At 34.8% G+C, this 144179-nt stretch overlaps 1 long non-coding RNA gene across 1 annotated transcript; it reads left to right on the top strand.

The window, feature by feature from the left end:
- Window positions 1-30897: 30897 nt before the first annotated feature.
- Window positions 30898-140393, top strand: LOC134739261 (uncharacterized). Its single transcript, XR_010125870.1, has 4 exons — window positions 30898-31158; window positions 43366-43442; window positions 58190-58249; window positions 140294-140393. It is a non-coding gene; the product is annotated as an uncharacterized LOC134739261 (long non-coding RNA).
- The last annotated feature ends 3786 nt before the right edge of the window (window positions 140394-144179 follow it).

The raw sequence follows: 144179 nt of genomic DNA, 5'->3' as shown, positions 1-144179 counted from the left end.
TTGATGCTGATGAAAAAGAACATTAAATTTTCAACTCCGTGAACCACTCCATAAAGTTACATAGACCTGATTTGTGGAAATCCAGCACAGTCAAGTCTAAATGGTCTCTCTCTCTAGCCTAGCCCAATGTCATTCTGCCACACCCCAGCATACAATGGCAATTAAGCTGTCTTAGGCTGACTCTGCAGTGTGATGCCACGTGTGGGAGGCTGTCGGCTCGAATGATTCTTCCCCACGTTGTGCCTGTCCTGGGTATCACACACATGCTGTGCACTAATTTTCCTCTGCTTCTCATTTCTCACAGTTCAGATAATTCTACCTCAAAAAAATCCTTCCTCATAAGAACTGCATACTAATTAACCCCTGCTCGCTTCTCTTTGTCTCTTTCAATCCTTGCCTAATTACCTATGAAAATGTTGCTTCTGTTTTATTCATACTCTCCTGGGTTTCAGTGCCTACTCTTTGCCCACTCTTTTTTCTAACCCTTTTCCTCTTCCTCTTCCTTCAGAGCTTCATTTCTTTTTTTCTTTTCTTCCAATCATTTTTTTTAAATCATCTGTGTTAGTCCATTTAGCATTGCTGTAAAAAAATATCAGAGGCTGGGTAATTGATAAAGAAAAAAGCTTTATTTGTGTAGCTGGAAGATGGGACATCTGGTGAAAGCCTCAGGCTGCTTCCATTCGTGCCAGAGGGTGAAGGGGAGCTGGTGTGCACAGAGATCGTGTGCCAAGAGAAGAAGAAAGAGAGTAGGGGGAGAGGCCAGATTCTTTTAAACAACCAGTTTTTGAGGAAACTAAGAGTAGGAATTCACTCACACTCCCACGCCCAACCCCAACTGGAGGACATCAATCTATTCATGAGGGATCCACCCCTATGACCCAAATACCTCCACTAAGCTCCACCTTCAATGTTGGGGACCAAATTTTTAAATGAGGTTTGGAGAGAAAAATATCCAAACAATAGCATCACCCTTTTATCTCTCATGTTTCACATTCCCTGGATGCTGAGTCACGGGAGACTTGGCCCCTAAGGCTCACAGCTCCCTCTGCTCCCCGCCATGGTAAATGCCTCTCAAGGTAATCATGGAGGCCTGAGAGGTCCACGGCATGGGACTTCTTCTTTTTTGAGGATTTTTACTTTTATCAGCTCCTGAACATTTGTTCATTGGGTTTTTGCTTTAATTTGGCTTTCTAATGCCAATCTATTAAAAATAACATTTTTTAAAAGTGGGATAACTTCAAAAATCTCTTCTCCTTTCTCTCTATTAATTTTCCAAATGAATAATCTCTATTGAAACTTTTAATCATCAAAGAAATACAGTGATAAATTCCTTCAAGGAAAAACAAAACCATAAATGTAGAAATTAATTAATAAACAACTACTTCCATCAAGCTCTAAAAGTCTTTTAAGTATCTAAATCTCATCCTTCCCCTGACACAACCCTCCCAACAAATAAAAATATTTCCTGAGTTTGCTACTCATTAGCTGTGAAGATTTAAAGATGACATTCAGACATTTTCAAAAGCAGTAATATTTCATAATTCAAGTTAAATGAAATACTTCATTATTGAAATTATGTAAGCTCATGAGGCTTTTGCACATATTGTTCCATTTGCAATGAGAATCTTTCCATATTGCTATTTTCTAGTGATGCTGGTAACTCTGCCTGATCCTTTTTAACTTCTGGCTCAATGTCCCACTCTCTGATATTAATCTTGTCATAATTCTTGGTGATTTCATTACCCACATAGATTATTTCCTCAACTATCTTGGCCTCTCATTACTTTGAAGTCTTCTCCCCTTATGATTTCATCTTCTACTCAACACCAGCCATCAATTTTCATAGTCATACCTCAGTCTTTGACATGAGTAAAAACTGGAAACTTTTCAACGTTTAATACATAAGCATCAGACTCAGGCTGCCACCTCAAATATTTCCTGTTTAATCTTTCCAGAATCCAAAATCATACAACTCTTTTACCCATCAGCATCTACAATGTATAGGTTTCATCTCATCATCTCTGTCACTCAGTTTCATCCTGCCCTCACATCCTTATTCACCCAGCTTAAAAGATTCCATGGCTGGTCATTCAAATCAGTAATATTTATTCACATTCAAACTCCCTGTACCTTTTTCCCATCATCACACCCAGGGGGTAAAAATGTTCTAGTCAAATTTAGGTCTTTGATCACTCTTTTCCTGCAGAAGCAGAGCTGAAGGTAGCTGGAGGAAAATAACAAACATCCTAGCTGGCCCTATTTGACATTCATAATTTCAGTTTATAAGCTTTCCCTTAGTGCTACCTAACAAATCCCCTGTAGGCCTCTAGTCCATTCCTCTCAATGAGAATTTTATTCCTTTCCTCTTTCTTCAACCCTGAAACATAGTCTCAGGTCATAAGACAACACTCAATAGTAATGCTGAGTATTTTATTTTATTTTATTTTTATTTTACTCAGAAAAGGGGAACATTCAGAATAAAATGTCCACATTCTCCCTTCAATTATATTAACCTACTTTCATCTGAATCTCTATATTTCTTCTTCTCTTCCATAAGAAGGAGTAATGTATCTCATCTCCTTAAACCAAACCTTTCACCTGAGCACGATGTAGTATAAATGGTGACAATCTGATCTCATTGCATAATAATCTGATCAAGTCTACCCTCTGATAAAGATATTCCAATAACTTCCCATCTCAATAAAAATAAAAGCAAAGTACTTCCAACATTCCTAAGGTGCCTTGAGAAGATCTGGGCCATGGCCACCAGAAGTTCTCATTTGTCCACTCCGTCAGGCATGTTGGTTTCTTTGACATTCTTTAGATTCATCAAACACATTCCAAGTTCTGGTATTTGTATTTGCTGTTCTTTAGGGTATTTTACAGCTTCCTCCTTGGTGCATTTTACATCTTTCCACAGATATCTCCTTCAAAGAAGCTCTTTTCTGATTAACCATAAAACATGAATTCCAAACACACTAACTCATTCTTACTTCACTTTAATTTTCTATGCAATATATCCATTTAACTTTTTATTTGTTTATTGGTTTCCTCCTCCTCTCTACCACCACTACATGCAAAATACTAGAATGTAAGCTGCATGAGGGCTGATGTTTCTCTCAAGCATTAACTGCTGTATTCTCAATGTCTAGAATCCATACTGGGATTTTCAATGTGTTAAGTGACTGACTAAATGAATGAATAAATTGTCAGAGAACCTAAGTGAAGTTCCCCAAAATATATTACTGTATTACTCATTTCAAATTTCCCAAAGTGTTGAATTTTAGTGCCATTTTTAACCTATCTTTAACTTACTTAAATCTTAAACACTGAAGTTGAGACTAAATAATCTGTACTTTTCTGTTTTTTTTCCTTTTTACATTTCTAGAAGATCTGTAGACAAATATGTTTTGCGGAGCGTTTGTCTACAAAATTAAATCCAAATCTGATAGCCTAATGTAAACTGTTTTTTATGACCTAATCCTTGCTTACCTCTCTGTCAGCCTCATCCTCAATGATTCCTCCTTAGATAACATGTTCTTCAAGCATACTGATCCATTGGGTTGAATATCCACTTGACTTATCATATGTGATGATTTTCATCTACATTTCTATCTGTGCAAATCCTTAATGCATACTTGACTCTTCTTTATTCTTCAAATAAAATGTCCATATGCTCCCATCAATTATTTCTGAGAAAAAGAAGTCAATGAGGATGACTTTACTTATCTTGCATGCTACCATTTGATAACCAACATGAAGGAAGTGGATAGGGATTTTTGAGGGAGCTTAAGTATTTGTATAAAGCCTGTGGGTGTGACTTATGCTCTAAGTTGATAAAATTGCCCATAAAACTGTGAAAACTTGTGTCAGCAGTCATATTGTGATATGCATGTATTAGCTGGATTGTTAGGTATAAGTACTTATCATTATTCGGATCATTTTAAACATTAAAGGAATTTATTGAAAGGATTTAGGCAATTCACAGCTTCCATAACAGTGGTGCACTTGGCTTGGAAAATCAGGCAGATATAGAACATGACTAAGAAAGTAGTCATGGAAAATCAATACATCTGGTGAGAACTACTATTACCACTGCTAGATATCATGTACCATAGCTTGCATTGTAGACGCTGCCAGCACTTGGCAGCACCATTTGGAAAGTACCCTTGGAAACTCAGTATTGCTACCACTTCCATAGCTACCCACTAAGATGAAGTTTTTACTATCCTTATTCTCGTGTCACTAGATATTGAATATACATGCTAGATGGATGCATTTGATTGGCTAAGTCAAGTCATGTGTTTTCACTATATAGAAAGAATTGCCTGAATGAGCTATTACAGTAACAGATGAATTCTCCTCCCCAATAATACTTATTTACACAGTGGGGGGGGGATTTCAAAATGTGGAGGAGATTCAGCATTTAGATACAGGACAGCCAATTATATGACAATTGGCCAATATCATTTAAAAAATTGAGTTTCTGGCCAGACGCGGTGGCTCACGCCTGTAATTCCAGCACTTTGGGATGCCAAGGCAGGTGAATTGTGAGGTCAGAAGTTCGAGACCAGCCTGGCCTACGTGGTGAAAGCCCATCTCTACTAAAAATACAAAAATTAGTGAGGTGTGGTGGTGGGTGCCTGTAATCCCAGCTACTCGGGAGGCTGAGACAGGAGAATTGCTTGAACCCGGGAGGCAGAGGTTGCAGTCAGCTGAGATCATGCCACTGCACTCCAGCCTGGGTGATAGAGCAAGACTCCCTCTCGGGAAAAAAAAAAAGTTTCCAATTATGACTACATTTGAAGGTTCTGATTCATTTCCAAGTACTGAGGTGTGGCAGATCTACCATCTTCTGGCTATGGAAATCATAAGACCTCATATGCTTCTCTCTGAGCTTTATTAAGCCGATATTACTTTGGTGCAAAAGTAATTGCGGGTTTTGCTATTGAAAATAATGGCAAAAACTGCAACAACTTTTGCACCAATGTAATAGTTTCTTAGTTTTGGTGAGCCTCTAATATAAACAGTAGTTTCTGTAACAGAGCTACTTATCTGCCACCTCTGTGCATTTTCCTTGACTTTCCACGTTTCCTGCTAGTGTTCCTGGGATACATCTAACTTCTCATTCCTTCTTACACCATCTGAGACTTTGCATTATTTGCAAGGCTTTTCATGATACCTAGAAGCAGACCAGCTGCACATAGCTCTCCACTCACAGTACATCTAGCATGCGACTTCTGTATAGCACTTACTACATAGTCTTAAATGTACTTTTATTATTGTGTGTCTTCCCCTGAAGAGTCCACAACTTGAAAACAGTGATATCTCCTTCATAATTGTATCCTCAGTACCACAAACCGAGTCTGAAATATAAACAGACACTCTATAAAAAATGCTTATTGCATAAGTCAGAATTTGAAAGGGAAACATATCCTGTTGGATTGTCCTGGGTCTATATTTGTCACTGGTGAATAAAAAATATACAATTATCAAGAGTGGGATGGGGGGTTGGGGAGAAACTCCTAAGCAAAATAATTGACAAGTTAGTACTTTTATGGGAAGTAGGTCAACTATATTCCAAATTGTTTCTTACTTGATTAAATTTTATTACTCTGCCTTTTTCTGTGTGTTTAAACTGAACTGAAATAGCAGAGGAAAAATATTCAATGGAAATAATTCAAACATAATTATTTGCCAGTAACTTTATGCTTGGAATTATTTTCCTATTGATCTATTATATGTTGTATGGGGAAGAGAAAGTTTGCCATGAGACAGTACATCATGCTGATTATTGATCTGTTGTGATGTACTGCCTCATCCACTCATAGTGTTCATTTATGAAGGGTGCATTTCCACCAGCAGGGCCGCTTTTGTGCTAAATTCCCAAAGCTTCATGAATCTCCTAAAAATCGCTTTCTTCAATGAACATATATTATGACTACACAGATGTGGCTCTTAATGAAATTTCCAGAAGCTGCACTTCAGAAATGCAGCTAGTACTAAAAAAATACACACATAAAGATTTGAGAATGAAGTTTAAGAATCATAAACTTTGCAGACTATTTATTCTCTCTAATGTGCTCAGATCATGCTTGATTATCTCTTGGAAACCAGGATAAATATCTCTTCAAATGAAATTAGTCTACATTTTGACTGTAAGTGATACGTGTCTAGAGCCTGTCCAAGACTCATTTACATTGGTACACACATTTTTACTGAAAATAAATTAATGCGGTTCCCACATTGTGCCTTATAATTAGTAGGTGATTATAAATATTGTGTTTTGTATGGTTTACATTAAATCTTAAGTTACATTTCAGGCAGGATTTTCAAAATAGCTATTTTCTCCTTCAGTTCAAAATTTTAAAAACACCAATAAATTTAAATTAGAGATATTTTTAAAAATTGTTTCAAGAAAAAGATACATACCAAGAGTTCATATATACTTGCCTATTAAATGTTGTGCTATGACCTACTACACTGTGTGCATTTATGGCAGCAACATTTCTTTAGTACAGGCGTTGTATATCCTTCTATTTATAGTTCTAGTAATTTAAAGGTATAACCTACCATAGCACCCTGAAGAGTCTGTTCTAATCCACAGCTGCTCTATTACTGCAACAAAGAAATTACTTTGCCAAACAAACCAATACATTGCTTTTTCTGGTCTCAGAGTTTATTCTCCAAAAGACTACAGAAAACCTTATCATCTCACATTCTCCTATCTGTGACACTGTTGATTGTCACAATCCAAAGGTCCAGGGCATGTGAGATGGACAAAAAAGCCTAAAGCAACATCTAACTATGTTATTGTTTTTTCAACAACATATATATATATATATATATATATATATATATATATATATATAACCTCTTCATATTATAAAGAAGAGTAAAAAAGCTGACTGCAATTTGTTTTCCTAGTTTAGGTTTCCAAATAGAATGTTAAAGTGTATATAGTTGTGGGGAGGAGAGGTTACACAGGAACGTAAAAGTAAGTCAAGATACTAAAGAAAGAATATTATCAGCCAAATTAAGCCCTAAGTTACCCATCTGAAAGCCAGCTAGTGACACCAAAAATATGGGATGCCATGTATGCTCCAAGAAACAGCCAATAAAATACCCCAACTTATAAAGCCCAACCGACTCTGTTAATTATTTCATGTAAACAGGTGTATATATATTTACTTGAAAACAGGAAACCTTAATGACTAATTCATATTCAGATTGTTTAAATAATGGAAGATTTTACTCTATATTCTAAATTAAACTAATTTTTGATCATGGAAACAATAGAAAAGTAAACTTTGCTAAATATTTGAGACGTCAATGCAAACTTTTAATATTATAAACCCACATAAGTTGTAATTTCACTAAGTTATCAGTGTAAACTGGATATAAAAATCATTCAAAAGCAATCTTGTAATGGCCTTTCTAAACATTGATGAAAAAGATTTTAAAAATTGGGTGCACTCCCAATAAATTAACCTATTTCCAGAAAAATAGCCTTAATGAAACAAAAATGACAATTTGGGGTAAAATATTTTAGCATTAATGACAAATACATCAACATTAATCTGTCAGAGGACAAAAGTAAAATTAAATGTGTGTGCACGCACGTGCGCGCACACACACACACACACACACACACAGGGAGATACAAGTCAGAATATCAAGGTAATAACATTATCAGAAAGATTTAAACCTGAGATCTACATCTGAAAGTCAATGAATATTATCAAAATATGAGGCATCCTCTTTTTCAAAATAATTAACTAATTAAAAAAAGCTGCTAAGATAAGAAGGATTTGTTGACTTGTTGGAATGCGTTAATGTATATGGACACACATAACTGCCTATATATTATGTACATATGTACATGTGTACAAATACACGTATGTATATATATGCACAAATTTATAAACATAAGGGTGTTTATGTGTGTGTTGATACTCACATACAAACATTCCTTAAAGTGAAAATAGCTAACGCAAATATTGAAATTTAAACTGTGGTGATGGTTGCACAACTCAGTGCGCTAAAAGCTAAAATACATTGATTTGGTTTGGTAAATAAATAATTTGCATACTATATGAATTATATTTCATTAAGGTTTTTGTTTGTTTGTTTTTTGAGATGAAGTCTCGCTCTGTTGCCCAAGCTGGAGTGCATGGCATGATCTCACCTCACTGCAACCTCTGCTTCTTGGGTTCAAGAGATTCTTCTGCCTCAGCCTCCCGAGTAGTTGGGACTACAGGCACATGCCACCATGCCTGGCTAATTTTTTGTATTTTTGGTAGAGATAAGATTTCACCATGTTGGCCAGGCTGTTCTCGATCTCCTGACCTCAGGTGACCTGCCCACCTTGGTTTCCCAAAGTGCTGGGATTATAGGCCTGAGCCACCGTGCCTGGCCTCAATAAAGTTGTTGTTTTTTGGTTTTTGGTTTTTTTTGAGACGGAGTCTCGCTCTGTCACCCAGGCTGGAGTGCAGTGGCGTGATCTCGGCTCACTGCAAGCTCCGCCTCGCAGGTTCAAGCGATTCCCCTACCTCAGCCTCTCGAGTAGCTGGGACTACAGGCGCCCGCCACCACGCCCGGCTGATTTTTTGTATTTTTAGTAGAGACAGGGTTTCACTGTGTTAGCCAAGATGGTCTCGATCTCCTGACCTTGTGATCTGCCCGCCTCGGCCTCCCAAAGTGCTAGGATTAGAGGCATGAGCCACCGCCCCGGCCTTTTTTTGTTTTTTTTAAATAAATAAAATGGTAACTCCTGAGTTTCCACTTCTTGAAATCTCAAAAAAGATAAGCATCCATAAGTGGTAAAAAGTTTGTTTTCTATAAACCCTAAAGACAATAAATTGTGAGAATTTTAATAAGAAACTATTGGAATCTGGAAAGGAGGTGGAAGACAGAAAATTATTCAGTGGATCGAAGGATGTTGAAGCAGAGCTAGCAGTAAGAAAAATCAAAAAGTAAACTGATTTACTCACAGAATCTTCAGGAATTGAAGAAATTGGGTTACCCTAAAATGTTACAGAAATTTGTCTTATAAAGTAATGTTTTAGAGTTTAAGAGATAGTTGAATACTCAGATCTCTTCCCATTGACCATTGCTAGGAAACGATTTCACTCACATCCAAAGAGATAACTGGAAACTTATTCTTTGAATGTCAAAGAAAAGATTTCTGAAATAAGGGACAAAAGGCATAGCTCAGAAGGGTGTACTCAGACATCCAAGCCAGCCTTCCTCCCATTCTCAGCATTCAGAATAGAGATGATTTCACAAAAAAAAAAATCTCATTAAGATTCTGGGAAAAATAAGTAAATACATAACAACTATGAAAAAGGATAGACACATACATCTTTCTGAGAAAAAATTAGACTTTGTGGAATTAAAATTATGATAGTGCAACTAAAAAATAATTCAACAGAAAAAGCAGGTAAAATTGAAGGGAAAATAACTGAAAATAGAGCACAAATTTAAAAAGTGCAAAATATCAAATAAAATAACTATATTTGTCAGTGGAAATGCTTTATTCAATTTTGTACATTATCAAAACTGTTGATGTCTTAGTCACATAAACTCATGCTCTATACGCTGCATGCACACAAAAACAGGAGCTCAGGCCCACCTAACCTCTTCTCGACTTGTTCTTTCTCTAGCTCAGCATGTCCATCTCACTATGATTCCAGAGCCCACAAGTATGCATGTCCTGTTTTCTCTCTGTTTCACCCACAAATCACATGGGTTCTACTGGAAGAGATTTTTCCCAAATGAATATTCATAAAGATGCCACAAGATGTTCCCATTAGACAACCTCTGAGTGTTTTTGTTTCTTAAAAAAAAGGAGGAGTTTAATAGATCCTTTAAGCTTATTTTCCCTGTATTCTTAATTATATTAAATACCCAATAGCAAAGACTTGGAACCAATCCAAATGCCCATCAGTGATAGAGAGGATAAAGAAAATGTGGCACATATACACCATGGGATACTATGCAGCCATGAAAAAGGATGAGTTCATGTCCTTTGCAGGGACATGAATGAAGCTGGAAACCATCATTCTCAGCAAACTAACACAAGAACAGAAAACCAAACACCACATGTTCTCGCCCATAAGTGGGAGTTGAACAATGAGAACACATGGACACAGGGAGGGGAATATCACATGCTGGGGCCTGTTGAGGGGTGGGGGTTAGGGGAGGGATAACATTAGGAGAAATACCTAACGTAGATCACGGGTTGACGGGTGCAGCAAACCACCATGGCACATGTATACCTATGTAACAAACCTGCACGTTCTGCACTTGTACCTCAGAACTTAAAATAATATTTTAAATATTATTTTATTTTTAAATAATAAAATAACATTTAAAACAAAGTTTACAGATTAAGATTTAGAGTTACAACATCTGAATATTAGGAATATATCCAAAGCACACCACCTTATGACTTTTTAGAACATTGTAGACCCAAAGAACCTCTTTTGAGCTCCAGAGAAAGAGATAAAACAAAATGAAGCAAAATATTTGTAGAGTCAAGCATCAGAATGACATTTGCATTTTAGGTGGTAATATTCAGCAGAGGAAATACAACAATTTCATCCTTTAATGCTTGTAACCTTTCATTCACACAACTAGTAAAATTGTACCCTCCAGATGACTGTATATATATATTTTTTTAGGCCTCATTCTTTTAAAATAAGCAATGGTTGACAATGGTGGTCATTTCCTTCTTACAATTCTTATCTTTCATCTACTTCTTCTTGAGGACGTGTATCATTAAAATGGCTAAGTTGTGCTACAGCCACAATAACTAATATTTTATTGGCTTACAACAACAAAGGTTTATTTCTATTTTTGCTACACGTCTCCGTGATTCAAATTTAGCTCTGCATGATGTGACCTTCACTCAGGAACCTGGTGATGGGGCCTCCTCTACATAGAATAAGAAATATGAAGGACAGCCTGGGCAACAAAACAAGAACCCATCTTTACCAAAAAAAAAAAAAAAAAAAAAAAAAAGAGTAGCCTGGCAGGTTAGCATGCATCTCCTGGTGGGTTAGCTTGCATCTGTAGTCGCAGCTAATCAGGAGGCTGAGGCAGGATGATCTCTTGAGCCCAGGAGTGTGAAGGGACACTGAAAAATGATTGCACTACTGCACTCCAGCCTGGGTGAAAGAGTGAGACCCAGAGGAAAAAAGAAAGAGAGAGAGAGAGAGAGAGGGAGAGGGAGAGGGGGAGGGGGAGGGGGAGAGAGAGAAAGAAGAAAGAAAGAAAGAAAGAAAGAAAGAAAGAAAGAAAGAAAGAAAGAAAGAAAGAAAGAAAGAAAGAAGGAAAAACAGACAGAAAGAAAAGAAAGAAGGAAGGAAAGAAAATGAAGGAGGGAAGGAAGGGGAGAGAGAAAGAAAGAAAGAAGAAAGAAAAGAAAGGAAGGAAGGAAGAAAGAAAGAAAAAGAAAAAGAGAAAGAAGAAAGTGGAGAGAGAGGCAGGAAGGCAGGAAGGGAGGGAAGAAGGAAGGAAGGAAGGGAGGGAGGGAGGAACAGAGAGGAGGAGGGAGGGAGAGAAGGGAAAGAAAAGAAAATTGAAATTCGAAGGAGCACATACATGCCAGTTTGTAAAGCTTCCATCCAAGAGTACTATGTGGCACTTCTACACAAAGTTCACAGATTAAAGGAAGTCATGTCTGTTTAACATGATGGGAATTTGTAATCCTCCTCCTTGGAGGAGCTTTAAATCTTTATAGACACTGGTAGTGTCTATTGGATCGACATATCTACTTCTCGATAAAAAGCCCTATTTCTATATAATTATGTTGTCTCAGACTCACCATATCAAAGAACTAACTTTTCAACTCTCTCTTTAAAACAAGTTTAAATCTTGCCACAAGGTCAATTTCAATCTTTATTATTTGTTAATGGCACATTATTTTAATCACTCACACATCGATGAAGCCAGTTTTTTTTTCAGTATTCTACATTTCAGGACAATGTATGACTCCATTTATTCTACCTCTAAAATAACCATCATCTTTATATTTATAACCATTAAAACAAAAAGAAAAATAACTCCTAAAAATGAAGGAAAAATTCATGTTTCATTTTCTATGTGCCAGGTACACAATTTTTTAAACATTTTGATGGTAGCAGTGGCACATCTTGGAGCAGGCACTACAGGGACACCAGTTGCAGTTGGAGAAGCATGGGCGGGGCTGTGTGCTCCACAGAGCTGATGGGAGCCAGGAGCAGGCAGGAGCCCTGCCCCCCACTGAGTTATCTGGGAGGGAACCCTGTGCTCTTAGGCGCAGCTGCAGCTGCCCAGCCGTGGCTCCAGACCCTGGCATCCCTGAGCTCTCAGGGGCCCGGGAAGCCCTCCTGCCTCCACAGACTTGGAAGTACCTGCTTCTGCTTCCTGGTCTCTCCCCACTCCTGGCACCTGCTCCCCAGTGGAGCAAAGTTGTGGCCGAGCCCTGGTGCTGTTGCAACCCAGGCAGTGTGCATGCACTTGGTGAGGTGCTAACATGCCAGCCCCCTGATGCCTTAGCTCACTCTGGGCACTGATGAGCATGTGAGGGAGGTGGGGGAGGGGGAGCTGAGGGCAGCTTAGCATGGGCCTGGAGGCATCCCTCAGTGAAAACAGCCTGGGCACCATGGATGGCACGTTGATTGTGGGAGGCAAAGAGATTCCTGGGCAGAAAGAGGCAGGTCCCTGGTGAAACCTCACCTTCAAACAAGGGATGGCATGCAGCCTGGTCCTGGGCTGCCAGTTCTGGCAGTTCTAAGCAGAGTCCATGGCCTGGAGTGAGAACTTACGATATTTTTTTCCCGGCCTGCCCATGGCCAGTTATGGACTAATCAGCACACACTTTTGCTTTTCTGAGCCCATAAAAAACCCCTGTACTCAGCCAGACTCAGATATATGGGACTACCAGCTACAGGAAGGAGCTACCCACTTTGAATCTCCTCCACTGTCAGGATGGCACTCCTGAGGAAAGGAGCTGCCTAGTTCTGGTGCCTGAGGAAATGAGCTACCTACTGCAGGTCTCCTCTCCTTTGAGATCTGGACACTCACTGGGACGACCTGCTGGCGGAAAGGAGCTACCCACTTTGGATCTCCTGAGAGCTGTTCTGTCACTCAATGAAGCTCCAAGTGCAGCCTGCTGGCCAAGTGGCAGAAGGAGTCCAGCAGGTACAAGCAATACTCAGGCAGAAGGCCCCACTCGCCACAGAGGTTTCCAGCTGGTGAAGCGACACTCCAAGGATCCTGTGACAATTTTGTATAAAACATGTGATATGGTTGTCATAAAAACTGAAGTATTATTGTAATCTCCTTGTGACACAAGATGAACTGAAAATTGCTCCCTTCATTTATGGTATAACCACAAATTTGTGTCTGTCTTGTCTGTTTCTGTATGCACTCTTGAGAGCTGCCTCACAGCTCTCATAATTTGCAGTCTAACAAATGAATCCCCAAAACAAAAGAAACCAAAACACTGAGAGATGAATTCTCCAAAATGCTATTTTCCCCTGATATTATATCCTACTCCAAATCCTTCATTGGCTTTCATATCCACCTGTGTTAGACATGAGCTTTACAATGCCACATTGAAGATCCTCCAAAATATGGCTGTAAATTCAATTCCTTTCCATTTGTGTCTTATTACACTTCAACTTGCACTGACTTTCAGCTGCTCTTTTCTAAACATATTGCCTACATCCTCAACATTGCTTAACATATTGCTCACTTAAAACATCTTTTCTTAATTGCCTCTGAAATCTCATTCATTAGAAATACTCATAATTGAAAGTTAAACTGGTAAATAAAAATAATAAAATCATAGTTTATTTTTAAAATTTTATGCATATACATGGTATAAACTATTATGTATTATTTCATTCTCTTATTTATAGTTTTGCTTTTCAAAAATTAGTGCCATTGTGACATACTTCTTATATTTTATAGAAAAATAAAAATTAAAATGTTATTCATTTTTCAAAATTTTCTTTCAAAGGAACTGCCTTTCAGACTTTTCAATTCATCATAGAAATGTTAGGGAATCAAAGATACTCTTGTTTTCTATTACTTAAATATTTGTTTCATTCTCTGTAAGTGCTCTCAAGATTCTTGAGAAAAAGGGATATATTGCCTCTCTACCTAAACATTCTCTGTTTTTTAATGTAAGATCTCATGTTAAGATGTTGGTCACAAAATATTGAAAGAATATAACTTTAATGAATTCCATAAAATATAAGCAATTAATAAATATGAAATGATAAGATGATTCATTTTGTAAAGACAAAGAAGAATAAAAATATTTCTTCTTTAAGTGGAATAGTGACTAGAATTGACAGAAATTAACGAGTAAAATTAAAAATTCAAAAAATGATATAATGTTATATGTTGACATAACAAAGGGAGTTAAAAATGATAATTAGTTAAAATTAAAGTTATTTAAATAGACACATAGAAGTATTTAAATAAAAGCTAGGACATTATTTTAAGACCACTTCAAGTAAATGAAGTACCCAGTGTGTCAGTATTTTTAATGTGAACTTTTCTCTATAATTGAAAAGGATTTGTTCGAGAGAAATAAAAAAGAACAATAAGCAGAATTGAAAGATTTTACAGAGCACCATGAAATAAACGTCAGAAACAGTGATTCACATACACTCCTCATATGTTAATTTACATATGAGTAGCATGTGTTGCATATATCAAATTTTGTGACATTTATTTCAGGAAGCATTGTAAAACTTTCAACTCTGGTTATAGCACTCACTTTGAATTTTATCTCAATGATGGTGTCATTGCTCAATGGAGAAATCACACAGAAATTGCTGCATATATTTTCTGTTCCTATCACATTAAGATTACATAAAGTTGTATGCTTTTACATAGTGACATTATCCCTTGTCAGTTGCATATCAAATATGATGACACTGAAACAAATGAAACATAAATATGTGTAATGTTTCTTGCTACTTCATCAACTTTAAAGGTGTATCTGCCATTAAAAAAAAGTATTAAAGTATTGATGAGAGCTTTTTTCTGGATGATAATATATTAAGTAGGGCGAAAAATATGCAATTAAGTTACATTCTGAAAATTATTTTTAAAATATTTAATAATTTATATATTTTACATTTTAAAATATAAGTATTTCCAAGTAAGCTTTATAAAATCAGAGCTATTAAAATTTTATTTTTTCACATTAAATTTTATTTAAAACTAAATGTATTTCTGAGTTATTGAAAAAGCCATATGCTATAAGGTATTAAATATTTAGTAATTTATTGTCATTAAATGACCAAAAACTTCATTTTAGGACTTAATACCCCCAGCCAGCAAAAGGAGTAGAAAGTAATTATATATTTCTTATTAAAGTCCTTTTATGACCATTTTCAGCATTGTTTTTTAAAAATGTAATTTTTAAGTTATATGCTATAGGGAAATCAGAGTTTAAAACAGAAATATTAATAGCTACACTAAAATCCGTTGTGGTGACATGACTAGAAATCTATAATTACCCAAATGCTTTATAATTATGCCTTCCAAGCCACTTGTTCAGTTTTTCTTTCTTTGAGCGTAAAGCAGTATCCTGATTCAAAAGAAATGATATTTGGTACTGTTCAAGGATTAGTAGGGGTTTAAATGTTAATACTCTGAAACACTATTTCTTCTGAAGAATTCTCATTTAAATTCTTGCAGAGGGCCTCTGAGTATATGCTGTGCTTAAAAAGGGCATTTGTGGAGAAAATACTATCTTGGGAATGCAAAATGCAACACACCACAGTAATCTTTGAATATTACAGCACTCTGCCTTTTACAGTGTTCTGAATACAGCTAGCTCAGTAAATACTGCATAACTGATATATTTTGCTTAAGCAAATATTTAGCAGAAGGTAAAAATATCTTTTTATTCCCTCCTTAATGATGTATATGAAAAAAATTAAATATAATTTTAGAACTGGTAAAAGAAGAGGTCAACTTTCTTCATATTGAGATGTAAGATTAAAAAAGTTAAAATGAAATTCATTTTGAGCAAATGAAAAGTCAGTCTCTCTCTCTCTCTCTGTGTGTGTGTGTGTGTGTGTGTGTGTGTGTGTGTGTGTATGTCTTTCCCTCCCTTCTTCCTTGTTTCCTCTGGCTTGCTCCTTCCTTCATCTTTTCCTTCTTTTTCCTTTTATTTTGTTTGGTTTTGTTGCTTGCAATATAAACAGAAGCATAGAAACTTGATTCAAGCAGAAGCATTCTCTGAAAGAGAAATGTTCATTTCACATGGATTAAAGAAAAGACTCCTTAATTTTCACATAACTCTTTCTCATTTATAGTTGTCTGAAAATGTATTATAATTTTCTATTTTTATGGGCCTTAGAAAGTGAACATTTATAGAGAAAATTAGTTCTTTTCTTAGTTCTTCAATAGTTTGTTTCATAATTTAGGTTTTGCTCTGCTCTGAGATTAATAAATTCTCCAAGCAGCATTCCAGGCAATGGCTACTCTGGGGACACTTTTGAGAATTTGGGGATCCTTGGATATGTTATACTGGAGATTTGTGTCTGGGCATTTGCCTTTAACCATGGGCCAGTTGGTATATATGACCAATAGACTTCTAGATAATCCATGGGTTTCAAAAGCTAATGTGTGCCTCTAAGCCCCAATTACATTAGTTTGGTTGGTTAGTCAGTTTCAGTCCAGCCTGAAACAGACATGCCATTTAGTTTTAGATTTAAAAATGACACATTATGGCCAGGCACAGTGGCTCACGCCTGTAATCCCAGAACACTGGGAGGCTGAGGAGGGCAGATCACTTGAGGTCAGGAGTTTGAGACCAGCCTGGCCAACAAGGCAAAACAAGGCAAAACCCCATCTCTACTAAAAATACAAGAATTAGCCCAGCATGGTGGTGCATGTCTGTAGTCCCAGCTACTGGGGAGGCTGAGACGTGAGAATGACTTGAACCTGGGAGGCAGAGGTTGCAGTGAGCTGAGATTGCACCACTGCACTGCACATTGGGTGAAAGACAGAGGCTCTGTCTCAAAAAAAAGTAAATAAAATAAAAAAATTAAATTAAATGATACATTGTATAGTTTCTTCTGTTTATACATAAGGACACTGAAGTCCAGTTTTGTTAAAGAACATATCCAAGGTCACAAAGCTGGTTAATGACAGAGTTAGGTGAATAGTAAATGTTGTGACACCTAATTCAGTGTACTTCTTTTTCCTACACTCTTAAAATCTTTTCCAGTTTCTACATTAAATGTAGAACTAAAGATTGGTCCATGAAAGCCAGTAGCTGAAAACTTTATACTGAAATAATTTTCTTCCGTGGGAAACCATATATGTTAATAAGACAAGTGAAAGGGTCTTTGAATGTTAATCACCTACCTCAGCTCAGCAAGACTCAGCAGATCCATGGACTGTTAAATAAAGTAACCACTTATTTGGCCATCTGTAATGGTGGTTATCAGTTATAAAATTTGGTTTAGGAGAAACTGGCATATGCCAAGTTATTAACAGCAACTTACATGTATCCCTTATCTACAAGTAATAGCTTTTGTTTCCTTCTAAATTTTTCTGCACACTCCTATCAAAGATAGCACAGTATTGTCTTCTCACAGTCTAGAATCTCACAGTCCTAGTATTTCTGAGGTCCATGTTTTCACTGGGTCTGACAATTATCTCTTTGAAATTATCAGATGAGGGAGAGATATACTTCTTAACTTACTGTACTTATATATGGCTCATGAGAAAATAACATAATCATATATTCTAAATGACAATCTGGCTAAATCTTAAATGCAGACAATGAAAAATTTGGTTGATTCTTGAATCCAACTAGCCAAAATTGTATGGCTATGCTACCAATATCATCTAAATTACTTGCCAAAAAGAAAAACAACAGCACAAAACAAGGCTAATACACGAAAGAACTCTTTGCCCTTTCTCACTATTGAGGATTTTTCACACCCTATGAAGAAACAAATTGAGACACTAGTACTAATCCCAAAAGGTAAGACAATCTCACTTGCAGAGTAATGCCTAGTGAGCAGTGTTCCAAAGGTAAGTGTAACAATGAAATATGGCTGTTGTCACTAGACAGCATGGGGACCACAAACCTAATGTTGATGAAGAACAAATGTTCTGTGTCACTGAAACCTTGACCAAAGACTGTCTAAATAAAATACATGACCATTTTGCTCTACTCTTTTATTATTGTTCCTCACCCACTTTCAAAATCAAACCTAATCAGAACATAAAGGATTCATGATTTAAATGCAGTAACAATAATGAATCTGATTCTTCCACCTCAAGGTAAATTTGACATAAATTATTGGGAGTTTTAGGGGATGTCGAGAAAAATATAATTCTTGGATTTCAAAGAACTGATGGTTACATTTTACACAATTCCCAGCATAATGCCTTAAACACAAGGAGATACACAAAACTATAAATATTTATTGAACAAGTTAATATGGATGTTGAACCTGTGTTCTGACGCTACTTACAACACCAAGTTTATCTTCAATTCGATATAAACACTCCTCTTCAGGACAAGTTGTTTACTGATACTTTTCTCCATACCTCTTTATTTTTTTCCACCTTTGTAATTTGGTTCTCTTTAATGTACTTGATTCTCTTAAGTATTCTGCGCCTATCTAAATCACAACACTTTTTTTTCAAAATTCAGCAAATCAAAATTATTCATCAAATCTTTCCTGTCTCTTCAAAATTGAAATCGCAGAAGAGTGCTGCCTCAACCAAGTTGTCAAAATATAAATAAATTCATCTTATGAGACACATACTCTTTGTGTGTTGCTCATTGCTTATATTATTTGTGTTCTGTAATAATTTCTTTTTATTTTTATTACAAGATATATAGGATATGTGTATATAGTGAGTTCCATTAGCAAATACTAACCATTCGTTAGATATTCGTTGGATATTCATGCTTTGGAATATTTTGTGCCACTTGAGTATGCATGGAAAAGAAAGGGTCATTGCAGAGATTACCTGTGATGACCACATACATAGAAACTTTAACTTGTCTGAGATAATGTCCTATTTGATATTTTCATTTTTGGACTTTCATAAGTAGGTCTGCTATAAGAATCTTAGTGTCAAGAATTCTTAATTAAATAAACACAGATTAGAAAGACAAAATCAGTAGTGGTGCTAAAAGTGATAAGCATCTGGCAGCATCTGTTGCTACTCACTTGATATTGGATCACATTCTCTCAGTGGTGTCTCTTTGCAACTTTTGTTGTCACAGGTTTCTAGTGTGTCAACTTTGGAAGAAAACTGAAAGGGAATCTTGGTTCATCCACTTCCCTAGCATTTTGCAAACTTGTGCAAGAGAACACTTGTGACTCATGATCAAGTAATCCAAAAATATACTGTATGGACAACTAAGCTTAAAGAATTGTGTGCACCCATACCTCTGTTGAAGATTCATGATGTCTACACTGGCATCAAGGGTCCTGAGATGTATTTTTGTTTTATAAAAACTTGTAGAGCCTGACATGTTGGATACAGAAACTATTCTAAATCTTAATATTAATCCACTTAAACTTAGAGCAAACCTGAGAGATAGCTGCTATTATTAATTCCATTGTGTATATGAGGGGATGAGAAGTTAAATAGATTTTTCAAGGTCAAAGTCTAGGATCCTAGGTAGAGCTGGGATCTGCAGCCAGGCCTCTTCTGGCTTTTACTGTCCAAATTTCTTCTCATCTAAACCAAACTGCAAATTAATGTAAACTCCTTCCACAGATTTATAGCCTGAACTGTCAATATCTTCTGTAAATGAGTTTTCCAATGTTGAAGCTAGTTTTCCATGCAAGTCAGATTTTTAAACAACAATTATTATTCAATTATCTCTTAACTGAATATTGACGAAACTATAGAGATGACTCCAGTTGTAACTTATAGGTGACACCTAGCTAATTGTGGGTGTATGACTTTAAAAAAATCAGTCTTTGGTAGCATTGGTCCTACTTTGTCATAGGGAAACAACGAGACAAGGAAAAGAATGTAAACTTTGGATTTTTTTTCATAGTACCTTTTTATCTTATATCTGGTTCTGCACCCATTTTTATGCATGTATATGTATGTACACATGTATGCACACACAGCTTACACAGTGTTTTAAAATTTTGAGTGAAAATTTACAAATCAGAAATATCTATGTCTATATCTGTATCTATATCTATCTCTATCTATCTATCTATCTATCTATCTATCTATCTATCTATCTCCATCTCAATTAATCAACTACCCTTTCTTTAAAGCCCTCCCTGATCAGTTCAAAATAAAGTAAACTTTAGCAGGTAAACTGAATTAGCCTTATGTCTGTTTTTGGCAATTTCACATACATAATGATTCTGCATCCAGATTTTATGTTCAAGAAAGGGCAAAAGCATTACTTACCTGGTTGTTGTCAGCCCTTTAGCAGGCAAGTGCAATAGTGTACTTAATTAAGTTAATTAAGAAAATGATTTTATTTCTTTAAAATACATCTATCATAAACTACTTTGGGAAATTCTTATCTATAATGCAATAAAATGTCCCCATTTTTCTTTTGTTTAATCAATTTATTCCACCATTTTAAAATACTCAGTAGCTCCCTGTAATTGTTTATGAAAATGAATCTGTTATTGTAAGCAAAATCACCTCTAATAAGCATGGTTTTGCATGCACTCTCCAGAGAGAAAGATTAAAGCATAACACATTTATATTGTCATTACTGATATCATTCATCACTATTGATGAATTCATTTATCCAGATCAGCCTGCTCACAATAAATTAATTTAACATTGATTTTAATCATGTTCTCTGACTTAACTTTCTCGAAATATATAGATCCATAACTAGATACAACTTAGACTTGAAAATATCTTTCTTCTGTGAGCAATAATGTTTTTACTTTCATAAAATAACATTCAAAAAAGAGAGCTAATACAACTTACTATAGTAGAGGCCAGCTTACTGCTGCCATGGAATGACAGATTCCTGGTGCCATGAGACTCTCTGGGAAATGTAGCCATGTCAAGTCTCTGGGTCACAGAACATCAAATAAAATGGCCCTTCAAAGTGAATCACTCAGCACATCAGTGGTAAGGCTTGGCATTCCAAGACTTTGCTCAGAAAAGTCTACTATCATGTAATTGCCTGCCATCATCTGTGACTATTTTGAAGAAATAGAAAATTATCAAATTTAAGGAGGGGGGGTATGTAGAGATAGATAGTGTGCTATGCACAAAAACAGACAAAACTGGTATCTCTTGTTTGTAATCAGCAAACATCCCCTTATTATCAGGGCACTCAATTGACTTGCTATTTTTAAAGTCAAATATAATCAGAGGCAGTAAAAAGGAATTGCTTCTGAAAATGAATGCACCAGTCTCTAGCATTTTTAAACAAATTTATCTCTCCATATTTTAAGTGTTTGTCTAAAACAACATGGAAAAAATTGACACATTTATGTCATCAGCAAACTTACATTTACTGACTTATTGATTTAGCAAGCATTTGTGTGACAGGGAAGAGCACATTGGTTTTCCTGGCAGCTCTGGCAAGATAATTCTAAAAGAGTTAGACAACCAACACATTTCTTACTAAGTCAATTAGTATATGATTAATTGAAAAATGGTAGCTAGACAAAACTACTGCCTTTACTTTCGAAAGTCTGTTTTGGGCAATACAGTTCAGATTTAGTTCTAGTTATTATGTGGTATTACCCATCACTGAAGTAATTGACTGTTTATTGCATCTGTTCAAAAATTCAGTACATACAACATGTAATAAAATAAACATTTGTGTAATTACATTAACTCTAAGACTCTTTTACTTAGAGACAACCACCATCCATCACATTGTCCTTTAATTCCACAGTGTTTGTGTTGGAGATGTAGTATTCCAAAATAAATGCTGGGTGTTTTTTAAAAATATATATATTGGGATATTCGAAGTGGAAATATGATAAAATCAACATTTATCACATTACAGAAATATTATAAGTAGGAAGTAAAGTTCCAGAAATACCTTAGCACTAAATGAAATGACTCAAGTATTATTAGCTGCAAAACAGGAAAATAAGATCACTTTTCACTACAATTTGTTTTAGTAGAGAAAATCCATGTAGTCAGGTGAATGAAAGTTGACACCTATAGACATAATTATAACCTAATATTCTCTTTGTTATAGTTAATTCTCAACTTAAAGCATAAAGCATCAAAATGTTCCATTAAGAGGCTAGCCCTTGAATCTTTGGGATCAAAGAAAAGATAAAATTCCATTGTTTCCACTTGCTAGCTACATCACTTTGTTAATTAAACATCCTGAGTTTTAATTTCCTTCTTGATTTGTTGTATAAATTAAATTATATTTCATGATATGTGTCACATATATATGTATGCTATCATTTGCAAGAAGTATTGGGAAATTACATATAGTACATGTAATTATATATATTATAATTTTTTATAATATTTCATGTTACCAATTATTTTCCCACCTTTCCTTCAAAAACAGATGGCAGAACATTAGTGATGACAGGGACTGTATTTTTAATGGATTACATTATTATAAAAATTTAGAAAGTAAGTAAAGTTTGTCTTCTTACTTCTTACATTGAAAACTTCACTCTTACTTCTAGCAATTCTCCTCATCCATGCACTATCCATCCATCCATTTATTCCACAGACAGTTTTGAGTAACTTCTGATTATTAGGAATTCTGACATTGTGTCAATTTGTTCTTGAGATGCCAATATGGAATTAGAATTGCAATAGACTTATTGAGGGAAATACTTATGGAAGACAGGAGAGGGAGAAAGAGTTGGCAGGACAGAAAAGACCTTTAGACCATGGCACAGTTGACACCCATGTGAACAGAGAAAGAAGAAAGATTGGCAGAAAGAGCATCATTCTGGGATGCAGCTCTGAGAAATTCTCCACAAGCCCAAACGGGAGCTTCAGCAAAAGGAGCGCCCATAGAGGAGTCATAGTCGGCAGAAATGGCCGGGCTCCGGTATCCCCATTGTGGTCAGCCATTTCCTACAGGCTGCCTGGGAAAAGCATGAGTGGCCTCAGTTCAAATACTTCGTTAGATCTTGAAGGCCAGCAGGTGGACAGTGTCAGCTAATTGCACTACTCCCGGCTGATTGACAAGTTCTCTCTTGAAAGGATATTAGGCTGCTTATCTTAAAGAATGCTGCAAAGAGGAACTGGAGGTAAAACAGATCTACTATGGCCTACAACGTAACCTTCTAATGAGGAAGTGGCCATTGTAAGCAAATCACTGAATGTGAGTGAGAGGAGTACTAATACAAGAATAATATTGAAATGTGTCCAATTGCCTAATTGTGGCTAGGGAAGTAAGCACCTAATGCCTTTCAGGGAAAACCTTATAGTAAATTTAATGAGAAGGTAGCATGAGGGAGGAGGGTTATGAATTGACCAAATAGGACAGGTAACACTAGGATCATCTATTGACTCCGGATAAAATAGTCTTAAAAACATACATTTAAATGATCCCTATTTCTTTACTCCTACTCAAACATTTTGCTCTGATCTTTATCATAAACATAGCAGAGAATTCATGGGTTTCTTCGTTAATTACACCTATACAATTTATTTCCCAAGTATGGTGAGACTTCTGAATATCTCTAGTAAAGCAAATGATGAATATTATATTTTACTTTATGATTACCCTTGATTTGGCAAATGCTTGTCAAATTGCTCGACAGAGAAAAACAGAAAAAATTCCTCTTAAATGCTTACAGTTTTTCGGTCTCAATCTATTTCTAAAGAAATATAAGCCTCTTTATATTCAGCCATGCAAATTTGTATGCAATTCACCACCCAGTACTTGCTAGATTCTCTCTCGACCCTTTGAACATGATATTATTTCAAATCTAATTTTGTCCTACCCATATGAAATAAGCCATAATTCTTTATCTCATTCAAAATGCCATTTGAATAACTTTCTCCTAGAATAATCTTCCTAATGGTGATCATTTTCTGAAGCTAAATGTAAATAGAAATCCTTCAGGGCACAGTTCAAACGCTCCTTCTCCATGGAGCATTTACTTTTCTTCTTTAATGGGAAAGTGTTTGCCTCCCTGACTATCTCTACATTGCATTTTTACTATGACCCTTTTGAAGCATATCTTACTTTCTAATGTAATTATTTAAACACAAGCTCATAATAGCTCTTAAGTAAACAGACTGCCTCAGTTTACAAGAAGCTTTTATATAAATCTCATTTTCTATCTACAATGACCCCATGAGAAAAGGGTCATTTTTAGTTTTTAATACTATTTTTAAATTTAATTATATTAACAGTAATTGTTTTAATACTAACTCAAAGAATTGTTCAATTTGCTTAGATATCAAAATGAGTGTTGAGCAAAACCAAAAAGTAAACTCTGATCTTTTAGTATCAAATTAAGTAAACTTTCTATAATTCTTTGATGACAGCTCTCTGAGGACAAGATTGATATTATGTCCAAATATCTATATAATCTTTATGCAATAATAAAGTTAAACATTTAAACGAATAAATAGTATCCAAACTGTAGACATCATTTGAGTATGTATTCCACAAACAGCAAAGAGTTAAATTATTTCCTCCGTTTGACCATACTCTGTTTGGCATTTGTTCATCATTTGCTTCTGTTAGTGGTCCTAAGTAATTTGAACATCTATATTTTTTGCCCCTCGAATTCTAGTGTATTCTTCAAGGGCAATACGTAGTTTTTTTGTTGGTGTTTATTTATTTATTTTGGCATCTGTGCTATTACTCGAAAACACCCAGTGAGACTGTGTGTAAATCATCAGTTTCCCTTGGGAAAATGAAAGAGTAGTCCTTAAAACCTGTACAATTATGTATCTTTTTAGAGAAATTTTACTTTTTGATTATTAATTGTACTATTATACATCTTCAATTTTTTTTGTAAAATTTTCTAAAGGTAGCAAATCCTTATATCGTAGCATATGAATAGTAAAAATAGTTCATTTTAATAAATCCTTCTAAATCTACAACTGAGAAATGCATTGCAATTTTCATTATTTATTATTTGCTGACAATATCTAGTATATGTAAATCCACTTGGCAAATTTATTCTTTTTAAAGTATTTTTGAAATTAAATACATAAGGATACAAGGAATAGTTTACTTAAACCATTTAAATATATAAGAAAAAGTCATTGCTGATAAATTATGGCTCACAACATTTAATTAATATACTTGGTCTTATCTTTTAGTCATTTTGAATTAGGATATCGATAATCAGCAAAATATCTTCATTTTATGAGGGAATTTAAAAAGTGTGATACTGTATTGTTCTGCATGTGCCCTCATTATGCTCTTTATATAGGTCAAGAAAAAGAGTGCAAAGTTGAAAAAGTGCAGTTTAACATTTTACTCTAGTACAGATGTGTTCTGACCATCTTTGACAGTGTATCTTACAGGAAATTTCCAGATCTTTAAGTAACACACACCTAGAGGATTTTTTTTTTCACTTGAATAAAAGCTTTTTTTTCTCGAACAGTTTAAAAGGTTTTAGATGAGGAGGTACCAGATGTCAGCAGTCCCAGTCTTTTTATTACGACTATAATGGAGAGCAGCTTAGTGATTACCGCTGTGGAATTTAACCTTCGGGTCACCAATTCAATCCTTTAGTGCTGCTGGCCTTTTGATAATAATAGGTCTACTCTTGGACACACACACACATACACACAGAGAGACATACATACACCACCTACATTCACAAAAGGATCAAGCAGTCAAGGCAATACATGAAATAATAGAAAGTAAAACATTATCTTAAAATGAGTTATGAAGACAAAAAGGAAATGACACTTAATATTTATTATATTAAAAACATTAATGGGTACATTAATGTAAGGTTTAATAGCTTCAGTGATCTTACTGTAAAATAATATTCTGGATTATATTTTAGATTTTGCATTTCTTTTATATTCTTCTACTAGGATTTAAGGAAGTTTATTGTCACTGACTTATTGACAATTAATTCACCTTAGTTATAATCCTTATCTGCAAAATGGTATGGAAGGCCAAAGTTAGTCGGACTATAGAGTGTTCCAGAAAACAGTGTGGAGTTTCATTAGATGTGTCCTTCCTTTTAAGTCAGGATAAAATGATTATTTTGAAGCAAATCTTGATTGTGAATGGGTTGGTTTCTACCTCAGCAAGAAACCAGGCTATGCATTCAATGAAGCTAATGTAGAAAAAATATTGTGGTTATAAAAGAGTTACCATAGGTTGCAGAGTAAATTTTAACTCCCTCAGTAATAATATTTCAGTGTGAAAGACCTGATCAGAAAGACCTTTGCTTCTGAGCAATGTTTCAACAACCCATTTGAGCTAGGGAAAATAAATGAAGGAATGAAAATAAAAACAACAATCATGATTGCAGCTTATTGACAATTTGTACTAACAGTGGCCCTACTAAAGAAGTTAACATCATTTCCAAATCCAAGACACATATTAAAATAGTCACTTTTTGGTAGAAGTAGTTAAATATCTTGCTAAGATAATACAGCCAATGAATACATAAATCCAAGGTAAAGGTTCAAATGATATTCATCTTAACCTAGACTATAGGAGGCACTCTTTTTTTTTTTTTGAGACTGAGTTTCATTCTTGTTGCCCAAGTAGAGTGCAATGGTGTGATCTTTGCTCACTGCAACCTCTGCCTCCCAGGTTCAAGTGATTCTCCTGCCGCAGCCTCCTGAGTAGCTGGGATTACAGGTGCGTGCCACCACACCTGGCTAATTTTTTGTATCTTTAGTAGAGCCGGGGTTTCACCATGTTGTCCAGGCTGGTCTCAAACTCCTGACCTCGTGATCTGCCCGCCTTGGCCTCCCAAAGTGCTGGGATTACAGGCGTGAGCCAACGCACCCAGCGAGGAGGCACTCTTAACCACATTGTGATATTGAAGATGTTCAGTAAAGATGAACTGAAGAAAAGTGACTTACAAGCCAGTCATACTGTATCTAATGGGCTGCTAAAAGGCTTCAGGAATGTTATTTACACAAAGAAAAGAAAAGAAAGCCTACAGGTCCAGATAGAGTCCTCTAATCTTGAACAAATCAGTGAACCGGAGATAAGCAAGATTTAGCCTTTAGTTTATCATTCAATTTTTTATAGCATTACTTTTAGTCCAGTGACTTATGTTCCTCATTACGCTGGAAGTAGACACCACTCTTTTTCCTCCTTGACAATGCATAAATCTGGGATTTTCTCAACCTAATTCATGATGTAATAAAAATGAATATCTATATATATAGATATGTATGTATGTGTGTGTGTATATATTTATATAGCTTCTCCAGCTTCATTGTACAGATTCTATGATCTTTTCTTCTTTCTTATTGCTTGTATTTGCTTGGCATAAGCATTAAACATAATTTTTTTAAAAAATGAAATATTATCGTTAAAAGAGGAAAAAGAAATAGTCTTAGACAATCAGTGTGTGTGTCTTTCCTTACTCAAAGATACAATCATCATTTGTGGTATCCACCACTCTACTTCAGAACAAACAGGATTATCTTGAATTCCATGCCTTTCTTTCACACAAACCCACTGTTCTTATTCTGGAGTAATAATCCCTTAATAATCAACCTAGGTTCCCAATTTTCAAGTAAAACTCCTTACAGGGACTATATTAGTTCATTTTCATGCTGTTGATAAAGACATACCTGAGACTGGGCAATTTACAAAACAAAGAGGTTGAATTGGACTCACAGTTCCACGTGGCTGGGGAGGCCTCAGCATCATGGTGGAAGTCAAGGAGTATCAAGTCACGTCTTACATAGATGGCAGCAGGCAAAAAGAGAGCTTGTGCAGGGAAACTTCCATTTTTAAAACCATCAGCACTCATGAGAGTCATTCACTATCACGAGAACAGTGCAGGAAAGATCTGCCCCATAATTCAATCACCTCCAACCAGGTTCTTCCCACCACATGTGGGAATTGTGGGACTTAAAATTCAAGATGAGATTTGGGTGGGAACACAGCCAAACCATATCATTCAAAATGATTGGTTCTCTTTTTTTTTTTTTTTTTTGAGACGAAGTCTCACTCTGTAGCCCAGGCTGGAGTGCAGTGGTGTGATCTCGGCTCACTGCAACCTCTGCTTCTGGGGTTCAGGAGATTCTCCTGCCTCAGTCTCCCAAGTAGCTGGGATTACAGGCACGCACCACTGCACCTGGCTAATTTTTTTTTTTTTTTGTATTTTCAGTACAGATTAAAAATACAAAACCATAGTACAACACCATCTTGGCCAGGCGGGTCTTGAACTCCCAACCTCAAGTAATCCGCCTAGCTTGGCCTCCCAAAGTGCTAGGATTATAGGCATGAGCCACCGCACCCAGCAGATACTTAAATGTAATGTAAATATAATGTGAATTGAGTCCATGAAACTGTAGACCTCTGGCTCCAAGCAACACTAAGGTTCATCTTTCTCAGCAGTATTTACCTTCATAAGACTCTGAGTGTATGTGGGTGTAGGGGTGTGTATTTGTATGTACTTTAAAAAATATCTGATTTCTGTGGTGATTCTGACATCGCTGAAGCAAAACTGCTACTATATCTAGTAATTCAGAGTGTAATCTTTTAGAGTAGAATCTACTCCTTACTAAATAAATAAATGACAGAAAGTTTTAGAAAAGGAAGGAAGGAAGATGAAGGAAGGAAAAGAAAGGTAGATTAAAATAAAGTAAGCCTCATGGTTTTTTTGCTTAGAAAATTTTGAAAACGGTCCCATTTTGTCTAGGAAAATCGAGTGAGACTCACTGGGTCTTCATGTGATAATATCGCTTTCAGGAAAATAATTTATATAGATAAGAGCATTTTTGCTAAATCTCAAAGAATGGGTCCATTTTTCATTTACTACATGGTTCATTACATAATTCTGCATCTTTTGCTTTTTCTGATGGAAAATGGAGCCATATTTCAAAGTGGAATAGGAATAACTACAGAACCTCAGGCAATTTTCACAAAAACAAACACAAAAATGATATACAGCCATTAAATCCTAGTGTTTTGGTCATATACCAGTTTGGGTAATATGTGGTTCTTGAAGTTTTAGCCAGCTAGAATGTTTTTTACAATATTCTATCAATTCATGTTGAATTGCTTTCTGCTCTGCTAAGCAAACTACAAATTTTACTTCACAACAGAAGCAGTGTATCCTAGCATAAAAAATAGGATGTATGCTATTATGTTCAAAATATTTAAGCTTATTATTGCCCATTCTCCTCTTCCCTATATTTTTAAATGATTACTTTTGCATTTATTATTATAATTACCATGCAAAGTTTTAAAATTGTAATATCTTTACAACATTGCTATGACGCTATAGAGAGCAAATATGAGCTCGCTGATGAGCTTTGACATTCTGAAATTTGGCAGATGACCGCTAAAGATTAATTGGCTAAAAATTTATGAAAGTATTATTTGAAAGCTATGAAATCCAGGTTTCTTTCTATATCACAACACATTGAAGCTTGCAATTCAGTGTAGCACAAGTCATCTTAGACCTGAAGAGTGAGAAAGAATTTGTAACTGGTCCCATAATATAAATACTATCTTTTAACATTGTCCTTTAGATCAATGAAGTCTTGGAATGTTTTCCTAGATAGACTTCCTTAAAAGGAAAACAAATTGGTTATTGCTAGCATTATATATTAAAATATATATCATTTTCTGTAAATAGTTCATGAAGTTATTATTTAATTTTACAACTATGTAATTGGCACCTATTTTGCGGCAGGCTCTAGAATGTTTTAGGAAATACAAAGACAAGTAAGGCATGATCTTTAACCACCAATATCATAACCTTGTGAAGAAAACCAGATTATTTAAAAAGGGAGCTATGATGGAAATATGTATTAAAGTTTTGGCTATATAAGATTTATTAAAATCCTAAATAATGGCTTATTTCATGGGTTGATAATACATATAATATCCAAACAGACCGGTAATGAAATGTATCAACTTAATTACCTCATGGATCAATTATGCCACACTGGAAAAAAGTTACTGGTAATTAATGATTCAAAACAAAGAGAGTAGATCACAGGCTGAACTGCTAGATATTACCATCTCCAAGAGTTGTACAAAGTTTAATATCACTTAATATTGAAAATGATCATTTGCATGATTGTGAAAAACACATTTCCATAATGACTATTACATTTAAAGCGCGTATCTATGTAGCAGAAATAATTGCTTCCATTTTATTAATAATAAAACTAGGCCCAAGGATACTACCCAAGTCAAATAAGTAGAAAGTGTATGATTGTTATTTTTGCCTGCATTTTTCTTTCACTTTGCTTTTGACTCCGTATCTCAACTCTCAGACCTGTTATTTCCCTAGCGATTGTAAAAGACAAAGAGTTATTTCTATTCTTTTCAAATAGGTATGAAAAAATACATTCTACACAATTCCTTCACATATCTAGAAATGTTCTTCCATATAAGGTTGGGATTTCTCAAAGTTTCTGGTTATTTCTCTCAGAAAATTAAAAATAAAAGGTCTTTCAATATTGTAAACATGTAAGAAAGAGAAATGCAAAATATTTTTAAGTAAATTGCACTGCATTTAAAAAATATTTTTTTCTTGTTTACATTAATGGCCAGCAGCAGTCAAAAATGTTAATGTGGCATCAGGAATAAATATGAAAAATCATGTTTTCTAAATGAGACATCATTTTGAAGGCAATTCAGAGATTTTTTTTTTTTTTTTTTTTTTGAGTCGGAGTCTAGCTCTGACGCCCAGGCTGGAGTGCAGTGGCGCGATCTTGGATCACTGCAAGCTCCGCCTCCCAGATTCACGCCATTCTCCTGCCTCAGGCTCAGGAGTAGCTGAGACTACAGGCGCCGGCCACCACGCCCAGCTAATTTTTTGTATTTTTAGTAGAGACAGGCTTTCACCGTGTTAGCCAGGACGGTCTCGATCTCCTGACCTCGTGATCTGCCTGCCTCGGCCTCCCAAAGTGCTGGGATTACAGGCGTGAGCCACTGAGCCCGGCAGGGCAATTCAGAGATTTTTTGCAATACTGCTGCTTGGCCATACAGGTTTAAAGAACTTTGTCTTCTTAGAGGATTCATTCATCATGACAAAGGTACTGACTATAAATTTGAAACCTTCAAAACTATAAACTATTAGTATTAAATAATTATACAGGAAAGACATATTAAATTGCAATTAGAGAAAAAAAAAGAGGAGATAACCCCTTAATCTCTCTGTTGCTTAGTTAGTAAAACAAGGAGTTTGTTAGATATATTGAAGCGCGTTTCATTTCTAATGTTTTACTGGACTGAGTCAAATTTCCTTTAGATAATGAATCACATTTCAAATATCAGTTAATACTTCAAAAGAATCAGCTCAATGCGTTTCAGTAATTTAGTAGATGTCAAATTAAGACTAAAATATTTATCAGGTGAAGGGGTGCCACTCTGGAAAGAGAATGAATAAAATCACTATACATTATAGGATACAACTGTGTAAATTTTTATTTGTTCATTAAAAGACTTGAAATTAAGAAAGATCAAAAAATATTGGGCAGACAAGTTATTTAGACCCTCTTTCCAAATAGCCCCAAACTAAAAGCTAAAAGAAATTAAATGATACCTACTTGCTGCTAATATTGTATAGAAGTATTAATATAAATTCATAGCTACTATTGCAATAGTAACTAATAGCACATGTATGATATAATGAATTATGTCTCTTAATTGAAGCTTTGTATATTTTTCCTTAAGCTCAAGTAAAAGTGATTTTGAAAATAATATATTGTGGAATTTCAAAAATCAGACATCAAACTCTATATAGATAAATTATTCCACAAACATGGTAATAAAATCACTTATGGTCTGTTAGGGTGGTAACCGGCATCCACAGGTACCTTTTATAAAACCTAACATTTCATAGTTATAAATGTTAAAAATAAAAAATCAACTCAAACATGAAAAAGACCACCTAGTTAAGAGAAAATATCAGCTAAGACTCTAGGTGAAGATAATGGAATTAAAAAAAAGAACATATTCAGAATACATTAAAGATGTAAGGCATGTATATATATATTTAAAATATGCAGTCCTTGGAACTTCAGTCTGCACAAAAATGAATTTCATATAGCCTCGTTAAATATTTAGCAACATTTGACACAAAGCCAGGAAAAATCCCAAACTCAATTTATACTTTTATTATAAGAAATTATTAGACCAAGCAGTGTGTTTTACTCTGCAGCAAAGTAATTAAGGAAAGAAAAAGAGAGGAATGAAATGGAAATGAAATTGCAAGTTAGAGTGTGGAATAACACTCACTGGAGACTCAGAAGGGTGGAAGGTTGAGAGGGGGATGAGGGATGAGTAATTACTTAATCAGTACAACATATATTAATCAGGTGATGGTTACAGTAAAAGCTCAAACTTCACCACTGTGCAATATATCCATGTAACAAAACTACACTCATACTCCATAAACTTACGTTGGCAATGTAAAAATTAAACAAACAAAACAAAAAACTGCAGGATGAGTTGGATGGACCAACAGCTAAAAAGGGAAGAAGAATGAGAAAATGAGCTAGCATTAGAAGCAAACTTACTATACTAACATTTTTAAAAAATTATCACAAGAGCTAAAAGGTCTGAAGTTATTCCCTTTATTTTGACTCAAATATTGAAGCACAGAACACTTAAGTAATTCTAAATAAGAGGTAGAGCAAGAGCTCCAACTCAGATATCTTTGACTCCCAAACACCAATGTTTTGTACTACAACTGTACTACAAAAAAGTACAATTATGGATCCTTTGAGACACCAAATTGAATAATTTAATTGATCATTTTATATGTAATGATCAGCATAATTATAAATAATAAGAATTACCCCTTGAGCATATTATATGCCTGACATTGCTAATTTTCTCCAAAAAAATCTTTCTTTGATGGTTTACTTCTACCCTGTTTTTAAGATTGTACACATTCATTTACTCTATGAAGTAGAATACATAAACAATGAATAAATATGAATGGAAGAAAGAAATATGTATTATTTTTATTAGTGATTATTGAGAAGAACTATAATATTTATATGATTAGTTATTTAGCCATATGTATTTTCAGTTAGAGCATGATAGTGTATTATTGTTTTGTTTATCTTCCCAGCAAAGAGGACATTTCACTTTGCAATGAGGATCCAGACAGCTCCTCAGCCTTGTTTTCCAAGACAGACTTCATATGATGTCTTTTATCAATCTTCTTTCTAAATGTGCATGACATTTTCTGAGTGAAAATGTTTTGTCATGTGTAGCTATGGAATGAAGACCATAATATGATATTCATTACATTGACACTATCTTACTGAAGAAATCTTGCTTTAGAATTTCAAGATTTTTGTGTAATCTGACTCTGACATTCAGCATTAAATCCTCAAATTCTTTAAATCTATTCAGTGTGACTTAGACAGATTTGCTCCTCCCTATCTAACATTTGTATTATACTGGTCTGAATGAGATTGAATTAAGAAAAACAAATAATGTTATCATCATGTAAGAAATTTATATTGATGACATTGGTTGGAGAAACCCTGAAATACTAATACAGACACACACACACACACATACACACCACACATCTTTCTTTTACATCAAAGGGCAAGCTTTACTATACAGGAAAACACTCTTAGGCAAATATCCATGTACAAATATTAAAAAAATCAGAAGTATCCGTCCAATGTCCTTGATGTACCTTTTAAAATTATATGTTTTTAATACCTATCTTGGAATTTAGAACATGCTATTATTACCTTAACAAAAAGAAGCCAATATAATGTGATACATATAGAAGTAGTGCTTATCTTAAGCCAAAAGAGTAAGATCTACTATTGAGGTTAAAACGAGTTGAAAAAAAATCACTATTTATGGTGAAACTATCTGAGCCAATGTACCACAGAAGCAAAGCCAAACAAGGAAATTGAAAATATTTTTATTCAAAATGAAAGATTTAATAGTCTATTTGGTGAACTGAGCATTCCAAATTATAGATGTTAGTGTTATTTAGGGGAAAATATTTTCTTGACAAATAAGTTTAAGCAACGTTTTATTAAATGATGTTTAATTAGTTTCTTTACTGCTGAACTTATCAGAACCCTTAATATGTCAAAGTGTATTGTAGAATCCAAGAACAGAACATATGTGTCTTTTTTTAAAAAACTCAGAACACCAGTCACTGTGCAGAGAGTTTTGCATGATCAGCAATCCACAGAAGTCACTTTGAAACATATGTTTATAACCAATATTATATGCAAATATATATATAATTAACCTAAATCAAACTATGTAAAAAAATGCAAAATGTAATAACAGTACATATAAGAGTTCTTCATAGTGCACAAGTACACTTTCTCTCACAATTTCCATCTTAATAGCTATAACAAAGTATTTCTTTTTATAACTTTCAAGAATGTTGAATTTTTTTATATTTAACTACCATTCAAAAAATAAGGTGTTAATGTTGTCAATATATGGGGCCTTTTTAATGACACACTAGTGTTCTAAATATAGATTGAAAAATTCAAAGATAAATGTATTACAATTCGTTAGCTATATACCTGCTATTTGATAACTTTGTATTTCATTTTCACTTTATGCTATGAATGCAATTCCATAATTTATCCAGTTATAATGCTCTGCAAAGTAAAATAAATGATGATGATGATACTAATAATGATATGTTTTAAAAGCATAACATTACAAAAGCAAATTTTGATGCATATACGTACAAAAATATTGGTAGGTTTGAAAAAAAGTCATTTTAAAACATACTGGACTTTCGCAGTAAGTTCTGTAATTCTAAATTCCTCTTAAAAATATGGCACTCTTGAAATTCCAATTGCAGTTATTAAATATCTCTTATTTGCCCCTAGAATTACAGCCTTTGTCTGCCATCATTAACCTTTTCCTACATAAGACATTGAATTAATCAACTTTTGTCATTTAAGGACTTTTTTTTTTTACTTCAGTATCCCACTTCTCTGTCATTACCTTCCCTACAACAATCAACACAAGGAAACACCATACATGTGAACACACACACACATGCACATTCTCCAGCTGGCCTTATATTTCCTTTTACCTACTTAGAGTTATAGTTTAACAGCATCTCTCCACCCCACATTGTTCTTAAACACACTATTTCAAATATTTTTGAATTCTATTTTCTCATTAAAATCACCTGGCAATTTTTTTCCTTCCTTAATAATTTCCTTAAAATGAAGGTAGCATTTACATTTTAGTAAGGCATACGAAATTTTAATCCAACATAATTATAAAGCAGAAAGTTTATGCATCTCCAAGGAGACTGTAAGGGGATAAAAATGGTTGTACTTGAGCAAATGCTATTATTCCCAAAAATAAAACTAAAACAGATTCTATAGTCATTTAGATTGTAATTTCAAAATTAGACATAGGGTTTTGTTTGATATGCAACTCTATTTGAAAGCTACTCATATATTGTACATCCTTGCATCAATATGTCTTTAAGTAATATAAAAGTAATATAAATATAACTAAATTGACTCGAGCGATACAGGATTGATGGGCTCACTTAAAAATCTGGGCATAGAGTGGGCTTGAGGTAATGATCAGTAGGGTTCTGGCTTAGCTTTCTGTATTTTCTTCTCTGCCCTCTTCCATATGTTGACTTCATTCTGAGGCTGTCTTCTCTCCGGGTCACCAAATGGCTGCAGCACTATGAAGGGAATATCACACTTCCTTCATATCCATAGGATGATAAGATGTCCCTGTCCTGTCACAACCATTACTTGTGCTGATATATCTATTGATTGAAACTTCCTTCAGGAACACTTACCTTTAGATAATGTGACATCCAAATAAGCTTAAATTTAAATTACCTGAACCAATAACAGTAGGCAGAGGAAAGCACTTGTCCCCTTCACTCCACTCAAACCACAGGGGAACTAGCCCAAAGTTAGAAGTGTGAAATAACTGCAGCAAAGCAAAGCAAATATCTAGTAAAGATTTAAAAAAAATAATAATAAAGACTAATGGTTCGGATTAGTTGAATTTTTATTTTCTTTAAAAAATGAATTACGTGGAGTGTAAATCATGTTGATATTAAAATCTCTAGTCTAATATTGACTTCAGATTTCCTCATGCTTCAAACTTCAACTCAGTATGTCTGTTTTGAGCCACTGAGTTCTATGTAGCCTGAGTTCTAGACTTTATAATACCCTTTTCTTGTTCAATCATAAATATCTTCTTGTAGGTCATCTTCACATTTTAGCCAATGACATGAAAAACATGTTGTCCATGATGTTTGTCCATGACATTTAGATGTGTGCCCATGATATTCCTGTATTCCTTCACACATCAAAAAAAAAACAATGACAGCATGCTGTTAGGAAGTCTTCCTTTTGAGGGTTAATGGCTTTAAAAAAATAATACTCAATTGTAACTCCAGAAAATATATAAATTAATATAAATAATTTATATATTTTATTTATGTATGTTATTTTTTATATTATTTATATATTTATATTAAATAAATAAAATATATAATATAAAACATGTTATTTCATTTAATATTAGTAACTATAGGTAAATAAGTCATAAAGACTTAAGATCTTTTCAATATAGACTTTATAATAAGCTCCCCTTAGTGTTAAATTTATTAACAGTATTATTAACAGTAGTGAGAAAATATATCCATATTCCACATATATATGTATATATTGTATATGTATAAACAAACACACACAAATATATATATTTGTATTTATAAATGGTGAGATTATTTTATTTTCCATTTATTTTCCATTCACTAAATACAGAGAGATTCATCAAACCCTCCCTTTAATTCTGTTCTGGCAAACTCTTATTCATCAATCAGAATTAACTCAGACATCACTTCTCTTTGATTCCTTTCCCGAACAACTCAGCCAGAGTCAATCATGCCCTGCCCTAATGCCTCTGTACTTTATCCCCATTTCTATAGTTAGCTTTGTTGCACTTCGTTGTAATTATTTGTTTTCACAGCTCTGACCCACTACACCAGGGCTAGCAAACTTTTTCTGTATAGAGCCAGATAGTAAATATTTTAAGCTTTGAGGACTGTGTACCCTGAGTTGTAACCACTCACACCTGTTCTGTAGCACAAAAGTAGCCAGAGACAATATATAAGGAAGGGCATGGCTATGTTCCAAAAAGACTGCATTTCCACACTCAGGTGACAGATTGTATTTGGTCCACAAGCTTTTGTCCATAAGACTGACTATGGAGTTCTTCAAACGTAGAATCTGAAGCTTTCAATTCTTTGCACCTTTGTTCTACAGCTGTAAGCATAAGTTTAAGCATGCAAAGGAGGTTTGAGAAATGTATTTTTAATTTTAATTTAGTTTAATCAAATCACAGCAACTCAAATTCCAGTAATTTCCAACTGTCAGAAATCCAGTGCTTAAAAATTGAGATGTGTGCTGTCCACTATATAGCCACTAGTGATGAGTGGCTGTTTAATCTTGTTAATTAAAATCAAATAAAATTAAAAATTCAATTCTTCAGTCACACTAACCAAATTTCAAGGGCTCAGTAGCTACACGTAGTTAATGGATACTATATTTAAATAGCATAGATATAGAACATATCCATCATTACAGAAAGTTCTATCAAGTAGTGCTGGCTTAGACAATGGGAACACTAAGACAAGAAGATAGCCTCAAAGAGGAATTCTGATGGTGCATAAAGTATGGCTCATGTCAGGAACCTCAAATGCATTCTCTGGGCATAATTTTCAAAAACTGAACTTGTAATATGCACAACACATAAAAGAGTATGAATTCATTTAATAGTCAAATTAATTAAAAACATTTATTGTACTATTTGAAGCAGAATTACACAGAGGCCTTTATGTCTGTGGGTGTTTGGGTGTATATGTGTTACAAAAATTCAAGGTTCACAGTAGATGTTATAAAATTTTAAAAAATAATGGTTCTCTTCATCAAGTAGTTTCAACCTTATTGGGGAAGTATTGGGGAAATATGCAGACTACAACTGTGCTATTTTTTGGGTATGTGTATTCTATTCTTTGTATATGTCTCTCTATATATGTATATATAATATATGTATATATAATGCACATATTATATACACAATATTATAATATATACAATACATATGTTGTTCTTTGAAATACATAGATATTTGTTCAACGAATAAGATACACATTCAAGAAATAGAGATATCTGAATATATATAGATATATATGTGTGTATATATACATACATGTTTAAATCATAGGATAAGTTGAACAACTGCCTTTTAACATTTTACCTTTAATCTTCTATTCTTCAAGTCTGTGTTTGTATCTCCAGCTTGATTTTTCCATGACCTAATTATTTCTCACCTTAGTTGCACTGATAATCTTCTAATCTGTCTTCTTAGAAGATTGCTACCATTAATCTATCTTTTACCTAGTCATTTATGTGATAGATTTAAAAGGAAAGGAGAGCTACATCATGTCAATGTTTATGAATTTTTAGTGGCTTCTCTCTGACTACCAGATTAAGTTGAGGCATTAATGGTCCTGCTCATTGTGGATTCAGTTTAGCATTTCAAATTACTCCTTAACCTTTATATCTTATACTCTTAAGTTACTGAACTACTTATATATCCTAAGCACACTGTATTTGTGACTTTAATAATGTTGTTCCATTTCTCTATATATACTTCCTTTTACCCTCCTTTCTCTTGATTATAAATTATACAGCCTTTAAGATTTATCCATTTAATTTATAACACCACAGAAAGCTGCACATTTCTATTAAGAGACAATACAGAAAAAATGCAATTTAAATAATAATCTAAGTGCTTTATCAGGGAGGAGCACATAAAACAATCTTCAAACCATGTTTAGTGTAGAATTATAAGAAAAGGCCCTCACTAAGAATGAAATTGTGACTACAAGCATGAATAGAAGTCAGTCAGGTAAAAAGGAGAAAAGGATGTTCCAGTCAATCACAAGGAATAGCATGTTCAAAGGCATGGTCTGTAGTCTAGAGAAAACAAACAAACAAACAGATGTTCCTGGGTCTGCAAGTAATTTAGTAGACTTGTAGCAAAATTTCTGAGTTCAGATGAGAAACGTCTAATGACAAAACTGGAGATATAATCAAGACCCTATTGTTGAGGGTTTAAATCCCATTCCAAAGAGTTTGCATTTTACCCTGAGTTCAGAGTATGGAAGAGTTTTAGGATAAAAAATATAGCAATTAAATATATGCTTCTAGAATCAATCTACAGAGACAAAACTAGTTTGGAAGATTTTTGTCTAATTAACTCAAGTATATTGGTAACTCCGATTGGGTAAATCAGAGAGTTATTAAAGAGGTGAAAGTAAAAGTGTTTCACGATTGGTTGGACATGCTGTGTAAGTGGCAGAAGAGCAATCAAGGAGCAACACAGACCTCTGGCATTGGCTAGTATTTGAATGGTGTTTTTATTTCATTCACTGAAAACACTGACCACTGAAGAAGAGATTATGTGTGTGTGCACACACACGCACACGTGCATGTGTGTTAGGTATGAGAAAGAAGTGATGATGAATTCATTTAATATGTTGATATTCCTTTGCTCATTCAAGTGGATATGGCAATGGAGAGTAAGCAGTTAGATTCATAAATTTGTAACACAAGAGCATATAGGAATAGAGACATAGATTTTAGATGCATCAAGTTATAGATGAGACAGTATGCTTTAAGAATGATTGATATTAAATATTTTAAGGGCAGGTCATAAAAAGAAGTGTCTTGAAGACATATTTGAATGGGAAGGAGGAAAACTATAAAAATGTGGTGTCAGAGGAGCCAAAGAAATAGAAGATGCCAAAAAGGAAACTGTGGTAGGAAGAATTCTAATATGGCCTCCAAGATTCCTAATCAGTGGTGGAAATGTCCTTTGATCTCCTCCCCTTGAGTGTGGGCAGGACCTGTTAATATGATAAATGGTGTCTCCCTTGATTAGATTACTTTATATGGCAAAGGTAATGGTATAGTCACTCTCTTTACCATTATTATTATTTAAAATTTTACCATAACAAACTGAAGGGCAATTGTCTTACTGACTTTGAAGAAGAAAGCTGCTATGTTGTGAATAAGCCCTCATGGCTAAGACGTATCTCCTAGAAGAAGACAAAGATCTCTGGCTTATAGCAAGCAAAAAAAAACTGAGCAACCTCTCTCCTCCAACTATAATGTGCTTAATTCAACCAGCAACCTGAATGATCTTGGAAAAGGACCCTGATCTCCAGATGGGAATGCAGCACAGCCAACACTTTGATTTCAGCTATGTGAAACCCTCAGCGAATAACCTTGAGTTGCCATGACCTACAGAACCGTAAGATAATAAATGGATGTTGCTTAAAGATGATAAATGTATGTTACTAAGTGTTTGGTAGTGTGTTATGCAGCAGTATAAAATTAGCACAGGGATATTTCCAAATACTGAAAAAACATGAAACTAAAAGGTTATAATTGATTGACCAACAAGTTTTTTGGTGATACCAGTGGAAGCAGTTTCATTGGAAAGGTGGGTAGAACTCGTATTTTACTATATAAAACAGAAAAAGGAAGAGAAAGAAGGAGGATATTGATTATAAACCCCCCTTAAATTCTTCACAATGTAAGGATCAGAAACCTAGAGTAATATGTAGAGAGTGATAACTTTTGCCCTTATTTGTAAAGATGGGAATTTACTATCATTAATATTATTACTGTTATTTGAAAGCAATAATTGGAGAAGATCCAATGAAGGGAAAATTGAAGCTATAAAGAGAAAGTAGGTTATATAAAAGAAAAGAATTTATGTAGGCATAAGAGGATAATATAATATTAGGTGCTTGTATTAGTCCATTTTCATGCTTCTGATAAAGACTGGGCAATTTTCAAAAGAAAGCGGTTTAATTGAACTTACAGTTCTACATGCTCAGGAAGCTTCACAATCATGGCAGAAGGCACGGAGGAGCAAGTAATGTCTTACATGGATGGCAGCAGGCAAACAGAGAGCTTGTGCAGGAAAATGCCCCCCTATAATAACCATCAGATCTCATGAGACTTACCATCACAAGAAAAGCACAGGAAAGAACTGCCCCCATGATTCAACTACCTCCCACTGGGTTCCTCCCACAACACATGGGAATTCAAGATGATATTTTGGAGGGGACACAGCCAAACCATATCAGTGCTCATATAGAATTTTGACAATATCAAGAGAAAATGAGAAACAGAGGAAAGAAAATGCATTTGTAATGGAAATACAGAGAAGAAGGCACTTCTCATCTAATAAATTATCCACTCTCAGTAAAAAAGGGAGCAAGTTCTTTTCTGCTGAAGGGGGCATTTCAGATTATGAGGTTGGGAGTTCAAATCCAAGCTCCAACTATTATCCATTACAGAACCTTGACATACTCCTTATCACTCTCACCTTCTTCTGTTTATCACTCAGTAAAATAAAAATAATAAAACCACTTCATGGGTTATTGAGAGGATGAAATGAGGCAATATTTGTGGTGGGTTTAGTAGATTGTTCAAAACATCAAATACTCAGTAAACTGTAGTTATTCTATTACTGGGATTGAGATAGTTTAGAAGGATGAGGAATTTGAGAAGAGTGGAGACAGTTTGAAATGCCCTTGTGAATAAGAAAGGCAGTTAAGTGGGAAAATATAAAATAATTCTTAAAACGCTTTTAGGTCTCAGGTGAGATAGGAGACAATGAATTTCTTCTCATACCAACATCCAGTGTTCTGTGATTGTTTTGTGCTGGCTATATCAAAGTTCCTGATACAGGAGAGGATACTGGGAAGTAGATCATATAAGCAAGAGGGTAACATGGGTGTTCAGGATTGAAAGCACCTACAATAAAGCCAGGAAGAAGTGATAGAAAGAATTAAGTAGAGAGATCAAGGTACAGAAATTCCCATGATGCGAAAGATACCTGTGATAGGAATAACGCGTAAGAAGAAAATGGAAGATTGTCATCACTGACGTCAATGCTTAAATTTACATTTTCGGTGGTAAAATAGATAAATATAGATTAAGAAAATAACAATCAAAAAAATCCTGAATGTTGTCCAGGATTATGGCAAGAATTGAGGTTATAAGGAAAACCTGAAGGCAGATATCAAAGAATTTTAGGCAAACATAAAACTGAACATGCCAGTTGGTAGAAGACAATGGCAAGAAATGATGGGGATGATGTTGTCAAATGTTGTTTAACCTCAAAGTGATATTTATGCTATTCCTGTAGTTTTTAAATTTAAAAGTATTTAAACAAAATTGGCAATGATATACACATTATTTTATGTCTGAGATTGAAAACTTTAGTAAAAAAATAAAGTTTGCTTTGTTTTGTGTGTTTATTAGTAGTAGCATTAATATTTTTATTATGTTTTGCAAAAACACAATAAATATATTATGGTGAATATTATTTTAAGAATGACAACACTAAGAAGCTGAAATGTTGCTATTACTGCAAATGTTCATGAACACAGTGGCAAAATGTGAATCAAAAAGAGGTACTTTCTGAGTGTTTAAGATATTTGGGAATACAAAAATGTTAGGTTGTCCTAGACTATTTGATGTCTAAAGAGTACTGAGGTACAAAATGAACCTGATTTTCAAGTATCGATACATGAGTAGCAGTTCCTCATATTGCTCAGTCAACAGAAAATAAATCAATATGTTAGATCATATAAAATTTATGCTATAGATTCAACATCTTTGGAGACTAATTTTAAAAAGTCTTCATGATGTATATATTTTTCTCTTTTAAAATCTGGAGAGACTGGGTGGTGGGGGTGAGGAATCTTTGTAGTACACTTCCTTAGATTTATTTTTCAGAAATAACAGTCTGAAGTCTTTTTATTCAACTAAGATGGCACCTGCAACCCCTTCCAGGGAGAAGCAATCCCTGCAATAGAACTACAAGTCCTCAAAGAAATGTGTTTACTAAGGTAGAGCTAGAGGCTTGTAACACACACTTTACACCTGTGTAGATAGCTTGCTGTTTCAGAGTAGTTTGCAGTTTCCATTTCATGTATATTTTGAATTCAAACTGCTGACTAGTATTTTTGTCAGAAAGTGCATTTTTCCCAAATTTTGTAATTTGATTGCCTTTTCTAATTAAGCTGCACCTTTCACAAGTTGTTTAAAAAAGAATTCCCTATATGTGGCATCTAATCACTCAGCTCTGTTACTTAAAGTGTCTTAGTTATAATTGAGAACAGCTTTGATATTCAAGCTTAATGACTTTTACAGGATCAAGGACCCCCTTAATAATCTTTGGTATGGCTCAACATTGGCTTATCCTGCATGCCAACATTGGAATGATCAAGGTACTGCTTTCAATTTCTGAAACTGTTGTTTCTCTCTGGATTTATTTTTTAAAAAATTAAAATTGGGGGGTGTGTTTTGCTTATTTCTTTTCTCTTGTACCAATTATAACATCACAATAACAAACTCATAAGTAAAGCTTTCACTTTAGGCCCATGATAACAGTAATGTCCTAAATTAACTGGGGAATACCCTGGCTATTGATATTTGTATGGTACAGGGTAGCTTTTGGTGTTTATATGGTACAAGGTATGGATTGAGAATCTTTTTATTGGGTATGACTATACAATTGTTTTAGCATCATTTTTTGAAGACTATCTCCGTTCAATTGTCTTTACCCCTTTATCAAAAATAATGGAAAAATTGTTTAATTTAATAATTAACTGATTAATTATAAAATTAATATAAGTAATTAGTTTAATAACATACTGATTGATGATGCATGAGTCTATTTTTGGACTCTCTAGACCTCTCACTTGTCTATGTTTATGCTCCAGTACTGTGGTTTTATAGTAAGTGTTAAAATTAGATGACATAAGCGCTTCAACACTGATCATCTTTTGGAAAGTCACTTGCATTTCTACACAAATTTTAGAATCGGCTTGTCAGTTTTTACAAAAACACTTTGTAGAAATTTGTTTGTGATTGTATTGAACATATAAATCAATTTAGGAATTTTTAAGAGCAAAAATAAGATTTTAACTTTCACCTAAACGTGTGTTTCTGAAGAGTCAACTAAATATCTTAACAACTCGAATTAGACTTAGTTGGAGCATGGTTTATTGATTGATAAGTATTACTGATTCTTATTTAATATGCACTATACACCAGACATTGTGTTGTTGGGTATATTACAAATAAAAATTTGTTAAATGATGCACATTTAGATTGTTTTCATTTTTTGCTCTAATATGCAATGCAAACATAGACACTTTTATATAAGCATGTATAAGCATAAATATTAAAATTTTGATAGAATTATTAGAAGTAGAATTGCTAGATGGAAGTTATGTGCATTTAAAATATAGGTAATAATTAAAATTACTCTAAAATTAATATTTCCCAAACAGAAAATATTCCCATCGATCCTTATCCTTGAAACCACTTGTTATTTTCATTGTTTTATTTTTACCCTTTAAAGAACAAAATAACTATTTTATTTCTTATGACACAAATATTACTAAGAGATAATCATCTTCAATGTATTTTTCTGCTAATATTTCTATGTATTTATTTTTAGCCATTTTCCTATTTTGTTATTTTCAATAATGCAGGAGTTTTTTGAATTTTATAATATCAATCTTTTCATGTTGCATAGTTTTTCATAGGTTATCGTATTTTTATTTGATATTTATTTTACTTCATTAATACTTTATATATTTATAAAGGCAATTTTTTCGTGTTTTTCTATGTTTTTTTTTTTATTTTTTGGCCTAGAAAAGCATTCTTCACTCTGTAAATAAAACACTCACACATTTCTCTAATATTTCCTATAATATATTAAATCACTATCACAATAATAAAGCTCTGCTGCAAAAAATGTCAAATCTCAGGTACGTTAAACACACATTTATTTTTCCTGCTCATGGGGCTGTGAATCAGTTGGTGTTCTGCTAGACTAAGCTGTGATTCACTGGTTTCACTCCAGGCTGTAGATTAGGGTCAAAGATGTTCTAGTTTTTTTTTTTATTCTGATGTCAATGGCACTCCTTGCCATTGGTGGATGGCAGAAGCATAAAAACAAGCCAAAACTGCACAACCACATGTAAAGTTCCTACACACATTTTACCTACTCATTTTGCACTAGGCAAATTGAGACGAGTGTTCCAGCCCAAATGAAAAAGGAGAGGTAACTGCATCCTCCCAACGCTAAAAGCAGGGCAAGGACAGTAGGAAAGGAAAAATTACAATTATGTAATACCACTGCCCACACACATTTCAAATTTTCACTTAGAATCCATTTTTATTTTGCACTTTATAGCTTTATTGTTATATATGGTATCATGTAAGGTCTATTTTATTAATAATATTTTGTATGTGTGTGTATATATATATATAATTTTATATATATTGAATTACTCCAACATGATCTACTGAGTCATGAACAACTGGATCTCTTATCTGCTTTTTTGAAATGGTTCAAAAATGTGATATGATCAATATATGACCATTTCAAAAATCCACTTTTTTGAAATGGTCATATATTGAAACCTCATGTATGTTAATTCTAACCTCCCACTAGGTTATTTGTCTGTTATACCTACAAGAATGGTATTATATTGAATATAAATTTAGACTGGATGAAAAAGATACCACTATATTTTTATTCTTTCCTCAAAATATTTATGGCTATTCTGGGTGTTTTTCTCTTTATAAGATGTAATGGTTAATTATATGTGTCGATTTGCCTAGCCTATGTTACCCATTTACTTAACCAAAGAAGAATCTCAGTGTTGTTATAAAGCTATTTGGCAGATGTAGTTAATATCTACAATTAATTGACTTTAAGTAAAGGGGATTATACTCAATGATGTAGGTGGGCCTCAGGCAGTCAGTTGGAAGCTTGGGGAGCATAAACTGAGGTTTTCCAGAGACAGAAACATTCTACTTCAATACTGCAGCATCAAATTCTGCCCAAGTTTCCAGTCTTAGAACAACTAGTGATACACTGGCTGTGTAGAATCAGCTGTCAAGTTTCACATGACAAACCTGTTGGAAATAGCTTGGAAACTGCATTTAAATATAGACTAGTTTGGAGATAATTGACGTCGTCACAATACAGAATTTTCTTGCAAAAGAAAATGGGATGATATCATTTGATTTACTTTATAGACTCAATAAAATTTTATGTATTTCTGGCCCAAACTGGTAATAGAGATAAACGAGCCTCTTTATAGTAGCACAAATGCTGTATCTATTAATTAACAAGTTTAACTGACGGTTGGTATGAAATTAAGATTCTTATTTTTCTATATATTTAATTTGTATCCACCCATATTTTCAATTATTCCAACTAAATTCCAGCTGTATATTTTGGATATTTTTAATAGAAAGACTATTATTAGGAAAGATGTCTCTTTTTTTTTTCACTAAGAATATGTCCTTAGATTTAGAAGTAGCTCTCCAAGAATAACACTCTTGGACTTCCTCTGGCCTCACATTCACTTATTTACAGGGGAAAGAAAATATGAATCACAAATAAGCCTTGTTCCCCTGGAAGGAAAAAGAAATACAATGAGCATATCCCCTTAATTGCATTTGACTATTTGTTAAATGGGATGTAGGCCCAGTCCAAGAGGAAGCCTTGTGGTGGCATCCAGCATAACTTTTGATAAAGTGTGTCATTCTATTTCTGAATTTCTATTATAAGAAAGACATTTGTTGCAATTATAACCACCATTTTTCAGTACTGGAAGGTAATATATTTCTTCCTCATCTGGTATGCTTCTGTTTGTTTCTCAGTGTTTTCAGAACTCAGGCAGTGAGATGAGTTATTAATTGAATTCCCTAGGTATCCACTGAAATAGAAAGCGTCTGTAATTAATGATAATATTTATCTTAATTGTTTCTTGTCTTTTGCATTAAATATGATTACTAGTAATACTGCAAAAAGGAGTCACAATAGGAGGCCGTTTTATCTGATCTTGGGATGACCTGATTTTAAATTACAGAAAGGTTATATTTGCTATAAGATTCTGGTAGCTTGCATTTATCAATTTTGAAATACTTTCAGTAAATCTTGCTTATAAAATTGTGATTATATTGTTATGAATGTAATATATTTGCTCTGTGATATTAAGGTGATTTTCTTTAATATATTGAAACTTCATTAAACAGTAAATTGTGTGCCTGTGCACAGACATATGTACATGCAAAAGCGAAACATTACAATGAGCTCTCTGACTCAGACAAATGTTAATTTGTATTGCTAGTTTGGCTGTCACTTCTTAAATTGTCTTCTTAGGTAGACTGTAAGGATGTAGAGGTTTTTTTAAAAAAAATCGCATTTAAAAAATTATTTTCTAGCACTATGTCTCACCTCCATGTTCCTCCTTTTTACTTACATGTGTTCTTAAAAAATGAGTGCTGCTTTGAATGTAAGTAGTTAGTACTTCACATAAATGTTCATCATTTTCTGTTTTGTAAGCATCCAGTCTAACACTGGCCACCTTTTTCCTCAAACACACCAACAGCTTCTGTCTTAGGATCTCTGCCCTTGCTTGATTCTGGCTGGAAAGCTCCTCTGTTAGACTGAAGCACAATTTACTCCGTCAACCCCTTTAGGTCTTTTCTTAAATGTCGCCTTCACTGACTGTATGAGTCTGTTTTCATACTGCTATAAATAGCTGCTCAAGACTGGGTAATCTATAAGAGAAAGAGATTTAATTGGCTCACCGTTTCACGTGGCTGGGGAGGCCTCAGGAAACTTATAATCATGGTGGAAGGTGAAGGGGAAGCAAACATCTTCCTCACAAGGTGGCGGGAAGAAGTGCTGAGTGAAGGGGAAAGAGCCCCTCTTTAACCGTCAAATCTCATGAGAACTCACTCACAATCACGAGAACAGCATGAGGGAAATCACCCCCATGATACAATTACCTCCACCTGGTTCTGCCCTTGGTATGTGGGGATTATAGAGATTACAATCTAAGGTGAGATTTGAGTGGGGCACAACTTCTCTCCTTCCCTGGTTTATTTTTCTCCTAATCTCATATTATGCTGTAACCTATACTTATTTTAGCCACAGATGTCATTTACTTTCTAACTCTCCAACCAGAAAACAAGATATCCATGAAGGCAAAAATTTTTATTTATTTACTTTTCTACTGTTTTATTATCACAATGAACAAGAACTTAATGGCTAATTTCTTACATATTTATTGTTTAAATGAATAAATGGAGAAATCAATAAATCTAGTTTGGTAAGAATTCAATGATCTCTTTTTAATTTAGAAATTATCAAGTATGACTGAAAGCTATTAGTACCTGTTCAATATTCTACTCCGTAGAAAAACAAAACAAAATAAGCAATAAAATTTTTTTGTCATCTTGATCTGTCTTTTCATAATTTAGCAATGATTTTAGGTGTTATCTTCTCATTAAAAATTGCTTAGAGATTCTTAAAAATAGGAATAAATAATTTATCCCTGTAGTGCCACTGAAAGCATAGAATACCACGGACACAGAGCAAAATGTATATTTAAATGTAATACAAATTACAAATTTATATTTAAAATCTTTCCATTTACAAAGTATTATATACCTGCACAATGGATACTTACATACATATCTCTGCATAATATGTACAATATGTATGCGAGGAAGCAAATCTGTTCCCATGAACTGTATTTTCTAGCAGGAGATACAGGCAATAAACAATAGAAATTATTAAAATAACATATAATATAGGACCTATTTTTCTGGAACAAAAGTAATGCAAATCATACTAAATCATAGATTTATATTTTTCTACAAAAAGTGGAACAAATTTAGCAACAATTTTCTTTTAACTAAGATTGCATTAATTTCATAAAATATGACACTGTTTATTAGCATACTGTGAAACATTACTATAGATGATTATAATTAAATTCTACTTATCAAAATAATGAATAAAGCACATTTTGTGGTACAGCAGTGTGTTGATGTTTTCATATTTATTTGTTCACTAACTAATCTGCCAAATTCAGTAATCTCTAGTGAGTCTCTCAGTTATTAGTGTAAATTACTGAGGGTCTAGTATAATAATAAATAATAATAGCAATTCTGGGAAACAAAGCATTAGCAGTGTAATGTCTAAACATTTTTTGTAGAAAGTATAAATTAAGAACACAAGGAAACATTTTTCATTCAATTAGAGTATGTTTCCAGAGGGTTATAAGGCAATTTAAAAGGCTGTATATAATGGATATATCAAAGCACCTGGATTTTAATATTGTGAAAAAGTGTTTAAGATGTTTTAAAGGAGAGGATTGGTTACAGAATGCATCATCCAAAAGGGAGGACACAACATGAAAACATCTCTAAATCTAAGATGCTAAAATGTCTTTCATTAGTTCATCCACTTTCTTAACACTCTTAAACTAGAAACTATTTTGCCTAAATTCTAGTACACAGGTGTCATGACTATTGACAAAATCCAGACAGTGTATTAATAAATAAATATTTTTTAAAAAATTTAACAAACATCACTTAAGCACCTACTATGTGCTCAGCACTCTTCTAGACCATGGTGGTACAATACTGAATAAAACAAAACAAATTATCTGCGTGTGTGTAGTTGAAGAGAAAAAGTAAGATAGATAACTAAAAGAATACACAACCTTGACTGATATAGTGTTAGATGGTGTCAAATATTAAAGAGATAAAGCACATAAGAGGATAGAAATAATATAGTGAAGCATTTGCTTCTCTGCCACGTTTGGTTGCAGCCTTATGATACGATAAGGCTGCTCAGCCTCGTGCCTTCATATCTGCCTTCCAGCCAACAAGAAAAAGGAAAGAAGTAAGGGAGCCTGTCTAAATTTAAAGGTTTGTGGTGATAATTAAATTGTAAAAAAATAAAATATAAAAACTTTGATGAGCTCATATGAGACATCTGCTTACATATATTTGAGTTGAATGCCCATTGCATGACCTCCCCTGTCTTGAAAAGAAACTGGGAAATACACTCTTTATTCTAGGTATCTGTTTACACACAGAAAAATCAGGACTTTTATTAATGAGGATCAAGGGAAGATACTGTGGCACAGGAACTCTTGATACAGAGCATTAGGTATAAAAGAACCCCAAGTGGAAGAGACTCTTTTAAACTTGGATCTTGAAACTAACTTGAAATTAACCAGGTCAAGAAGAGTTGAAGGGAAGTATAATTGACGCAAAGGAAAAAGTACATAGGCATGAGTGATCTTGGTACATTTAATAAACTCTCAGACCTCCTTTGTGGTACAGATGTTTGACAATGCTCAATAATAAATTAGGGCTCAGAAAATATAGAAGAGCTGAATAAATAGATTTGAGAATTATCAGGATATAGTTAATTTTGAAATGATGAATGCAATGAAATCACCAACTAGAATATGTAGAGAAAGATAGGGGTCATATGTAAGTGTTGCCTAAAAAAGAGAAGAGTGTCAAAAAGGAAAAGAGAAATCTGAGAAGAAAGAAAATACTTATTATACGGAAAAGTTAGTATTAGCATACTTAATATTAGAAGAATCGTCAGAGACACATAATACTAAGAAGAAAAACTTGATAAAGAAAATGAGAAGTTGAGCTAGGATGAACAATAGGATAATGCCATAGAATTTATCTTTGGGGCATTCACTAGTAACTTTTGAAACTTTATTTTCTAAAGAGGGTTCATTTAAAAACAGATTAAAAGGCATTAAACAGCAGATGTGGGGTGGAACTTAATGTTAGTATTGGTCCACAGGTCAGCCTCTAGAATCAGACTTTGGTCAGAATTTCAGCACCAGCACCAACTGAAAGTCAAATTTTTGAATAAGAAACTAACTTCTCCTTGCCTCCATTTTCAACACATAGATTAACCATAATAGTACCAATTTCAAAAGTTTGTAATGAAGATACAAGGGAATGATATATGTGAAAGTTTTTAGAATTATGCCAGGTTCAAAGTTGTAGGACAAATGCAATGATGCAGATAAATGAATAAGAAAAAAATATGATAACGGATATTGAGTTGATCTTTGAAGAAACAAGAGGTGATAACTTCAAGGGCATGATTAGATGGTGGATTTTGTCGAATATGATTAGGTAGTCTTTTTGTCTGCACTAAAGAGAAACCGAGAAGAGATAGAAACTGTAAAGCAGAAGGAAAAATAATTAATGGGGTTTACAATGAAATATTTTTGAAGGCCAGCAAGACTGGTTCATTCAACAAACAAACACGTACTCTGCTCCAGGCACTAGGAAAGGCAATGTGAATATGAGGCACTTGATGCCTCTAGAAAGTAATGGAGTAGGATGAAGTTGAAGGCCTAGGGATTTCAAAAAAATATTTGGGAAACAGGTACTATGGGTAGGAGGTGAAATAAAGTGTGTAAAGATTAGTAAAAAAGCTGCAGAAGGAAGAGAATGAATGTATACTGGGCACACGCAGTGTGATTTGATTACCTTAGTCTAATAGTTTAAAATTTCTCCTTTGTTTTTACAGAGAGTGACATTCAAATCAAGTTAGTGAGGGGAAAAAGGATAGATAGAGGGAGAGATAGAGAAAGAAAATGAAATTTAAAAGAGTAAAAATCTCTACCAAAGACTTCACAATTTATTCCAGCCCCTGTCCTTAGTCTCAGTTCCTCAGATTACATTTTGAAGGCTTTTTTGATCTGGAGAATAATGAGGACATTCACTAACCCTTGGTATAAGAAAGGCCTTTGGGTATTTTAAGAATGTGCTATTCTACTTTATTATAATGATAGCTTTTTCTAACAGCAAGGGGCCTTGACTGTATAATTTCCCATGTCTTTCTGTGGGTGACCTCCTGTTCAGACCAAGTCAGCTCATCTCATATTATACTCAATGATGACTGGGAAACTCTTGCAGCTGGGAGGTTACTCCTTAATTATAGACAGTGTATTATTCTTTAGAAGTATGCAGTCAATTTTTGGAAAGATCTCTAATGGCTTTTTAACTTTCTTAGGTCCTTGGTCTTGTACACATAAATAAATGTGATTCTGAAGAACGCCGTTGTTTTTTATTGTCTTTAAAAATAACCATTATTCATTCTCTGATCAGGATTCCCTCGTTGTGATGCTACATTTCAATACAGTGAATATGGCTCAATAATTTCAGATAATTCTATAAACATATATATGGGTCACAGGTATTCATGCTTTGAGTCATATTCACTGTATTGAAATGTAGCATCAAGGAGAGGGAACCCATTCACACACATTATGGGTGGGTGTGTATATATACACACCCATGCATTTATAAAGGGATGCACTTTTTACATATCTAAAAATAACAAAACAATAAAGAAAACCACCACAGTGTGCTTAGCTGTAAGAATAAATGACTAGAAAGTAATCAAAAACTGATAAAGCCCTGGAGATATTGTGATGAAGGCTCTGACACTATATATTAAAACCACATGAATTTGTACTTATATGTTCATACTTTCTTCACAATATTTCTCATATACTTTCATTTCAATCACAATGACAATTCTTGAGGTTAAGTCTTTTTATGTCATGCCTAAATTGTTCAAACAGCCCTCTAATGTAATCTCCAAGACTTTGATCTCTCCCCATCAACCGAGTCTTGAACATTACCATCAGATTTATATTCTTGATACAATTTTGATATTATATCACTATTCTGGATAGTGTTTTTCAATAATGTGCTCATTAGTTTAATCATTTGTTCAGTCTGCCATTTGTGGTGCAGAACTAAGTCTTAGTGTTTGATACTAAGAATGAGAAGTGATTTCCTTCAAGGAATGTACAAGTTAGTAGCTTGATGCTTTTCTAAGAACACATCCAAATTGCTTCACTTATATTTATGCAAGCCCCCATTACTTAAATTTTAGCACCAACATGCTTACTTAAACTGATCATCTGCATTCCAGAAAGTCTGCCCTACACTCTGCCTCCTAATTCTTTCTGGCATTTCTTTTGCCTTGAATTCCCCCACTCTATGTACTAAAATATTTACCTTTAAAAAAATAGCTCAGGCACCACTTTTGCATTTAAACTTACCCTGATCATATTATTTTGAATTATTTCAAAATAAAATAATGCCAGTAACAATACATAGTTCATAATTAGAAGTGTTTAGCATGTATACAACACTGTGCTAAAAGCTTTACATGGGTTATCTTTTTAATACTTGAAACAACTGATTTATTAATTCAACAAATATTTATTGGACACTTATTATGTTCTATAAACTGACCTGAAGCTGGGATGCAATATAGACATTGTAATGAACCAGTCAAAAGGACAATTATGCTATGGAGCTTACCTTCCCGATTGAGGATGCAAGCAAATGAATAGGTAGATAATTGCAGCTAGTGATAAAACTCTGAGGAAAATAGAAAGACCAAACTTCTTTAGGAATATTTAATGTGACTGTTATGTTTGTGTTCTAAACTCCAAAGGAATGTGTGTGTGTGTGTGTGTGTGTGTGTGTACTTTCTTTTAACCTAAAAATATTTATTTGCATGTTTAATCATACTCATTGACCATTTTTTTCTAAAGTCCTTATGATGAGGATTCACATGCAGAATATTAGTCATCTGTGTTTTTGTTACATTACCTACACTAGTATCCTGTACTAAACAAACCTTAACTAAAGGAATGTATCCAAGTTTTCATATTAAATGCCACAGTTTAGGGTTGTTTCTAATAAATGAAGACATATTTTTAAAATCACTGAATTAAAAAATAAATGTAATGAACTAAAGAAGTACTTTTCAAACATATGCCAAAAACTTAATTGATAATTTTATTATATTTTTTCTATTTATCATTGTAATACCAAGGAACAAAACTGAAAGACACGTGGAAACCACAACTTAGAATATTCAGTCACCAACATTTTTTATATTTGAAATTTATCAATGATTCCATTTTGCTTTATAGCAGGTTTACTTGCTAAGAAATATATTGTGAACATTTTTCCATGGCCATAAGATTATGATCGTGATTGAAAACATCCCATGATACAGAAAAACAAAACACATTTCTTCCATTTTTATTTGTCCTAGGCCCTGTGATATAGTTTGGCTCTGTGTCCCCACCCAAATCTCATCTTAAATTCTACTCCCATAATTCCCACATGTTGTGGGAGGAACCCAGTGGGAGGCAATTTGAATCATGGGGATGGTTCCCCCATACTGTTCTCCTGGTAGTGAATAAGTCTCATGAGATCTGATGATTTTATCAGAGGTTTCTGCTTATGCATACTTCTCATTTTCTCTTGCCGCTGCCATGTAATAAGTGACTTTCACCTCCCGCCATGATTCTGAGGCCCCCCGAGACATGTGGAACTATAAGTTCAATTAAACCTCTTTTTCTTCCCAGTCTCAAGTATGTCTTTATCAGCCGCATGAAAATGGACTAATACAGTAAATTGGTACCAGTAGAGGGAGGTGCTGCTGAAAAGATACCTGAAAATGTGCGACTTTGGAAATGGAAACAGGCAGAGGTTGAAACAGTTTGGAGGACTGAAAAGAAGACAGGGAAATGTGAGAAAGTTTGGAACTTCCTTGAGATTTGTTGAATGGCTTTTCCCAAAATGAAGATAGCAATATGGACAATAAGATCCAGGCTGAAGTGGTCTCAGATGGAGTTGAGGAACTTGTTGGGAACTGGAGCAAAGGTGACTCTTCTTATGTTTTAGCAAAGAGACTGGTGGCATTTTTCCCCTGCCCTAGAAACTTGTGGAATTTCAAACTTTAGAGAGATGATTCAGAGTATCTGGCAGAAGAAATTTCTAAGCAGCAAAGCATTCAAGAGGCAACTTGCATGTTGTTAAAGGCATTCAATTTTATAAGGAAAGCAGAGCCTAAAATTTCAGAAAATTTGCAGCCTGACAATGTGATAGAAAAGAAAAACTCATTTTTTCTGAAGAAATTCAAGCCAGCTGTAGAAATTTGCATAAGTAACAAGTAGCCAAATGTTAATCCCAAGACAATGGGGAAAATGTCTCCAGGGCATGTCAGAGGTCTTCAGGACAGCCCCTCCCATCACAGGCCCAGAGGCCTAGAAGAAAATGGTTGCATGGGCAGGGCCCAGGGTCCCTGTGCTGTGTGAAGTCTAGGGACTTGGGGCCCTATGTCCCAGCCGCTCCAGCCGTGACTAAAAGGGGCCAAAGTACAGCTCAGGCTGTTGCTTCAGAGGATGAAAGCCCCAAGCCTTGGCACCTTCCACATGGTATTGAGTCTGCGGGTGCACAGAAGTCAAAAATTGAGGTTTGGGAACTTCTGCCTAGATTTCAGAAAACGTACTGAAATGCCTGGATGTCCAGGCAGAAGTTTGCTGCAGGGGCAGGGCCCTCATGGAGAACCTCTGCTAGGGCAGTTCGGAAGGGAAATGTGGGGTCGGAGCCCTCACACAGAGTCCTACTGGGGCACTGCCTAGTGGAGCTGTGAGAAGAGGGTCACAGTCCTCAAGACCCCAGGATGGTAGACACAGTGACAGCTTGCACCTTGCACCTGGAATAGCCACAGACACTCAACGCCAGTCCATGAAAGCAACCAGGAGTCCGTGAAAGCAGCCAGGAGTCCATGAAAACAACCCTGCAAAGCCACAGGGGCCAAGCTGCCCAAGACCATGGGAACCCACCTCTTGCATCAGCATGACCTGGATGGGAGACATGGAGTCAAAAGGGATCAATTTAGAGCTTAAAAATTTGACTGCCCTGCTGGATTTCAGACATGCATGGGCCCTGCAACCCCTTTGTTTGGGCCAATTTCTCCCCTTTGGAATGACTGTATTTACCGAGTGCCTGTACCCGCATTGTATCTAGGAAGTAACTAGCTTACTTCTGAATTTTTAGGCTGATAGGTGGAAGGGATTTACTTTGTCTTAGATGAGACTTTGGACTGTGGACTTCCGTGTTAACGCTGAAATGAGTTAAGACTTTATGGTACTGTTGGGAAGGCATGATTGGTTTTGAAATGTGAGGACATGAGATTTAGGAGGGGCCAGGGTGGAATGATATAGCTCTGTGTCCCCACCCAAATCTCAGCTTAAATATTACTCTCATAATTCCCATATGTTGTGGGAGGGACTAGGTGGAAGATAATTTGAATTCTGGGGGCTTCCCCCATACTGTTTTGCTGGTAGTGAGTAAGCCTCACGAGATCTGATAGGTTTATCAGGGGTTTTTGCTTTTGCATCCTTGTTTTCTCTTTCCGCTGACACATAAGAAGTGCCTTTTGCCTTCGGCCATGATTCTGAGGCCTCCTCAGCCATGTGGAACTGCAAGTCCAATTAAACCTCTTTTTCTTCCCAGTCTCGGGTATGTCTTTATCAGCAGTGTGAAAATGAACTAATACAAACTATAAATTTGTAGCAAAAACTAAAATAGCGGTAAGTTTTCCAATGCACATTAAATCTAGCCAATATATGTGTGTCAAAATTTTAAAAGATAAATGGAGATTTTAAACAACCATTAAGTAATGAGGAAAATTTTTGAAATTCAATGCACATAAACTAAAGCACATTTTGTTACCACTAGAATGTACTCACATGAAGCTAAATTTAGATTTTAGTGTACACATTCATATTTACTCTCCACCTTCAGTAATACATGATTATGATTTAGCTTATAAAAATTATATTTGCTTAGTCACTTGCTGCTTCATGATTAAGATTTGCATGGAAATAGATTATAAAAAAACTTTATTCATTAAAGTAAGTAAAAGTCTTCAATAATTTTCAAAGAAATTCAGGTTTTGTCTTCTCTCTCACTATTCTTTTTCTCCTATCTCTTCTAGTTAACTAGCAGTTTCCTAAGCATGAATTATCTTGATGTGTGAATGTCTAATACTCACACTTTCTTTGTAAATTGTAAGTACATGGCAACAATATATTGAAATTAGAGATGCCGCAGTTGTATTCTTAAATTTGAATACCAATGTTGTAGTTTAAAATGCAGGGCTCTTCTATTGTAACGTTTTAAAGGAATATAGCTGTTGGGCAGTGAGTTCAGAGTTTTAATGTTACTTTATTTTTATTTATTGAGACAGAGTTTCACTCTGTCATCCAGGCTGGAATGTAGTGGCACAATCTCGGCCCACTGCCACTTCCACCTCCCAAGTTAAAGCAATTCTCATGCCTCAACCTCCCAAGTATCTGGGATTACAGGTGTGTGCCACCACAGCCGTCTAATTGTTGTAATTTTGGTAAAGCTGGGGTTTCTCCATGTTGGCCAGGCAGGTCTCAAACTCCTGGCCTAAAATGATCCACTGGCCTCAGCCTCCCAAAGTGCTGGGATTACAGGCATGAGCCACCATGCCCAACCTGTTACTTTAATAACAGCCCTGCAGATACATAGAGGAAATTTCTTCCAACAGTGGAAAAACAATCATGATTTATTATGTTCTCTGAAATTGTTGTATGGGTTATCATTCCTTTATTTTTACTATTTAGTTTTTGTGACATTTTAAATTTCAATCTGACTCTTCTAAATGATTTCTGAATGCACATACATAAGAATATCATAAAACATACCATTATGCTTTTTCTCCCTTCATACATAGATGGATATGTAGTTATGGTATCTCCTGATTTCATAGTTACTTAATATTAAAGTTGCCAGAGCACACAAGTCTTCATGTCTGCAAGATCTGGCAAAAGATTTGAGTTCTCTGTGGTAATCACAGAAATAATTCAAATCACTGAATTGGTTTTGCTGTGCTGTTTCTAATTTCTTTGACTTTGGAAATAGTGGGAGGAGATTGTGAAATAATTTTATTTTAAAAAGTCAGACAGAAAAATGTTCCTATTTTTTATGGCAAATGTTGAAGAAGCAATTCAAATACATTCAGTACATTCAAGATCCTCCACTTAAAATATTTTCTACGCAAAGAAAATGTTATCTGATATTCACAACAAATAAGCAGATCGCTGGGGAAGAGCAAACAGGAGCAGCAGCAACAACAATAAGAATGGCCATTTATTGATGACTGACTCTTATCAGGCACTATGTTAAGAATTTTAAGGACATGTTTTAATTAATTCGTAATCACGAAGCAGCCATGATTTTCTCTATTTTACAGATGAGACAATCATGGCTCAAGAAAAGTTAGATAGCTTGTCAAGTTCCGCACAGCTAAGAGGTAAGTCCACGCCTAATACTGAAACAGGAAAAGTTCCCTTGTACCCCTCGCAGGGCGTGTGTCAGGGGTGTGGCTCGCTTCTTCAGTTCCTGATGCTCAAAACCCCTAGGGAGAGTAGGCAGATGGGCAGGTCCTGGGGAGCGTGGGCTCCGACCCCACGGCAGCGTCTAGGGGTGAATGTTTTTGCAGCTCCTGAAGCCCCAGTGGGTATGTGTTACTGTGTGCTCTTTTAGTTTTGCCATCTGTAGGTGGCTTGTGTTTATCCACTCAATTAGACTTTCTGCCTTATTGCAAGGACAGAGGGCTTTCTGTCCTGGGTTCTTGCCTTGGTGTATGGGAAAAATGAGATCACACATGGGCTTGGAGAATGAGTGCAAGTAACGTGGAGGTAGCTCTCAGTAGATGGATGGGGACCCGGAAAGGGAGTGGGAAGGTGGTTTTCCCCTGGAGTCCGGCCGCTCAGCGGCATGACTCTCCTCCAGCCGCCCCGGGGAAACCACGTCATTCTGCTGCTTGATGGCCTGCCAGCGTCTGGCTGTGCCTGTCGGTGTGCTCCTATGCCCGTGCGTTCCTCTCGACATCCAGCCCTCGTGTGCATGCCTGCCGCGGTCTCGGGGTTTTTATAGGTACAAGATGGGGGTGTGGCGGGACAGGGTGGTCTTGGAAAATGCAGTCGCTGGGCAAGAAACCAGAAAGGCCTTTCCTCACCTAGGTCCATGCGCACAGGCCTGGGGGTGGAGCCCTAGCCACAGACCACACCCTTCCCTTCCCAACACTTCCCTGCCCCCGTCCCATATCAATAGCTAAACTTGTATGTTTAAAAACTGAGCACGCTCACTTATATATACTTTCAGCAACTGTACCCTTCCTTCCAATTTCTAGTTGCCTTATACTTTTCCCATTTATGGAATTTCTGATTTAGATATCCAACTACGTCTCTGGTATATAACCCATGTAATTGAACTGGATATTACGCTTTAGTGGAACACTTTCTCTCCTGTCAATCAAATGACTCTTTAGATTTTGCGGATCCTCACCCTGCTTGTCTTTGGTTTTAATTCAGAATGGCCCCCTCATCAGGGCACTACCCCTCATTGCTGTATTCTGACTTTTGCTTTTCCTCAGAACCCTCTCCGGCTCCAAAAATCAGCCCTTCGTTCGCCTTACCTACTTGACTTCTGAGATGAGATGGTTTCTGCTTTGATTACAAATAGTTCCAAATAATTAACCCGCTCCTCTCAGTCAACGTGTCTATTCTGCATTATGTTCCTGTTATATACAAACACAAAGCAGGACAAGCTTCCATTTCTGAACTTTCCTTTATTTGTGGAAGTTTTTGAAAGTGTTTATTTAGTATTCTACTATCAAGCATTTATGGTGAGGAAAAAATGTCTACCATTTAGTGTGTAACTTCTTTTCTCAAAATTTTATGGATAAGCTGAATGTTATCTTTCTTTATATCTTCTCCAGTATAAAACCTTGCATCTTTTTTGTTCACTCCCCAGAGAAACCCCACTTTGAAGAAGAGAATATTTATTTGGTTAATTAATTCAGTTGATTTATTTGGTACATAAAAAGATGTATTCCGTAACTTCAAGTTGTTGAGAGTTTAAAGGGTAAATTAGACGCATTACACAAATGCAATATAGGGAGGTTACTAGAGATAAATCCTAAACACTATGGTAAAACCATGGGTGAATAAGCTTAAAGCTTAGAAGAGAAGGAGATGATACTGAAGCAATATCCAAATAAGATGTACGATTGAGAGTACGGATTCTGTTATATAGTAGCTCTTTTGCCTTCGTACTTTCTTTCTTCTTTGTTTTGTTCTTTGCTTGTTTCCTCAGCTATAAAACTGTGCTAGCAATTGACCCTTCTTATAGTGTTGTCCTTGATAAACTTTAGCTATAATGATGAGGACTATTATTCAAGAAAGACAGAGACTTCCTATGCATAAGAATCCTTTCAGGGAAAACACAGATATAAAGTTTGTAATGCACTCACGAAAATAGGAGTTAACTCTGGTTGGCAAGAGTTTGAAAAAAAATAAAAAGAGATGAAACCAGAAAGATAAGCAAGAACCAATTAAATCAGTTTTCCACTACAACAAAAATGTGATGTAAAAAACTATTAGTTTCCATCATAATTTGTATCTCTTTTAAGATAATCAGTAGAGATAGATTTGGAAAATGAATTTTTTTTTTCCTTGCGGTGGTTGAATTACTTGCTGAAAATCATAATAAGCTGGGATTTGGGAAACATGCTTTTGAGGGCCAATCATGAGACAAATAAGCTTTATCTGCTTGTATTTTATTATCCATGCATTCAGAGAAGTTTGGTTCAAGGTCTAATCCAATTTAATATTCCAAGATTCCGTGACATTAATGTACTCACCTAGTTAAAATGCCATGCACATTTTTATCAGTTGGTTTTGAACTTGAAGCAAGTAGTTGAAAGCGCATCTGACTGACATTTCCCTCCTCTGATAGAAAACTCACTTAGACTGATTAACAGACATAAAAATAAATCATAGTGAATTGAAACTTGAGATGATGTATCCATTGAAACCAGTGATCGTTTTGCAGTTGCTATACAAAATGACTCTCATTATCATTTTAACCTGCTTAAATATTTTATCCAAGAAATATTTTACAAATAGTGTCTTATTTTTTTAAAAAAGCACATCATGGTTTATTTTTGAATCCCTAAAACAGAGGAATCACTCCTGCTGTGCTTGCACATGTATTCATATGTAACAAACCTGCATGTTGTGCACATGTACCCTAAAACTTAAAGTATAATAAAAAAAGAATATGAATAAAATATTTCTAAGTGGCCCCTTCTGATTAAAAAAAAAAAGTCACAAAACATTTTCTTTAATCTTTCCTCAAACTGTAGTAGAAATCAAGGGTCCCTTCCTCATTAAAGACTTCGGCCCTTCAACTTGAAATCATCTGCTTCAAATTATAGTAAAACTTTCTTGAGGGAAATTTTACCTTTGATCTTGAAAAAATATTTTGCTAGAGTGGGAGTGTGAAAGTGAAACAGCCTGGGAGAGAGAGAGAACAAAAATTAGTAAATTATGGAACTAAATAAAATAAATTAATTTTACCCTCATAATATAATACATAGTAGGCTGGCAAATATTTAGTAAATGAATGCATTTTAATGATTTTAGATATATTTGCCAAATATTATTATCTGTCCACAGATAATAGTGGGAATTTCTAATTAAATTCCATATTGACCTAAAAAAATCCCCTCACATAGTTGCCTAAACTATTTTTTAACAAAACTGCTGTTGCAAGTTTGTTTCTATCACTCGTTTATAAAATTTTAAAATATGGCCCACTGCAAAGACACAAACTAGATTGTGACTAGCAGGAAGCAATAAAACACATATTAAGAAGTATCAGAATTATGAAGGGAGTGTGTGTTTTCTGCAGGACATATTACCAATATCTTTAAGAATGGAATATTGGCTTAGTAGAATATTGAACTTAGAGATTGAAACTTTGGGAACATTTCCTATTAGTCTTCAGTAAGGTATGGTGTAATGTATCACAAGGGACCAGGGATCATAAGTTGATTTTCACCACCTATATTCCTTTTTCCATTTGTCCTTCACTGAATCTTAGGCTTCTTTTTTCTACCTCTGAAGCACCGCTTAGGGACTAGTTAAACCAAGATAGAACATTCACCTGCTACCACTTCAGTCCTTGAGAAGAATGTAACAGAGTTAAGAAAGAGAGACAAAAAAGAGGAAAATTTAAAAAACAAGAAAAATCCAAATTTAAAAAAGAAAATCATAAGCTCTTATCAATAATAAACTTCGGCATGCATGATTTGAAACCTAAGTGTGCAAATAAGTCAGCCATTAGAAAAACATGTTAGATTTATCATGTACATTTTTAGTGTTATCATTAATTTGGAAAATGCTTCACAGGGTATGTGATCAATTTCCTTTTATATTCATTTATTTTTAGCAAAACCTCTCTGAGATGATGTCATCAAAATCTCAATGTTAGAGATATGGATGCTGCAGTGCAAAGAGTGACTGCTTGTCATGAATAAAAGTAAACCAAGTACCCTCTTCTAATTGATAATCAAAAGAATCTTAGTTACATTTAGAATTTGTTCTGTGTGCAAAAAAAAAAAAGAATTTGTTCTGTGTCAATGTAATTATTACACAAAAAGAAAGGTAGGACAAAGTTGCTTAAGAGAATTCTCCAAGGTTATTTCACTGCTCTCCTGCTTTTGTCTGCTCCAGAGGCAGCAGAACCTTGACTTTAATATCATGTGGAGTCCACCCCATCCAGGTTGAAATAGATAGTTAGCTAGGTAGATACAATGCTAAGTTGTAAGGCTTTTTTTTCCCCTTTTCCTATTCAGAACTTTCAAAGACTGCTAAAGGAATGACCGGACTGACATTTCTAAGAGGAACTATGTCAAGCTAAGTTCAAATACTTTTTGTATACACAAAATATCAAGGTGCTAATTTCAGACACTGATTTTTCTCTCACAAAGCACTTAGGGATAACTGTCACAGCTAAGGAAATAGTTCAGATCAACTTGATATTATTTTCCTTATTTTCCAAATCTTATGGCTTGAATTTTTTTTATGAGCTTATTGCTTCAGCATTTCAATGACCCTATTTTAGTTTTGTTTATACACTTATTCAAATAATAGTTAATAACAGAGCATTTATTGATTCCTAAGAAATGCTTAATTTCCTCCCAAATGGTATAGTCATGCCTGAATCTCCAATACTTTCTTTCTAATTGGAGAACTCAGTAAATTTGTGTTTGTTTTGGTGGTTCTATTCTGTAAGCGCCAGCAATCCTTTGTGCAGGAGACCTAATTTTAAAACCTCTTTGGTGATAATTCACAATTTAACCATTTTAGGGCTAATGTTTAAGTTCTGCTGTAGCTATTATAGGGAGACTTATAGGAGAACATGTTAGTATTGTTCTTCTTGAAAAGGGAAAACACATTCTTTGGAATAAAATAAAATGAGAAAATCTTAATGTGGAGACTCAGTTGCACACGCATGGCAATTATATTTCATTCAGGTTTTTTGATCTCTAGATTCTTGACTGTCTATAGCACTAGATACCAGAAGACAACAGACAAAAAGAAATCCTATTTTTTTATATATATATTGAGGGATGAGCTTCTGGGTTCTAAATTCCAATCCTGTCACTTTTCACCATGTGTGAGCTTGAACAAATAATCTAATATCTCTAAGTCTGCTAGAAATCTACTAAAACAGAAAGAAAAAAAATTAGGAAATACGAAAAGAAAGTTAAGTAATTGAGAATATGTAGAAAATAAAACAAACTAAGAAATAAAAAGTGCTAGAATAATATTTATCTGATCTGATGGGAAAACTGAGGTTTCAGATTTAATGAATTCATTGTCTGAGAATAGAATATTAATGATAAAATAGTCTTATAAGTTACAAAATGATGAAATGATGAAAACTTCCAAAGAAAGGGTAAAACCTATGCATAAAAAATAAACTTTCGAACAGAATTTTTAACTGCACTGTCTGATTAAAAATAACAGAGGAATGCCTTCAAATTTAGACCAAATATAGGCAAAATTTAAGAATTTTATACCCGGCTTTCTATTTTAAGTATAAGTTATTAAATGATGAATTTTAAAGTGTAGCTCTATAAATTTTGCATATTTCAAAGATCTATTTATCTCATAGAACTTCCAAACATTCTAGCAATCCCAGTTCTGGGTATATATGCAAAGGAAACAAAATCAGTATCTCCAGGAGATATCTACACCATATGTTTATTGCAGCATTATTCACAATAGCCAGCACGGTCCAACATAAATATCTCTGGACAGATAAATGGATAAACAGATATGAGATGTACACACACATTCACACAATGAAATATTATTCAGCCATTAAAAGAAGTACATCTTGCCCTCTGTGACAACAGAGACAAACCCTGGTAAGTGAAAAAAGCCAAACATGGATAGAGAGATATTTTAGGAACATATTATCATCTAAACTTAAATTCATAGAAGAAGAGAGTAGAATAGTAGTTACTAGATGAGGGTTAAGAGAAATGGGGAGATGTTGAACAAAGAGTACAAACCTCCAGTTATAACAGTAATCGTTGGGGGATCTAATGTTCAGCATGGTGACTATAGTTAATAATATTGTATTGTTTACTTGAAATTTGCTAGAAGAATAGTTAGTGTCCTTAGCATGCACACACACACACACACACACACACACACACCACACACACACACATACACACAATAACTATATGTGGGTGATAGAGGTGTTAATTCCACTGTGATCATCATTTTTAAAATGTACACATCTATCAAATAATCATGTTGCATATTTTGCATATAGACAATTTTTATTTTTCAATTTTACCTCAATAAAGCTAGAAAAAATGTTTGTCTAGCTCATAATTAATGAAAAAACCAGTAAAACGTAAAAACTGGCTCAAAGAGAATGCAAAAAGCAGATACATTTTTGGGCAATTAGGAAAGTCAAATAAATGTGTTTATAAATGCAAAACTAGATGTTTTTAAAAAGGGACGTTATCAATTGTACCTCTAACAGACAAATTCATTTGTATTTCTGTGGAAGAGACTTAATTACATCACTATTCATTTTCAACATCTTAGAGAGTAATAAAATAAGTCAAAGACAATGAAAGGCAGAGACTCTACAATAATGTAACAGAATAGGTTATAGTTTTTCAATGAAAAGATACTTTTTAGTCTATTTCTTTTTTTTTCCATTTTTTTATTTTTTTATTTTATTTTATTTTATTATTATTATACTTTAGGTTTTACGGTACATGTGCACAATGTGCAGGTTAGTTACATATGTATACATGTGCCACGCTAGTGCGCTGCACCCACTAACTCGTCATCTAGCATTAGGTATATCTCCCAATGCTCTCCCTCCCCCCTCCCCCCACCCCACAACAGTCCCCGAAGTGTGATTTTCCCCTTCCTGTGTCCATGTGTTCTCATTGTTCAATTCCCACCTATGAGTGAGAATATGCGGTGTTTGGTTTTTTCTTCTTGCAATAGTTTACTGAGAATGATGATTTCCAGTTTCATCCATGTCCCTACAAAGGACATGAACTCATCATTTTTTATGGCTGCATAGTATTCCGTGGTGTATACGTGCCACATTTTCTTAATCCAGTCTATCATTGTTGGACATTTGGGTTGGTTCCAAGTCTTTGCTATTGTGAATAATGCCGCAATAAACATACGTGTGCATGTGTCTTTATAGCAGCATGATTTATAGTCCTTTGGGTATATACCCAGTAATGGGATGGCTGGGTCAAATGGAATTTCTAGTTCTAGATCCCTGAGGAATCGCCACACTGACTTCCACAAGGGTTGAACTAGTTTACAGTCCCACCAACAGTGTAAAAGTGTTCCTATTTCTCCACATCCCCTCTAGCACCTGTTGTTTCCTGACTTTTTAATGATTGCCATTCTAACTGGTGTGAGATGGTATCTCATTGTGGTTTTGATTTGCATTTCTCTGATGGCCAGTGATGGTGAGCATTTTTTCATGTGTTTTTTGGCTGCATAAATGTCTTCTTTTGAGAAGTGTCTGTTCATATCCTTCGCCCACTTTTTGATGGGGTTGTTTGTTTTTTTCTTGTAAATTTGTTGGAGTTCATTGTAGATTCTGGATATTAGCCCTTTGTCAGATGAGTAGGTTGCGACAATTTTCTCCCATTTTGTAGGTTGCCTGTTCACTCTGATGGTAGTTTCTTTTGCTGTGCAGAAGCTCTTTAGTTTAATTAGATCCCATTTGTCAATTTTGGCTTTTGTTGCCATTGCTTTTGGTGTTTTAGACATGAAGTCCTTGCCCATGCCTATGTCCTGAATGGTATTGCCTAGGTTTTCTTTTAGAGTTTTTATGGTTTTAGGTCTAACATTTAAGTCTTTAATCCATCTTGAATTAATTTTTGTATAAGGTGTAAGGAAAGGATCCAGTTTCAGCTTTCTACATATGACTAGCCAGTTTTCCCAGCATCATTTATTAAATAGGGAATCCTTTCCCCATGTCTTGTTTTTGTTAGGTTTGTCAAAGATCAGATGGTTGTAGATGTGTGGTATTATTTCTGAGGGCTCTGTTCTGTTCCATTGATCTATATCTCTGTTTTGGTACCAGTACCATGCTGTTTTGGTTACTGTAGCCTTGTAGTATAGTTTGAAGTCAGGTAGTGTGATGCTTCCAGCTTTGTTCTTTTGGCTTAGGATTGACTTGGCGATGCGGGCTCTTTTTTGGTTTCAGATGAACTTTAAAGTAGTTTTTTCCAATTCTGTGAAGAAAGTCATTGGTAGCTTGATGGGGATGGCATTGAATCTGTAAATTACCTTGGGCAGTATGGCCATTTTCACGATATTGATTCTTCCTACCCATGAGCATGGAATGTTCTTCCATTTGTTTGTATCCTCTTTTATTTCCTTGAGCAGTGGTTTGTAGTTCTCCTTGAAGAGATTTGGCTCTCTGTTTGTCTGTTATTGATGTATAAGAATGCTTGTGATTTTTGTACATTGATTTTGTATCCTGAGACTTTGCTAAAGTTGCTTATCAGCTTAAGGAGATTTTGGGCTGAGATGATGGGGTTTTCTAGATATACAATCATGTCGTCTGCAAACAGGGACAATTTGACTTCCTCTTTTCCTAATTGAATACCCTTTATTTCCTTCTCCTGCCTAATTGCCCTGGCCAGAACTTCCAACACTATGTTGAATAGAAGTGGTGAGAGAGGGCATCCCTGTCTCGTGCCAGTTTTCAAAGGCAATGCTTCCAGTTTTTGCCCATTCAGTATGATATTGGCTGTGGGTTTGTCATAGATAGCTCTTATTATTTTGAGATACGTCCCATCAATACCTAATTTATTGAGAGTTTTTAGCATGAAGGGTTGTTGAATTTTGTCAAAGGCCTTTTCTGCATCTATTGAGATAATCATGTGGTTTTTGTCTTTGGTTCTGTTTATATGCTGGATTACGTTTATTGATTTGCGTATATTGAACCAGCCTTGCATCCCAGGGATGAAGCCCACTTGATCATGGTGGATAAGCTTTTTGATGTGCTGCTGGATTCTGTTTGCCAGTATTTTATTGAGGATTTTTGCAGCAATGTTCATCAAGGATATCGGTCTAAAATTCTCTTTTTTGGTTGTGTCTCTGCCCGGCTTTGGTATCAGGATGATGCTGGCCTCATAAAATGTGTTAGGGAGGATTCCCTCTTTTTCTATTGATTGGAATACTTTCAGAAGGAATGGTACCAGTTCCTCCTTGTACCTCTGGTAGAATTCGGCTGTGAACCCATCTGGTCCTGGACTTTTTTTGGTTGGTAAGCTGTTGATTATTGCCACAATTTCAGCTCCTTTTATTGGTCTATTCAGAGATTCAACTTCTTCCTGGTTTAGTCTTGGGAGGGTGTATGTGTTGAGGAATTTATCCATTTCTTCTAGATTTTCTAGTTTATTTGCGTAGAGGTGTTTGTAGTATTCTCTGATGGTAGTTTGTATTTCTGTGGGATCGGTAGTGATATCCCCTCTATCATTTTTTATTGCATCTATTTGATTCTTCTCTCTTTTCTTCTTTATTAATCTTGCTAGCGGTCTATCAATTTTGTTGATCCTTTCAAAAAACCAGCTCCTGGATTCATTAATTTTTTGAAGGGTTTTTGTGTCTCTATTTCCTTCAGTTCTGCTCTGATTTTAGTTATTTCTTGCCTTCTGCTAGCTTTTGAATGTGTTTGCTCTTGCTTTTCTAGTTCTTTTAATTGTGATGTTAGGGTGTCAATTTTGGATCTTTCCTGCTTTCTCTTGTGGGCATTTAGTGCTATAAATTTCCCTCTACACACTGCTTTGAATGCATCCCAGAGATTCTGGTATGTTGTGTCTTGGTTCTCGTTGGTTTCAAAGAACATCTTTATTTCTGCCTTCATTTTGTTATGTACCCAGTAGTCATTCAGGAGCAGGTTGTTCAGTTTCCATGTAGTTGAGCGGTTTTCAGTGAGATTCTTAATCCTGAGTTCTAGCTTGATTGCACTGTGATCTGAGAGATAGTTTGTTATAATTTCTGTTCTTTTACATTTACTGAGGAGAGCTTTACTTCCAAGTATGTGGTCAATTTTGGAATAGGTGAGGTGTGGTGCTGAAAAAAATGTATATTCTGTTGATTTGGGGTGGAGAGTTCTGTAGATGTCTATTAGGTCTGCTTGGTGCAGAGCTGAGTTCAATTCCTGGGTATCCTTGTTGACTTTCTGTCTCGTTGATCTGTCTAATGTTGACAGTGGGGTGTTAAAGTCTCCCATTATTAATGTGTGGGAGTCCAAGTCTCTTTGTAGGTCACTCAGGACTTGCTTTATGAATCTGGGTGCTCCTGTATTGGGTGCATATATATTTAGGATAGTTAGCTCTTCTTGTTGAATTGATCCCTTTACCATTATGTAATGGCCTTCTTTGTCTCTTTTGATCTTTGTTGGTTTAAAGTCTGTTTTATCAGAGACTAGGATTGCAACCCCTGCCTTTTTTTGTTTTCCATTTGCTTGGTAGATCTTCCTCCATCCTTTTATTTTGAGCCTATGTGTGTCTCTGCACGTGAGATGGGTTTCCTGAATACAGCACACTGATGGGTCTTGAGTCTTTATCCAATTTTCCAGTCTGTGTCTTTTAATTGGAGCATTTAGTCCATTTACATTTAAAGTTAATATTGTTATGTGTGAATTTGATCCTGTCATTATGATGTTAGCTGGTTATTTTGCTCGTTAATTGATGCAGTCTCTTCCTAGTCTCGATGGTCTTTACATTTTGGCCTGATTTTGCAGTGGCTGGTACCGGTTGTGCCTTTCCATGTTTAGCGCTTCCTTCAGGAGCTCTTTTAGGGCAGGCCTGGTGGTGACAAAATCTCTCAGCATTTGCTTGTCTGTAAAGTATTTTATTTCTCCTTCACTTATGAAGCTTAGTTTGGCTGGATATGAAATTCTGGGTTGAAAATTCTTTTCTTTAAGAATGTTGAATATTGGCCCCCACTCTCTTCTGGCTTTTAGGGTTTCTTCCAAGAGATCCGCTGTTAGTCTGATGGGCTTCCCTTTGAGGGTAACCCGACCTTTCTCTCTGGCTGCCCTTAACATTTTTTCCTTCATTTCAACTTTGGTGAATCTGACAATTATGTGTCTTGGAGTTACTCTTCTCGAGGAGTATCTTTGTGGCGTTCTCTGTATTTCCTGAATCTGAATGTTGGCCTGCCTTGCTAGATTGGGGAAGTTCTCCTGGATAATATCCTGCAGAGTGTTTTCCAACTTGGTTCCATTCTCCCCGTCACTTTCAGGTACACCAATCAGACGTAGATTTGGTCTTTTCACATAGTCCCACATTTCTTGGAGGCTTTGCTCGTTTCTTTTTATTCTTTTTTCTCTAAACTTCCCTTCTCGCTTCATTTCATTCATTTCATCTTCCAGGGCTGATACCCTTTCTTCCATTTGATCACATTGGCTCCTGAGGCTTCTGCATTCTTCACATAGTTCTCGAGCCTTGGTTTTCAGCTCCATCAGCTCCTTTAAGCGCTTCTCTGTATTGGTTATTCTAGTTATACATTCTTCTAAATTTTTTTCAAAGTTTTCAACTTCTTTGCCTTTGGTTTGAATATCCTCCCATAGCTCAGAGTAATTTGATCGTCTGAAGCCTTCTTCTCTCAGCTCGTCAAAGTCATTCTCCATCCAGCTTTGTTCCGTTGCTGGTGAGGAACTGCGTTCCTTTGGAGGAGGAGAGGCACTCTGCTTTTAGAGTTTCCAGTTTTTCTGCTCTGTTTTTTCCCCATCTTTGTGGTTTTATCTACTTTTGGTCTTTGATGATGGTGATGTACAGATGGGTTTTTGGTGTGGATGTCCTTTCTGTTAGTTTTCCTTCTAACAGACAGGACCCTCAGCTGCAGGTCTGTTGGAGTACCCGGCTGGCCGTGTGAGGTGTCAGTCTGCCCCTGCTGGGGGGTGCCTCCCAGTTAGGCTGCTTGGGGGTCAGGGGTCAGAGACCCACTTGAGGAGGCAGTCTGCCGGTTCTCAGATCTCCAGCTGTGTGCTGGGAGAACCACTGCTCTCCTCAAAGCTGTCAGACAGGGACATTTAAGTCTGCAGAGGTTACTGCTGTCTTTTTGTTTGTCTGTGCCCTGCCCCCAGAGGTGGAGCCTACAGAGGCAGGCAGGCCTCCTTGAGCTGTGGTGGGCTCCACCCAGTTCAAGCTTCCCGGCTGCTTTGTTTACCTAAGGGAGCCTAGGCAATGGTGGGCGCCCCTCCCCCAGCCTCACTGCCGCCTTGCTATTTGATCTCAGACTGCTGTGCTAGCAATCAGCGAGACTCCGTGAGCGTAGGACCCTCTGAGCCACGTGTGGGCTATAATCTCCTGGTGCACCGTTTCCTAAGCCCGTCGGAAAAGCACAGTATTCGGGTGGGAGTGGCCCGATTTTCCAGGTGCCGTCTGTCACCCCTGGAAAGGGAACTCCCTGACCCCTTGCGCTTCCCGAGTGAGGCAATGCCTCACCCTTCTTCGGCTTGCACACGGTGCGCTCACCCACTGACCTGCTGCCACTGTCTGGCACTCCCTAGTGAGATGAACACTGTACCTCAGATGGAAATGCAGAAATCACCCGTCTTCTGCGTTGCTCATGCTGGGAGCTGTAGACCGCAGCTGTTCCTATTCAGCCATCTTGGCTCCTCCCTTTTTAGTCTATTTCAAAGTGTTTTACAGAGTTTAAATGAAATGACATTTTTGTACATGAAAATACTGTGAATATTTTCTATGCACATTTTTTGAAATACAACCAGTACAAAAGCAAAATATATAGAATGAAAGTGGAATTTTATACACAGATCTGATTTATGGCTTACTTAATATTGTTTTGATAAGACAGAAGGAAATGTCACAAATATGGTTTTCTCCTACAAGACTTTCTCCTACTTCTTTTCTAGTAATGGCACCTCTATTGGCCTTTAGGGAAAATGTGTCTCTCAATAGTAGACAATGTTTTGATCATGGAATTAATAAATGTAGGCTTTGATTTAGTATGTTAATTAGAAAAATGCAGTAAGTGAATACAGGAAATGAATACATTAGGTAAAATTAGACAATGTAATACTCATCTAGCAGAGGGAAAAAATAAGTCACAATGGTTGATAGAATATAAGTCATGGAGAAGATGAAAACAAGCAAAAAATAGTATGCAAAACAGAAAGAATCCCAAATATAATAGAAACTAAAATATATGTACAAGCATACCTCAGAAAATTGTAGGTTCAGTTTCAGACCATAATAAAGCAAATATCACAATAAAGCAAGAATGAAGCACATGAATTTGGGGGTTTCCATTGCATATAAAAGGCTTATTCTATACCGTTTATACTATACTGTAGTCCATTAAGTGTGCAATGGCATTATGTCCAAAAAAGTACATATTTTACTTCAAAAAGACTTTGTTGCTAAAAACGGCTAATAGTTATCTGAGATTTCAGTGAGTCATAATCTTTTTGCTGGTGGAGGGCCTTGCCTTGATGTTGGTGGCTGCTAACTGATCAGGGTGGTGGTTGCTGGAAGTTGAGGTGGCTGTGGCAATTTATTAAAATAAGACAACAATACACTTTGCCCCATTATTTAACTCCTCCTTTCAGGAAAGATTTCTCTCTAGCATGTGATGTTGCTTGATAGCATTTTACCCACTAGAACGTCTTCCAAAATTGGAATTAATCCTCTCAAACACTGCAAATGCTTTATAAATTAAGTTTTCGTGTGATATTCTAAATCCTTTGTTGTCATTTGTTGTCATTTTGACAATGTTCATAGTGTTTTTACCAGGAATAGATTCTGTCTCAAGAAACCACTTTCTTTGCTCATCCATAAGAATCAACTCTTCAACTGTTGAAGTTTTATCATGAGATTGAAGCAATTCAGGCACATCTTCAGACTCCACTTCTAATTCTAGCCTCTTGCTATTTTCACCTGCCATTTCCCTCTGTATTTATTTCCTCCATGAAGTCTTGAACCCCTCAAAGTCGTCCATGAAGGTTGGAATCAACTTCTCCCAAACTTCTAGTAATGATATTTTGACCTCCTTCCGTGAATCATAAATTTACATAATGACATCTAGAATGATGACTTCTTGCCAGAAGGTTTTCAATTTACTTTGCCCAGATCCACCAGAGGAACCACTATCTATGACAGCTATAAACTTACAAAGTGTATTTCTTAACTAATAAGACTTGAAAGTTGAAATTATCCCCTGATCTATGGGTTAAAAAATGGATATTGTGTTCACAAGTATGAAAACAACATGAATCTCCTTGTACATCTCCATGAGAGCTTTTGGGTGACCAGGTACATTGTTAATGAGCAGTACTATTTTGAAAGGAATCTTTTTTTCTGAGCAGTAGGTCTCAAAAATGGGCTTAAAATATTCAGTAAACCATGCTGTAAACAGATGTACTGTCATCCAGGTTTTGATGTTCTACGAATAGAGCGCTGGCAGAATAGATTTAGCATCGTTCTTAAGGGTCCAAGGGTTTTTGGAATGGTAAATGAACATAAGCTTCCATTTAAAGTCACCAGTTGAATTAACCCCTAACAAAAGAATGAGCCTGTCCTTTGAAGTTTTGAAGCCACGTATTGACTTTTCCCCTCCAGCCCTCAAAGTTATAGATGACATCTTCTTCCTTTTCTTTTCTTTCCTTTTTTTTTTTTTTTTTAAGATGGATTTTCACTCTTGTTGCCCAGGCTGGAGTGCAATGGTGCTATCTTGGCTCACCACAGCCTCCGACTCCTGGGTTCAAGTGATTCTCCTGCCACAGCCTCCCAAATAGCTGGAATTACAAGCATACCCCACCACACCGGGCTAATTTTGCATTTTTAGTATAGACGAGGTTTCTCCATGTTGGTCAGGCTGGTCTCAAATTCCCGACCTTGCCCGTCTTGGCCTCTCGAAGTGCTGGGATTACAGGCATGAGCCACTGCGCATGGCCCAGATGGCATCTTCTTTCAATAAAAAGGTGGTTTTGTCTACATTGAAAATCTGTTGTTTAATGTAGCTACCATCATCAATGATCTTAGCTAGATCTTCTGGATAACTTGCTGCAGTTTCTACATCAGCACTTGCTGATTCACCTTGTACTTTCACGTTACGGAGAGCTTCTTTTCTTAATCCTCATGAACCAACCTCTGTTTGAATTTTCTTCAAGAACATTTCCTTTGCATTCACAGCTTGGCTATTTGGCACAAGAGACTTAACTTTTGGCCTATCTTGGCTTTTTGCATGCTTTCCCCACTAAGCATAATCATGTACAACACTTGATTTAGTGTGAGACAGATGCAATGCTTCCTTTCACTTGAACATTTAGAGGCCATTGTAAGGTTATTAATTGGCCTGATTTCAATTTTGTGTCTCAGGAATAGGGAGACCAGAGAAGAGGGAGAGAGATGGGGCAATGCCCGGTAGGTGGAACACTCAGAACACACTCAGTGTTTATTGTTTCAGTTCAGTTTTACGTGGGTATAGTTTGTGGCATCCCAAAACAATAATGATAATGAAATCAAAGTTCAATAATTACAGAAAACCATAACAGACATAATAATGAGGAAAATGTTCAAAATATTTTGACAATTAGAAAATATGACACAGAGACACGAAGTAAGTATGTTCTGTTGGAAAAATGGTGCCAATAGACTTTCTTGATACAGAGTTGTCACAAATCTTCACTTTGTAAAACACACAATATTTCCAAAATGCTATAAAGCAAAGTGTAATATAAAAATATATGCCTGTACTTAGATTATACTTTTTTCTTTTTAAAAAGTGGTTCTAGATTAGACTATAGAAAAAAGCAAAATAATTATATGCTGATACAAGAAAACCTAAAATATAATGGCACATAAAGTTTGAAAATAAAGAGGATAGATTACATAAACTATAATTATATAGAATACATATAATATTCTATCTATAATATAGAATACATATAATTATACAAATATATAATATAATTCAGTCATATAACAGATTATATTATACAATCTGCAAAAAGTAATGGGGCAACTTTGTGGGATACAAAAGGGTTTCTGTTTATACTGTTAAGTAAAAATCTCGAGGTGTAGCACAGTGTGTATAGTATGGTATAATTTATGTTAAAAAGTTAATGTGTATTTGTTTGCATATGTGTACTTATATATGCATAGACTATCTTAGAATGATGGATAGGAAACTGACAACACTGGCTACCCCTGGAGAAGAAACTGTGTGGTTGAAGTTAGAAGTGAAAAAGAGAAGTACTAACAATTTGCAATTTTTAATTTTTATGTCTTGTACATGCAGTCAATACATTTTAAAATTTACAGTATTTTTGAGCCAACAAAAAAGTGCAAGAATGGCTAAAGGAATATGAGACAAATTGGTAAAGCAGAATGACTAAGAACAAACAAAGAGGGTGATTTTTTTAGGGTAAAGGAAAGAATTCAAGGGAAAGATATTTTAGGCTTGAACCAAAGTAAATGTAATAAAATAGTCTAAATATATAAAACAGTTAACTATATTAAGAGAAAATGTTTTAAAATACACAATTATAGAATATAATTTGCGGCAAATCCACCCTTCCAGTTGCCTAGAGACAAAAAAAAATGAAGATACTATTGACGCACATATCTAATATAACTGAAAACACTATTAGCACTACTTCAAAATATACACAGAGTACAATCATTTCGCAACATTCTCCTACTATTACCTGGAATCAAGCCACCATCATCTCTCATCTGAATGACTGCAACAGCCTTCTAAATGATTTCCATGAAAGCTGAGACTTATCTTTTCAAATTAAAATCAGTTCATTGTGTTTGTCTACTCCAAACTCTGCAACAGTTCTGCATTCCAGACAGGTATAGCCTTGGTAGGTCATCATAAGAATTTTGGCATTTTCTGATAGATTGTACACGTGTACTACAAAAGATTTCAAGCTTTCTGGGCATGAGCAATTGAAAGAATAGATTTTCTCCCAATGTCCTCCTTATGACACATTGAAGTTGCTCAGTGAATAGTAACTAAATGTATTGAAGAATGACTAAGTAAGTAAATCTTCTGATATGCTTTTCTCAGAAATAGAAAGACCAGGCAACTTAAAAGATACAAGATACAGTAAACATTCATAATGGTAGCACTAAAACTGATGTAACAGACATACAGAGTAACAGTATTCCCCAAATTAGTGCATATTCTTTTCAAAAATATATAAAACTTTTGCAAGAAATAATAGCATAATAATCCTTGAAGGAAGTAGTAAATATATTCCAAATAATCAATATCAAATATGCCACATTCTAGGACAATAGTGCAGTAAATTTGATTTTAAAATGTCTTATTCCTTCAAGAAATAAGACATCCCACTCAGAAATAAACTAACATCTACCTAATTTATAGATGAAAAAGAAATAATATTATAACACAATTATAAAATAAATTGCTAAATTTTGATATGAATAACAAATGCTAGGTATTAAAAATTATAAGATATACCCAAAGGACTTCTTAAAGATAATTATACACACATATATAATTTACATTATTTTTAAAAAAGCTACCAAAAATATAAACTAGAACTAGAGATTAGAAACTAAATACAGCAAAAGAAAGTAAAATATAAAAATAAGAATGAATTTAATAAAAGTCATATATTTAATGAATATCTCATTCTGAAAAAAGATGAATAAAACGAACAAATGTCTGACAAACTCATCACAAACAAAACTGAGAATACAAATGCACACATATGTGCATTATTAGAAAAGACAAAATGCAAACAGTGCAAGATAAAACATAAGCTTTTAAATATCATAAAACAACACTATGATGAAAATGCATGGCAAAATAAAGCTTAAATGAAACATACAATTTTTTAAACAAAGAGTAGTAATTTTGGCTCAAGAAGAAATATTAAATCTGAATAATCAATATTCATTTGAATAGCAGAAACAGTAGAAATTTGCCCACACAAACTTAGTGTTTCAGGTTATGTTAATGGCAAAATTTATCAAACCTTTAAGCAAATGATGAATCCTCTGTTATAAACACACGAAACCATTTTATGATACTATTAACACTTTTATACCAAAATGGGACAAGGACTGTTTAAGAAAAAAAAACTATTAGCCAATTTCTCCTATGAACATTTCATAAAAAATTATTAAATTATTAACAAACTTTACTTAGCAATGTCTATTAAAAATAAGAATATGTCAAAACCAAAAAAGATGAGTAAAATATATTTTATATTTCTGATTATAAAAGAAGAGCTGAGTTAATGTTGATAATTTATTGTGTTTATTAATGATGACAAATAAATTTCTCCTAGTTATATAATAAGTGTATAAATTCAAAGTAATTTTAATTGAAATCTAGTCATTGATGCATCCTAAATATTAAAACAAAAAATATTATCTAGAATTGTAAAAATAGCTCAAAACAGTGAAGAAAATGCTTTAAGAAGAAGAAACAGAGGAAGAAAACAACCTACTTAATATCAAGATAAGTTTATCAAAATCTAAATAATGTAGTGAATGAAATATTTTCTATAAAAGCAATAATATAAATGAAATGTCTGAAATGTCCACAAAAAATAAGGAATAGATAAATAAATTGTGATATTTGTACCAGTAAAAATAAGGCAGCCAACATGTCTGAATGAAATCTACATTCAAAATGTGGATATGTTTAAAAAGGTAAATTGAAAGTGATAAATATATTACAATTTATGTAAATGTTTGAAACACAGAGAAGTACTAGTATTTATGGATGCACTCATTTGCTTTTTAAAACATACATGAGAAAGATATATAGTTACCAGAACAATAATGACATTTGGCAAGAAGAGAAATAAATGAGACCATGAAGGTGGGATGGGTGTGGGGACATCAAATGCATAATTAAAATGCTATTTTTTTTAAAAAAATGAAACCAGTAGAGCCATATGTTAATTTTTAAAATACAGATGTTGGGTGCCTAGGTGTATATTTATTGTTCTACTCCAGTTTTCTATCGGATTGAAATCGTTCATAATTAAAAACAAAACTGATTTTAAGTAAAGAATTAAACTTTTGATAAGTTATATGTACAAAGAAACAGGTTTTAATGCCTGTTGCATTTCCTTTCTGAAAATATATGGAAAGTCTCTTAATTTATCTCCTATTTCTTCATCTGAGAGGAGGTTCATACTGCTCAAGACTTCAAAAAAAAAAAAGTTACAGGAATCAAAGAATCACATGAAATAACATATGTAGAGGTTTTTGTAACATATATTTATCACAGTCCCAGATGTCAATTGCCATTATTAGTCTGTTGTAAATAAAATTACTACAAGCAATATTTTATTGTATTTTTTAATCATTGCCAAATTACTTAGAGCTTAGATTCTAGCATAGGTAGAAACTGAAAAATCTGACATTCTGTGCAGTATATCTCTGGGATCATGGCCTATGCTTGTACATATTTTAGAAATGGAGATGGAGTTGGAGTTTTATAATTAATCTTCTAATATTACTTCTCAATGTATGCAAGATTTCAAAATATGTTTAGAATACACATTTTGCAAAAGATGTTGATGCAAAATCTTTATGAAACATTAGGTCGACATGTGCATTGCATAAATCAAAATATTAAAAGAAGGAAAGGAGAGAATTTATGAAAAAGAAGGAAACCTCTGCAATGGGAATGGAGCAAATAATCAGCATTTTCTAAGTTGCAATAGAAGATCTCATGGAGAAATTAATTCTCTGTGGTAAATGTTTAAGGGCAGAGTGAACAAGCAATGCAGTTATACATTGTAGTTTTCTGACTTACAAACCGAGAGCAAGAGGCCCCTGAGCTGGGTTGCACTTAATGGAAGGATGCTGGTCAAATAGCTTCTCTACTTGGCTTTCTAAATACTTTATGCCCATTGACTCTGTGTGCTTTGTAATTGGGCCTGATAGTTCTGTAATTACTTTGTCTCAACAAACACTGAAATTGTGAATAGGTTTTATTTTTTCATTTGTGTTTTTCTTGCCAGTTCCTCCTTTGGGACCTGTGGCTGTAGCAACTTGATGAGAATGCGTTTGTGTGAGAGGAATGTGCCCAGTGATTGTTTATCTTTCTTATTTCTGGTTTACTCAGCTTTGCTGCATAGGCATTGTAGCTCACCCTCCAATTTCCCAGGATGACAGTAATGCCTTTACTGAATTTACCTTTGTTACCTAGCTATTGGAGATTAATGTTAGAGAGAAGTCTGAGGTCAACTTTGCTTGGAAAGAGAGGGGTTCAACCAAAAGGCAAAGCATGTCTTTAGAGACAAGACAAGGGCCTGACTTCTACTTGTTTGAAGCTTGTTAGATCAGCATGATTTATGTAAACTGCTCAAGTTACACAGTTTTTCTGTGTATATATTTGTATGCCTTTGTGCAAACTAACTTATAATGATTCTGTACATTCCTAACCTGTCTTTCTGAATCCTTCAGTAAAATACGACCCTCACATCACAGTTCTGCTTATAGCTAGAGAGGCTTACTTCTCATAAACAGAGTCATCCCTTGTCTAGGCATTGGGGCATACATTAATGTGTGATTTCAAAATTTACAAAAATAAAATCACAGTGTAAGACTGAAGGCTGATGTCAGTCATTTTTCAGGGGATATGATTATTTGAACTTTGTTGATCCTGGAAAGTTCTCTGACATGACCCAAGCCAGGTATAAATGTTTTCATTTCCTTTTCTCAGCGTCTATATAATAATCTCCTATTTTGTATAACTGACATAAAAAACCCACAAAAATAATTGTTCCAAATGAATCAGAATGTCTTGAAAATTCAGAATAAATTTAATTACTGTAATTTGCACTTTATATTTTTTCTATAACATATAGTAGCAAACGAATAGACTTGGAGTCTGACAGAAGTATTTGTTAGAATTTTTATATTTTATTATAGGGCTGTTGAATTTTTGCCAGCATTGTCCTAGGAAATAGATAAAAAAATCATCTGGTGAGCTGGCTGAATCCAAATATTGATTCAGTCTAAATGTAATGGGATCAGAGAATTTGCATTAAACAAATAAAATAAATCAACTTAATAAATACAAAAATTCTAGGTATTTATTACCACAGGTGGTCTATGAATAATATCTCAATAAATAGAGGTGAAAATCCCTCTGCCTAGATAGAGATTCTCTTGATTTTAATATAAACCATCAACCAATGGCTGATGCTTGCTTTAAGCATGACTGTGTGGAGAAAAACACAACAGTATTGAAAATGTAATCTGTGAAGTGTTCTAGTCCATTTTAACAGCATTCAATGACAGGCTCTCATTGATTATATTGAAAGCGTTAACAGCTCCTCAACAAACAAAAATATGTCTTAGTATTCACTGTTGGATTAGAGTAATGCAGAACACAGTTTTATCTGTCCTTATGCTGGTATTGCTTCTCTACAATTTAGTACTGTGCAGTTAGGCCACATTTATTAACACTTATCCAAAGATAGGCAAGACCTGATTAAGAACAATGGGACTACAGAATCTACCAGGGCTGACAGAAGAAAGAGAATCAGCTGGGATAGGGCAAGGCAATTGGCTAAAGCAGCTTAGACAAAATTTAATCTAGCCCTGAGAAACCGGCAACCTGAAAAATTTGAATTGACCCTAGATAGAAAAGAGCCACCCTAATAGATGAACAGAGTTTAGCAGCAAGAGCTCCAAACGTAGTTATTATTTCTTATTCAAGTTTTTTTATCAATAAACCCACAGATTTCAGGAATCAACATCAAAGTTGATTCTCAAAAGGCAACAAGTTCCAAGCTCCTAGGATGGCTGACCAGCTAATCAAATCAGGCTCCAATGCCAGGAGTAAAACATGGACATAGAACTTGAATGCAACAGCCTTCAAACCCATCACATTTTTTTTTATTATACTTTAAGTTCTAGGGTACATATGCACAACGTGCAGGTTTGTTGCTTGTGTATACGTGTGCTATGTCTGTGTGCTGCACCCATTAACTCATCATTTACATTAGGTATATCTCCTAATGCTATCCCTCCCCCGTCCCCCTACCCCACGACAGGCTCCAGTGTGTGATGTTCTCTTTCCTGTGTCCAAGTGTTCTCAATGTTCAATTCCCACCTATGAGTGAGAACATGCAGTGTTTGGTTTTTTGTCATTGCGATAGTTTGCTGAGAGTGATGGTTTCCAGCTTCAGCCATGTCCCTAAAAAAGAACATGAACTCATCATTTTTTATGATGTATTCCATTGTGCGGAATGATATACACCATTCCATGGTGTATATGTGCCACATTTTCTTAATCCAGTCTATCATTGTTGGACATTTGGGTTGGCTCCAGGTCTTTGCTATTGTGAATAGTGCAGCAATAAACATATGCGTGCATGTGTCTTTATAGCAGCATGATTTATAATCCTTTGGGTATATACCCAGTAATGGGACTGCTGGGCCAAATGGTATTTCTAGTTCTAGATCCTTGAGGAATCGCCACACTGACTTCCACAATGGTTGAACTAGTTTACAGTCCCACCAACAGTGTAAAAGTGTTCCTATTTCTCCACATCCTCTCCAGCATCTGTTGTTTCCTGACTTTTTAATGATAGCCATTCTAACTGGTGTGAGATGGTATCTCATTGTGGTTTTGGTTTGCCTTTCTCTGATGGCCAGTGATGATGAGCATTTTTTCATGTGTCTGTTGTCTACATAAATGTCTTCTTTTGAGAAGTGTCTGTTCACATCCTTCGCCCACTCGTTGATGGGGCTGTTTGTTTCTTTTCTTGTAAATTTGTTTGTGTTCTTTGTAGATTCTGGATATTAGCTGTTCGTCAGATGAGTAGATTGCAAAAATTTTCTCCCATTTTGTAGGTTGCCTGTTCACTCTGATGGTAGTTTCTTTTGCTGTGCAGAAGCTCTTTAGTTTAATTAGATCCCATTTGTCAATTTTGGCTTTTGTTGCCATTGCTTTTGGTGTTTTAGACATGAAGTCCTTGCCCATGCCTATGTCCTGAATGGTATTGCCTAGGTTTTCTTTTAGAGTTTTTATGGTTTTAGGTCTAACATTTAAGTCTTTAATCCATCTTGAATTAATTTTTGTATAAGGTGTAAGGAAAGGATCCAGTTTCAGCTTTCTACATATGACTAGCCAGTTCTCCCAGCATCATTTATTAAATAGGGAATCCTTTCCCCATGTCTTGTTTTTGTTAGGTTTGTCAAAGATCAGATGGCTGTAGATGTGTGGTATTGTTTCTGAGGGCTCTGTTCTGTTCCATTGATCTATATCTCTGTTTTGGTACCAGTACCATGCTGTTTTGGTTACTGTAGCCTTGTAGTATAATTTGAAGTCACATAGCATGATGCCTCCAGCTTTGTTCTTTTGGCTTAGGATTGACTTGACGATGCGGGCTCTTTTTTGGTTCCATATGAACTTTAAAGTAGTTTTTTCCAATTCTGTGAAGAAAGTCATTGGTAGCTTGATGGGGATGGCATTGAATCTATAAATTATCTTGGGCCGTATGGCCATTTTCACGATACCACAATACACCAATAACAGACAAACAGAGAGCCAAATCATGAGTGAACTCCCATTCACAATTGCTTCAAAGAGAATAAAATACCTAGGAATCCAACTTACAAGGGATGTGAAGGACCTCTTCAAGGAGAACTACAAACCACTGCTCAATGAAATAAAAGAGGACACAAACAAATGGAAGAACATTCCATGCTCATGGTTAGGAACCATCACATTTTTTATTGTAAATCTCGGGCTGTTTAAATACCCTCAAAGTCAATAACCACGGTAGGGGGCATGTATCACAGAGAATAAGGCAGAACTTCAGTGCAGAGTGGAGACTGTTTTTCATGAAGGTAGCTGATATTAAGATACCAAAAGATGTACGTGTTTTAGTTAGGCCAGCAACCACTTTTATAAAATCATTAATAGATGATTCTGAAAGGGAGGAAAGATATGTAACAACTGCAGTAGTCATTTTATGAAAATGCATTTTATACAGTCAAAAGAACAGGGCTGTAAAATTGTTTAATTTTGGCTTCTATAGTTAGATCAGTTTGAATTTACAAGTGAAGTCATATCTCCTTCAGGGGTGATTATATAAATTCAGTGCATAAATTAAATTTCAGATAAGTGCACTGTTACCTTGAAAATTCATTTTTATTTATTTTTTGACCTTTGTTGATGGATGCACTCTTTCTAAGTCTATTAACCAGTTTACCCCCAATACTCTAAAAGATCATTGTTTTCCCCAGGTATGGCAGATGAAGGGGTTGCTTTGTTCATATTTAGTTGTGAAATTGTACCCAAAATTCATATTTTTAATTCTAGAACTTTAGCGTTGCAAGATACTTTCATCACGGGAGGGTCATAGAAACTGAAATGTGCTAAGGGAGAAAGACAAACAGATGTATCTCATTTCATCTTTATTTCAAGGACAGGCTCACTTTGAACTATTTGTTCATACCATTTCTTCTCCTCATTGTCTATATAGTCTTGTAAATTAATGATAATAGCTAACTAACATGAATTCAGGAGTTAATATTAGTGTAAACTTCTCACAATAGTATTATGCCAATTTTACAAATAAGTGTGAGGAAGGAATAAATCGTAAGACTTCTCACGATCACACTAGAAATCAGCAGAGCCAAGATGTAGAGACAGGTCCTCAGGTTCCACAGTCCAGTGATAAGCAGAATTCTACAATGGCACCCTGTATAATCCTTGGAACTGTGCATTTAATAAATATTACTACTTTGATTAGGTTGTGTTATATAGCACAGTTGACCTCAAATAGGAAGACAATTTGGCTGTGCCTTTTCTAATCACATGAACCTTTTAAAAGCAGAGATTCTTTTCTAGTTGGTCACAGAACAGAAGTCACAGAGATGAACTGTGCTCAGTCTGGAAGAAATCAGACATCCGACTCTTGAATTGTCAATGGAGAGAGATAGGCTCTAGCAGAACTTCAAGACAAAAACTCAGCCTGAACAGCGTCTTGATTTCAAGCTTGTGATAACCCTGAGCGAAGAACTAAGCCGTGTCATGCCAGACTTCTGACCTCTAGAATTGTGAGCTAATACATGGCTGTTGTTTAGTTTATGGAAACTTGTTATGCAGCAATAGAAAATTAGTACATCCCCTATGTTTACTGCCTTTATATGAGGCAACTGTATGCACCTTGTATTTCTACATGCTGGTCCTGATGAAAGGCTCCAAAGCTACAGAAATCAGTTTGGATTGTTTTATTGTCAGTGTGAATTAATTCACAGTTGGTTTCAAAGATAGTCAAGAGTAGTAAAACATAATTATTTTAGTAAATATATTTTTTACATATTTTGAAGCAAGGTATCAAATTTTTTTCAACATTTCTGATTCTACCTTTATCTCTATTTCTTCTGTTTAATCCTATGGTAAGAATTTAACTATCTCATTATTGGCACCAACACTATAGAAGATCTCATTTTGTCTGTCAGTCATTCCAGAAATATCTGTGTTACCCTTAGGGAATGATCTATATTTACCTTTGTCTTCTAATTTAGGGCTTTTGAAATTTCTTTCCACATCATCTGTCTATATTTATTCTTTAATTTTAAGAAAATTAGGAAACATATATAATTATCATCAGAGTATGAGACATCTTTATTTTGGCAAATTCTGGTTAAATTTTATTTTCAAACAAGTTAGTAGGAATGGCTTGTCTAATTAATAGTTTTGCTATGGCATATGTTCTAAACATTTCCTTTTTATTTTTACTTGCATACAGATTCTGACTAAACAGCTAATATCTACTGTAGTACAAGAGCTTAACCACTCTGTAAGAACTAAGGAAAATTAAGTTGAAATATCTTACACTTAAGGATAACAGCTAGATTAAAATTGTTATTAATATTATGCAAATATAGGTAGATTTGTATGAAAATCATATTACATTTCAATTTCTTATGAGAAATTACGTAATCAATAATGAGTCATGAGCAAATCTGCTTTCCAGTGGGAAAACTAGCAGTATCACCATTAATACCAATATTTATATTGTAATTATTGCAAAAATTTCAATTGGAAGCATCTCAAATAGAAAGACGTCTTGAAACAAGTTTACTTATAGGAAACATAAATGAAGAAAACAAAATAAATTTAACTGGTTGAACATCTTTCTTAAGGGATTTGAAACCTCATGAAGCCCATATGAATTCTAAATGGGAAAGAACAATAAGCCCTAATTAAATATTCTACTATGGTTTATTGTGGTAGAAATATGAATACAAGCTCAATTATGACATTTAATGTGACATATGCATTCATTTAAATTGAAGGAGGCCTCATGCATAAATGAATAATTTTACTGTTGAAAAGAATCTGAAGGTCTTCTAAGACATCTCTCTTAGTCTAAAGACAGGGAAATAAGTCCATAGAGTGAACCAACCAACCACAAATGTGGGCCTCATACTTTTTAATGTTCGTACAGTGGATTTTTTATTCCATCATTCCAACTTCAGGAAAGTCAAAACTCCTTCTCCAAGAGATCTCTTTATCCATGACTCCAAAATCAGTATTTTTAGCCCTGACCTCACATATAACTTCCAGACCAATATTTTCTTCTGTCCCTACAATATCTCCATATATTTGTTTTTCCATTTCCCCAAGCTCATGACGTGTATAACTGAAATTTTTAAAACTGTATATTCACATTTTATGGAACTTGGTGCACCACTGTGAATAAATAAGCACTTCGCAGTTGCAAGTTTGTTTGCATTACACAAAGCTAGTCACAATTTTGACTTACTTAAAGCAGAAATCTTGGTCACAAGTTCAACTCTGGAATCCAGGTCTGAAGAAATACAGTTGTCTTTATGGCATACCTACCAGCAATATTTTGGGAAAATGAAAGGACTTCCTTTATTTGTAGTCTGTACCTCTACTTCATTCGTTAAATGAATTTAGAGAGTAAGGTTCAAAGCAGCAGCTACTTCAGTGTTTCATGTTCTTTTTGAGTAGGCGACCAACTTTCTATAGTCTCAAACACTAACTGTTTTGAACCTTCAAAAACTCTTCTCATGTCTGAAGCACATGTGAATTCTTTTTGGAAGTACTTCGTATGTTGTGTAACAGTGGATCTGTGCTCACCACTTTATTAAGGTGTTTGGGATACTGTCTTTCTACCTAGCTCTATTATGTGCTCGTCACGGAAAAGTACTTTGAATTCTCACAAACACAGTGAAACACACCGTAAATTATTACTGATTTAATTTTTTTCTACCTAGCTCTATTATGTGCTCGTCACGGAAAAGGACTTTGGATTCTCACAAACACAGTGAAATACACCGTAAATTATTATTGATTTAATTTTTTCTTGTAATATAATTTCTAAATAAGGAAAATAGTTTAAAAGGACAACATAGATGATTTTCATTTTACTCCTGTTTTCTTTTCTCTGCATCACCTCCTTTTATTTTACTTTATGTACTCCTCATAACTTATACGATTGACTATACAGTATATTATACTATGGTAACATGTCTCCCAGTAATTCAATGAATTTTGAAGGCCCTAAAATGTGCAAATTCCTGTGACAGACACCGTGTGGTGAAGATGAATAAGATATGGTCTCTTCCCTGAAGAAGCCTACAGTCTAACATGAGGGTGGGCCAACTACAGTCTGTGGGCCAAATCAAACACACTACCTACTTTGGTAAATTAATTTTTATTGCAGTGCACCCATGACCATTTAGTTACACATTTCCTATGGCTGTTTGCCAACACCACAATGACACAGTTGAACAGTTGTGTCAGAGACTGAATGGCCTGCAAAGCCTAATATGTTTACTATTTGACCCTTTACAGAAAAAGTTTGTCAACTCGTGGCTTAGTAGATATTATAGACACTGAAATATAAAAGCAACGAAAATGTGAAACTGGGCTTGAAAATTTTAAGGAAGAGAGTGCTTAATTACCACTACGTAAATGAAGGACAATTTCATGAGCACAATTTATGTGGATGCTAGAAAACCAGTAGTCTTTCAAATGAAATAAATGAGCTGAAGAGAATGTACTGGTTGCTGACAGTTTTAAAGTACTACCAAAGATAAAGCACATATTTCTATCAATTAATACTTAATTATGACATAGCAGGGGTGGAAGACTTTTCCAAAGCAATAATAGGAATGTCGTGGCAACTTTTAAGCTCTATTACAGTTGCCAGTTATTTCTAGATGATGTCAATGTGATTATACAAATATCTTCTCAGAAGCCACATCAAGCCGGGCGCGGTGGCTCACGCCTGTAATCCCGGCACTTTGGGAGTCCAAGGCGGGCGGATCACGAAGTTAGGAGTTGGAGATCAGCCTGACCAACATGGCATAGACCCCGTCTCTACTAAAAATACAAAAATTAGCCGGGCGTGGTGGCAGGTGCCTGTAATCCCAGCTACTCAGGAGGCTGAGGCAGGAGAATCACTTGAACCCAGGAGGTGGAGGTTGCAGTGAACCAAGACTGCACCACTGCACTCCAGCCTGGGCAACAGAGCGAGACTCCTTCTCAAAAAAAAAAGAAAAAAGAAAAAAGAAGCCACATCAAATACACACTAGATCTTATTTATTATTAGAGATTACATCAATTACCAGCATCAAGATTTAAATTTTTATATACAAAAATAAGACTTTGTGTTGGTAAATATGTTTAGACTTTTGAAATCTAAGTGAAATATATTTAAATAAACTATTTATTTAAATAAATTTGCAGAAAATATCAAAGCACAGCTATTGGGGAGAAAGAAAAGAAATATAAAATTAGTGAAATGCTTTGAGTAAGAAGACATTTTTAAGGATGGTAATAATAGGTAAATATTTATAATGGTGCAATGATCTAAACATATTTGCTGGAATCATGTAGTGAAGTTAGTATTTTTCACTTTTGCTTGATTATCTATTGTCATTATTATTTTACTTAGCATGTCTCCTTCACTTTAAAATCTCACAGGATGGCCTTCAGATTAAGATTAAATATTTTAAGTCAGTTTGTCTTCTAATTTGTCTCCTGATTTTCATTTGACATTTAATTTTATGTTCGTTTGCTTCTCAGTAACTGATGCTAAATTTTCATATATTGTATTTTATTTATAGTTTGCACACTAATAATTTACATAGCATTTCTTTTCATCAGTAGTTTCAGAACAAGAATAGCATGCAATAATAGGCTGCTTGTAGTACTAAGTTTAAATATGTAGGTTTCATATGTAAATCATAGTCCTCATAAATTGGGGATAATCTTGGAATATTTGATTTTTTTGCTTCAATCCAAGCGGATAATATGAAAACAAACCTTTGATAAGAATGAAGCTATTATCCTGGCATTGAGCTCATTTAGGTTCATTGGGGACAACAAATAATGCTATCTAATTAATTAGAATGACAGGAAACTGCATGACACATTTCTTATGGCTGGCTGGTTTAACATTCTAAAACCCTCCTGTTGATTAGAACTTGCATGTTTTAAATAGAAAAGGATGTTAGACATCCCATCTGTTGTGTAGCAGAGCTTCAGGAAAAAAAATAAAAAAGGTACACTCAAGCCTTGATAAGTTCAAGTCAGCAGAACAAGAGAAATGTAACATGTTATCTGATACACAACATAACAGGGGACTAATTGTTTACAAAATTCTTTTGTCTTCCATCAAGATGTAATTAAGAAATCTAACTATTTAAAATTTTGGCAGTTTTACATTCAATTTACTCATGTAACAAACCTGCACATGTACCCCCTGAACCTAAAATAAAGGTATAAAAAATTAAATTAATTTAGATTTTTAAATAAAGACTGTCATATTGTAGAACATGTGGCTAAAGTTAAGAATTTTCCCTCCGTGTGTATGTGTATGACACAATTGAAGAAGCCCATTTGTTTACAGTGTTATACTCAGCACATCATGCTACAATATAGAGTATTAGATCTTCATCTCCAATTATGTGCATAGTTTGAAAGAAGTTTCTTAGAAAACAGTATACTTAAAAGCATGTAATACTATTTCATGACTAAAAACATTCATGGGAAATTCATGTAATTTTTTTTATATTTCATATATATTTGACAAGTATACTGATGAAAAATGAATTGATATATTGAAGTCCATCTGAAGAAGGCTGAATATACATTTACTGTTTATTTGAGTGACATTATAGAATCATCTAAAAAATGTGAATGTATAAGTATGCTATCTGCTAATTGGTTTGTCAAAACCAAAACTGAACCAAAATCCATAATTATTTATCAGCAAGATTAGCTGATGCTCAAGGCGGATCATCTATAATGTCTGTAAAACTCTCATACTCTTAAAACTACTCATGAAATATAACAATAAGCAAATTCTAAAAGTGAAACAAAAACAGTCTTTATACTTTCTTTCATTTCAATTCCATTGAAAATAGTATTCTTCAGTTTGAAAATGGAAAGCACCCATCATTCAATGTTAGATTTGGCAATCCATGGCTAATTTGTAACTCATATGCAAAGCAGAACCTAGGACCAATACATAGATCAAGGACAGAAGCGAGGAAGGGATTTATCCTGGAATATAATGAAAGAAAAATAATGGCAAAGAAGTGCCACTATCAAAATTCCAGCTACTTAAGGCAATCTTGTCAAATACTATACATATCTTGAGACAAAAATGACATATCATCTATCAGAAAATAGAGCTAGATTAGAGTACCAAGATGTACATCATAAGTGTTCAAAAAAGGGATCTTCTTGAAAACAACCATAAAGGGTAGTAAAAAAAAATCAACTGTAATCTAGGAAATAAATTAATGTGAAAGTAGCGGAAACAAAAGTACAATATATTTAGAGTCATAAATACTAGATAATTACTTCCTGCACACTACACCAGCAATGGGTAGATTCTTTTTAAAGAATCAAAAGGAAGATGCCAATTTGGTGAAGTATTTTGTGTCTTATTTGGAGCTGTATTTTCCTAACTCTGTCCTCTCTTCCAAATATATGTTCTAACTGGTGACTTTGTCCTGCTAAATATTTCTCAGATTTGTCTATGTTTTCTTTTTCAGTTCCACCAAGGAGACACTGAACTCCTCAGATGCACTCATACCCCTCTATCATCTATCTATTCTTTATTCTACACATAGAATGCAAACTTTAAAACAAAATTGGAATTGATCAGATCAATTAGTCTTCTATTTTAAATCTTGACAATGCCATTTTTGTTTTCTTAGAATAAAGGCCAGAATTATTAGTACAATCTACATGGGGCTTCCCTGTGCTTGACCCTGGCCACTTCTTGGATATAACTGCATACAATGGAGAATAAAACAGTAAGAACTGTGGTTCAAGTTCCAGCTCTGTCACTTTGTACCTACATATCCCGAGCAATGTTCTCAACTCTTCTCTGAACCTCCATACAATTATCTCTAAAATTGAAAAAGATATCTGACTTGAAGGATAACTCTGATGATTAGATATTGTAAGTACAAAATGCTTGGTTTGTAATAAAAAATAGCCAATTTCTATGCAGCACTTTCTAAAAGAAGCTAAGTCTTAGAAGTTTTAATAACTTGGTCAAAGCCACACAGTTAATAGATGATAGAGATGGGAATATCACACATACACACACACATACCCCCACACCCCCTCCCAACACACACACAGTTGTTTTTTTCTCCCCCCCCAGCATGGATTGAGACCACCAACAATGAAGCTTTCGGGAGATGGGGAAGGGATTCATATATAATAACTTAGTAAGTGACAACTACTAGCATTAGATTAATCTTCCTTCATTTCCTTTCCTTTCCTTGAATGTATTTCCTCTTTCTGTATTCACTTTCTAACGCTGCTGAACAAGATTTTAACATGGGCTTTGTGACTTTGATATGTTTTCAATGACCCTTAGAAATGATAAGTGACATATGTACTATATAGCCTTATAAAGAAAAAAAGGAAAGGTGTGTCTGCTTAGAAGTCAGTACCCTAGGTGACTTTTGATCACAAAGAGCTCAGTAGACTGTCTCTTGTTGCCAGTATTAGAAATACAATCTGAAGGAAGATTTACATTGGTAAAAACATTGGTTAACTAAACTGATATCTACTAGGTGTTTACATAATCAAGCTCTCTCTCTCTCACACACACACCATGCTTCATCTACAAAACTTCATTCCTGGGGTGCAAGCTAGTGATAACTGAAATCCAGAAATAAATTCTACTTATTTGGAATTACAGTAGGAGGTTTTGGTGTGTATTTGTTTGTGTTTTTATTTTTAAGTAACCTACAAAGAAGTCCTAAGAGGTAACCCTAAGTCAATAAGAAAGTGATGGATATGTCACACCCACTGAAGCTATTTTCAAGTGTTTTAGATTTCAAGAGTTGTAGGAATTCTATTTTGGTTTTTTGGATTTCACATGGGTTCTATTTTGGACCCAAGTATTTCACAGGATGCTATTTTGGATTAAAAAAAAAAAGCTTTACTTAGCTATTTAAAAATACACTAATTGAGCAAGGTAGGTGGATGTAAATTCAACCATGGCATTTGTGTATAGCACAGATCAAGGCACTGCACATGCAAAATACAGTGTCTACACTTAGGATATGAACAGAGATGTATTTAAAATAGGTTTTGAATAAAAGGGTATTGTATAATACACACTTGCCTAAAATTTTTTGATTTCTTTTTTCTTTCAGCTACTTAAATTATATTAACTCTTAAATGATATCCTAACATATAAACACTTGTTTCATTAATCAATTCTACAAAGAACATGTAATGTACATTTGAGTCAGCTCAATGTACAATAGTTAAATTTTCAGTTATATGGTATTGCACAGGCAAAGCTTATCTAGTTTGGCTGCATTAAAATTTGACCCTTGCTGTAGCCTGAACAAAAGGAATACTCTAGAAATTACCCAGCAATTGAGAACAAAGGTTCTGAATTATCTGTCTAAACAACAATTAAGAGTAAACTCTGTGGGTTATCCCCAGTATCCACTTCAAGAATCTATTCTCAATCCTCTGCCCTTCTCTGAGGTGGGGATGAAGGGTGGCTGATCCAATATATTACATCACCAGATTCCCTAACCAATTGGCTTTCAGCATTAACTTTTTTTTTTTTCTTTTGAGAAGGGGTTTGCTCTGTCACCCAGGCTGGAGTACAGTGGTGCTATCTCTGCTCACTGTAACCTCCACCTCTTGGGTTCAAGTAATTCTTGTGCCTCAGCCTCCACAGTAGCTGGGATTACAGGCATGTGCCACCATGCTAATTTTTTGTATTTTAGTAGAGACAGGGTTTCACCATGTTGCCCAGGCTGGCCTCAAACTCCTGAACTCAGTCATTCCGCCTGCCTCGGCCTCCCAGAATGCTGAGATTACAGGCAGGAGCTACTGTGCCCAGCCTCTTTTTTGACAATGATTGCATTCCTTCACGGCACCACAAGGTGGCCTTTCCTTTAGCTCCGAGTATCATTAATCTCTGTTAACATAGTTTCAGTCCCAGTAGAAGTAATGCTTCCCCAGTCCTGATGATGTCTGAGATCCTTAGCATCCCTTACATGCTCCCTTCACTTTGTCCATGCCTCTGTTTGAAATTCCTAACATTTGAACCACCCGTGAATTTTGTTTGCTTTGGTGATATTGACTGATATGTTCAGTGTATCCAGCTGATGACAACGATTTCTGACCTGCTCTTTGAAATAATTACACTGTAAACTAAAGAAAACTTAATCATACAAGAACAAGAATTCCACACTGGATTCCACACCATTTTTCTAAGTAATATATTGCTTAATATAGTCTAAGGACAGGCACTATCCTTGCAGACAATTATTTTTATACACACATACTCAGATCTTACGTACATAGATCACCATTTATTTTAAGGTGAGACTCTTGTTTTCAAAGTGCAATATGTAACTCATGCTTCTCTGCTTATCTTTTCCTTAGATACTAATAGGAGTTTGTAGCCATCCTGTTATATCTTACTTTCTAATTTCAGGGAGTTCACAGATAATGTCATATACGTTTTCTCCATGTCCAGCGACATTCCTTCATCTACCCTAGTCATGGTCAGTGCTGAAGTCTTCAGGACCTACACAGTGTAATGTGCGTGGGAGGTCTCTCCTGTCTGCATGTGAATGACATTCTGACAACTACTGCCAACGGGCTAAAGCTCTCAATAGAACTCATATACGCACAGTAGTCTTCTGTCAATCAAAGCCATGCCTTACTGAGGAGACTGCTTCTCTCCCTCACTTTGTGACTACTTTCTTATGTAACTAAAAAAGCAATATCGCTCAGGTTCTCAATCTATCACTAGAATTCTAGTAAATATAGCTCTTCCAGACATCCCATCTCATTTGCTGGGAGTTTCATCAAAAATCAAGGAATTCAGGTCAAAGGCCCCAATATACCAGATACATACCACTGGTTGTTCTTACCTTGTTTTTGTTTTCTTAAATGTATGCGTTTTGTTACACCTGTTTTAACAAACCCTCATGCAAATTTTGACTCTGTAACTGAGCTGACAAGACACGCTTAAGCCTAGCTGAAACCAAGGGATCCAGCTGAGACTACTTGACCTATACAAATTGAGGTAAAGGGGGTCAGAATAATGGAACCGTGTATTTAGGTGTTTTCTTCCTCTGTTTGGGAGTATAAAAATCATATTTTGGAACACTCTTAGAATTCTGTATGTATTAATTACATTAGACTCACATGGGCAATGCCTAAATTAATAATGGTAGATAGTTTTTCTTCTACCTGCATCACACACCTGAGCAGAATTTATTCAGCTGATATTCATAATTTGTCCTTATTTTTGGTTATATTTATAACCAAAAATTCATTTTTAAATCTTAAATCCCACAACCTTTTTTTCAGAAATTATATTGAAATCCTATATAATTTCAGTGTACGTCTTCATAAAATAGTGCTTATGTGTAATAATGTAGCTATTCAACTTCATCTCTCATTTTTTAGGCTAACAAAAGAGTTAGTTCCTTAAATATTTTCCAAACACCATGTAACAATTTTGATTTTCAGAAGCTTAGATAATAAAATGGAATACAAGATGATAAATGAAATAAATTAGAACCTATTTTTTGATTCAAATTCTGAAAGAAAATTTTAAGATCAAATAAGAAACAATTTTATATTTAAAGCTCCTTTTGCAGCTATTAATTTTAAAGTGAATTCTTTGTATAATCACTAAAGCTGTTTTATTGCAGGATGCTCCTTCAATCACCCACTCATAATCGTGCAGTTTGCTTATTTTTATAAAATTGGTTTTTTCTGGACAATAATTTAATTTACATCAAATCAAAGACTTTGTGGGATGGGATCTGGAGAATGTTAAGAAGCAGCACTGGTCACTCTAATGCCTTCTAAAGCTCCTGTGGTTTCTTCATAGATGGAGCTGGAAGCCACTATCCTTAGCAAACTAAGGCAAGAACAGAAAACCACATACTACATGTTCTCACTTATAAGTGGGAGCTCAATAATGATAAATAAAGGGAATAACAAACACTGGGGCCTCCTTGAGGGTGGAGGGTGGGAGGAGGGAGACAATCAGAAAAAATAACTATTGGGTACTAAGTTTAGTACCTGGGTGATGAAATAATCTCTACACAAAACCCCTGTGACACATTTACCTGTACTGAAAAACTGCACGTTTCCCTGAACGTAAAATAAAAGTTAAAAAAGAAAGTTCAAGTAGTTTCTTTAAGCTGGAAACTATTTTACATTAGTCAAATAGAAACTATTTTACGTTAGTCCTTATATTGCCAACACCTACTGCAGCACCTAGAGCAAAAAAGGTAAATAAATATCACATAAACTAAATCCATGACTTTGGTTAAATAAATAATAGGGTTGATTGATTTCTTTGGCTCCCAGTTTCTCTTTGATGTGTCTTTTATCCTATTCAACATGTTTTTTTATTCTCTAACATCTGAGAAGTACATAAATTCTCTTCTCCCTTTGCTCCCATAACCCATGACTCTTGATTTTTATCCTACCCCATAGGCCAATTTTTTTTATTTTTATTTACTGGCTTTTCTTCTTACAAGGTTACTACTACCATTACTATACTTCTTGTAAGGTTACTATAAGTCAAAAACGTTAAATAAATTGTGAAAATATTAAATGATATGCTGCAAAGTGAGGATATAAACTAAAGTGGTGACTCACTTCTCCAGCTTTTTTCATGTTTGTTGTATTTTTGGACTTAGCCTTCATACTTACCTAACAGCTTCTTTATTGAATGAATGAATGAATGAATGAATTTATTGAATAAATTTCTATAGTATAGTATTATTTGAATGAATTTATAGTATTTATTGAATGAATGAGTGAATGCTTGAATGAGTGTGTAATATAGTCTCTCAGTTGAGACAACATTAGAGGTCGTCTAATCTAATTTCTTTTCTTTTTTTAATTATACTTTTAGGGGACATGTGCACAACGTGCAGGTTAGTTACATATGTATACATGTGCCATGTTGGTGTGCTGAACCCAGTAACTCGTCATTTAACATTAGGTATATCTCCAAATGCTATCCCTCCCCCCTCCCCCCACCCCACAACAGGCCCCGGTGTGTGATGTTCCCCTTCCTGTGTCCATGTGTTCTCATCGTTCAGTTCCCACCTGTGAGTGAGAGAACATGCGGTGTTTGGTTTTTTGTCCTTGCGATAGTTTGCTGAGGATGATGGTTTCCAGCTTCATCCATGCCCCTACAAAGGACATGAACTCATCAGTCTAATCTAATTTCTTAGTAGTTAAAATCACAAGTTTGGTCTATATGCGTGTGTGGTGTGTGTGTGTGTGTGTTCCGGATTGAACAATAAATGTGTCTATCACTGTAATTGTTGAAGTCCAGAGAATGTAAGAAACTTGTCCATTAAAAGTCTACCCACATTGGGTTAAATGAGCTTCTGAAATGTTTCATTGTTCCAAAACAGGAAGTCTATTCCCTTGACTTGACCTAAGAAAATTTCCATTATGTTAAGTAAAATAAGCCAGGCATAGGAAGACAAATATCACATGTTCTCACTCATATATGGGAGCTAAAATAATTGAATTCATGGAGATAGAGAGTAGACTGATGGTTACTAGAGCCTGGGAAGGGTAGCGGGGAGTGGGGGCTAACATAGAAATGTCTAATGGATACAAAATTACAGATAGAATGAGTAAGATCTGGTATTTGGCAGCACAATATAGGGTGACTATAGTTAACAATAATTTGCTAAATATTTTCAAATAGTTATACTTGAGATGATGGATACTCCAATTATCCTGATTTGATTATTACACATTGTATGCCTGTTTCCAAACATCCCTTGTACCACATTAATATATACAACTATTATGTACCCACAATAATTGAAAAAAAATTTAAAAAGAAAATTCTCTGTCTATCAATGTTTTTTTCCCTAGGGTCGGTTTTCCTGGCAGGTCTGTTATGGACTAAACTATGGGCAGACAAATGGATAAGGCAGCTTCACTCAGCTTTGCAGACATCAGAGATGTCAGCAGCACACTTAGCTAAAGAGCAATGTGACTGTTGGTAAAAAAAAACAAAACAAAACAAAACAAAAAAATATATAACATTCACATGTTCGCTGAAAGATTTGATCATTTGAAAAAGGGAATTCTCTGAGTCCTAGAATAATTGGAAGAAAAGTAATTTATGGAACAAAGATTTAGAGGTCTCTTGGTAAGTGAAGACAAAATTCAGGAAAATGTATATAATTACTCTGGTTATTATTCCATTTTTTCAATATCAAAAGAATAATGAGAATAAAATAATTATACATTTTCAAGCCACAGATTTAAACAGAAATACAATATCCCTAGATTTCCTTTGAGAGATGCAAGCATCTCCAGAGTTGAGTCTTTTGTTTGTACATTTATTCATTCAGCATATAATAAGCATTTACAGTATAAACAATGGGTCAAGCACTGTGCAAGACATTTAAATGCAAAATCAAATAAAACATAATTCATTATTATTGAATTTGTGGTCTAGTGATGATACAGATATATAACTACATAATTATATTGAGATAAGTTTTAAAAGTGTACTATAAAATTAATTGTGACAACATAGAAGAGGAAGCAACAAATCTGCTATTTCATGGACAATTACAACCATTTTCTCTATTTCTCCCAGCCTAGATTTTTCTCTCAATGTTCATGTCACAAATCCTTTTTCAAAATGATGTGCCTTAAAAAAAGAGCATTCATTTCAACATCTGGGACTTAATTAATTAAAATTCAATTTAACAAACAGAAACTGAATGCCTATTATGGAGACAGAGCAGTGCTAGTTATTATTTATACAACAACCCACACATAGAGGTGACCAGGAACTTGAACCATATCTAGAGAGAAATATTGTTCTCAAAGGACTTAAATATGAGACTAATTTTCTTAACAGCTTGCACACAGAAAATAGGAGTAGATAGGTTTTACTTAAACTAGGGAACATAGAAAAAAATTGTATAATTATAAAACTGAAAGTGACCTGTGAGAACAGATTCAGTGTTGGCAGATACCTTAGAAGAGTGCCTTGGAGGGGAAAGATTTGTTCAAGCAAAGATAGAGTGAAAAAGCACAGGACATGCTTACTTGATCAGTTACAGACAATTGAAGAGGTTGCACAAGTGGAAGAGAGTTTAACACAAGAAAGGTTAGGAAAAACTGATTTGGCTTGGATGATTAAACACTTTGGACAACTTTGCATTTTGTTCGCTGTGTAAATGGAGGGCAATGAAAGCTTTAATAAGTAGAATATCTTCTGCTTTAGGATGCCTTGAGAGGCAATGTATAGAGTAGCTTATAGAAGTATGGAAAGTAGATCATATGATTTAAAAATGTGCAAATGATTAAAAACAAAATGTTGGAAAACATTTAATTGAAGGAATTAGATCAGGGAAACAATCCATCAATGAAACAGAGCACCCAGAGAGTTAGGAAATAAACAGACCAAAGCATTTATGTCCTTGTCTATATACCCAAGATTATGTTTTCATTCATCTATTATAGTTATCATCACTAGCAATGCTTACTAATAGCCTTAGACTAATTAAATAGCTTGTGATCTGCATTAATATTTAAATTCTTAAGGATAATTGAGTTAATTCAATTGAAATAAAATGTTCCGAACTGTTCGGAAATAAAATGGATTGGCATGTGTCATTTCATCTGCACTATTTTTTTTTAATAGACAATATAATGAAAATTTCGTGGGTTCCTATGAAAAAGAAATCTGTAGTTCTGTCTTATAAAAAACATGAAAATAATACAAGATGGTGTGACAGCCGTTTGGTCTTTCTGCATGTAAACAAGTTGCTGTTGCCATTAGAAAATACAGTGGACTAAAATCCTTACCACCTTCTATTAAATTCCTGAAAGCAGCATGGGGCCAATAATCATTTATCATCAGTCTTGTTGTAAAATATAAAGAAAATATTTATCAATAATCATGCCTCTATCAAATGTATAAACACTAAATCTAGATCAAGGGGTATATAAATGAAAAGATAATTGGTACAAAATTTATTTCAGTACCTAGAACAACTCCTGGCATTATGTTTCAATAAATATGTATTTAATGAATGAATAAATGTATTTAAATAAATATGTATTGAATTAATGAATACATTTATACTGCCTATGTGCTTTTATTAACTGCCTACATCACAGTAAGCATTTGGATTTTTGGATCTCCATCAAGGATGTACTGTTTAGGTTCATTACAACTCAGCTTACATATTACCAATAGGGAGTAAACAACCTGATGACTTCATAGGGTCATTGCAAGAACAATGGAATTTAAGAACTGGTGAAATATAACTGGAACTATTTTCTGCCTTTCACATTCAATAATGCTAATCATGCTTTCTTTTTGCTCCAGCCCAAAACAATTTATACTAATCGAATGACTATTGACTCAATGTTGCCAGTCAAACAATAGCAAACAATAATTGCAATGTGAAAAATAAAAGGCTATATTGAAAATACATTCTCTATGATCATTTATATACTTGTACAAAAGATCCTGTTAGAAATAGCATCAAATACCACATATGAAACAATCCAGTAGAAGCCAGAAAAATATGATTATGTTGGTTCATTCATCAGTTTGATAAATTTTTTTCCACTCCCATTCCCTGTTTTTACTGGAAATGTGTTGACTTTTAAACTGTGTTTTTTTATTGTTTTGTTTTTTCTGTGCTTAGGTCTGTTGTTACAGCAGAAAGTATCTTTCTGCCAAGATATAATCCTCTTGATTATTTTATTATTCACGTCCAGAAAAGTTGATTTCAGTACTTCATAAACCAGATGTTTATAGAAATGCTTGCAACACTTTGATATGGAAATGGAATTGAATAGTGCTAGAAACTTGGAACAAAGAAGCAGGAATTACAATCAGTACATTAGTGTAAAAAATAGCGTATAGTTGATGAGAAATTGAATATACAAATGACAATGGCCAGATAATATATAAAAACGGAGCTTTGACTCACAACCTCCAGAAATCTGCCCAGGAAACAAATCCCTTACTATGAAAACCACCCAGAAAGCCAGCCTACTACAAATCAGACTCGCAGGAAGCCAGATTGCTATCTGTAGTGACTACAGATTAAACAATAACTTCTATAAAATCATCTCAACATAGCTAGAGCATGATTAATAATTGAAAGTTTCCTTAATTTTTGTTTCTGCTTCCAACTTGAGAAGAACCAGAGAAAGTTAGATACACACTCCTAACTGATTACATAAGGTGTCTCACCTCTAGTTAGTCCACCTACAGCCTTCCCATGTCAACAACCACCAATCAGGGCATAAATAAATCCTTTCCTTTTTCCAGTGTGAATGTTTATCACCTCTATGCCTGCATTTGAGTTTTGGGTAAAATGAAAGTGAAGGTGAATGACTCCCTTGCCACAATAAGCTATGAATTAATACCCTTTGCTTTCCCCATTTGATTGGTCTTATTGTGTGTGTGTGTGTGTTTTTCCGCATTGAAGATATGAAAGAAAGTGTATAATTCAATGGGAGTAGACACAGAAAGGAAAGAAGTACATTATATATGATGTAAAGTGTGGACAGTCTTCCTTCTGGAGTCCTTAGTTTTTCATCTGCATACGAAAAGTTCAAGTGAGACATTCGTGAGTGGGCTTTTATTTATAGTATCTTATGAGGTGGCAGATAAAATAAAGTCCAGCGTGGCTGTCCTGTGAAGGCTTGACTAGAGATGAAGGATCCTTACCAAGAGGGCTCAGTCACGTTGACCAAAAATCTTGGTTTCTTACTGGTTGTTGGCAGAATGCCTCATTTCCTTGTTGGGTGGGTTTCTCGGTAAGGCTGGTTGAATCCTCTGTGCAGCAGAGCTGGCTTTCTCCAGAGTGAGTGATCCTAGGTAGAGAACCAAAAGGAAGCTACATGCCTTTGGTGACCTAATCTCCAAAGTCACACTCACCACTTTTGCTTTGCTCTATTTGTTAGAAGTGAGTTAAAATCTAACCCTCACTCGTGGGAAGTGAATTTATGTTCATTCCACTTTTTTCATGTCTGAAGATTTTGTGGATATATTTTAAACCACAATAAACTTTTGTTGTTGCTGGTTTCTATTGTTATTATTTTCTGGCGGGGAGACAGGGTCTCCCTCTGTCGCTGTGTGTGAGTGCAGTGGCACAATCATGGCTCACCATAGTCTTGACCTTCCTGGCTCAAGAAATCCTCCCACTCAGCCTCCCAAGTAGCTGGGACTATAGGCATGACCCACCACACCCTGCTAATTTTTGTATTTTTCGTAGAGACAGGGTTTTGCCATGTTGCCCAGGCTAGTCTCAAACTGCTGGGTTTGAGTGATCCACCAGCCTCAGACTCCAAAAGTGCTGGGACACGATAAAGTTTTTACTATAGTTATTAACTCACTTAATCTTTCCTAAAACTTCATAAAGTGGGCATAATTAATATCTCATTTCACAGATGAAGAAGGTGAAGCTCAAAAAGCCTAAATAATTTGTTCTCACAACTAATGCATTGCAGAGGTACAATTTGTATTTAGGCAATTTAGTTGGTGAGTCTATGCTTTTAATTTTTATGTAAAACTGTCTTTCTGTCAACAATCTACACATCTCATTTTATAACAGATTACTTTTGAGTTCTGAGAACTTCTTTTTCCAGATTCATATCACCAGATATTCCTGCTTCTCAGGCTTCTTCTCTTCTAGTCCTTTCTCCTATCTGCTGAAGCAGCACCCTTCCCTTGACAGGTAAAAAGAATTCCCAGTTTCTTTTTAGAACTTCGATCTCATCACTTACTGGAGGAATTACCTTGCTCAGCCAATAAAATATTTTCTTTTCTGATCATGTTCCTGTCTCTTGTCTGCTTGGGGTAGAAAGAACTGAGCTCACGCCTCTGTGAGGCAGGATTGGATGATCACATTTAGAGATCCGAAACACTGAAGAGATTATTGCCTAAAGAACATGATGAGATAGGCAGGAATGTTGGTTATTCAAAATAAAAGCAATTTTTAATGTTAAGCTATAGTAATGCAAGGAATTGCGTAGGACTTCTTTTTCTTTTCCATTTTGACTTCCATCAGTGTTTCTTTTTGAAATAGCAAATAGCAAATACTTTCAGGTTGTTTTCATGGCTCCATTTTGTAAGTGCTCTAAGCACACATTTGTCCTGACTCTTAGGTAAATCTAACACTGGAAAGAGACTTATGTCCCAAAGTGACACAGGCTCAGAACGCTGTCATTCTAATTTCTAAAGACCCACACCAGCAACATGTATTGCGTCAATCGTATTGTGGGTTAATTAGGCAATTACTGATAATATTCCTTCAATGAGGGAAACACATTTTATAATCTAAAGAGCTGACATAAAACAATTGAGAACAAAATGGATATGAATAGTATTTCAATGTAAAATTCCTCCTATATTTATAAAAAGTATTTCAATCTGTGCAGAGATCCAATATTGTAACATTGTTACGTTCAGCAAGGATAATTCTTTTCTTTTTAAGACATTTCTGAAATACTTTGTGTGCTACAAGCTTTTTTTAATTTCAAGAAAAAAATAAAAGAAGCAGCTACTGCTATAATATACTGGGAAATCGGAGTTGGAAATCAACCCTATAGATTTGTTAAAATAAAAATTACTAGGGAAAAGTTTTAAACAGTACTGGTTTCAACGTGTTTTCTGTCTCTGTATATTAGAACATACACACATCTTTCCAAATTAGCAACACTAAGACAAATGCATAATTTCAATTTGTTTATGTTCTTCATTGCTGATTATTTTTAACAGTTTGCCAGTGTCTACTTGATGTCTGTTTGACAACAAGATTTCTCTTCCCTCCAGTGATTTAAGTGAAACCTTCTTGTAGAGTTGTTCAGATTTAGTTTTTTAAAAAATTTCATATACACAGATGCATCAGACACTATCACACTCATAATTTTGACCAGTTTGTCCTATTTTAATTGCTTTTGTGCCTTCTTTTCTAGCACGTGGAATAATTTGAACAGTGTGGGAAATCTCTTAAGGAAGATTAGGCTAGGACCCCGAAGGCGGCTCATGGTAGCATTAATATCAATTTTACACGTGGCCTGGAGATATCTCAGTCCAAACAGAGTGCTAGTTGAAGCTAGATGAGATTTTCTTTTTTCTTCAAAAACATATTTATGTATAACATAGGAATTAAGATACCTTTTTAACCTAATATTAAATTGGGCATGCGTAGTCTCTGTCTTCTAGAAACCCAAAGAATCACAAACCTCACCTATTTAAATTTGTGGCTTCCACTTCAGTGGAGATGGCACACCTGTGGTTAAATGTGGCGATATTATTTATCTGGACACCCGAACTCCATGACCTTTGATCGTCTTATAGTTTATTAGTAAATATGAGATGGCTGTGTTTGAAAGAAAGAATGGAGGGAGATTTAATGAAGACTGCAGGCCTAGTATGTATATCATCTCTTCCTTTATCTTAATTCCTTAGAAATGGCAGAGAACAGGGAGGGGAACATCACACACCAGGGCCTGTTGGGGGATGGGGGCAAGCAGAGGGAGATCATTAGGACAAATACCTAATACATGTGGGGCTTAGAACCTAGATGACAGGGTGATAGGTGCAGCAAACCACCATGGTACATGCATACCTATATAACAAACCTGCATGTTCTGCACGTGTATCCTAGAACTTAAAATAAAATTAAAAAAGAAAAAAGAAAAAAAGAAACGGCAGAGAATGTTTTTAAGAAATATATCGAGAACAGGGCCAGAAAATAAGAACTATTACCATCAATGGGCCACTTTTTTTTTTTTTTTTTTTTTTTGAGAAAGTCCTAAAGGATAGAAAGCAGATGAGAGCAGACAAATGGAGTAGAAAATCCATGAAATATTTGCAGCCGACAAACTGGGTAGACCTGCTGGGAAGAAGGAAATGGTCAGGGGGAGTCCTGGGGCAATTGACAAAGTGATGAATAGATGAACTGTCCTAGGCTCTGCTGGGTTTCTAAACACAGTGCTCTCCACCTTCCCTTGGATTCACTAAAGATCTCACTGCAGCAATATCTGCCTCCCTGACAATCAAGTAGTTATGGATGTTGGGGTCCAAGAGGCACAAAGAGGTCACAGATGGTGAGCATTCCTAGGGAAGATAGAAACATCACAGCAAAAAGTGAGCTATGTGTCCCTGAGTGTAGAATATTTCATTCTTACCCCATAACAGCAGAGACTACCCTTATAATGAGAATGTTTTCCTATGGATACTTTTTCAATGTTTGGAAAGTTTATAATGGGAACATAATCCTTTATAACTTATGTAATTAAAAATGTTTCAATTCCTGTGATTCTGGCTGGTATATTCTAATCTCAGCTCTCTTTCTTCCCTTCTCAGTCCTATGGTTTTTTTCACCAAAGTCCTGCTCCTTTCCGATAATGTATGCTTTCCCAAACTGGATTGTGCTAAACCACCAATATTTGAACACACTGCAGGGCCCTAGTCTGTGTAAAGATGGGTCCTTATCTTTTCCGGTTATAAATTTTAAATTACTTTTTACTTCAAGAAAGTAAGTCTGTGAAGAGAGATTAAGAACTTCAGCCTAGGAGGACATCTAAGTGCTAAAGGGAGAAGAAGACCAGAGAGATTAGAGGTTCAGCTTACAAACAGTTTGCTTTCAGCTCTAGGTCCTTAAGTCCTGATTGTCTATTTCTTCTCTACTTTTGCTGGCTAGACCTGGTACATCATATATTTATGTCTTGGATCACACCGTGTTCATTTCAGACTGCCAACTTCCATGGCAGAGGCTCTGCTTAATCTTGGTAAGTGATTGAACTGCTCATGTGTCATGAGGGCCTGAATTGAAACACAGTGACACAGAATAAATTCAGCCCTTTCCAGAACTTTCATTAGCAGTGGGAGTGCCACACTTTGAAACACCAATACAACCCAACAGTGCAGAGCTGCTCCTCTTTACCGTGCGAGTCCCCTGCTGTTGTGCTATTTCTATACTCTGCATTCACAGCTTTGTTTTCCTTCTGAGACCACATTGTATTTCCCTTGAATTTCCCATTCTTCAGTCCTATTTTAGAAAATTTTAGAACCAGCGTAACTAGCATACCTATGATGTCCAAAACAACATTAGAAGCAGCAACACTTCTTTAAATGAAATCTTATGTGAAAGCCCAATGTGAGAAATGTTTAGAAGTAGTAGTTCCCTGGCTGATGGAAAAGTAGAAACACAAACTCTCTACTCTCTTCTGCCACTCAGCCTTTCTGAGTAACTTCATGGAGCCCTCCCATCCAGGGGCACTGATCTCCCCCATCTTCAGTAAAGCCTATACACAGTGCAGGTCCCCAAGGGACCACTAGTTATTTCTTGGGGTATCAGAGTTAAATCTTGTCACTGTGAGTGACAAGTGTCATTGTGAGTGACAATTTAAGTGAGTATTTTACATTTAAAAAATCCCTCAGGTATAGGCTACAACTTAAAAATGAATTAATAATACAATTGAGTTTATATGTACATTTCTTTATTCCTTTAAGATTTAATTCATCCATCAAACAAATCTTTTGAAGTATCTACTTTTGTCAGACAGTGCTGTAGACACTAGGCAGAGAAAAAAAATGCTGAAGTTTTCTGTACCTGAAGCACTTACATCTATTATATTGTGCCTACAATGGACCGAGATTGAGCAGACAGTTTACATGTGAACCCTGCTTTGACCATGCCCTTTAAGAAATAAGTATAAAAAGAGCTTCTCCCACCTTTACACGCATACACCCTCTACCAAAGAGTTAACATTTGTATCCTCAAAAGTAATGGCAATGAATTATTTTCCATTCAAACTTACATAGCAGAATGGTGTGCACCCTTGTGTCTGAGAGTGCCCCTGTCTGGCAGCAGAGAATGGAGGTCCATAGCATTAAGACATACTCTGGTTAGTGAAGGAAGTCTCAACGCAAGGCTGAGAGCCAAGTAGCAAACTACAAGGCATTCTAATTTTAAAACTATGAACTGCACTCTTATTTGTTGCAGCCTGATAAAAAAAGATGAGACTTCAGCTGACTCTGCTTTTTTGTCAGGTGCAACTTGGATTTGTAGAACTTAGATTCCTGATATAGCTTTTTAGTCAGACTATGACACCTTTTTGTGTGTAAAGTAAGTAATTTTTCATTTGCTTGTAAGCTCAGAAATACCATGTCTCTTGAATTCAGAAGGCATGTAGATTTACAATTTCATTTATTTCCATACTTGAATGTTAATGCAAAATATAAATAATTCTTTAGATTATTTAAAGTCTTTAAAATACATCTTCAGTGTTTCAATAGCATCTTTAAAATTTCTGCAGATGGATAGAAAAAATAAAGTAGAATTATTTCCTTCTATTTTTAGGTAATTTTTTTTCATCTTACAAGATAAATATAAAGGATCAAAGGGAAAAGGAGACATGGTTAGAATCTATTTCTGAATCTGTACATGTGTTTCTTCCATATGACTATCTCATGCTCAACTATGCAATGACATTGTCAGCAGTTATCTTTCTGCTCCCTTACCAGCTTGTAAAATTCAGAATCATGAATTTGTCTTTGACTATACGCATAGCATCATGTCAAAATTAACCTAATGCAGATAAAATCCCAAGTATGTGAGGGCTCCAGTGGTGTTCCTCAAGGTTTAATGCGGTATACGCGGCAGCGTGAAATGGGAGAGGGGTTCTGGAAATTCAAATAGGAACTACAAATTTGACTTGCTTGCTTATAGCAAACTAAGGAGTGGTCTTCCCACTAACAATATTTTTTGTAATAAGCCTTAGATTTGAGAGAAAAGCAGGGCTAGTGATAAGGTTGACAATAACAACAGCAATAGCCACAAAGCACAATTAATAAGGAATGATCAGTTTACAGTGTTACATCTCCTTGGTGCGATTAAAGTGCATATCGTGAATTTATATTAAAGGCACTGTTGGGAATATTTCCGTCAGAATGCTTTAACCTTGGGATCAGGTTTGAAGAAGTATCAGGTATAAGGTGACATAAGCAACAAAAACTAACTCCACACAGGCCCAGTATGAAAGCTCTATAGAGCCATAAAGAAAAGCACAGCTGGCGTGGCAGTATTGTAAAAGTATTTACAAAGAAAAGTATCCATCTTCCTGACTCCTTGCCCCAGTCACTCTCCAGCTTTTCTCATCTCCCCTTGTAAAGATTAAGCACACATCTCCTACCTCCCTATTCCTCCCTTCGTGTTGTGTTCTGACCATTCAAAGAACCCTGTCATCAATCTGAAATACCTGGCTTCCAAATTCAATCCATTCCATCATTAATTCCTATTTCTCCAGCACTGGCAAATCTCATGCAGTCCTCTGGAAAAAGAAATATTAACCAATGAACTGACCTTAAAGTTGTTACACAGAAAAACCAACTTGAATAATTCCATTTACTACAAAATACATTTGTTAGTTCTCTATGTCCCAAGCTGTGTAGAACAAGGTCCCTGCCTTTGAGGGATTAGTATCTTAATTATACGTATAATGTTTGTTTGAATTTTATAAAAGGACAAATGCATCTATAAGTAGAGGGATTGCTCAGAATATATTAGCAGACTAAAGAAGCTGACTGAGTTTTGGAGAAGGATACCTTTCAGACAACAGTAAAACCACACCTCGGAACAAGAAATGGTTGCCTTGGGAAGGGTGGGGTGGGGCACATGTCATCTTCTTCTGGGGGAGAGAAAAAATTACTTCCCCTTATTTATTCATATCCCAAAATATGGTTTCCTTGTAAGGAATCTCAAGCCTCATTACATATTTTTATTTTGATATATTTATAGAATACTTTGTGTTGAAACTCTGAATGCCAGTCACTAACAGGCAAACACAGGTAATTATACTTAAATACAGAGGCAAAAAACTCAGAGGAAAAGAGTAGAAAGTTCTAGAAACTTCCTCTCCTGGCCTCTCAGCACCACCTCATGGGGGCATCTGAGAGCCAGAGGCAATGAATTGAAAAGACCCAGCCCTTCTGTCCTCCTGGCTGACAAAACAGGTTGACTAAGACAGACCTTGCTCTCCAGGGCAATTTTGTGTCTTGTGGCCTGGAGATTCCTGGAGTGCCCTCAGATACAGGGCTGTATTCTCTACTCCTGCCCGTACCCAGTGCTCTCCCTATCCCAGGGGCTCTCCGATTCACTGACATATTATGGCTCTAAATTTTTCTACACTTTTTTCCTGTGGTTTGGAGAGGATGAGCCAGGAATGAAGTATTAAGTATTGGTCTCTGGGTCCTAAAGTGTGAACTAAATTGAATTCTGCTCCTCAACAAAATATGCTCAGGCTCTCTAGTTTGTAGTTCATCATTTCACAGAACAATGCCAACTGCTCAAAACTTGACAGAAGAGAGGAAATGAGAGAGAGAGAAAGAGAGAGAGAGAAAATACTAATGACAGTCCTAAAAACAGTTTTGGTTCACAAGTTTAATAATACCCAAGAGTTTAGACTTTTTCCAAAGGAAATGTTAATTTCTTGATTAATGAAAAGACCTATTTTAGGAAACTTACCTGATATCCTCTTAGGTCTCCATGATTGTGTTTGCTTTGGGGGTAACTATAATACTTGCAGGAAATTGCCTGCATTCTCTCAGGCTAGTTACATGTGAAGGAAGGGAGGAGATGGCAAATTAAGGGATGCTACTGCATAGGAAATGTTGGTACAAGCTCATACAGACTGTTTTGGGAGATAATTTGCAAGACTCAAATTGCAAAGGCTCAAATATACATGGTCAGAATTATGTAAAAGCCATCTGTTCTTTAGTTATACTATCTAATTATATTTTGTTAGACTTACTATTGACCTAAATGCTGCTATACTGTCATGTGTAACTTACTATTTTTATAAATATATTCTTGCATCCAAAGTAATTACTATTTTTACCAAAACTTATGAGGGAGATACAAGGACAGAGAGAAAAAACTGTCTTCCCTACCCTTTAGTTTTATAGATGCAGAAATAGTAGATATCGGCTTATGTGAATCATCATGATTTCAAGAAATTGCTTGCAGTCTCCTGACATTTCCTCTGACTAATTTTAATACATTGCTCACCTATTTCAAAATGGAGCAATGAGTAAGAATGCTAATCCTGAACTCTCTCTTTTTTTCAGTAATAGAGTAAGTATTTTTGAGAAAATAATATCTTGATTTCAGTGAGCGGATGGGCCTCACAGACATTTCATTAAAGCACACAACCTGTGACTAAAATACAAGATACTGTTATTACTTTAAATTTCCAGGTGGAAAAGTGAGAGATAGAATTTAGTTACTTCTGTAGGGGTACCCAGCAGATGACTGTTAATCTGACCTGATAGACTCCATTCTTTACCATTCCCCCAGAATCCAGATCTTTTGAGTTTGCCTTCCTGATACACTATACACCATCACATTGAAAGCATACAGTTTATGTATTGCCAGCCAAGTATTTACTTCTCAAATGTTTTGTGCATTACAATTTAAGATGACTGTTTGGCTCACAATGTTTTCTCCAGTGACTGTTTCCTGTCAAGTCCTCAAAGATGGATAACAATTAAAAAAACACTCCTGGATTAAATATTAAAATAAGCCTCTCAGGCCGGGCACGGTGGCTCATGCCTGTAATCCCAGCACTCTGGGAGGCCGAGGTGGGCGGATCACGAGGTCAGGAAATCGAGACCATCCTGGCTAACACGGTGAAACCCTGTCTCTACTAAAAATACAAAAAAAAAAAAAAAAAAATTAGCCTGGCATGGTGTCGGGTGCCTGTAGTCCCAGCTACTCGGGAGGCTGAGGCAGGAGAATGGTGTGAACCTGGGAGGCAGAGCTTGCAGTGAGCTGAGATCGTGCCACTGCACTCCAGCCTGGGCAACAGAGCGAGACTCCGTCTCAAGAAAAAAAAAAAAAAGGCTATCAGATTCTATATCTCCTGGTAATTTGAAATGTGAACAAAAATACATATGCTTTAAAATTATGCTGAAATGACTCATAAATGATAGCACTCTAGACAGAAAGAAGGTAGACACGCTTGTAGAGCCAAGAACCTGGGGACTCCCTGGGTTGTGGTCTTAGGCTTCGTTGTTCATCTCTTACTTGATTCTACGATCTAACATAATGACCATGCACCAAAGAGACATATAACCAAAAGAAAACTATAATTCAAATAGTTTGTGTCTCTCTTTGTATAAAAACTATTCTATTTATTCACACCCTACGTAAATTTTTTTAAATCCCCTGACCAAAATAGTCATATTACTAAATGATTACCTCTGCTATCATCAGAAAACCTTCTCAGCTGTGTGCTTCTTCGTGTCCTCACATAGTTTTATCTTCTTCCATTAAGTCTAAATATGTTGCCTTTCATCTATTTCATCATCTATGCAACTATCTACTCAAGAGTCCCTGTTTTAAAATCCCATATTGATTTGAACAATCCACCTATTTATGGATTTGTCAGCAACAGTAAATAAATTAAAAACTAGATAAATATCTTATAAATACAAAATTTAAGTACCACCCAATTTCCATGAATAACTTTTCACATTAAAAATGTATAACTGTTAATAATTTACAGATTTGTTTTCTAAAAATAAATAAATAATTTGGGTAAAATAAATATATTTTTCTCAAAATGCCTTTAAAAAGCATAGAGTAATACACAAAGAATAAAATCATGAGGTAAGTGGTCTTGATTAAATATGCGAGTGTGTCATTAAATATTGCCATTACTATTGCTTCTCTAGAACACACACGGATTACTGTGTGAAAAAGAACAATGAGAGGTTATAGAAGAAGAGGTGAAAAGGGAGTTCTAGATGAACTCTAAGCCCTTAAGTTCATAGCATTTTTGTGAATGTTTTGAAAGACTACAAGGACATCTATGAATCTAACCTTTGTATTTAACATAGCGACAGATAATAATGTTGATAAATATTTTTAGCATGTAGATATTATAATGATTATGTATTATCATTACTATTTTCAAGTGCAGTTATAAAAAAATTTTACGAAAATCACAAAGTATAAAATCACTAACTGCTAAAATGATTAATTGGAAAAGATACAACTGATATTATATACGTAAAAAAGAAACTACAAGTAAAAAATTACATTACATGCACATACTAACATACATACACATAAATATATAAATAACAGATAGATGAATACACATGAGGTTATGACCATGAATGTTTTGAAAATCCTTCTGTGATGTCATTATTTTTCCAATCTATTGTATTTTGATGGGAGTCAGCAAAATTAGTGGATACGCTAACATTAATTTTGTTATAATGCATAGATATAGAGAGTTTTGACATAGGCTTTGAAACCTTTTTGATTGAGCTCAAATCCAGGCTCTGCTGCTTACTAGTGTCTTCAAATTTAATTTTTTTTAGTAAAAGGGAAAATAATATTCAATGTCACAGTGTTGTTGCAAAAATGAAGTAACATAAGTACATACTGGGCATTGCACAATTTCCATCTTATGTATCATTACTGATCATGTGGAAAATTCCGCCATCACAACATCCAATTTAGGGGGAAGGGAGTGAGAGCATTAGCATACCAGAGGAAAGACAAGTATTCAGGGTGTGCCAGCTGTGTATAATATCCAATATGTCCTTAGGCTTAATGTATTGTTGTAAAGGGACTAACTCAAAATCATGCATAGTGTGTTGGTTGGAGTCAGTAAGAAGAATCTGCCTAGAAACTTTGACTGAAATATATATAATGAGACTGAATATATTTAAAAATCTACTACATTGAAGTATGAACTGTCACAAATGACTTAAGTTGCTTGAGATTATCTGTGATTATTCCATTTATTAAGAAGCAACATTATTACTTTTCACAATAAAATATTTATATGACAAAAAATTCATTGCAATAATTAGTGGAAAAAATATAAAATATTCATTTTGTTTTCATTGTCCTTTTGAAAGGAAAAAGAAATCTTGTTAAAGAAGAATACATGATTAATATTTAAATCATAAAATATATTATTATTATTTTATTTTTATTCATCTGTATATTTTTAAAATTTCAAATTTATTTTAGATACAAGTGGTACATATGCAGATTTGTTACATGGGGATGTTGTGTGATGTTGAGGTCTGGATGGAGTATGGATCCTGTCTCCCCAGTAGTCAGCATCAGGGTAGTTTTTTAACCCACCTTCTCTCCTTTGACACTCTAATAGTTCAGTGTCTATTGTTCCCGTATTTATGTCCATCTGTGCTCAATGCTTAGCTCCAGCTTATAAGTGAGAATGTGTGGTGTTTGGTTTTCTGTTCCTGCATTGATTTGCTTAGGATTATACCCTCTAGCTCCATTTATGTTGGTGCAAAGGATATTATTTGATACCTTTGATAAAATATATTACTTTTATTGAAATCAATTTGTATTAAAGAGCTATGTTAAATGTCATTTTTAGCTTTGGTAATTTTTAAAGTATTTTCATAAAATATTATAGCTGCTTTTTGATTTTTTTGTCTTTCTGTGTCTCCTGTTTTAGTCCACATCTTTGATGCAGAGTATTACTGAATACTGGTATCAAACCAAGAGAAAGAGAAAATGACTACATCTCAATGCTTGTGAACATATAGTGACCCTATATAACTTCTGGTTTCCAATATACAGTTGCATGGGTCAGGCTGTGCACTGACATGTGAACTAACCATTTCCATAGGATATATAAAAACAGAAGACCTATCGATTTATTTAGACATATATTGGCCAATATTTCTCTTAAATACTGTTGCCAGTGCACCATTCCAGTTACAGTAGAAAATAAGCACATTTTATTTTTAATTTTTAAACAGTAAACTACATCTCAAACCTTTCCTTCTAATACAAAAATACAAAAAGAGTACACAACTACTATCACACTGGCTGACATAGATTTAAAAATTTTATAAGATTATGAATTTCTAACAATTAATTAACAGGCTATTGTTGAATGCATATTGTATATATGTGCAATATAAAGTATTAAGGGGGGGAAAACAAAATAGACAATTGCTCCACAGTTTCAAGGGTTTGCATTTTAAATCCAAACTTTAAAGTATTAATATTGCTAAAGATATTGGACTTGAGAACATGTACCTATAAGTTTGCCTAACATGTTTGACAAATTTATTATATGATCTTAAATGCATTGTTAATTTTTTTAATGTCAGATTCTTTATCTGTAAAATGGTGATGATGACAGTGGTGACTATAGAGATGTATATTTCATGGTTTTGTCAAGAGAGGTTAGTAACACTGCATACATGGTTTAGCATGTGGCTCAGTGTATACCAAGTGTTCAATAAAAAGTGAGGTATTTTTATTATAAAATCTTAGCAGTTGCTTTATGGTATATATTTTAATAAATAGACACTATATAAGTGGCTATTTCTCTTGATATGCCGAACTTGAAATACCCACAATGAAATATGTGGAAAATCAAAGGTCATGACCATATATTTAATCACATAATATTCTTTAGTTGCAGAGAAACTTTTTCCTTTCATTTTATAGAAACTTTAATTAATATTCGGTAATGACATATTCCCTTCAAAACATCCTTTTTTCTGCCTTGCTTTCAATGAACTTCTTACATGGGCTTAACTTATAGGAACTTAAATATTACACTTACAGGAAATATTTGCATGAAAATACAAACTATTGATTCAAGTGAATGGCACATAGTTTTGTTTTATAGACTGAGCAATAGTGGTCCCAACATACAACATAGAAAGCTGCCTACTCTCGTTGTTTTTAAGACTTGCTTGGATTGGTACAGAAACCTGTAATTTATTTTCCATTGTGCCTTACAGAAGCCTGACAGAAATAAGGCTATATATAATATTCATTTATGTCAGTGACCACTGAAGTGAGCACATGTAATTCTGTCTTCCTCAATAAAGTCCACAATTTTTGTTTCCTCTTGCCTTCAAATTCTTGGAATAAAAGTTGCCAAAATTATGGCCCAATAGGAATTTACTTACAGCTTTTAGAAGAAAGATAGGGCTTTTTTTCTTTCTTTGAAAGAATTCTGTAACTGCCCAACAGGTTCTTCTTGCTCATTGCACAGATAGAGACAATTTACTGAGACAGCATTATTGCAAAAGAGAAAGATTTTAACAAATGCAGAGCTGGCTAAATGGGAAGAACAGAGTTTTATTAGTCAAATCAGTCTCCCAAAAAGTTTGGATACTGGAATTTTTTAAGGATAATAGGACAGACAGGGGGCCAGTGATTGGGGAATGCTGATTGGTTGGGTCAGCAATAAAATCAGGGGGTTGAAGCAGGTTATTCTTTTTGTCTTCATTCCTGGATTGGATCACATAACTAGTTGAGCCAGCTTACCAGTCTGGGTGGCACCAGCTAGTTCATCAGAACGCAGACTCTGAAAAATATCTTGAACACCAGTCTTCGTTTTTACAATAGTGATGTTATCCATAGGAGCAATTGGGGAGGCTAGGAATCTTGTGGGCTCTGGCTGCATGACTCCTGAGCCATAATTTGTAATCTTGTGGTTAATTTGTTAGTTTTAGAAAAGCAGTCTGGTCCCCAGGCAAGGTGGCAGTTTTGGGGGGAAGAGCTGTTACCATCCTTGCTTCAAAATTAAACTATACACTAAATTCCTCCTATAGCAAGTTCGACCTACACCCAGGAATGAAAAAGAGCAACTTGGAAGTTAAAAGCAAGATGGAGTCAATTAAGTCAGATTTCTTTCACTGTCGTAATTTTTCTATGTCAAGTTTTTCTCATTGTCATAATTTTTGCAAAGGCAGTTTCAACTGCTATGGCTTGCATGTGTTCCCTCCAAAATTCATGTTGGAACTTAATCCTCAATGTGGTGGTGTTAAGAGTTGAGACCTTTCAGAAAGTGATTAAAGAGTACTGAATTGTGCATCATTAAAGGGCTGCAGAGAATTAGTTTAAACCTCTTTTTTCCCTTCTGCCTTCTGCCATGAGAGGAGGGCCTCACAGCAGGAAGGCCCCTATCAGACACTAAACCTGCTGGCACCTTGATCTTGGATATCCCAGCTTACAGACTGTGAGAAATAAATTTCTGTTATTTATAAGTTACCCAGTCTCAGGAACTTCGTTACAGCAATACAAATGGATTAAGACAAACTCTAAGGGTAAAGGGAAAATAAAATGGCTTGGATTTACTTTATAATACGAAGAGTATAAATTCAATTATTAATCACTTATATAGTCACTTTATCTCCCTTTCTCTCTCTCTGTGTCATAAACACACACAATCACACACAAAACACACACACGCACAAACACATTATATTTATCATAGTAGTTAGAACTTAAATATCTTTGTTCCTGTGTAGTGCAACAAGAATTCCTTTGTTTCCTTACTTGTCTACTGTGTTAACTTATGATTAATGCTTTCCAAAGCACGACAACTAAAAAAGATTAGTTTGGGGTTTGAGATTATTTTAATCTAATTCCTCATTTAGTGATTTCTATTAAAAATCGAATTGACATACATTCAAAAGTACCATAATCATCATATTTAAATGCCTTTATGATGAACTATGAACATTCACCAATTAATCTCCTCAATGTTTCCAATCAATTAATTTTCCAACGCTTGAAAAGAAGGGAACAACATAGAGAGCTCATTTCCCAGTTGATGGGCATGTGTTTTAACTATGAACAGTACTATGAGAATAAATTGTTTGGTATTGAAATATTTATCCCTCTTGTTCATAAGGTTTTAATTGTAATCCTATCCTTTTGATTACAGATTAGAAGGTTAAAACTTGACATATTGTAATGTGAGAGAGACTTGGTGATTCATGTTTTTCAATTTCAAGTAATGCATAGACATGACTCATTTGAAATTTTGAAAAGACACAACATGAAAGGAAAAAACCCTGTAATCAGTCAACTTCAGTACATACCCTTTTTTATTTTGCTTTTGTTTGTTTTTTTGTTTGTTTGTTTTGAAACCTTTATCAGAACATTCACTCTTTGGTGAAAAGGGTAGATATGCTATTCCTGTTACATATAGTCATTAAAAATAATATGTATTGAATTTCTTTGTGAAAAAAATTGATCTCATTTTAAGTTAAAATGAGTAGATTTTTGCTATCTTTTGTCTATAAAGATTTAACAGGCTTCCTCAGAAACAATATGATGTTTATTTTTAAGGTTTTAAAGTTTAATTCATAGATAAAAATAATAATACAACTAGTGTCAACAAGTAAAAGCATGTAGGGGTGGATAAGCAAAAAAGCAAACATGAACTCAAAGAAAATTACCTGTAAGCATTTTCTCTCACTGTTAATAGATTCATGATTATGATGTGTGGGGCCATTTTGTCATTTTGTTTTTTTATCTTTAACTAACCACTTCATTTTTTTTTTCAGTAATAATGCTTCCAGTTAAGATAATCTGGTACATAGAGACCATAAAAATATAAATGATAATAACAGAAATGATAACATATTTATTTAGCGCCTGCTCTTTTTCAAGTATTATCTTAATTAAGTCAGATTATAAGATAGGTCTATTTATGAAGTTCACTTTATAAATTAAGAAACTGAGGCAGAAGATTCCTAAGTAGATCAAGCCCACACAACTAAAAAAAGAAGGAATCAGGATTTTAGACCAGGGTTCCCTGATTCTACACCTCATGAACTTACATATTGGTTATATTACTTTTGTTACTGTCTAAAAGGTCAGTTTTTCTGAGTGATAATTATATTATCTGTGATTAGAAATCAGCATATTGTTCGCAACATTTTTCTTTTGGAACTAATACCAAATATCTTTATTTAACTTATATGTTTGAAGAAAATTACCATAACGTTTTGTTATAATAAGTGCATTTATTATAATTAATGCATTATGATATACATTAAATTTGGAGCAAAATTTAGAGAAATACAAATACTTAGTTGCAGCCTGTGCAAACATGAATACAAATTAATTCATAATAATTATTAATAGTCAATAATTCATAACAAATAATTAATAATTATGAATAAGATACAATTATGAATTAATAATTCATAATAATTAATAGAATACAAAATGGAAATATCTGCCACAAATAACTTTTAGTTGTAAGAATAAAAATGTATGTGAAATAATTATTAAAATATTTATCACATTTATAAATGCATTATATAGAGAATGGTGAACTCTACCTCTAATGGGCCAGTTAGTAAATATTTGGGGCTTTGCAGGCCAGACCGACTCTGTCACAACAATTCAACTCTGCCATTGTATTATGAAAGCAGCAATAGAAAACGTATGAACAAATGAGTATGGCTGTATTCCAACACAAACCTTCAAAAAGTGAGCAGAGAGCCCCAAATTATATTATTATCATTTTATACAATAATTTTACATTATGTTAATATAATTAATAGTCAACACTGTTATGTGGAACATGAATATGTAAATTCAGCTACAGAGAATTCCAGCCATCAGAAGGGCAAAAATTAAGTATTTATATACTCAGGTGAAAATCAACACTGCCCATAATTGTGATCTAAGTGATGTGATGTAGATACTTTTGTATTCAAGAAGAGAGATTGATCAACGAAGATTTGAGTAGTAGAGGTAATTAGCCAGGATATAACATTTATTCAGATGTTGAGTAAAGAGAAGGACAGGACTGGCTTCTGCACAATTTTATTTCTTCTTTGATCTCAGTGCTTTCTTATATTTGCTGCTCTCTATAGGTCAATTAATTGAATTACTATTCTCCCAACTTCTGGAATGTTTCTTTGTCCCCTTGCCTTTGATTCTTTTCCTCATAATTGGGTCCATCTCTACGTAATGACATAGTTTCCATTTCTCAATTCCAGTATCAACGTGTACATCCTGTAGAAAGCATTTTCTGATTCCTTCAACATATTCCTCCTTGCTCAATAACCTGGCTATTTTGCAGCACTCACATTCTAGATATTAATATCTCTTTGTCAATGTTTCTCCCCACTCCCACAGTAGTTGTTTAATTACTTGAGAGTCTTATTTATTTGAATAGTTTAATAGTGGCTCACCATCTGAATGAAAATGTAGGGACATGGAGTAATACCTATTGAACTGAATTAAACGCCTCCAGATTAAACTGAAACAAAGAAGTAAGCTCCTATGCTATGGAAACCAACAAGTGTTTTAAACATAGTGCTAACAACAACTGAATAATCTTTGGCTTAGAGCTATATCCAATCTTTTTAAGTTAACTGCGTTGCCATCGGCCTAAAATAACATCATGTTTATAGTATCTGTCTTGACCAAAACTCTTATGCATTTTTGCCTACTGAGTAGAGATGGCAAAGTGTTAATTTTGTGGAAAATATTGCTATTCAGTTGATAGAAGGGTTTTGTAAGTTACCTAATGTGTAACTACTTCAATCTATTGGAGCATGGACTTCTATCTCCACAGGGACCTTTTAACTTGTCATCTAACTGCAAATATTTTACAAATTTGGAAACATATTCTCTGTTTTCCTAGCTTATGCTTTCTGGATTGGAGAACTTTCAGCTTCAAACAAATGTTTTCCATGTACTATCTATGTTGCCCATATTGCACTGATATTTTTAAAATCCTATGTGTGATCTTTGCATCCATGACCATCACAGATAGCATATATAGTAGACGTTAGTGCTGCTCATTGTTTTCATTTCTTCTGCTTTCTTGGTTCAGAGTAAGGATTCATGGCCTGCCTCATTTGAAAATGGATGAGGCCTTTTGACTAGTTTTAACCAAAAGCTTGTGAACATGAATGAGATATATCGTTCTTCTGAAAAGCATTTAATTGCCAATGAGACCTTCCAGAGCTCTATTTTTACTCTGCTGTGGTGACTAGCAGCATTCAACATGTTTGCCATCTGTCACTCTTGGTCTAAAAGTAATTAGAATTGCTGACTATGATGAACATACAGAATGAGCAAAATATAAACATTTATTGTTTGAACCTCCAAGATTTAGGATTGACTGTTACCATAGCATCACCTGATCTATCCTGAATGATGCAGAAATCACAATCAGAAGAGGAATGCTGCTGTAACAAAACAAACAAACCTAAACATGTGGCAGCGTCTTATGGATGGATCATTTCAGGGTGAGGAAACTGAACAATAAAGATCTATGTTATCCAGTGGCAGAAGCATTTGGTTAAAGAATCACCCGAGATACTTTGGAACTCAGAATATAAAGCTGAGACTGTTGTAATGCTCAGATAATAGGTTGGACATTAGAATTATAGTAGCCAATGTTGGATTCTATTAGCTGCATTTGACAAGCTATTACAATTAAGAAATAGCCTCAGTAAATAATTAGGCCTTGTAAAAGCAGAGATAAAAGGATAGACAGAGAGAATCCACAAATAGAGAAGTTTTTAAGTTGGAAAAGGCTGCTGCTTCTTCACCTTAAAAAGATTAAGATAAAAATGAGAAATGTTATAAGCAAAAATAGCAATCGAAATTTATTTTGCAGGAGGATTAAATCAAATAGAGGACCATTATACACTGATTGTTAAAACGTCTGAAAGAATTATTGTGGTTCCCAAAAAATCTCTTTTGTTGACAGAATTGTTGAGGAAAGGTCTCATGGTGTAATATGCCCATTAAAATCCGATAAGCTCAAGTTATCTGTGATTAAGAAAGAAGGATGTATTATATCAAACAGGACTGTGGTTACTATTATTGTTGCATAAAACTAACTGCATGCAAATTGTTAAGAAGCTGAAGAAGTTATTGAGAGACTTCTGTGGCCAAAAAAACCTGCAACCTTGACTAAAAGATAAAGTGATAGCCAAGGTTTGAAATGAATTTATCTGGAAAGTAATCAGGCTGAGCATACTATTCAATGGTCAAGGGTAATATATTCTTCCAATTTGAACTTAAGGTATGGACAATAAGGAAAACAAAGAGGGTAAATTCTCTCAGAGAGGTGCAAAGAACCACAAAAAATGTTAGACTACAGGAATTATATTCCAGGACAGAATCAGAGAATATTCAAGGAACATTTCTTACCACCAGAATAGGAGTATATCAAAAAGTTTTCCCAGAATTGCTACAGATTGCTATGTATGTGTCTTGTATCTTCTGCTTTTTAAATGTGAGTACTGATTGCAGTTTTAAGGCATCTATTGTACCATTATATGTCAGGTTGTGGGGACACATAACAATTAGATCAGTGATCCCCAACCTTTTTGGCACCAGAGGCGGGTTTCGTGAAAGATACATTTTGTATAAACAAGCGTGAGGATGGATGGTGTCAGGATGAAACTTTTTCACCTCAGATCATCATCTGGCATTAGATTCTCATAAGGAGCGCACAACCTAGATCACTCGCAGGCACAGCTCGCAATACGGTTTGCACTCCTCTGAGATCAAATGCCTTGGTGATGTGACAGGAAGCAGAGCTCAGGCGGTACAGCTCCCTTGCCCACTGATAGCTCCTGCTGTGCGTCCTGTTAGGAATAGGTCACAGACTGGTATGGGCCCAACATCCCCGTGTTGGGGACCCCGATGTAGATCAAGAAAAGCCATTTCTGGTCCTGGTGTGGGGAATTTAATGTATCACCCTCTTATACAAAGACTACCATTCATCATCCAAATAATCTCAATCTTTAGATTGATATTGTGAATAGTGAAGGCTTAATGTGTTGTTTACTTTGAGGTCCAAGTAAGTATATATTATACAAAGAAAAGACAGAGAATCAGATAGTCCTATTCCATTTGGGCTGCTATAACAAAATACCATAAACTACTGTGTAGCTTAGAAACAACAGAAATTTGGCAAGGTGTGGTGGCTCACATCTATAACCCCAGCACTTTGGGAGGCCGAGGCAGGCGGATCACTTGAGGTCAGGAGTTTGAGACCATCCTGGCCAACATGGTGAAACCCTGCTTCTACTAAAAAATACAAAAATTAGCTGGGTGTGGTGGCAGGCCTGTAATCCCAGCTACTCAGTAGACTGAGGGAAGAGCATCACTTGAACCTGTGAGGCGGAGGTTTCAGTGGGTCGAGATCACACCACTGCACTTAAGCCTGGGCCACAGAGCAAGACTCCATCTCAAAAAAAAAAAAAGTCACAGTTCTGGAGGCTGAGAAATCCAAGATCAAGACACTGGCAGATTCAGTGCCTGGTGAGGGCCTGCTCTCTCGTAGATTGTGCCTTCTGCTGTCACTTCACTTGATGGAAATGGTAAAGCAGTTCTCTGGAACCTCTTTCATAAGGGCACTAATTCTATTCATGAAGTCTCTGCCTTCCAAAAGGCCTTTCAAAAAGCCCCTCTTTTAATACCTTCACCCTGGTTGTTAGGATTTTAACATATGGATTTGGGAGGAACGTAAACGTTCAGACCACAACACACATAACCTTGAGGTTTTTTAGTTGGGGTGGGGGGGTGTTCGTAATTTGGCCTATGCTGACGGATTCAGTATGCTTTCTAAAAATTAGCAGGATGAGCTGTTTCTTTAACAAATAAGCATACTTTTTCTAGAAAGAACTAAAAATAGATTCTGTGCATAACAACAAAATATTTTAAAGACCTGACATTAGGAAAAGGAAAGCATGTTGTTACCAAGCCAATACAAAATTGTTATGTAAAATGACAATACTACATATCAATCTAATTTACATATGAGTGTATCTATTATTAATACCCTATATTCCAGAACACTTGAGTATAGACCACAAATAATAATATTCACAAAATAAGTTGTCACGTTTAACTTAGAAAGGAAGTCAGAGTACTGTAAGAAGGAGACTTAGGATGACTTCCACTGTGCTTAAAGTTTGGGAAATAACCTGTTAGTCTGAAAATTGAAACACTGTATTTTTTAAAATACATATCTAAATCATGATATTGTTTTTCCGTTGCCAGGCTGACAAAGAATACTAGCTCTGAAAGACTGTTACTTAACCAATTTCTCTTCAAAAGTAAGGAAAATAGTATATAAACTGCCCAAAATTTCTCCAGTGTCTCAATACAGCTAAAAGCTGTACCATTAATAGGGCCGGTTGTCAAAAGAAAATTTTCATACCAAGATAAATTATTTAGTACTGAATCATCCCTAGTAATAATTGAACTCAAGGCCTTCAAACACAGAGTCATTTCACAATAGCAATTTTCGCTCCCAGTTGTTGATGTAGCTCTTTCCACTGTGTTCCCAAAGACCAAAAAAAAAAAAAAAAAAAAAAAAATCGGATTATGAAGGCAGTATTTTGAAAACATTTTACACCTATTCAAGTGAATGTGTGGCTTCAAAATTAACTTATAAAGTATTATAAGGAAAATTAGTGGAAAAGAAGTACTGAGAGCTTCTGAAAAAAAATGTAAATGTGTTATGCACATACATGGAGCTTCAAGGAGTGAAGACAACAGGCCATTGAGTACATTGACTAGATACATTTTGGTGTGTATACCCATACTAATAATGTAAAATCATCATTAAATTATCCTAAATAATTGTTTTTTCTTTATACTTTATTCCTCTCTTTCTCCTTCAGACCTACTACAAATACAAAAATAAGGTTTTGATCATTTGGTATTTAAATAAAATAATGCATCTGTCTCAGAAATGACCCACTTGCCTCTCCTGAGATGGACAGGGTGCCTCTAGAATTGACATAAAGTCCAAGAATGCTAAGAATTTACTCAGCCCAAATGTGAATCCTACCTATGATGGAGAAACAAACATTTTAGTGAGATCAGTTTATTAGTGACTCCTTTTTCTGTTGATCTGTTGCTTAAAGTGCTTCCACAACTAATGTCGGCAACACAGTAATCAACAAAAATACAAAGAAAAAGAAATGTGACGGTCTTTCTGGCCCTTGTCAATATATCCACAATTCTGTTCCACCACATGTGTCACACCCTCCTTGAGCATGCCAGGTTTTCCCACCAGGAAAATCATTATTATTTTTTCGTAGTTTTACTTTTTATTCCGAATTTAAATCTATATACCCTTCCTTCACCCTGCACCTGCACACACACACACACACACACACGCGCACACACTTACTTTCAAAACTGACCTGTTAATATAATCTTGGCTCATCATACAAAATCTGAGTTGGTCAGCTCCTTTTTTCCATTTCCATACTGAAAAATATATATATGAAACTTCACATATATCAGGCTCTTAAATGGGGTCCTCAGTCTTTCTTTGCCTGCATCTCAGAAATGCATGATTGCTCATTCCAAATATAGCAATGCGAAAACATGATTTCTGTTTTGACATACCTTTAACCCACTTCTTTATTCCCTAAAATTACAGTCTGATTTAATTCTAACTTAGCTCAAATAACTCAATCTTCAGTAGTCTATGATTGCATAATAAAATTATAGTTTATCTTCTGCATACATTATGATTATACAAGACTACACTGGAATAAATTCCCCCAAATTAGACCTCTGCCATTTATTGCTTGCTATTTCTGGAACATTTCAAAGCGTATTTTAGATGCTCACTAAATGAGTCCATCAGATTTACACCAATCACCTTGATGTTATCTGTACTGTTCTCCTGCTCCAGATCCCAATAGTCTGCATGTACTATTTAAAAAACCACATGGATAATCCTCACCAGTACTATGTTTTTGAATCAGAAATTCAATATCATGGCAAATGAAATGTCTTTAAATGATTGTCAAATTGTTGAAGGATTCTGACAGAGGTAAAATAAAATATTTCTCACCTGTTCTGTACCTACCCCATATTATATCATAGGACCAAAAGCTTCGTTGCTTTTGCCCTGAATCTAAACTGAAAAGATTTATCATTCCTGGTGTAAAAGTCTTTTGAAAATTCAGTAAGAAAGGACTTTTTGTCCTTCTTAGTGAACATATATTCTATAACATAGGAAATAAACATGATTCCAATAAGTTCACATTTTTATAATTGCCTTATAATTTTCCCTATTTTTCTACCACTCAGGTTTAGAAATTTTTTTAAAAAAAATCCTATTGAATCATATAAACTTATGAAAATAAAAAATATAAAAAGATGGAAATATGAAAATTTCCACAATTATAGTTGACTCAATAAATAATTGGTTAACTTTCTGATGAAATAGCTAAAAATGCTGGATTTTTATATAGTTTTAAAATCTTATTTTTTTTTTATGATCAGGAAAGTGAAATCTTAAGACCAAAATCTACATTTACTCACAGAGCTAAGTAAACCATAAAACTAGTTTTCAACACAAGACTTTTTGTCCAACTATGATCTTTAGCTTCAGGTTTTACATCCTTGTGGGACAAAGGACACAGGTGATAAAACCTAGGCTTCTAATAAGTTATAATCCCTAAGGTGCTATATTACTTGCCTTAGAGTAGAACAGAAAAAAATCTTACCATTTACTAATTCCCTTACCCTGTGAGTAAAGGGTAAGAAGAGAAAAATTTTCCCGTCTTGGGCATTTATGTTAGCGGTAGAAAAGAATAAATGAAAAAAAAATTCACATTTGATTTCATAACCGTAAGCCACGTTTGCAATAAAATTCACACTAGGGAAATTATATGGAAGAAAAATAGAAATCAAACAAAATTCTATTTGAAAGTATCCTGGGTTGTCAGTGTCCCCAATCCTGGAAATAGGAAATATACATAATCCTGAGAAGTACATAAAGCTACTTCACAACCAAATCTGAAATAATTCTCCCTGGTAAAATTCCAGTGAATATCAGCTCACAACAAACGCAAAGACTGTCAACCCAGAATTTTATAACTAGCAGAAAATAAACACACACACACACAAAAGAGAAAGCAAACTTTCAAAATGGGGAAGAAATGAGGGTGAAAGTCAAGATGCTTTCAGACAGGCAAAACGCAAGAGTCACGACAAACAGATTTTTATCAATAGGAAATTCTATGGTGTATAATTCATGCATGATTACCTTAACTTTAATGAAAGGTCTAAACAGTAAGATGATGAGTAAGAATAATGGTAAGCATATGAGCATTTTAATAAACTGCATCACGTGATGATTATAAAGTTTGGAAGTTTAAAAAACGTAACTAATAACAATACAATTTTATAAATTAGAGGGAGAGTTTCAATTGTTCTAACATTCCTGCAATGCTAGAAGGTGGATAGAATTTTTGATAAACATTAAAGTTTGGTATTTTAAATTGGCAGATGAAAATTTCTAGAGTAACCACTAAAAGAAAAGAAGTAAAGTGTACGACTTCTAAACAAGTAGAGGGAAGAAAATAGAATGAAAGAAAAAAATTTAAAAAATTTATAAAAGCAAAACAACAACTGAGGAAGCAAGTCAAGGAAGACAAAAAGTACAGAAGAGATGAACCTCATGCTCAGTGAAGTTAAACAAGACAGAATGAGCACCGTTTCACAAACACTAGATAGCCAAAAATTAAAACTAAAGTACTGCAATAATAATATACTATAGAGGATATAAAGCAATAAGATCATTTAGCAATTATATACAGGAGTATCAACTAGTACAATCACTTTGTGAAATAATTTGGCATTAACTGATAAAATTGAGTATGCAAATATTTTTTAAATAAGTAAATCATACCTAGGTTTGCACCGATTATAACTCCTCTGTGTACAGATCCAAAGACCTATAAGAACATCCAAGCTCACGGTTTAGATGGAAACAATCTTAAATAACCTTAAAGAATGAAATGGGTAAATTAAGAGTAATATAGTTAATCAAAAGAAATCCATGTCTGAAAAACTGATTAATTAATGTTGTATTCAACCACATGGATGAACATCAGAAAATTGTTTGAAATATTTTAAATGTTAAACTTTTTAACAATACAAACCAATAATGTAGTAAAACTCTTAAAATAGAAAGTAAAAATGATAAACCTAAAATTTAGTTAATAGTTAATCCTGAAGAGGAAAGAGATTGGGATGTGTATACAAAGTGATTTTAAGATACTATTCTCTCTTTTAAACTGGATAGCAGTACACGGATGTCCAACTTACTTTATCTTTAAAACTCACTCCTATTTTAGTAATATGGTTTCATATCTCTCTAATACTGAAGGAAAATGACAAGTAAGGTTTAATTATTTCAGATGTCATGGAAAAATTGTTCTTACTGGCCTTACTGGTAGCATCCAGGCCCCTATTTATTCAGCCTCCCCAGAAGGTGCTGTAAGTGTTTTTATATTAATCCAGTACTCCATCCTATGGTCTTGCTAAGCTTCCTTTCATTTTCCTCTTTGTCATTATGTCTTTTATGCATTTAACTATCTATATATTTATTTATTTATTTATTTATTATTATTATTATACTTTAAGTTTTAGGGTACATGTGCACAAGGACTTCATGTCTAAAACACCAAAAGCAATGGCAACAAAAGCCAAAATTGACAAATGGGATCTAATTAAACTAAAGAGCTTCTGCACAGCAAAAGAAACTACCATCAGAGTGAACAGGCAACCTACAAAATGGGAGAAAATTTTCGCAACCTACTCATCTGACAAAGGGCTAATATCCAGAATCTACAATGAACTCAAACAAATTTACAAGAAAAAAACAACCCCATCAAAAAGTGGGCGAAGGATATGAACAGACACTTCTCAAAAGAAGACATTTATGCAGCCAAAAGACACATGAAAAAATGCTCATCATCACTGGTCATCAGAGAAATGCAAATCAAAACCACAATGAGATACTGTCTCACACCAGTTAGAATGGCAATCATTAAAAAGTCAGGAAACAACAGGTGTTGGAGAGGATGTGGAGAAATAGGAACACTTTTACACTGTTGGTGGGACTGTAAACTAGTTCAACCATTGTGGAAGTCAATGTGGCGATTCCTCAGGGATCTAGAACTAGAAATACCATTTGACCCAGCCATTCCATTACTGGGTATATACCCAAAGGACTATAAATCATGCTGCTATAAAGACACATGCATGCATATGTTTATTGCAGCACTATTCACAATAGCAAAGACCTGGAATCAACCCAAATGTCCAACAATGATAGACTGGATTAAGAAAATGTGGCATATATACACCACGGAATACTATGCAGCCATAAAAAATGATGAGTTCATGTCCTTTGTAGGGACATGGATGAAATTGGAAATCATCATTCTCAGTAAACTATCGCAAGGACAAAAAACCAAACACCGCATGTTCTCACTCATAGATGGGAATTGAACAATGAGAACACATGGACACAGGAAGGGGAATATTTATTGATTTTAACAGATATTCCAAGAATTTTAAGGTGTATCCTAAAATGCGTTTTAATTTTTTTGAAATATTTTAACAAGAAATTGCAATTTTTCCCAGAAGATGCCAAAAGGGCAGTAGCATCACAATATTTGTGTATTTCCATGTTCACATTGATTATTGATTTTACATGGATTGTTTTGTCCATAAAGTTTTGATTCAGTGCTGGTTATAGAATTAAAACCCAAGCATAGTCTACTGGCTTTCAGTTTTTTGCACAACAATTTTTCTCCCCACAATATTAATTTTGAGAGTCAAAGGATTAGGACTCCACATGCATTAAATGTGCTGTAAAGTTTAAAAGGCTGTCTGTTTTGAGACTTTTTTTTTCTAAATGTATTCTGTGGTTTTTCGAACAGTGCACGTATTTCAACTTTTGTCTTCATTAGCATTTTATACTGCATCATCTAACATTTAGCTGTTTATGTTTTTTCTTATCCTTTCTGATGGGCAAAAAACTGTGTAAACATTCCACAAGAAACCTTTAGGGTTTATATTATCTCTTTTGGCAAGTAAAGTAGTTGAAAGAAAACTACAGCGAATTCAGAACTGCACCCTTAGGTCAATGTGGAGCAAGTATAAAATGATTAATATCTGAATGTAGATGTTTTTCAAGCCACATACTCTTTTGTTTTGTTGGCCTTTAGACTAAGCAAAAATAAAGCATTCAAGCAGAATGTAATCTTTACACTCTGGATGTCAATGCTTTGTTGGCAGAGTTGTTCTTCATGCCCTGGCTATTTTTGCAAAACCTCCAAGAAAGTGATATATCTTGGTTTTCTATTGTACAAAGGCCCTCTTCTCTTCATCACTTGAGATGCATAAGTAGTTTTAAAATCCATTTGGTGAAGATACTGTGGAAAATATTAGTCTGCTACAGTGAATTAGTCTTCATCAAAAAATTAAAGGGAGTACTTCTCTTTTAAAATAAAACAGGAGTGATTGAGAACTCAGTATTAAGCTGAACTCACTCTAATTCTGGGGCACTGAGGCTCTCGGTATGACAAAAAGCCACTGAGGTCTCAAATGTGCACGTAAGCATTAGTTTGCAGACGAGTGTAGTCCAACATGACAAGTGTAGTCCAACATGACAAACACTTCATGCTTCCGCAATGAAAGAGGGAAGAAAACACATTCACCCAATAGAATAACTTAAAATGATTAAAGAACATTAATGTAACCCTCTAAAAAAGGATTTTCAAACACAGGCTTAGAGAGACAAAGGAAAAAATTACCTCTCCAAAACAATAAATGCAGAGTATGACACACACACAAAATTATGACAAAAGAAAAAGAAATAATAAGGTAATCTGTAAAGAGTTTTGGAAAATTAAGTACAACCTTTGAAATGATTTTAATATCTAAGACAAATCAGCTAAATGGATACCACAAATGAGAGAATTTTTGACTAAATGATCAAGCTGAGGAACTCTCTCAGGATGCAACACAGATATATGTACAGATAAAGTCAGAGATGCCTGATGAGGTACTATTACAATATTCATCTAATAAGAATTTCAGAATGAAGCAGTAAAAATTAGGTGAGGAAAAAGCAATAGTTAAAATTTTTCAGAACTGAAAGTAAGATTTCTCATATGAGAACAATCAGCAAGTGTTGAGCAGGAAATTGAGGAGAGGAAAAAAAGCAAATACATTAACACACTGCAATGATTCCGCACAACATTAAGACTAACAACATTCTAAAAGCTTCAACAAGTGAAAGACAAAACACCAGTAATGGAATGAAAATGAGACTATTTGCATCTTGTCTGTTTCCATACTATTCAATACAAAGAGAAATAAGAAAATGTCTTCAAAGGGCTATATATAAAAACTTTATATAAAATTCATATATAAAAAATTATTACTCAAGCTTAAAAGTGAAATACAAACATTTGAAAATAATAAATTTAGCTAATGTATAAGCAAAATCTTCCTTTAATAAAGTCTATTTGAAAAGAACTACTATGGTAAAAAGAAAGTAAAACATCAAATATAATAAAGGTGAAAATAAATAAAATACATTTTAACTCTAAATGTTAATAATAAATTATATCCAGAATTATATATGTATAAATTACCATTAATATCAACAAATATTGATAGGTAACAGTGAAGTTAAAAATTATTGAAAACCTGTTGATTTTCTAAGACAAAAAATATCAAATTTGATTAATTCTTAAATAGTTTAAGAAATAAAAGTTGAGTATATGTTAAAATTATGGACAAACATTTGGAAGGATAGATGTGGAATCTAGAACTTTCAAATAAAACAAAAAGAATAGGAAAAAGGAAAAAAAAGAAATAATTGTTTTCATGGAAAGCTGCCCAAAATAAAATTAACCAGCCATAAAGTGAGGGGAGTTGGTGTCCTCCAGTACTTCAAACAGTCCAAATCATATGCAAAAAATAATTCTATTTTTATAAAAATCATACAATGTTAGTGACTCAAGGTGATGAATAATCTGCTTTACCATATTATTTTACTAATTCACAATTGAAGGGCAATTGTACACTTTATTTGATGCTTAACACGATCCCAAGTTGTTCATTTGACACATGGAAAATTAAAAAGCTAAAAACCTTGGATATGGTCGTTACTCTACAGCAGATGTATGATAAAATTTTAAAATAAAATATTTAGAAACTAATAGTAAAATATAGAACTTTAAAAAGTATTTATTATGAAAATTAGAACTATTATTGTTTAAAAGATACTGCATGCAAACTTCCTGTACACTTTATTGCAACAATATGGCCCATGGTTTATGCATACCTAAAAATCCCATGATATGGATTTCCAATGTGAAATCTTGGGACAACTCGATCTGGGCAAACACAACAAATTGAACTACAACCATTTAGGTCATGAAGAACTTCAGAAGAATAAGGTGATCTATTTTAAAACCTACACTACTTCATTCAGTCTAAAATCCTGCATCGAACTTGGTATTTATCATTCTGCTTATAATTAACATAACCACCTACAGTAGTGCCATTTAATCTATTTTTTCCTACTTAGAGTGACAAGACCACTGATTATTTGGTAATTACCATTTTTTATGCCATGTTATATAAAAAGTGTATTCACAATCAAAAAGCTTCATATCAAATCTGAGATATAATTTGGTGATGTGCACAGGGCAAAGTCAGTGCTTCATTCATTCATCCAAACACACTACTTAACTTTCCTGAGAGATAATTCACATACCATGCAATCTATCCATTTATATTGTACCATAAAGTGGTTTTAGTCCATTCATGAAGTTGTGAATCCATTATCAAAATCAATTTAGAACATTTTCATTACCCCAAAAAGAAATTTTACTCCACTTAGCCATCATTCCCCAACCCTGGGCAACCATTAATTTACTTTACGTATCTATAGGTTTTCCTTTCTGGATATGTCATATAAATAGAATAATACAATATGTAGTCCTTAGTGACTATTTTTTTTCACTAAGAATAATGTTTTCAGTTTAATCTTTATTGTACCATGTATCAATATTTAATTTTCTTTTATTGGCAAATAATATTCCGTTGTAGAGATATTCCACTTTTATTTAAACTTTCATTGGTCGATAGATACTTGGTTTGTTTCGACTTTCTGACTTATAAATAATGCTGCTATGCATACCCTTGTGCAAATTTTTGCTTGAATATATGTTTTCTATTTATTTTGTTTGTATGCCTGGGAGTGGAATTTCTAGGTCATATAGTTTAACCATGTGAGGACTGCCAGAATGTCTTCCAACATGGCTGTCCCAATTGGGATGAGGTATGAGGGTTCCAATTTCTCCACATACTTGCCAACAAATGTAATTATCAGTTTTTTATTATTAAAGCCATCCTTGTGGGTGTAAAGAACCTCACTGGGGTTTCCAATAAGGTTTCCCTGACCGCTAATGATATTGAACACCTTTTCATGTGTTTTTTTAGCGACTTGTGTGTCTTCTTTAGGAAAATATCTATTCTGATTTTTGCCGATTTTTATAGAGTTGTTTATGTTTTAATTATTGAGTTTTAATATGTCTTTACCTATTCCAGATATAGACATACAGAGTTTAATGCTAACCCCCATTCCCAAGTCATAAGAATTCACTTACAATTGAATCTTATGTAGGTGAGAACTTTACTTTCTTGTCAACGTGGCACAGACTTCTATAATCCACACACTGACACACACACTGTTCAACCAGTACATGTGGGTTGATTCATCTTTCCAATAATATATAGTGTAATTGTTTCAGTTACCTTCATAATTTGTTTTATTATTAACAAAGGCTTTTCTTTCCATTACCCATACCTGGCTGTCTTAATGTTAATCATGAATGCTTTTTAGTAAGAGTTTCCAGTTGTGTCAATATTTTAAGATGAATTCACAAAATGTGGTTACCTCTTTTAAAGCTGCAGATGAATATTTTTAATATATTTTAATTACAGTTCTACATCTCTTAAATTATGAGTGCACTGTATTATGTAATATTATACATTTAGAAACAAGTCTATCTTGTTTTGTTTTAGAGTAGTAGCCTTTAACCATTTTAGTTACCTCTTCAGTTTATTGGTGATGTCACCCCTGAAACTCTCTACACTCCTTGCCCACTTGCCCAATTCTGTCAATTTGCCTGTCTCTCATCTTTCTGTTACTTTTGTCCTTTCAAACTTGGTTGTTTTCAACTAAGAGAGATATTATTTTTCTAACTTATTAAGCATTCTGGTCACCCATTAACCAGCTCAGGCCTCTGGCTTCACAAATATCACTTTTATTATTCTCCCAGTATCTTAACTGATCCAAATTAAACTGAGATGTGTGCTGTGCATTTCCAATGACAGAACCCAAATCCTTCCAGAGAATCAGGCTGTCCTTTCCCTTTTAACGACTAATTCTTCCTCTTCACAATAGACTCTTCTGGGAACTATCATTTTAAGCATGTAGGTTTCACAAATGTAGCTCCACAGAAGCTAACCATTTCCGAAGTGCCAATAGCATTATTACATAAAATGTAGTTTTACGAGTACTTTTAGTTTTCAAGTAAATGAAAATAGAAATAAATGTTTTTTATTTCTACAATCTAAAAATCTATACATGAATATTAATAATTTGTCATTTGTGATGACTGGATCCAAATGCCGTAAGACACACAAAAGTTTTAATAGACCTCAGCTGAAAGCCATGGATATTAAAAGAAAAAGGTCAGAACCTTAAAAAAGATTTATCTGACATCTAAAACTAGTTTAGGTGTTCATGTTGTAAGGCATCACACTACTCTGTCCTTTTAATTTATATTTCTAAATATGGCATTTAATGTTTTTCTATTTTAAATTAATATTAGGTTGGTACAAAAGGAATTGCAATTTTTGCCATTACATAATGGCAAAAAGCAACTGCCATTACTTTTAATGGCAAAACCCACAATCCCTTTTGCACCAACCTAATATATTATATATATGATTTATATATTCAATAGAATATGTTATCTAAGACAGCAGAGGCCATGGTTGTCTTGTTAATATTACATACCCAAGGCTAAGATCATACATTCTCGAAAATATATAATGTATATGTCAATAAATGGAAGAAAGAAATCAATGGATGCTTGAATAATCAGAACTCTGGTGAGGCTTAGAAGTAACCTAGGAAGATGCTGAAATTTACAGAGTTGGAAAAGAAAGTGGAGTGAAAGGAATTCCAGAGTAAATGACAAAAATAACCCCCTCACACACAAAAAAAAACCATGAAATTCTATGGAAATCTCATGAGGTAATGGAAGAATTGGCAAGAGTAGGGTAATGCATGTGTGTTGGAAGTTAAATTAGATATATTGTATGAATTTAAATTATGAAGGGACCTAAAATCAGGTAAAGTAATTTGGACTTCTGTAATAGAATAAAGAAAAGCCATTTAAGTTGTTTTCAATTTTTTTTTATTTTTCCCCACCCTGGGGAGCAGCACAATAAAAGCAGTAGTTTGAAGAGATATTACTTATAACATTTTTGGTAGTTTTCTGTCATGAAGCTATGTGAAAAATGAACTGGAAGAATTTTGAGTCTAGAAGATGACTCAAAGCTAATTGTTATTCTCAGATTTAAAAGTTTTTCTTATCCTAGATTTTCTGGAAATAAAATACATATATATATAGTACCCCAAACTGTTTATGATTTTATATTTGTTTTTACTTTTATATTGTATTTTTTAATTTTATCTGTGGAATATATAAATACACATCATTTTTCAGAATGGACAAGGTATATCTAAATGCAAGCTATAAATAAATGGAAATGAATTGAGTTATGGTGGCTAGGTGGGAAGGTACTATTACACCCGCACATGAGTCCATGAAACCCTGGACAACTCTAGTAAAAGAGACACTCTATAAGAAGCTGCACATGTGAGAGACATTTCAAAAGATAATTCAGAAATATTTAGTAAGTAGAAGAATATGCATCAGGTGTAATCAGAGGATGAGTTAAAGAGGGCTTTATGGTTTGCGTAACGTACTGAGAATTTAATTGGTTTTTTGGAAAATAGAAAACAAAGAGGAGAAAGAAAACTAATGAGATGGTTGGACTTTACGGCTTTATGTGACTGTGAAACATACAAGAGGACATATTCAAGAGGCGATTTCAAGATATCAGAGAATTCCAATGAGAAACTTAGCAGTCATCAGCAGAGTGAGAAAGATAATGTGTAAAACTGTTAAAATAGTTCAGATCTCCGCAAGAGAAGGGGCATATATCAGAAAGGACAGATTATTCTGATGGATACTATATTACTTAATATAATACTCATAACTGTGTAGGGGAAATAGAACATACTGCATTTTACAAACAAGAAAAATTTCAGAGAATGTCAATATTATGTCTAAGAGAAGGTAGCACAGTTAACATATGGGGGGGCAGTGAAGGTGCATTGAAAGAGTCTCCTCATATAGTACTGGTAGAAATGGAAACTCCAATCAAGTTTCAGTTGAAAATTGATAATATGTACAGTATTATAAAGGTTCATATTTTTAATACACTAACAATATGCCTGTTAATTTTCTTGAGGAATAAAACAGACACACATGGCAGAGAGCGGTGGCTCACACCTGTAATCCCAGCAGGTTGGGAGGCCGAGGCGGGCAGATCACCTGAGGTCGGGAGTTCGAGACCAGCTTGACCAATATGGAGAAACACTGTCTCTAGTAAAAATACAAAATTAGCCGGGCGTGGTGGCGCAAGCCTGTAATCCCAGCTACATATACGGGAGGCTGAGACTGGAGAACTGCTTGAACCTGGGAGGTGGAGGTGACGGTGAGCCGAGATCACACCACTGCACTCCAGCCTGAGCAACAAGTGCAAAATTCTGTCTCAAAAAAAAAAATAAATAAATAAAAAACAGACACACACAAATTCATGCATACCCATATTCATTGTAGCTCTATAAACAAGAGCTAAAATTAAAAGTGGTATAAATGCCCAATGATAAGACTATATTTATTCATGTTATAGGACATCCATGCACTTTAGTACTAAATAGCCTTTATAATCATGTTTTTAATGAATATGAAAATATGGAAATACTTGAAATATATAAAATGAGAAAAGCAGTATAAAATGGAAAATAAGCCATCTAGCCAAAGTCTCATTTAAGGAAAAGTAAAGAAAGGTTTACAAACTACATTTTTTAATATAGAAAGAAAATCACTTTAAGGCCCATAGAAAATATTTTTATTAATAGAGTTTAGATTACTTTAATAGATAAGTATCCATAAGAATATGACACTGCTTTCTAGCTAGTATCATAATGTTAGTAACTGGAAATATTTATTAAGTACTCAGAGGCTCTTTTCTAATTGTGTTCTATGTTCAATACTTTAGAGTTCACTAATTTCATTCATTTGCTCCACATATATCTGTGAAGTAAGCCATCTAGAAAGAAAGAGAGAGTCAGAGAAACAAAATCTCTTGCCCCAAATCACACAGGTATTTAGCATTAGATATAGCGAACTCCAGAATTACTATTCTTTAAATCCTAGGTTTCCTAGAAACACCTTTCTTTCCTTCTTTCTTTCCTTCCTTCTTTCCTTCCTTCCTTCTTTCCTCTCTTTCCTCTGTTTCTCTCTTTCTCTCTTTCTTTCTTTCTTTTTTTCCTTTTTTTTGAGACAGAGTTTTGCTCTGACCCCAGGCTGGAGTGCAGTAGTGTGATCGTGGCTTACTGCAACCTCCACCTCTGAGACTCAAGCCATCTCCCCACCTCAGCCTACCTAGTAGTTGGGACTACAGGCGCAATCCACCGTGCCCAGCTAATTTTTGTATTTTTGGTTGAGACAAGGTCCTGCTATGTTGCCCAGGCTGGTCTTGAGCTCCTGAGCTCAAGCAGTCCTCCCACCTTGGCATCCCAAGGTGCTGGGATTATAGGTGTGAACCATCATGCTGGCCAGAACACAGTATTTTTTTAATGATATTTTTATTTTGTGCAAATAATTGTTAATAACAATGGAAACATTATACTTCACATACCTAACATAATCTAAAATTTCCCAGATAACAATATCTTTTCCCACTATTACATAAAACTTCTTTCTTTACTATCGCAATAAAACCAAATCTATGTTGTATTCAAACTCTCAAGTTTGAAGAGCCTTCTAAATTACTTTAGGCTTCAGAGTGACCAGTTTTATTTCCTATACCATCCTCAGGACCTTGAATTCTTTGGTTTCTTTAAAATTTCCAGCATATTATAAAAGAACATGAGTAATTCTAAGGTTTGTCTACATTTTCTCTTTTTATTCCACTAATTGAACTATACATTGTTAAAAGTTAAGCAGCTGCATAAGGGTCACCCAGAAGCTTTTGACAAATATTCAGTATTTGAATTATGCTCCTGCCAGACATACTAACATGGCCTTCTAGCCATGACGTTTCTGGGCTCTATTTTGAACAATTTTGAAATGTCTGCTGCCTTTAGTTGCTTTGCCTGGTTGATGGCAATCTTCTTCAGGCCTATAATTCTTTCAATACTGCACCATGGGGTGCTGTCTTTTAAAACACTTAAAGCAATTTTGGGTTGTGTTAATTTAAGTGGAAATGCATATGTGGTGATATCAATGCAAAAAATTCAATGCAGTTGATGGCTGTGTGGGTTGACATTAACTTCATATGGTTAAATTTGCCCATGCCTAGGTAATAACTGCTAAAAATATACCATAAGTTACTTCTGAGTGACAACTGAAATATTTTATTTTAGCCTGGGCATAATACAAATTCTGACTTTAGAAACACAATTTACTAGGGAGAGAAGGTGCTCCGGGGTCAGGTGTATATAGTAGTTCATTTAATGCTACATTTATTGAGTACCATTGGCCACATGCATTATGTTATGTCTAGAGATGCTGCAATGAATAAAGGGGTCTCCTTCCTTCCCACCACTCAGCTGTTACTCCATGTAGAGCCTGACTTTCCAGTGGTTGAAACATTTGTTCTTCACTTATAGTTGTGGAGCGAGGAAAGCTGTACAAACAGGAAGGTCTCCAGTAATCCCCATTTCAAAATATGATTCAGTGCCAGGCCTTTCTTCCAATTTAGTTGTGTACTCTTGAGCTCTGAGGCTGTTCCTAGTGCCAGAGGACACCAGACCACAGCCATGGCACAAACAAGCATCACCTCTGCTGTCATGGGCCCTTTCATTGATGTCTACCTTCTTCCTGGGCAACAACAGTTCAGCTCTGCCACAAAACATGGCCTGGGCACAAGTATATCCTTGATGCATCCTTTCCCCACCTTTCATGTCATCTGACAAAGGTCTAAAATCCAGAATTTACAGGAACTTAAATTCCCAAGAAAAAAATCAAATAACCCCATTGAACGGTGAAGAAAGGGTATGAACAGACCCTTCAAAAATAAGACATTTACGTGGCCAAGAAGCACAGGAAAAAAAGTTCAACATCACTGATCATCAGAGAAATGCAAATCAAAACCACAATGAGATACCATCTCACACCAGTCAGAATGAGGATTATTAAAAAATCAGGAAATAATAGATGCTGGCGAGGCTGTGGAGAAATAGTAATGCTTTTGCAACATTGGTGGAAATGTAAATTAGTTAAGCCACTGTGGAAGACAGTATGGTGATCCCTCAAGGATCTAGAACTAGAAATACCATTTGACCCAGCAATCCCATTACTGGGTATTTACCAAAAGGAATATAAATCATTCTACTCTAAAGACACATGCACACATATGTTTACTGCAGCACTATTTACATCAAAGACATGGAACCGATTCAAATACCCATCAGTGATAGACTTGATAAGGAAAATGTGGTACATATAAACCATGGAACACTATGCAGCCATAAAAAGGAATGAGATTATGTCCTTTGCAGGGACATGGAAAAAGCTGGAAGCTATAATTCTCAGCAAACTAACACAGGAACAGAAGACCAAACACTGCATGTCCTCCCTCATAAGTGGGAGTTGAACAACGAGAACACATGTACACAGAGAGGAGAACAAAACACACCAGGGCCTCTTGAGGGTTGGAGGGTAAGAAAAGGGCACTTAGAGGATGGATCAATAGGTGCAGCAAACCACCATGGCACACGTATACCTATGTAACAAATCTGCATGTTCTGCACATGTATCCCCCCACCTTTTTTTTCTAAGAATAAATAAATAACAGAAAAAGAAAAATGGTTATCTTGGGGTAGTGAAATTAAAAATAATTTTTATGTTCTATTTTCTTCTATCCTCTGCTTTCAAGTTTTCTTCAACAAATATGGTTCACTATTATAAGCATCAAAAATGATTTAAAAAGCAATAAGAAACAATGTGATAAATAAATGAATAAACTGTGTTAATTTTTTTCCTTCTTCATGTCAACATCATAAAATCATAGAATTCTGAGGGTGAAAATGTTCTAAAAGATTGTATTTTATATCCAGAGCATATGGGCTATATTTATTTAAATATTGAACACAGAAAGGTCAGTTGAGTTTTTTCCATGGAATTCTTTTTTTTTTTTTTTTTTCTGAGACTGAGTCTTGCTCTGTTGCCCAGGCTGGAGTGCAGTGGTGCGATCTCAGCCCACTGCAACCTCCACCTCCCAGGTTCAAGCAATTCTCCTGCCTCAGCCTCAGCCTCCTCCAGCTTGTAGCTGGGATTACAAGCATGTGCTACCACACCGGCTAATTTTTGTAATTTTTGTAGAAACCTGGTTTCACCATGTTGGTCAGGCTCCTCTTGAACTCCTGACCTCATGATCCTTCTGCCTTGGCCTCCCAAAGTGCTGGGATTACAGGTATGAGCCACCACACCCGGCCAGAAATTTTAGAAGTAATTTTAAGTACAAAAGATAACTAAATATAAAATACTGATTTCTCCTTTTCATGAAAGGATGATTAGGATCTAGAGAAAGGACTAAAAGGACTAATGTTAATGTTAGTGATAATAAATTAAAAACTAATATGCTTACCTAGTCCTTTGCAATTACATATTGTCTTCACTATATTTGATGACAACTTTTTATCATTAGGATTGCCAAATTTAGCAAATAAAAGATACTGTTTTTGTTTGTTGGAGCTGCCAGACAAAAAGTACCACAGACTGGGTGGCTTAAACAATCAAAACCTTACTCACAGTCTGGAGGCTAGATGTCCAAAGTAAAAGTGACAGCAGGGTTGGTTCCTTTGGACAGCTTTTCTTCTTGGCTTGGAGACAGCTGTCTTCTCGTGTTTTTACCCAGTCTTCTCCTTTGTACATGTCTCTGTTCAAACGTCCTCTTTTATAAGAACACCAGTCATATTGGATAAAGGCTTACCCCAGTGATCTCATTTCAGTGTAATTACCACTTGAAGGGCCCTGTCTCCAAATACAATCCCATTCTTTGAGGTCCTAGGGCTTAGGACATCAATGTGTGATGGTGGTGAAGGGTGGAGGAGGGAGCACAATTCAGTCCATAATTTTACTAAAAAATTCTTCTAATTTAACTGAGTGTCCTGTATTTTATCTAGCAACCCTGTTCAAATCCTGAAATTGTTCATCTAATTTATGGTTTCATATGTTTTCATTCATTTTTATACACTTTTAGGATCTATCTTTGTTAAAGTCTGTGGTTTAAATGCCACCAAGGAAATTATTTTATTTGAAATGTATATTCCATTCATATTGCTAGCAAAGAAATTCCTTTGATTTAAAAGTGAATGCCTGTTAATTTGAAAGCAATATTTGAGCCAGTGTCTTCTCCATTAAAGGTTAATCATATGTAAACTAGGTAAAATAATACATTTTATTCACCTTTTGCATGTTCTTCCATCAACTGAAACAAGAGAGTCTCTTGGAATACTTTTAATTTCAAATCACCAAAGAACCAAGTCTAATGGTGTTAGCATCACCTACCTTAATTATCTGCGTTTGTAAAAAACCTGGAATATTTGACCTTATATTTAAATAATTATCTGAACAGAAGACAATTTCTGCTATTGCTTTTTCTATTTTTGGCAATTTAATTACTCAGTTTTCTTTATAATTATGGTGTTCTAAAGTTCACTTATACTTGGGTGTAACATGTAATTCCACATGTTAGAAAAATTAGCTTTGTCTGAGCTTCAGAAATGAATCCTACTGTTTAACCCTATTGTTTTAAAAAATAAGATTTATCAGTTATAATTTATTTTATATTTTCAAATACACATGTATTACATATAATGTTATATTTTATATACTAGAATTTTTTAGTCACTATCCTAAAAAGCTAATGTCACAATACTTGGCCTGCTTACCAGAGATGTTATCAATTAAAACTATTTACAGATAATCAATGTCAATGGAATTAAAACAATTTTTCAAACACATGTTTAAAAAAGAATTATGTATGATATGCACTATGTCGAATCTAAATTTATAGCAGCAATAAAAAGAATACATACTTTGAAATTTAGATAGTCCTGGATTTTCCTTACAACCTTGCCACTGAATAGCAAACTTGGGCAAAAGACTTGAATTTTCTTAAATGTAAATCTCTCCTTTTTAAAATTGAAGTATTAGCTCCCTTCACAAATCTAATCTAAGAGCAAAATGAGATAAAATATTTAATATTTTAAGTTTCTTATGGCTGTAATTATTAATAGCTGCAGGGGGGAAATTCATCATGTCACACTGATAGAATTATTTGTTTATAATTTTAATTTGCCATAATATTCAATTGAGTCTAGATTTTAATATAATATGAAAATAATTATATTGAATACTAGTAAGCCATGAACTGGCTCTTATTGTTTATGGGATTTGGCAAGATAAGATTTGATGCTATGATTTTCTTGAATAGCACATTTAAAACATGTAAATACTCCTTAGGATTTCAGTGTTTTTCTTTTTTTTAAAATATCCCTGTTATTTATTTTTCAGAGTAATGCTTTACTCAATACCACATTCAAATATTTGACTTAAATTCTTCTTATGAAAATAAGACAGACATAAAACTACAGGAAATATCACCATAATGGAAGAAAATGTAATATGTCTCTACAGACACCAAGATGTATATTGCTGTAAATTTATATCCTATAATGATTTGTATCAACCATAGATGAAGCTTTCTTTATGTATCAGACACTATGCTAGTTGCTTTATGCAATTTTCTCATTTAATCACCACAAAATCCAGGAAGTAATTGTTATTATTTCTGAACATATTGATAAATTGGCCATTAGAAAGTCACTTTTTCAAAGACAAAATGCTAAAAGCAGCAATACAAGGACTTGACTTTTTCCAAATCATTTACTCTAAATAATCTGCTAGCTGATAAGTATAGACATTGATGACTTATGTGTAATTTTGTTTTAATGTTATAAAAGTAAGTCGCTTCATTATTTCAAATTCTTGGCAACTTGAATAGGAAAATAATTGTACAAGTTGCACCTAGGACTTGTTTTCTGGTGATTCATTGGCAAGAGGTTAACAGTGAGGTGGATTTAGAGAGTAAGCACTGATGCTCAGTCTGGAGTAGAACAACACTAGGTTTTATCCTAGCTACACAACGGCTAGTTCTATAGAGTTAAACCCACTTTACAGATTCTGTGTATGGTAAAGCCCATCCACACAGGGCTGCCAACCTAGAAGTCCATCCACTTCATTGGAGACCTTCAAACGTATGGGGCTATTTTATTCCTTCCTGTATCTTCAAAAATGGCAAATTACAATTTGTATTTTCTTCTAGGGCTACCACAAGAATGCCACTGTGGCTTAAACATTAGAAATCTATTTTCTTGCAGTTGTGGAGGCTGGAAGTCCAAGAGGTTCCAATAGGGTTGGTTTCTGGTGAGTTCTGTTTTCCTAGTTTGCATACAACTTTCTCACTTTGTGCTCACATAGCCTTTCCTCTGTGAGCACAGGGAGAGAAACAGAGATCCCTGGCATTGCTTCTTCTTAAGTAAACACTGAGCTCTAGTCCTCTCGAATTAGGGCTCCACTCCTACAACCCCATTAAACCTCATTTACCTACTTAAGGGCCCCACCTCCAAATGCAGTCATATTTGGAGCTAGGGTTTCCACATAGGAATTTCTGGAAGATACACAATTCAGTCCACAATAACATGTAGTTTTAATCTCCCCTTTACCGTGTAGCATTTATTCATTCCTGTTGTTTCAGTCTTTATAAACAGGGAGATAATGTCCCCATTGGAAATAATTGGCTCATTAACAAAGGTTGATGGTTTAGGTCAGTATGGATGTGGGCACAGGTAGAAGCAAATAATGATTGCAGTTGCTCAAACAGGTTTTTGGTATGCATACAAATGTTCTTTAATAGAATCTAGTAGTTCTAAACTAGAAGAACAAGTAATATTGGTTTGTGATTTAACTTTTAGAGGTTATATATGGAAAAAAATTTTTGGAATGTCAAAATATGCAGAGAATATCTAAGTTGCTGTGTTCTGCTGACAGTGAAATAAACACAAATTCCCTTTGACTATTCAAATGGCAGAGGTAGCTAATCCTTCATTCAGTAGCTCATTATGCATTGTCATGAAAAGAGATAATACAATTCCTACAAACCTCTTTTGATTTCGTGTCAAACAAATTCTTTCAAAGCCATTTAATAAACAAATAGACAGAAAAAGCAAACCTGAAACCTCAATTTGTGTAATCGATTACTTTGTGCCATCTATTTCTCTTTCCTCAAAACAGATGTACATTTCTACTTAACTGAGGAAATTTTCCAAATTGAGGTTTAGATAAATTGCATATTAAGAAAGAAATTAAAGCCACAGACTTCTTTAATATTTAAAACAAAATTAAGAATATATACAATTAATCCCCATATTGAGAATCAACAAGTAATTAAATTAAATTGAATTACTTACAACTCCATCATTACTTGCAAGCACTGCTCTCTGGCTTCCTGTATTATTTTTTCCAGAAAATGTTCTAATAATGTATTCTATAATTGAGTTGCATATGGCTTCTTATGATTCCTCAATTATACTTTATAATATTCGTTACTCCTCCTTTGTACAGTGTCTTGCACATGCAGCTGTTTTCTACAGGGCAAACTCTGACTTTTCTTCATGATTGAACTTAAGAGTGTCTCTTCTGTGAAGACTTTTGAACCTTCTAACTCCAGGTGATTAGGCAATGCTACTCTTCTCTTTTAGGAAGTGGTTACACTCCTTTACTTCTACGACATTACATTTGCCATCAAGGCTCATATCAAATTCATCTTTATTTCCCTCTTGCTTAAAGTAGTCCCTAGTTCAAGGTAAGCATTTAATAAAGGTCTGTGAAACCACGACTCGCCAGGTAAGTGTATATACCTTTGAATAGAGATAATTGCATTTGAATTTTGCCCTAAGCCACTTAGGTTTTGGTTGTCCTGAGCAAATTTCTTAAAGTCTCAAAAGTCTAAGTTTGCCTGTTTGAAGAATGGGGAAAATTATGCTACTTACATATTATGTCATCATATGAATTAAATAAAATTACAAAGATATAAAGAGAAAGAGGGAGAGAGAGAGGGAGAGTGGGAAGCAAAGAGAGAAAGAATAAGAGCAAGAGAAAGCTTGGCATAATACCAGCACATACATTAATCTTATTTCTTTCTATTACTGTTATTATCTATCTAAAAAGACAATGTTTCCTGACTTACTATCTATTTACTACTCACTATTACTTCAATAAAAAACAGAAACTTTAATGGATATATTAATTATGATTACTTGGTTAAGTCTATCATTAGTTAGAAAAAAGCAAAGGTTAAAAATAAAATAAAACTACACTTGTCATTAACTTCATTTAATGCAACTGGATACCAAAATTTCTTTCTATGATAACTTTTGCAATAATTTATATAAGTTGTGAAGCCTTTCAAGTATTTTGTAAATATATATGTGGTATAATGTCCATTGTGACCCTTCAGAATAGACTGTCTCTCTGTATTGTGCCCATCTCATTAGTTATCACAATTGTAACTAATCAGTTGTGTAATTATCTGTTTAATGTCTACTGTTACCACCAAACTGTAAGTTTTATAATGGCAAAGACCCTATTATTGTTCATTAGTGTTCCCTTGGTATCCCTCAGAGTTCTAGTGACACAGTTATTAAAAAACATTTTGAGAATGAGGAAAAAAGGGAAAATAAAATTTTAAATACTTACAAATAACATCTAGCGTATCAAAAAAAAACTTTCAGAAACGGTTTCATTTGTTACAACGCTTTTCACTATGAAATAGAAAATTATGCTTAATCTTACATTCAAGACAGAAGGATTTATAATTAGGAAGGAAAAAAATTAAAATATTGTGGTAAGAATAATAGAAAGGAATGACGTTTAAATTTTGATAGACGATTGGGTGAAGAAAAGAAAAAATAACCAACTGGTCAGCCAAAATTTTTTTTTTTTTTTTTTTTTTTTTTTGAGACGGAGTCTCTCTCTGTCACCCAGGCTGGAGTGCAGTGGCGCGATCTCCGCTCACTGCAAGCTCCCCCTCCTGGGTTCTCGCCGTTCTCTTGCCTCAGCCTCCCGAGTACCTGGGACTACAGGCGCCCGCCACCACGCCCAGCTAATTTTTTTGTATATTTTTAGTAGAGACGGGGTTTCACCGTGTTAGCCAGGATGGTCGCGATCTCCTGACCTTGTGATCCGCCCTCCTCAGCCTCCCAAAGTGCTGGGATTACAGGCGTGAGCCACCGCGCCCGGGCAAAATATTTTTACATAGTGAGGAAATAGCATTAGAGATGACAAAAGCAGACGGATGATTAGCTAATTAGAAGTGTCAATATCTAAGGGATATCTGCACCAGCCACCATGATGTTTAGACAACTGGCAGGAGTTAAGATGATGAAGAGCAGCTATCATAATAAAGATATAGATTTCAGTTCCCTAGTAATAATCAGAGTTGTCCAAAGATGATATGAGTTTTCTGTGACTGAAGATGTTCACATAAGTTAGACATATGTTTGACAAGAGCTCTTCAGTGTCATGTTCTGGAGATTGCATCAGCAGCCCCAGTCTGCGCTCTGCCCCGTTTGCTTCGCAAAACTTCCATGGTATACCTGTCTGTGCCACAGCTAGGAAATTATTCATAGGTAGAAATCAGAGGCAAATTTAGGGCTCACGAGGTGAAAGTTCCCCTTCTCATGTGCCTGAAAACTTTTGCCTCGTATAGTTTGTTCAGTTGAACAGCTTTTAATTTTGGGGGGACTAGTCAAGAACCAGACCACATTTTACTGCAGGCAGCTTTTTATTTTTATTTCTTTAATTTTTATTTATTTATTTATTTTTGAAGGAATCTCGCTGTGTCGCCCAGGCTGGAGTGCAGTGGCGCTATCTCGGCTCACTGCAAGCTCCGCCTCCCAGGTTCACGCCATTCTCCTGCCTCAGCCTCCTGAGTAGCTGGGACTACAGGCATGAGCCACCGCGCCCAGCCACAGCTTTTTAATACTAATATTTTAGGGCCACTTTTTATTTCAGGCTGAGTGAACTTGGAAATCTCAAGTGTGTGTAACACAGATTTATCCATGCATATCCATTGTGTAGATACCTCACAATTCAAGTCAGTCCCTTTCCGCATAGTAACTTTTTGTCAATTTTTTTGAAATCCAAATATA

Source organism: Pongo pygmaeus, chromosome 3 (assembly GCF_028885625.2).
Source record: "Pongo pygmaeus isolate AG05252 chromosome 3, NHGRI_mPonPyg2-v2.0_pri, whole genome shotgun sequence".
NCBI classification, from domain to species: Eukaryota; Metazoa; Chordata; class Mammalia; order Primates; family Hominidae; genus Pongo; species Pongo pygmaeus.
This window is presented reverse-complemented; position numbering and strand designations above follow the sequence as displayed.